Here is a 143,712-nt window from a genome sequence, read left to right as displayed (position 1 = left end):
CCATACACAAAGATAAACTCGAAATGGATAAAAGACCTCAACATGAGATAGGATTCCATCACAACACTAGAGGAGAACATAGGCAGTAACATCTTCGATATAAGCTGCAGCAACTTCTTTCAAGATATGTCTCCAAAGGCAAAGGAAACAAAAGCGAAGATGAACTTTTGGGAATTCATCAAGATCAACAGCTTCTGCACAGCAAAGGAAACACTCAACAAAACAAAGAGGCAACCGATGGAATGGGAGAAAATATTTGCAAATGACAGTACAGACAAAAGGTTGATATCCAGGATCTATAAAGAACTCCTCAAACTCAACACACATAAAACAGACAATCATGTCAAAAAATGGGCAGAAGATATGAACAGACACTTCTCTAATGAAGACATACAAATGGGTGTCAGACACATGAAAAAATGTTTATTATCACTAGCCATGAGGGAAATGCAAATTAAAACCACATTGAGATACCACCTTACACCAGTTAGTATGGCCAAAATTAACAAGACAGGAAACAACATGTGTTGGAGTGGATGTGGAGAAAGGGGAACCCTCCTACACTGTTGGTGGGAAAGCAAGTTGGTACAGCCACTTTGGAAAACAAAGTGGAGATTCCTGAAGAAATTAAAAATAGAGCTTCCCTATTATCTTGCAATTGTGTTACTGGGTATTTACCCCTATGTTACAGATGTAGTGAAAAGAAGGGCCATCTGTACCCCAATGTTTATAGCAGCAATAGCCACGGTCGCCAAACTGTGGAAAGAACCAAGATGCCTTTCAACGGAAGAATGGATAAAGAAGATGTGGTCCATATACACTATGGAGTATTATGCCTCCATCAGAAAGGATGAATACCCAACTTTTGTCGCAGCATGGACAGGACTGGAAGAGCTTCTGCTGAGCGAAATAAGTCAAGCAGAGAGAGTCAATTATCATATGGTTTCACTTATTTGTGGATATAACCAGTAGCATGGAGGATAATGGGAGATGGATAGGAGAAGGGAGTTGTGGGAAATTGGAAGGCGAGGTGAACCATGAGAGAATATGGACTCTGAAAAACAATCTGAGGGTTTTGAAGGGGTTGGGGCGGCGGGACGTTGGGGGAACCTGGTGGTGGGTATTAGAGAGAGCACAGATTGCATGGAGCTCTGGGTGTGATGCAAAAACAATGAATACTGCTACGCTGAAGAAAATAAATATTTTTTTTTAAAAGACAAATGATGGGAACCAAGGGGGAACCAGCCACCTTCCTGTCATAAATGCTGTTGTAAGGCTGTTGTCTAGCTATAGTTCTAATACCTTCCTGTCCTCACCGTCCTTTCATTCCCTGTTTTCCTTCTCTTCATCAGTCCAATTCTTTTTGGTTATAAGTAGTAGAAACCCAGTGCAAAGTAGCTTAAACACAAGGGAATTTATCCACACATGAGACTTAAAAGTTCAGGGTTTGAATAACTTCAAACAGCTGCATGTAGATGTTCTACTCTCAGTTCTGTTGTTGTTGTTGTTGTTGTTGCTGTTTTCCCCCTGTTGTCTTCATTCTTGCTCACATATGTCCAGGTTGCAGGATAGACTGCCCCAGCTGCACTAGACGTTCACAATTTTCATAGTCATCAATCTCAGAAGCCATTAGTTTCTCTCCCAGTATTCCTACAAAGACCCTCATTGATGGGTCTGGGTAGTGTGTCCACTTGGCATAAGAATTATATGGACTACACAAGGTGCAGTACTCAAAAGAAAAGGTTTCTGGACAGATTTTAAATGTAACCCATGTCCATTATATCTTCCTAAGAAAGTATCTGGATAGTAACATGGCCCCAGGCCAATGTTCCCAATGCAGTAAGAACTAATCTCTTAATGCAGGGAAAATGCACAGCTTATAATTATGGATAAGGACTAGATCTAAGTTTGGAGATCTTCAACCTAGGAGGAAAGTCTCTTAGAGAGAATTAAAGCTTTGATCTGCTGTTACCCTCTAGTATTTCCCATTCTTTTTAGCCATTTACTTATATGGGTAAGCATAATGGTGGGCAGATTGACTCGAGAAGAATTTCTGGTCTCAGAGTCTCCTGAACTAAAATCAGTCTTTTTCCCTCTCCCTCCTTCTATCCCTCCCTCTGTACCTTCCCACCCCATCACCAAATGTGATTGGATTTCCTTTGACCCATTGTATGTAGGACTCGTTCGGAATCCTGAAATGAGACATCCAACAGAAATCTTGAGACTAAAATTTTTGTGTTCAAAGTGGGGAACTGGAGATGTTTCCTTATACTGATGTGTGTTCATGTAATTGTGTCAATAATGAAAGCTCTAGATGTAGTTACTTTCATTAATTTCCATCTCACAAAGTAATAAGTGTTCTGTAGTGAGTGCCTGGGAAGATGGCTCTTGGCAAATCTGGAGAATATAAGAAAAGAAGAGTTCTTCTGGGTAAACGTTCTTGGTACCAGGTATTAGAAGCTTTTGTAGAGCTCAAAGGCATACTAAGAAATTTAATTATATACTCATATATTTTAGGTATAGTTTATTTTATAAAGGGTCAAACCATTATATTAGCATGATGACTGTGCTTTTCTTGTGGAAAATTTGGAAACAGACTAATAATAAAATGTCCTCCTGCCCTGCACTATCAAAACTAGATTGATTTAGTTTGAGAGAGTTGATCATAGTCTTACAATGACAGTTTCAACACTATTTTACACAGCATTCTCAGAGTATTTAACATTTATTTGACAGCAAAGCTGTGGAAAGAAAATTTCTGAGTGGTTATGAATGAAAAACCAGGTAAGAAGCTTGACTTAAAGGAATAATTTGTATCCTGTTAATTGTCCTATGGGTCTTAAAGAAATGAGATAGACAATAATCAATTCTTAGTGGGCTAATGAGGCACAACATCTGAAAAGTTGGCATGTATATTGGAAGTTCCTTGATGATGAATGATGCTGAACACCTTTTCAAGTACCTGTTGGCCATCTGTATGTCTTCTTTGGAAAAATGTCTATTCAGAGCCTCTACTCATTGTAAAATCAGACTGTGTTTTGTTTTGTTTGGCTATTGAGTTGTATGAGATCTTCATGTATTTTTTTATTTTTATTTTTTCCAGCATAACAGTATTCACTGTTTTTGTACCACACCCAGTGCTCCATGCAACCCGTGCCCTCTCTAATACCCACCACCTGGTTCCCCCAACCTCCCACCCCCCACCCCTTAAAAACCCTCCAATTGTTTTTCAGAGTCCATAGTCTCTCATGGTTCACCTCCCCTTCCAATTTCCCTCAACTCCCTTCTCTCTAATTCCCCTTGTCCTCCATGCTATTTTTTCTGCTCCAAAAATAAGTGAAGCCACATGATAATTGACTCTCTCTGCTTGACTTATCTCACTCAGCATAATCTCTTCCAGTCCCATTCATGTTGCTGCAAAAGTTGGGTATTCATTCTTTCTGATGGAGGCATAATATTCCATAGTGTATATGGACCACATCTTCCTTATCCATTTGTCCGTTGAAGGGGATGTTGTTTCTTTCCACAGTTTCGTGGCCATGGCCATTGCTGCTATAAACACTGGGGTAGAGATGGCCTTTTTTTTTTTTTTTTTTTTTTTTTTTTTTTTTTTTTTTTTACAGATGGCCCTTCTTTTCACTACATCTGTATCTTTGGGGTAAATACCCAGGAGTGCAATTGCAGGGTCATAGGGAAGCTTTGATATCTGCTCTACTCCAAGTCCTATTTCTATGTTCCCTTTTAATTGACTGGCACCAACATTCATTTGGACAGGTTATTTTATCTCTCATCCTATCGACCACTGAATTCTGAAATTTTTTACCTTCAAAACATCTTTTGAATTCTTCTGTAAGTTTCTGCTATAATCTGAACAACATTTTTTTAAAATGTGGAATACTGCATTATTAGTCTGAAAAATGGCTTTCTCGTATGCAATCTGACCTTCACCCTGGAAGAATAACCCTTTCAAATATGAATCTGTTGATACCACCGTTTAGACAAGTCACTTCAGAAATTCCCCTTTACATTGAAAATAAAGACTCTATTAATAAACAAAAGTTTCCAGTGCCTCAATGATCTGGCCCCTCCCTTAGACTCTGGCTTTCATGTGCACCACCTCCCTCATTCCTCTAGGCTCTGACCTCTCTGGCCATGTTCTCTCTTGCCACAGAGTCTTCTCACATGAGGCTCCCTCTGTCTGGATCACTCTTCTACCTCTCAACTACTTACCAGGTGGACTCCTAACTTCCCGCATTATAAGCTCAAGCTTTAGCTTCTCAAGTCTGCCTTCGTAGACCTGACTTGGAGCTCTTTCTTGGCACTTATCACTGATAATTTTGCATTTGCTTCTATTGTTATTGTTAGCCAATAATGCCTGTCTTTCTTATTGGAATCAAGCTCTACAAGGTCACAATTTATGTCTGGCAATCATTAATTCTGTAGTCCCAGGCAAGAGAATGTAATAGGAGTTCAATAAATAGTTGTTAGATGAAAGATTGCTTATATTGCTTTACAACTTACTTTTCTATCTAAAAGAAAGCGGTGTGCGATTACTGTTAGGTTTGGGCTGTCTTGAGCATTGTTGTGAAGTGGCCAGCAGAACCTTCAATGGCATACATGAAAGGGATGTTGCAGGCTACTGTGTATGTTCTTCCAGAGGAGGTTGTGGATAGAGTAGCCCAATTTCTCAGAAGAAATAGATGTTGCTCTCACCTTATTTCCTCTCTAGCCATGCAAAAAGCAGACTAAATGGAGCAAGTTAATTTAGCACATTTTCAGATGAAGTCTCACACTATTCCTGGGATGGGATAGCATTATAGGATAGTCAAGGTCGTCTGAGATTGGCTATGGACAGTTGCAATTGGTGTTCTTCCATACACGTTGGGAAGCATGTAGAAGTTTCCAGAAGTGTTACCCAAGATAAAAATCTTGTTTGCTACTGAAAAGCTGTTCCCACCTTTTCTGGGTATGTAGAGCCTTTATTGCATCCCAGTGTGTAACCCTAACTCATGCACCTTGAGAAAGATACAGTATCCAGACCCCAGCAAGAAATTCTAATGGATCTAAGCCAATCATTGTGACCCAGTTTCCTTGTCAGTTATTGAATCTGATGCGGACATGCCACTGCATGTGAGAGGCCTTCGTGTTCTTGGAGAAAAGGCTCTTCTCTTGTTATCAGAGGCACATAGATAAGCAGTCCCCCTCCTTCTGCTCAATGCTGTCTTGTCTGAATGGGGTCCTGAGAAGGCTGCAGCCAGCTTGTGACATGGGAACTAATCTGCAGATGAGAGATATGCTGAGCATGGCAGAGAGGCTAAGGTAGAAAGCTCTGAGCTGCAGGCTAGTTCTCCTCACTGATATGGCTGGGGAAGCATGCACAATTACCTGGACACACACACACACACACACACACGTTTGTATGTGTGCAGCAAAGAATTTGGCAAAACATCATGTGCTTCGATTTCCTTCTGCTGTTGCATGTATATACGTAAAAGTTATCTCCATCATGGGGCAGAATTTTGTTGTGCTGGGTTTCAGGAATAAAATTGAAAATTAACCACTTTCACCAATTTCATTTAGAGGTGAAATAGAAACTGTGGAATGGAAAACACTGAGAAATTTCCCAGTCTCTACCACTTTTAAGAGCTTGGAGAGTACGCTGGCCCCACTTGGATAACCCATGATCTGCTCCCTGTCTCAAGGCCGGCTGATTAGCAATCTTAGCACAACTTTAATTCTCTTTTGGTACATAACAAAGCATAGTCATGAGTTCTGGGGAATAGGATGCAGACATATTTGAGTGTCATTCACATCCTTGCCATCTTAGTATTTCTTTCATTGTAAGTTGATTCAAAAATTTATCCATTTGGTAAACTTTTGGGCACTTGCTTTGGAAATGTGAGAAATGGTCCCTGCATTTAAAGAGGTGGTAATTTAGTGATGTCTTGATCATAAAATGTTTTAATTTCTAGCATTCAATTTAATGATAAAGGAGATATTGTTCTAAATAGTCTAGCCATCCTGTTTCAGATATTCTAGAGGTTATGTGTATATGTATGTTTTTCATTTTCTAGTGGAGCAACAAGAGTTATACTGAAGTAAATCTACTTTTATCCAGAGGCGCAGCTGGAAGGACATGGAGACAGTGTGCAAATTGTTATTTCCTTGCTTGTCTGGTGGTTTTCCCTCTGCGTCAATGGCTGCATTATGTATGAAGAATTCAGGTCTTGTTTTTGTTTTATTATAACTTACAGACCTGAAAAGCAAAATAAGAATGCAGCTTTCCCTGTTTTCACAGAATTTCAGCTGAGAACAGTGGGTGGTAGACTCTTCCTTGCATCCATAAAGTTCAGTGGTGGCCATTTCCAACAGTCTAAAAGGAATAAAGAGTTCTTGAAGTTTTCTTTGACATACATCAGGAAAACATACATATGTGAGTGCACGTGAGTCTGTGAGTGGCTTTTCCTCTCTCCTCCTCCTTGTGGAGAGACTTGCAGACTCTTGCCTTGAGAATTCTGAAGTTAGGACTTTGGCAGGAGTTAGCCATTAGCACGGCAAGGAGGAAGGGCAGCAGAAAAACATGCCACTTAGAAAGTAAGGATATGTGATTTTGTGGATCAATGGATATTGCATAGAGGAGCTGCACTTGAGTGAACAGACGTGTCCCTCTCTGAAGAGCAGGGGACCTCAGCAGGAGTTTGTGTGGCATGAACCACAAAAGGGATTTTAAGAGGAGTCAGCTGGAAGAGTATCTGCCCTGGGGAAGGCAAAGACCCCACCAATGAGATCCAAGATAATGGGCACAAACTGTCACATTTATGGTTTTAAATAAATACCCTCGACTCGAGGAGACGCTTTACCTGTCAAAAAAAAGTCACATGCATGGGAAGGAGTATGTCAAGATCTGTGTTTCATAATTGTGAATAAACATAGTATGAACCTTCGCTTTGGGTTTTGCCATTTTGTCCTTGGGATTTGTTGCACAGGGCCAAAGTGGAGCTGGTCTCTGATCTTTAGGAGGTGGAACAGGGTCACTGAGCAGTAGATAAGATAATTTCTTGTTAAGTGATGGGCACTGTCTCTGCGGTTCGTGGTGGGAGATGGCCAGGAGAGGATGTGACTGAAAGGGAGGAAGGCCCTTGTGATCCTCCTTGAGTAGGATGACTACCTCTGCTCTTTTCAAAAGGCACAGACAGGGTTATCATCTCTGCATTTCTGAAGGGGTACATGGAAATCTAGGTGCCTTCAAACTTTACTTCTAAGTATACCCAACTGCTTCCAGAATAAATGTGGTAAAGTAATGTGCAGCACAATGCCTCCTCAAGTTGATCTTGGGTCTTCATATATGTACCCTCTGGTCCTGCCAGCCCTCAGTGATTTGAAGATTCTTCCTTCGGTCAGAGGGGGACGCCTTAGCCAAATTGAGGCAAGTAGCCATTGTTGATTAGAAACTTCAAAATCACCTAGTCCCTCTAACCAATGGCAATGGGGACAAAGTGGAGAAAAACTAGCCTCTGAGAAGTAGAGCTCTACCCTAGAAAAAAGTCTGCTGAAAAGTTTTTGGTCTCAAAATGCTAATATAGGAGGAATCAACTAGGAGCACAATTCATATGAAGAAAATAATGAAGCTTTTTCTCAGGGAATGGGCAAAGTATTTCTCAACATTCCTGAAGTCACCTGAAACTGTAATGCATTTCACCACATTTCAGTAAGATAATAAAAAAGTGCTGTGGGAATAATAACTTGCCTTGTACGCATTTGTCTGAGATGAAATAAGCCACCAGGAGTGTATAAAATCTGTAAGTATTGTTGAAAAGGGTATTCAAATTATAGATTATATTTACTCATTCCTTACTGGCAAAGGAACTGTGCAACACACTAGCTTTTATTCATTTTAGTACTAACAAATTTTTGGCAAACGGCCTCAATAATGTATTTCCTTTAAAACACCAGAGAAAGTATTGAAATAAAAGTAAGCTATTGCTTATTTTTAAAGTTACCAAATTTATATTCTTGAAATAGTACGACCTTCATTTTTAAATGGTATAGATAATGTAGGAAATGAACTATATTTCTTGGTCAACAATCTGAAAAATTGATAAAACTCTGTCCCCTCTTTGACTCTTGAACTGAGCAGCAGTAGTGTGCTCCCAGAATTTCCATTAGAGTTGATGCAAGACACAGGTGTGCTTTTAGAGGGAACAATATCTGGTGTCCTGTTATTTGAATAACATTATTAAAGACTGCTTTAGAGATAGAACCAGTATGGGTAGGATACAAAAACTGAGAAAAAAAGTCTGTGTTTCTTTACGTGGGTGAATATTTGTGAAATTTCATTAGTTGCCTAGAGAATAGAGAGTATCTATTGAAAAAGAATAATTGTGGAAAGAGAAGAATGGAAAGGAAAACCTTAGAGGATTAATGTATTTTAGAATCTGTTTGCAATCTTCTGTGTGTGACAGAGAGGGAGAAAAAAAGGTAGGGAAGGAGAAAGAGACAGAGGAGAGAGAGATTAAGGGAAAGAGGAGAGGGAGAGAGAGAAAGAGGGGAAGAAAGTAAGAGGGATTAGTGACTGCTATCTCTATTGGTAATATCTATTCAAAATCTATGCATACCTACTAAGGGTGTTTTAGGCTTCACTATCTCTATGCCATATATCTGTTTCTGCAATAAATGACTTTAAAAAAAAACCTCAATACACCTATCATGGCTTGCAATTGATTCTTGGCTCAAGATTTAGTTGGCTTTAGGTTTTTATTGATGAGCTATGTGTTATTCTTATTAACAATTCTTTTATGATTTCCATAGCAGTTTAACACCTGGAATATAGTTTTTATTTTGGAGGAAGAAAACTTATTTATTTCATTTTATTTTCTTTCAAGGTCTTCTAACATCATGACCTTGATGATTTTCCTAATTGGGTTGTTGATGATAGTTATTATTTGAATGAATTAACTGTCATATGGGCTTAATCAACCTGAAACTTTAAGTGTGTGAGTTTTATTTTGTTGGACCAACATCATAACAGAGGATTAAAAAAAAATGGTACACTTGTGAATCCCTGAAGACAGGCTCTAGACATCTGACATGCCTGTACAAAACATAATCACTTATTTTGCCTGAAAGCACATGCCAACCCCATTTGCTATGTTTCTATGTTGCTAGATACTGGGTTTTGTATATCCCTGAAGTCAGTTTACCTCTAGGTGCCTTGTTGTGTCTGATAGGCTGATTCTCCTCAACTGTTTAGGGCACAGATACCACAACAGACTTGAGAAAAATGTACTTTTGGTTAGATTTTGTTGTGTCACATTATGGAATTCCCTTTTCTCTTCTACTTTCAAAAAGGTAGTATTCCATAGAACACATTTCATGATTCCTGCATTTTGAAGATTATCCTTCAACATTCCAGAGTGTGGTGAAGATCTGGAGGGCTTGGCTCGAGTGTCCAGTGAGTGAAGACTTTTGTTATGACAAAATAATAAGGTGTGGGCTTTTTATTGTGAAGTCTCCCTGGAATGTTAGTGCTATTTTTTTTAATTTTTTTTTTTTTTTACTTACTAAAAACCTTACAGTGAACACTTAAATCTAATACATTTGGTTAAAATGAAGTACATGATTTATAATTCACAGTCAGTTTCCTGTTGATACCCAGAAAACTGATGCTGATCCCAAGCCATTTTAGAAAAGCAAATAAAATTGTAATCACGATTGATAATGTGTAGGGGAATTGCACTTCCTTTACCTAAATTTGCTTTCCAGGTTAATGTATGTTAATATACTTATAAGAATAAACTTTCACCCCCCCCCCAGTTTTGTCATCAACCGCTGTGTCAATTTCCTGCCCTGCCCACCAACGCATGTGGACCCATGCAGAGACAGTAACTTGAGCGTACATGTACACACACACTCTTACTCAGGGATGAGGTCTCACGTTGTCTTGTTGGACTTCTTGGTAATTGCTGTTAGGTCTCTCCCTGACAATCATCACCTCCTAACTTACTTACTTATCTTGTGTGTTTTCTTCTTCAGCTGCTAGAATGTAAATCCCACAGGGACAGAGATTTCTGTTTATTTTGTTCTTTGCTTTATGGTCTGTGCCCACAAGAACGTCTGCCATAATACAAATGCTCAAAAAATATTTGTGAAGTCAATGAGCAGATTGCATGCCTTTAACACTAGAAAAGAGATTTATTATTACTGTGTCAAAAAGAAAGAAGTGTTGGCAACTACCTCTCATCTACTCCCTCTTTTAGTAGGATATTTTTTGAGTCTATTTTTCTGATGAAAACTGAAATTCCTAACAAGAAATGTGGTTGCAGTGACTCTTCCTGTATTCTGACTCCATTTGCAGTCCCTGCCCTGCCTCTTGAAGAAAATCTGGGCAAAAGGATTCTGTCTCAGGGCATCGTCAGTGCAGAGTAAGGATGATGAATTCCACAGTTGTTCCGCTGTGATTCAGGTCAGATGCCCTCTGAGAAAATCTTGAACTTTAGAATTCTTAAAGCCTTTTTCTTTTTGGAGAAAAGAATATATTCTTTGCAATTATCTAAGCAAAAAGAGAAAATAAAGGCTGACAGTCTCTATTGACTTTAGAAAAATAAGCAGAAAGATCATTTTAAATCTATAACTTCCAGAAATATCAACTCTCCTCTGCATAGCATCAGATATTAAGTATTTATTATGTATTATGTATGTAATATGTGTGTATATATGTATACACTGATACGTGTGTACATACCTAAAAAATAATAACAGATATAAGTCATGGACTGAGTATCAAATCAAAGTGACAATTTTAAGTGCTTGTATATTCTTCACTATAATGATAGACATGTTATAATTTGATTATCTCTCTTTTTAAAAAAATTTATTTATTTAGTTTACAGACCAATCACAAGTACACAGAGAGGCAGGCAGAGAGAGAGGAGGAGGAAGCAGGCTCCCCGATGAGCAGAGAGCCCAATGAGGGGCTTGATTCCAGGACCCTGGGATCATGACCTGAGCCGAAGGCAGAAGCTTTAACCCACTGAGCCACCCAAGCAACCTATCTCTCTCTCTCTTTTTTTTAAGTTACTCTCAGCTGATATTTTTTTTTCTTTTTTTTTTAATTTTTTATTTTTTATAAACATATATTTTTATCCCCAGGGGTACAGGTCTGTGAATCACCAGGTTTACACACTTCACAGCACTCACCAAATCACATACCCTCCCCAATGTCTATAATCCCACCCCCTTCTCCCAAACCCCCTCCCCCCAGAAACCCTCAGTTTGTTTTGTGAGATTAAGAGTCACTTATTGTTTGTCTCCCTCCCAATCCCATCTTGTTTCATTTATTCTTCTTCTACCCACTTAAGCCTCCATGTTGCATCCGAATGTTTATAGCAGCAATGTCCACAATAGCCAAACTATGGAAAGAACCTAGATGTCCATCAACAGATGAATGGATCAAGAAGATGTGGTATATATACACAATGGAATACTATGCAGCCATCAGCTGATATTTTTTTTTTAAAAAAATGTTTATTTTTAAGTAACCTCTACTGCCAGCATGGGGCTTGATCTCACAACCCTGAGATCAAGGGTCACATACTCTACTGAGCCAGCCAGGCACCCCTACAGTTTGATACTTACATGGCCAACAAATTCTTTAACTTTAGATGCTATGAATATATACTTTGATAATCATTGACCAACAAAGCTATACTTAAATCACCGTAAGGATCTTTCTCCATAGGAAAAAAGAAAAAAGTTGGGGGGGATGGGAATAGGGGTAAAAGTCATCTTATCTTGCAGATTTGCAGCATAAAAGGATATTATGTATAGAGGTGATGTATTCTTTGGAATTTGAAGGCAAAAATGTTATATGGAAGAACTTTTCTGAACTTTCTGGGCAACTGGCATAGTATGCATTCAGTCTCTTTTGTAACTTCCTTGAAAACCTATTTACTTTGTTAAAGCAAAATCTTTTTGTTGTTATTTTAGAAACTTTAAGAGCCAATCGAGGGAATTATAAGATCAATTTTTTGCATTACATGGCTATTAATTTATTGAGAGAGAATAGGGATGCTCTAGATATATTGAAGTCCCATATAATTAATTTACTTCAAAGCTTACTTCAAGGAGGTGAACTAGAGTGAACCCAAACTGTAAACTTAGATAGCAATATGAATGACATAAGTAGGAAAAAAGATAGGGGACTTGCCTCCAGCTCTGATGAGATAAATAGAAGACTGTCCTCTTACTGTAAATAATGGGGCAAAATGTGTTGAGCTATTATCTTCAGAAACTGGGCAATAAATAGTGGAGGAAAAAAGAAAACAAATGCGGTGACCCATAGAACCCCTCTGACCTCCTTAGAGACATCTTCCAGACTGCAGTCCAGGAAGGATATTCTAAGCAAAGCACAGAATTTTCTCCAAGTCGAGGAGACCAAGCAGAGTTTGGGGGTGGGGGCTGGAAAATGTGAGGCTGAGTGCCAGGGAAGAGGGAATTCTGGAGATATAGTGCCTCAGAAATGTACACGGGGTTCACTTCAGTTTGTCTTCAAATCCCTAGTCACGGATGTGGATGATCAAATTCTTTGAAGTCAGGCAAAGCTTGGCTAGAGCCTATCACTAAACACTGAGCCACACATGCATGGGATAAAACTCTGTGAACTGAGGCAAAACATAACTAGAGAAATAGATGCTAAAAAGTTGCCTGAGCTCAACCAGAGCTGGGGGATGTTTTGGACAGCCAGAAAGCAGAGTTGTTATTCGGCCTTTTCCATAGAAACTCCAGAGAGTTTTGCCTCATATTATGACAAAACCTGCCTTGGGACTAAAGACTACTCTAGACTTGCCCTAACAAGGCTTAAAAACAAGTCTTTAAAAATCAGACTGATGCATCCATAACTTCCTGTCAGATCAAAGTCCAACAGTATTTAAAGGAAACAAATCTAGTACTCAACATACATAGTCGACAAGGCCCAGCACCTAATACAAAATTACTAGGCACATAAAATAGGAAAATATGACCCACAACTCTGGTAGATATCAACAAACAGCCAACAGCAGTGGGACTCAGTGATCGCTTTCAATGACCATCACCTCCTGATGGTCATGCCCTTTAGTCTTCTTGCACTTTGTGTTAGCATGCATTGCTATGGCCAGAAGAGTGCATTAGCAGTGCTCCTGTGTTACATTCTAGGCTAGGACAAGAGCACAGTTGGATCCCTTGTTCTGGAAGAAGCCAGCAGCTACACCATGAGCAGCCCCCGTAATGAGGCTTAGGTGGAGAGGAACTGAGACTTGCCATCCCCATGAGTTAGCCACCTTGAAAATGAATCTTTTACCTGCTCCAGTCAAGCCTTCAGACATGTGCATCTCCAGCTGACATCTGACTAAATCTCACGAGAACTGCGAGATAGTACACCCAATCAAAGCCACTCCCCAATTCCTTAACCACAGAAAATATGAAAGACAGTAAATGTGATTATTGGTTTATGCCACTGAGTTTTGGGCTAATTTCTTAGGGAACAATAGAGAGTTAATATAGACATTGGTACTGTCACTCTAATAAAAACCCCCAAATCTAGGAGTGACTTTGGGACTCAGAAAGTAGGGAAAATCTAGAACATCTTAAGGAGACTTTTAATGAAAGGCCTAGGCCTTGGAGCTAGTACTAACAACCTTGTGGCCCTTGAGGAGGCTGCCACGGAGGCGGAAAGGGAGGAGAATATGTTTGTGGAGACCGGTGAAAAGAGAACCCCTGTTACAAGGTGGCCAAAGTTGAGAGGCACGGTCGATGGCCCTGATACTGTGGTATCCGGGGAACTAGAGAAGGCCCTGAGTCAGCTGGATGATTAAACTAAGAATCTTTAAAGGCAGGTGCCATCTGGCTTCCTTTTGCAGTTTGTTGCACAACGTAAAGAAGAGGGAGACAAGTTAAAGGAAAAGTTGTTAAACATGAGGAAACTGCTAGGTTTGAAAGTGCCCCGTCTCTTCAAATAGCAGACAAGGCTAAAATTAAGAAATGGATCTAGGAAAAGATCAAGTCCAAAGAACTGTTAGGAAAGCCAGGCATGGAGGGGAGTGACATCATCAAGATGGCAACACAATGGCTCCCAAATGCAGCCCTCCTCCCAAGAACAACTAGCGACTGTCCATAGGCAAGACACCACTTGAAAATCCAGGACGTGGGGTTAGGGTTGAAGAACCACCTTCCCCCGGAACAGAGACTGAAAAGGGATTGCATTAGAAGAGCAAGAAGAGCAGTTACACTCTAATGGCGTCACCCATCCACAGGCCAGCACTGGGATGCGCTGAGAGGCAGCCCTCTTCTTCCCCTCCCCTCAAGCTGATGGTTTCTCTGGTGGGAAAAATAAAAGAGCCCAAGATGAACATCTAGCCCTCCCAGCATTGTGGGATGTTTCCTGCAGGGTCCACCTGGGTCTTGCCTCACAAGGATCACAGGGGAAATCTGTGAGGTTTGATCCCTGGGGATCAGACTGAGATGGAGGGGTTGGGGTAGAGTTTACAGCAACTCGTGCTCAGACCTTGGCTGACAGCATTCTTCTTGCAGGAGTGAGCAAGTAGGCATGGCAGCCAGTGGCTCTGCCCATCTGCAGAGCTGAGCTGGTGGCCCTGTCTGGCCAGGGAGCAGCTCAGCTAGATTATGTCCACAGTAAATGAGCCATACACACCTGGGAGCCTATTCAGTCCTTCTGCCTTGGCAGGAAAGTGAGCTCAAAGCCCTGCCTAATATTGAATACAGTCCTCTGTCCTGCCAGAGCAGGAAGCCTAACCAGAGTAACAGGAACACTGCACAGATGATCCTACAGTCCCAATATATAGTAGTAACAGCTGCACAGAGAGCCCAGCCAGTGGCTCTTCTGATCTCCAGAGCCAAGCCAGGGGTCTGTTGGGTCAGCAAACTTGGTGGCAAGTTCTGCCTGATTCAGGTACCCATCCAACCAGCCAAACCAGCCTCAGACCCTTTTCTGTCACTACACCCAGGCAGGGAAGCAAATTCAAAGCCTGCATACTGCAGAATAGAGCTCACAGTCCTACCTAAGCAGGAATCCTAATCAGAGGACCCGAGGAGCTGTGCAGCCCAGCCTACATGCTCTAACCCAGGAGCAAACTCAGCAGGTTGATGAGAAGGATATGTGGTTGGAGAGAGCCAGAATGTTTTAAAATGTTTTAGCCCACTAATTTTATAACACCAGGTTTTTTTTTTTTTTAATTCTTCCTGCTCCACCCCCATCCTTTCTGTGTTTTAAGAGATGTGGTTTACTATTATTCCAGAATAATGGAATTAGGAGGTAATTTATCAGCGTTACTCACTGTGTTCAAGTCTTTTTACCTACTGGGTCATCTTTCTCTTTAAATCTCTACCAGGTCCAAGTCCCAAGGAACAGGGCTGACTCCCTGCTTGGCTTGCGATCAGCTTGTGCTCTGACACCAAGAACACTTCCAAAAACCTCCCAATGCCAGTCTCCACTTAGTTTAGGGCCCCCAAAGATGTCTGACTGGATGTTTGGCTTGGATCTGGCCCCTGACCCCTGCACTACACTTTCTTCTAGAGCTGCTCTGACACTTCCCTTGAGGATCCTAGCCACTGTGACCCCAGTGCCCACTGATGACTGCTGACAACCCCTCTCAGGTTGACAAGAAGTCCTGGCCCCCTTCCTTCTCTGCTTATGGCTGCAGTTTGGCTTCTGGTTCCAGACTGACTCTCAGTTCCAGGCCAGGTCCTGGGTAATGATCAGACTCTGCTCAGGAACAGCCTTCGAGGGACTGAGGCTCATTTCTGGGAAGGTAAGGATGTCCTCAAACCTGACCGCAGGTGAGACGCAGCTACTGGACAGAGCGCCCGTCTCCACCCTATCCCACAGTTTTCTGGAGAAATTCTAAGAGAGTCAGTTTGAGCTCCTGCGGCTCGCACCCAGATCCTGGGATCTTCCTACTGTGGGGAGCAACCAGTTTGAGCAAAACTGGTTTGTGGTGTGTCTGTCCTCTCAGAAGCTAAGTTAATACAAGAAACACTTCTTAAAGGTGCATAAAATGTGTACAGGTTCTACAGGACTCACAGTTTATAGGGGGAATTTGGCTTGTTCACAGACACAAATACACACACACACCCACATACAAATAAATTCCAACTGGCAGTTTTTACCTTTCGGGGGATTATCCAGCAGCATAATTCTTAGTTAAGGCTTTTGTAAACCTGTACACGTAATTTAGTTATTTTCATTCCCTAATCACAAAAGTAATTGGTGCATACATTCTCCTTGCAAAAAGTTAGAATTACATAAAATGAAAAATGGGTGTTCATCCTAACAAACCATTTTTTATGCATCTGCACATTTCAAAATACATGTAAGTGTATGTTTTTCATAAATGTTATATACTATTTGTGTATGAAAATTTCATTTTTCATAATACATCAAAGGATCTTAACATGTCTGTGCATATGGATATTTTATTCTTTAGAACTATTCTCTAATCTTCAAGTCTATGAGTGAAATATAAATTTGTCATAACCCTATTGATCTGTGGGTTGTTAAGAGTCTTTTCTGTTGTAATCAGGGACTGTTATAAAGAGCATTGTTGTAAATAATGCTAAGTGAATAAATGTCTTTTATTCAGAACACAAGATCCATATCTGTGAGATAATTTTCTAGAAGTAGATTTACTGGGCCAGAGGATATCCCCTTTCAAATTTCTAGAGCTATTGATAAACCAATATGCTTAGAGTTTATCAATTTATACCCTCAAAAGCAGTATATGAGGTTTTGTTTTGACATAGCCTATACCAGAATGTCAGTAAATCATTTGATTTGTGTCATTGGTATGTATTTTGGTTTTATTTTTATATTATTGCTTAGAATCATATTTCCTCTTTGGGTGAGCTCTCAAACGTTTTCTGGTTTACCTTTTGGACTGTTGGGATTTTCTTCTTGATTTATGAGAACCACTCATATATTAAAGAAAGGATCACTTTTACCTGTATTTTGAGTCAAAACTTCTTCCCTCCACCCACCCACCCCTGCCACCTCTGTTGGTGACCATGGCACATGTTTGTAGGTGAATTAACTAACACTTTGCTTTTATGAGTTCTAGATTTTGTGTCATAATAGACAGACTTTGTGATTGTAATTAGCTACTACATAAAAAATTTAAATAACCATCTGGAATTTATTTTAGTGTAGTGTAAGAGGTTAAGAATCAATGACATTGAGTGCTTGCTGTTAAGCAAAAATTGTGCCGTCTTTCCATAATATGGAATGGCAATTGAAATATGGGTGCCCACTCAAGGACTACATATTCTAGTCCCTTTGGCCTACATGTGTAGCCATGTGGCCTGTAATAAGTACAGAATTTAAGCAGAAGTGATGTGTATCACCTATAGGCCAAGACCTTTAAGAAGTTCTCTGTTCTGCCATCTAGACTGAGGCAACAGAGGAACCCATTTAAATTGTGGCACTGTACATTGGCAGAAATTTGGGTCCCTGAACTACCATGGTCAAGATAGCAAGATAGCTACTCACTAACTAGGAAAATCTACTGTGATTATTATATGAGTGAGAAACATTGTTCCATTGGGATAAGCCACTAAAATGTTGGGCCATATTATTAAAGTGGCTAGTACAGCTTTACCAATAAAGTATCCCGTGAAGAGATAGCTGTCCCTAACCACTCGTGTCTGAGCACACTTCATTTTATTCAGTGAGTACTCTGCCAACAGTCAGTGGAAGGGAAGTGTTAGTTGCATAACAACTAACGAGGTGATTTATCATGGGTGACTTTCAGAGTTAACCACATGTTAAAGTGAGAATTCTATTCAGTGCACGTGTGTCATCAACATCACTAGACCAGGAAGAATCTGAAAGTAAAAAACAGAAGTATATCAAACCAATCCAGTCTTATTTTAATTCAACTATTAATAATAATAATACTTCATTTAAAATAAGACATTAAAATTTAATTTAAATTAGGTGGTATACCAGAACAGTAGTGGAAAACTAGTTTTGGCTGCTGGAAATAGAATTAACAATCACATAGAAAACTTAATAATAACCCATACTAAGCAAAATAGGCTTCGTTTGTAAATATGAATAGATAATCAAAGATTACATCTGAGGAATACATGCAGAAGGAACAAGATAAGCTAATAAAATACCTGAAATAAGTGAACAATAAATATTTGCTGATAAAGCAGACATTGAATTTAAAAATATTCAAACATGACAATATGTACATTGTTTTCTTAACTGTCCAACATCATTGCCGATTTGGATGCCTTTAATTTCCTTTTGTTGTCTGATTGCTGAGGCTAGGACCTCTAGTACTATGTTGAATAGCAGTGGTGATAATGGACATCCCTGCCGTGTTCCTGACCTTAGCGGAAAAGCTTTCAGTTTTTCTCCATTGAGAATGATATTTGCGGTGGGTTTTTCATAGATGGCTTTGATGATATTGAGGTATGTGCCCTCTATCCCTACACTTTGAAGAGTTTTGATCAGGAAGGGATGCTGTACTTTGTCAAATTCTTTTTCAGCATCTATTGAGAGTACCATATGGTTCTTATTCTTACTTTTATTGATGTGTTGTATCACATTGACTGTTTTGCGGATGTTGAACCAACCTTGCAGCCCTGGAATAAATCCCACTTGGTCATGGTGAATAATCTTTTTAATGTACTGTTGAATCCTATTGGCTAGTATTTTGTTGAGTACTTTCGCATCTGTGTTCATCAAGGATATTGGTCTATAGCTCTCTTTCTTGGTGGGATCCTTGTCTGGTTTTGGGATCAAGGTGATGCTGGCCTCGCAAAGAAGAAGTCAAATTATCACTCTTCGCAAATGATATGATACTATATCTGGAAAACCCAAAAGACTCCACTCCAAAACTGCTAGAACTTATACAGGAATTCAGTAAAGTGTCAGGATATAAAATCAATGCACAGAAATCAGTTGCATTTCTCTACACCAAGAGCAAGACAGAAGAAAGGGAAATTAAGGAGTCAATCCCATTTACAATTGCACCCAAAACCATAAGATACCTAGGAATAAACCTAACCAAAGAGACACAGAATCTATACTCAGAAAACTATAAAGTACTCATGAAAGAAATTGAGGAAGACACAAAGAAATGGAAAAATGTTCCATGCTCCTGGATTGGAAGAATAAATATTGTGAAAATGTCTATGCTACCTAAAGCAATCTACACATTTAATGCAATTCCTATCAAAGTACCATCCATCTTTTTCAAAGAAATGGAACAAATAATTCTAAAATTTACATGGAACCAGAAAAGAGCTCAAATAGCTAAAGGGATATTGAAAAAGAAAGCCAACATTGGTGGCATTACAATCCCGGACTTCAAGCTCTATTACAAAGCTGTCATTATCAAGACAGCATGGTACTGGCACAAAAACAGACCCATAGATCAATGGAACAGAATAGAGAGCCCAGAAATAAACTCTCAACTCTATGGTCAACTCATCTTCGACAAAGCAGGAAAGAATGTCCAATGGAAAAAAGACAGCCTCTTCAATAAATGGTGCTGGGAAAATTGGACAGCCACATGCAGAAAAATGAAATTGGACCATTTCCTTACACCACACACAAAAATAGACTCAAAATGGATGAAGGACCTCAATGTGAGAAAGGAATCCATCAAAATCCTTGACGAGAACACAGGCAGCAACCTCTTCGACCTCAGCTGCAGCAACATCTTCCTAGGAACAACACAAAAGGCAAGGGAAGCAAGGGAAAAAATGAACTATTGGGATTTCATCAAGATCAAAAGCTTTTGCACAGCAAAGGAAACAGTTAACAAAATCAAAAGACAACTGACAGAATGGGAGAAGATATTTGCAAACGACATATCAGATAAAGGACTAGTGTCCAGAATCTATAAAGAACTTAGCAAACTCAACACCCAAAGAACAAATAATCCAATCAAGAAATGGGCAGAGGACATGAACAGACATTTCTGCAAAGAAGACATCCAGATGGCCAACAGACACATGAAAAAGTGCTCCATATCACTTGGCATCAGGGAAATACAAATCAAAACCACAATGCGATATCACCTCACACCAATCAGAATGGCTAAAATCAACAAGTCAGGAAATGACAGATGCTGGCGAGGATGCGGAGAAAGGGGAACACTCCTACACTGTTGGTGGGAATGCAAGCTGGTGCAACCTCTCTGGAAAACAGCATGGAGGTTCCTCAAAATGTTGAAAATAGAACTGCCCTATGACCCAGCAATTGCACTATTGGGTATTTACCCTAAAGATACAAACGTAGTGATCCAAAGGGGCACGTGTACTCGAATGTTTATAGCAGCAATGTCCACAATAGCCAAACTATGGAAAGAACCTAGATGTCCATCAACAGATGAATGGATCAAAAAGATGTGGTATATATACACAATGGAATACTATGCAGCCATCAAAAGAAATGAAATCTTGCCATTTGCGACAACATGGATGGAACTAGAGCGTATCATGCTTAGCGAAATAAGTCAGGCGGAGAAAGACAACTATCATATGATCTCCCTGATATGAGGAAGTGGTGTTGCAACATGGGGGCTTAAGTGGGTACGAGAAGAATCAATGAAAGAAGATGGGATTGGGAGGGAGACAAACCGTAAGTGACTCTTAATCTCACAAAACAAACTGAGGGTTGCTGGGAGGAGGGGGTTTGGGAGAAGGGGGTGGGATTATGGACATTGGGGAGGGTATGTGCTTTGGTGCGTGCTGTGAAGTGTGTAAACCTGGTGATTCACAGACCTGTACTACTGGGGATAAAAATATATGTTTATAAAAAATAAAAAATTATATTAAAAAAAAAACTGTCCAACATCAGCCAGATTTGACAAATGCTTGACTCTTTGAAAAACTACTTTGAAAATCAATCTAGTGCACTACAATGGTATTGGACTAGTTTGTGAATGAGTCCTCTATTTGTTCTTGTTGCAATTTGTTCAAAATCAGTTGTAGTCTTTAATCAAGTGTTCAATGAAGGGAAGACCAAAGAAACATAGAGCTTTGAAGTGTTTAGCAAATTGGAATTATTCAAAACAAAGTGTGTGAGTAAGAAGCCATTGAATTCATCACTACAAAAGCCAGGAAGGAAATGAACAAATCAAACAAGGAGAGCTCAAACAATGTATCTAATTTAATTTTGCAATTTTATAATTGTGTTTTGTAATTTCTTAACTTGGGAGAAGAATTTTTTGATGAGCTTCCTTTTGGGGAATAAATTTACATTCTGTAATGAAAGACCTATTATTTTGCAACACCCGAAATTGTTGGCCAAATATTGAAGATAATCAGAGATATTGAAAATTTATTTGATGAATTTTGTGTTATAAAATATTTTCTAAGAATGATAATATCAATAAACTAAAAATAGACAGTAGATGAACATATATTGACTGAATTATTTAAATATTTCCATACACAAAAGCATTATTAATAACCTTCACAGAGTAGACTATTCCTGAGGAATATTCCTGAGAATATTCCTGAGGAATCTCACCATATGTAGAAAGACTGTTTTTTCAATAAAATATGGGTTAAAGAGAAGAATCTATTGAAGGTGTCAACAAATTCAAATTTATTAATGACTAAATGCAAACTTGAAGAATATTATAATATTATGCACCAACTAAAAATAACTAACATATTTGTAATTAGAGTCCCAGAAAGAGAGGATAGAGACAATGTTGCAGAAAAATATTTCAAGAAATAAAGGCTAAAATATTTCTAAATATGACAGAAAATATCAAGCTACAGGTCCTAAAAGCTCAAGATACCCAAAGAAAGTTGAATAGAAAATAACACCACACCACCACATCATAGTCAAATTGCTAAAAACAAGTGACAAAGAAAAATATTAAAAGCAGCTATTGAAAAAAAAAAACACATATTCCATAGAGAAGAATAGTATAACATTGGAAACTGGATTCTAATCAAGTAGACAATGCGATGACATTTTTTAAGTGCTGAAAAAACCCTCTCAACCCAGAGTTCTAAATCTTGTTAAAGTATTATTTTTAAAAAAAAATGAAGAGAAAGCAAAGGCATGATCATTTGGTCCATGATCAAAGAAGAAATCACAAGAGAAATGGGAACTTATTTTTAAAGGAGTGTTAAGGAACACCCATTGTATAAAAATTTGTGGATACAGTTAAAACAGTAGTAAGAAGGTTATATATAGCATTAAATGCTTTCTTTGAAGAATAAAGGTTTAAAATCAAGCTACTACCTTAAAGAGCTGGAAAATGAGGAGAAAATTAAACTCAAAGTAGAAAACAAGAAGGAACAAAGAGTAGAAGGCAGTGAAGCAGCAAATAGAGAAATAAAAGGAGAAATCAATAAAGTCAACAGTTGGTTCTTAGAAAGATGTAATAAAATTGATAATTCCTTGATCAAGAAATAAAATGGATATAATACAAATTACCAATATCAAGAATTGCACAGGGGACATCGCTAGAGACATTAAAATGATAATAAGAAAATTATCCATTGTCCATTTAGCTAAAAGGGATAATTAAAACATACCAAACGAAACATCTGAATGTCCTTATATTTGTTAAATAAAGTGAATTTTAAATTTAAAAAAAACTTCCCAGGGGCGCCTGGCTGGCTCAGTGGGTTAAAGCCTCTGCCTTCGGCTCGGGTCATGATCCCACGGTCCTGGGATCGAGCCCCACATTGGGCTCTCTGCTCAGCAGGGAGCCTGCTTGCCCCTCTCTCTCTGCCTGCCTCTCTGTCTACTTGTGATCACTCTCTGTATCAAATAAATAAATAAAATCTTAAAAAAGAAAAAAACTTTCCAGAAAAGCTCTATGCCCAGTTGACTTCACTGGTGAATTCTACTAAACATTTAAGTAAGAAATTGTATCAACCATACATCATATATTTCAAAAAATAGAAGAGGAATATTTACCAGCTCATTTCCTGAGGGAAGCATAACCCTGCTATCAAAACCTGAAGAAGACATGAGAAAAGGAAAAGGCAGACCAATATCCCTCATGATCACAGGAACAAATATCATTGAAAAAATGACAAAACAAAGACAGTAATATATGGTAACACTAATATGCCATGACCTAATGTGAGTCATCTTAGGAATGCAAGGTTGATGAATACACTTAAGCCGCTGCCTTAGGCTCAGGTCATAATCTCAGGGTCCTGGTATCGAGTCCCACATTGGGCTCTCTGCTCAGCAGGGAGCCTGCTTCCTCTTCTCTCTCTGTCTGTCTGCCTTTCTGCCTACTTGTGATCCCTGTCTGTCAAATAAATAAATAAAATCTTTACCAAAAAAAAAAAAAAAGAAAAATAATCATCTAAATAGATGGACAAAAATTATTTGACAGAATTCAATATGCATCCAGGGTAAAACATCTCAGCACTCTGGAAGTTAAAGGGAACTTCCCCAATCTGATAGAAACAGCTATGACATACCTCCAGGTAGCTATCATATTTAGTAATGAAATATTGAACATTTCAGAGTTGGGAACATGGCAATGAGATATGCCTTTAGTGTGTTTTCCCACATTTTACTGGATGTTTTAAGCCAGTGCAATTAGTCAAGTAAGAGAGAAAGACTATATGGGAAGAAATAAAATGGCCTTTATATGTCCTTTACATAATTGCACAGATAAAAACTGCTAAAGAAATTACAAGGGTCAACAAGAACTAATAAATGAACCTAACAATGTTACACAATATAACTTAGGTATACCTAAGTCAGCTGTATTTTTATATAGTAGTAAAAAGAAAATGGAAAAAGAATTTAAATTTATATACAAGCCTAAAGATGAAAATACTTGGAAGTAAATCTACCTAAATCTATAAGGTAGTCCTGAGGAAAATTAAAGAAGACACAAATAAATGGAGAGATAAACCATGTTCATAGATTATAAGATTCCAAATGGCTAATATACCTATTTTCCCCAAATTAAAGTGTATATTCACTATAACTGGGTCATGAACACAGAAAGCTTTCTGATAAATTGACAAGTGATTCTATTCTATCTAAGTGCTAAGAACCAAGAATAGCCAAAATAATTTGGAAAAGAAAAAAAATGTTGGACACATTATACAACCTAATTTCATGTTTAATATAAAGGTTTAATAATCAAGGCACTGTGGTATTGGCTTTAGGATAGACAGACAGATCGATGCACAGAAATAGAACCACACATAAAATGTCAGCTGATTCTTTGACAGAGGTGCCAAATTAATCCTATGCTGAAAATATAGACTTTTTACTAATGATGCTGGAAAACTGGATGATAACTATTATGGGAAGATAATGAACTTCTACCCACACTTCTCAACAAAAGATTTATGGATCACAGACTTCAATGTAAAATTAAAACTATGAGCTTTGAGAAGATATCATAGGTGGATTTTTTTGTCATCTTGGAATAGACAAAGACTTCTTAGGACACAGAAAACACTGGTCATTTAAAAATAATAAATTGGATTTCAAAACTTTAAAAATTTCAGTTTATCAAAATATACCATTAAGAAAATGCATACAAAGCCCCAGACTGGGAGAATAAATAATAAAATAAGTTGTACTTTTACATAATAATGATAGAGGAGGTACAATGAAAATAATATTCCATTTATATTATAACGTATAAAATATTTGAATTCCAGGCATAAACTTCTATCAGTGAAACAAAAGGAAAATATAATTAGAAAGTCATATCTTATGCTTGATTGTATAGACTATAATAAAGATGACAACACTTCCTAATTTTGTAAAGATATTTTAATGTAAGACTAATTAATTTTTCTCAGAATATTTAAAATAACATCTTTAAACAGGATTTCCAAGCCAAGGAAACATGCCTTTGTTTTAAGTTTATTGACTATTTCTGATAGTGTGTTTTTATCAGATTGGATTCTGGCAATCAGGAATTCTAAAATTGGTCTTTGATTTGTTAGCAGATATTCAAACAAACCTTCAAAAAAAAGGTTAAGAATACTGGAATAACAATTAGGCCGTGAGCAGCCCCAAATACCATAACAAGAAACATAATCTTAAAAAATGTCCTGAAGATGTATGCTTTAGCTGCAGATAAAACACACACCCCTATTACTGTTGAAAGTGCACTTTGTAACACTGGATAGCCTAGCAGATACAACGCCTCAATTGTTTTTTGGTTTACTGAGGGCTTAGAACTGGAAACAAATGCATAAGAAATGGGTGCAGAAAAATCGAAAGAAAACCCTATACAAATGACAAGATTAATCATGTATATGGAATCAAGATTGACATTCCAGAATGCCACGAAACCCGTTACTCCCACAATCGCAGAAGCAATAGCAAAAGTTACCCACAGGGAACACAGTGGGTGAGGAATTAACAATAAGGAAACAATGAACATAGCGGTTGATGCAACAATGACATTTCGAACAGTATTTTCTAATATTGCAGTATACTGATCAAAATATATGAATGCCTGGTTATACACCATTAGGGGAATTTCGCACTTTTCAGCTTTGCTTCGTAACTAGGATAACATCGTCTTCTTATTGATTGAAGAAGATACACCCACGGTCTGAATGAAGCCCCGGGAAGAAATGATTTCATGTGATGATGAAATGTTAATATCATACATAAAAAGTGGAAAATATGTTTAAAAATTGGGCAAATTATTCATAAAATTGTCCTTATCATTTACATCTTAGTGGCTCTTTTCCATATATTGCACATACTCTCGTAACCAAAACTCTGTAAGACTTTTATCTACATGGTCACTGTTTTCCAAATCTGACAGACATATTTCCAGTTTTGGCCTAACACCTTCATCCCAGTAGTTAAGAGTTTCTGGAACAATAACCATAACTCTGGGACCATAATCTGAAAAATATTCTTCTTCTACATTAAAATATGGTGTGATGTAGGAATCATCACTTGCCAAATTTCGAAGGTCTAAACATTTCTGCACTTGGAAACACCCATAAATGCTACTTATGATGTATAAAATGTATAAAAGCACTACAAAAAATTTGGACTCAGTTCTTGTGAGAAAAGGGCCAAAATAGTCTCGAAAGAACACATCCATTGGATGAACATCAGTTTCTTCTTCTTCCGGGAGAGAATCACATGGAAGACAGCAGGATCTTTTCAATGAGGAACATTTTTGATCAGGAGTTTCTGGCTTTTTCCACCAGTGTAGACAGACTCTTTCTCTTTTACCATCTAGGGCCAGAAAGGCCCCAAAACAGGTGATATTATAGAAATAACAAAAGAGCAGGGTTGTTCCTGTATAGATGCAAAAGTACTGTACGGACCTGAAAGAGGTCATAATCCCTGTATAGAAGGCCAGGACGTTGGTGATGGTGGTAATTGTAATCGACACTGCCACTTTGGAATAGACACTGGACAGACGCTGTTTTATGTTATCCATGAGGCTGGTCTTCTGCCAGGCAGAAATCATTATGAACATATCATCAACCCCGACACCTGTTAAAAAAAAAAGCCATCTTCATACATATTAATATCCATTAAAAATTAAATGCATAAACTCAAACCATCTTCTTTGTCCATCTCTTAAGGTCTGATTTATCTTGCCCAATCTGTGCTTTGATACTCTGTTCTCTGTTGCCTCCTTTGGTTGCCTCTGAAGCCACACCAGAATTCAGCCCTTCCTCTGTAACAACTCTGGGCTTTGTATGTCCTCCTATTATTTGTACATAGCATGAGATAGACCGGATACTCTGTTCCTAGTCTTCGTGCAGGGCGTTTTAACGATGAGTCAGGAAACCTGTTGTGGATGTTAGCTGAAGCAGAATTAGCAATGCTATCTTTGATTCCACTGGATTATCTGAGAGACCATTTTCCCTTATAAACCATTGTACACAAATGTACAGAAACATCGAGCCAACATTCTGTTGCTTAAAATATAAGCTGGACTTATCTGTTCTACAGTTAGCATCTAAGTATCGATGTGGTAGAATTTGAGAGGCACCACATAGTACACACACACACACACACACACACACACGTACACACACACATCGTTTTCCTCCAAGCCTGTTTTTGATACCCAGAATGTTATAACTTAAACTTTCCCAGGTTAAGGCATTATTATTAAAATGCAAGTACTCTTGATATCAGACACATGCACCAAAGTAAATTTCAAGAATCCCTTGCATGAGGCGCCTGGGTGGCTCAGTGGGTTAAAGCCTCTGCCTTTGGCTCAGGTCATGATCCCAGGGTCCTGGGATCGAGACCCGCATTGGGCTGTCTGCTCAGGAGGGAGCCTGCTTCCTCCTCTCTCTCTCTGCCTGCCTCTCTGCCTACTTGTGATCTCTGTCAAAATAAATAAAATCTTAAAAAAAAAAAAAGGATCCCTTGCATATTAATATCTACTAGGTAATTCTTTTCCATAAGGATGTTTCTTGATGGAATAGAGAGGACAGAACATTTGAGGACTTTGAAATCACCACTGAAAACTTGCAAAGGAGGACTAGAAAGAAGAAAGGGTATAGAGTGAGGACAGCAAGAGCATTTGCAGGTAAGTTTCACCTGCCTCAAGCTTTCTGCTAGAGTTGACACTACTTTCACCCATGTATATTGATACAAACTCAATAAAATAAACAAGGATAGAAAAAAAAATAAAATAAACAAGGAAATACACAAAGTGGAATAAAATGCTGATCTCTAATTTGGGGGTATCTTCTCTACAGGAGGGTACTAGGAATTGCAACTTTGCCTCTAATTCAGATGTTCTCTGGGTATGATCAAGCAGGCAGAAGGATCTAAATGAACACAAGGCTACACAGAATGTCACAAATGCATCCTGACATCCCATGGCTAGTGGCTTTGAGGATTTCAGTTGTACTCAGCTGGACAAAAGGGAAGAATCAGAAGTACTAAGGACAAGTGGACTATCTTAGCTGCTCTGAGTTTTTACCTACCTGGGGGCATGTCACTCTCAAACCTCTCTCTCCAGCCCCAAGCTCCTTCCCAAGTCCATTTCTCATGTTAGGTGTTAGGCAATTTTCCACATGTCAAAATACAGACAATAAGCCTGCAGCCCCAAAAGGAGTGAGGTAATGATTCTGCTTGCCAAGAACCACCTTCCCCTGCCATGATGTCACATGGCTTATTGAAGCTGTGGAGAGAGTGAGGGCTGTGGGATCCCAGCTGGTGGCTGGATTTTGGCAGAAAGCTGAGACACCCAGAACACTAGAGACCACCTCCTTCCAGTGGGAAGCTGAGTTAAAATCAAGAGAAACTAGTTGTCAAGTTCAGCCTTTCCATGCACAAGAAAAATAAAAGAAAAGAAACATGCTGTTATAACGTTGGAGGAAGAAACTAGTGATCGCCTGCTAAAGTGAATGAAAGCAGCAGGGATAGGAACACCCACAAGGACAACAGGACAGTGGGAGAAAAATATAGTATAATTTGGGGAATTTATAGTGAGTGTGGGGGACAGACCCACTCTAAGGATATGCCATCCTTTGGATGCACTGACTTGGCTTCTACATCCTAGCTTTCCTGGTCTTGGGAACTGTGTGGGAGCTGATAAAGGTGTCCCCCCAAGACCTCAATCCAGTTCATTCTCCATCCTCCTTTTTTGCAGCTTCTCCTTCCTCCCAGGTGTGGTGCCTGTGGTTAGGACAATGCCTCACGTTGCCAGGAGAGGGCAGGGGATCATTCCCCCCACCACTCAGGTGTACCCTCCAAGCTTCTAGGATTCCAGTCAGTTTTCCATGGTTACTGAGTGCCTCCTATGTGCCAGGCTCTGTGCTGAGCACTGGGATTGCAAAACTGACTGAGATACAGTCCCTGCTGTGTCTTTTTTTTAATATTTTATTTATTTATTTGACAGATAGAGATCACAAGTAGGTAGAGAGGCAAGCAGAGAGAGAGGTGGATGAAGCAGGTTCCCTGATGAGCAGAGAGCCCGATGTGGGGCTCGATCCCAGGACCCTGGGATCATGACCTGAGCTGAAGGCAGAGGCTTTAACCCACTGAGCCACCCAGGTGTCCCCTCTGCTGTGTCTTGAGGGGGAGGATGGGGACAATAGGGGCATTAAAAAGTGTCTCATAAGGAGCACCTGGGTGGCTCAGTTGTTAAGTGTCTGCCTTCAGCTCAGGTCATGGTCCTAGGGTCCTGAGATTGAGTCCCGTTGAGAGTTGGGCTCTCAGCAGGGAGCCTGATTCTCCCTCTCTCTCCCCTCCCCCTGCTGGTGTTCCCTCTCTAGCTGTCTTTCTCTCTGTCAAATAAATAAATAAAATCTTAAAAAAAAATTAGGAGAGGCTTGAACTGGGTCTTGAAAGATGATGGGTCTGCAGCCAGTTAAGCTGACTGTGCTCTTTCCCCATGGGGGCCCAGTGCACAATGGCTGCAAACAGGAACCTCCTTGGTAGTATACACAGCCTGTTTCCCTAAGGATTGCCCTAAGGAATCTTGGAGACAGCCCTTCCCAGTGGACATTGATGTCTGACCTCATTTTATCTCTCATCTAGGCTCCAGACAGCTATGTGGGGTGTCTTTGGAAAGTCAGGGTCCATATTGGCCAAGTCACCGTGTCCATCCATATCAAGCAGCAAAACAAGGAGCATGGGATTGAGGCCCCATGCAGGGCCAAGGTCAAGTTCCCTGGCCTCCAGAAGATCCACATTTCCAAGAAGTGGCCTCACTAAGTTTAAAGGGGAAGAATTTGAAGACATGGGAGCTGAAAAGTGGCTCATCACAGATGGCCGTGGGTCAGATATATCCCTGATCATGGTCCCTTGGGGGGCGCCTGGGTGGCTCAGTGGATTAAGCCTCTGCCTTCTTCTCAGGTCATGATCTCCGGGTCCTGGGATTGAGTCCTGCATCAGGCTCTCTGCTCAGCAGGGAGCCTGATTTTCCCTCTCTGCCTACTTGTGATCTCTGTCTGTCAAATAAATAAATATCTTTAAAGAGAGAGTTCTGTGCATTCTCCCTCCCCCCAAATCATGGTCCCTAGGACAAATGGCAGGCTCTGTGCTCTTGAGAACCTCGGCACTGCACCCTTCCCATTCATGCTCACCAATAAATCCTACTTCCTGTCAAAACAAAATGAGACAAAACCAAAAAAGAAAGATGATAGGTTTGTTTGTTTTGTTTTTGCAGTGTACACAGATAGAAAACACATCCCAGGGAGGGAAAGCAGGATGAGCATGACACACACTGTGGGTAAGGGAAGTGCCCCTAGAGAAGGGGCAGGGCAAGAGCCTCAGGAAGCTGATGGATCACGGAGTGCGATCCTTGGCCGCCATGCTGAAGAGCCTGGGCTAAAGCCATGAAGGCAATGAGGAGCCATCATAGGGGTTTAATTAGGGGAATAACACACCGATTGGCGCTTTAAAGTTCACTCTTCAAGCCGTGCGGAGGAAAGATAGCATAGCGATGTAGGCAGACCTAGATGGATGGTCCCGTAAGATTTACTTGAAACAAGCGGAATGTGAGACGATGGCGGTCTGAATGAAAGCGGAAGCAGTGGGGGTAGGAAGGAAGGTTGGACATGAGGTTTGGTCTCTGATCAGATGGAGTGGATTGAGGGCAGAAGTGTCCCAGGTTTCTGTCTCCTGTGGTGGGGGTGGGGGCTGGTGGCGCCCATGAGATGAACGGAAGGGAGGAGCGGTGATCTGGCAAGAAAGATTGTGTTATTGATAAGTATGCGGCATCGTGTCCAGGTCTCCCTCTGGTTCTGCCATACTCCCCCAATCTAGACTCTTACCACTTCCCACTGGTTCTGTGACAGAGACTTCCTGTTGGGTCTCTCCATGTTTAGTCTTTCTCACTGTTGGAAGATCTCCTGACTTCCTTCATTTAATACATGTCTACGGACAGCCCATTATGTGCAGGCACTATGAGAAGTTCCTTCACCCACAGAGCTTATGGCCGGGGCGGGGATGGGGACGAAGGATGAGACATGTAACTGAAGCTGATAGTTGCAATGTAGTGTGAAAAATGCTCTCATAGGTGAGGACCTTCAGTGGGGTGGCATGTATACCCTGGACAGCGGCAGTATGGGCCAGAGGACCGAAGGACATTTCCCAGAGCAAAGACACTAAGGGTCAGCTGGATGAGTAGAGGCTTGCCTGCAGCGGGAGTGGGTGGCAGTGGGGCTGGGGATGGGGAGAAAGTGTTTAAACAAGGCTGCGCGGGGCCTGACCCTGAGTCACGCAGCACAGGAAGAAACAAGCAGGCTGCACGGCAGAGTACACAGGAGAAACCATGGTGTCGCGTTTCCACCGAGGAAACGATATGAAAAGGGTAGTCAATGAAGAGTTGAGGATGGAGGGAAGTTTTTGCAGTGCAGAGGCTTTTCTGAAGGCTTCGGGGAGAAGTTGGAAGGGGCAGAGGCAGAAGGGTAGTTCGGGGAAGGAAGCCCAGAGCAAAGAGGGTAACTCATTTATTTGTTCATTTTGTTTAAGACGTGGGGACTGGGGACCTAATCTAGGCCAGAAATACGGAAATGAGCGAGATGAGCAAGGTTCCTCATCTCACGGAGCTTACCTGTTTGCCGGGAGGAAACAGACAATAAACAAATAAGATAATTTCAGAGAGTAAGAAGTGCTATGAAGAAGGGGAAATGGAATATAATAGAGGGTGCCTGGGAGAGCTTAGTTTCTGTTGCAAAAAATTTTAATCATATGCAGAGGTCAAGAAAATAGCACAATGAGCTTTCCTGTACCCATCTCCAAATGCACTATTTATTAACTCAAAGCCAATCTTGTTTCACATCTACCCCCACCATTTCTCCCCATCCCTTATTATTTTGAAGCAAATCCCAGACATATAATTTCATCCATAAATATTCAGTATATATCTGTAAAAGATATGATCTCTTTAAAAGAACATAAGCAAATACCGTTATCACACTAACCACCCACACAATTATTCTTCAATATCATCAAATATTGCTATCTTGAAATTTACAATTATTTCATATTTTCTTTTTACAGTGTGTTTGTTTGGACCAAGATCTAAGTGAAGTCCTACTTTATGACTGTTTGAATTGTCTCTTAGCTTTTTTGAACTTGATTTCCCCTTTCATCTCTTTTTTCTCTCTTGAGATTTATTTATTGAAGGAACAAGGCTGTTTTCCCACATTTTGGATTTTGCTAACCATTGCCTCATGAATTGTTTAACATGTTCCTCTGTTCTTTGTATTTACTGTAAATTACTAGTTCATTCTGGAGGCTTGATCAGATTCAGATTAGAGGTTTTTGGGGTTTTTTTTTGGCGGGGAGATGTTAGCACCCTTTGATCAACTATGAATTCAAAAATCATGATATTATTATATCATTGCTTCTTCTTTCATTAACTGGCATACTTCTGTAAAGAGATACTGCCACTTAATAAACTGTTTTTTGTTATCCAGTGGTACAATTTATATAGAAGAGTCTGGATAATTGCTTGATTTGTTCTGTTTACTTATCATTTTTCAAAATAATATACATTTTTTCAAATATGACCAATTTTTTTCCCCTTTAAGACTCATTATGCGGGGCGCCTGAGTGGCTCAGTGAGTTAGACTTCTGCCTTTGGCTCAGGTCATGATCTCAAGGTCCTGGGATCGAGCTCCGCATTAGGCTCTCTGCTCAGCAGGGAGTCTGCTTCCCCCTCTCTTTCTGCCTACCTCTCTGCCTGCTTGTGATCTCTCTCTCTGTGTCAAATAAATAAATAAAATCTTAAAAAGTAAGACACTGGGTGTCTCAGTGGGTTAAAGCCTCTGCCTTTGGCTAAGGTAGTGATCTCAGGGTCCTGGGCTTGAGCCCTAGCAGGGAGTCTGCTTCCTCCTCTCTCTCTACCTGCCTCTCCATCTAATTGTGATCTCTGTTTGTCAAATAAATTAAAAAAAAAAGGAATCATTATGAACTCAGGTGTGTAAATGCATTTGATATATTCCAATATATTTTAATTATTATCTTTATTACTGTTTAAAATGTCTCATCTTTGGCCAGAAGGAGTTCTTGAAATTGGCTCTTGAAACAAATAATCTTTGATAGATTCCTTGCTCTTTAGGGTGGCAATACATTCCAGGCTCATCTTAAACATTATTGTTGCCAGACCTGGAATCAAGTTTCTCTAAGAAGTCCTCATTCCTTTTAGTGGGAAAGGGTATCTGGAGGCCACAATCTTGGTGCCAGTGATAGAGATATTTCTTTAGAAATTAAAAATTGAGGCACCTGGGGGCTCAGTCAGTTAAGCATCTGCCTTCGGCTCAGGTCATGATATCAGGGTTCTGGAAGGGTATCCTGGATCGGTCCCCCTGCTCAGCGAGGAGTCTGCTTGTTCTTCTCCTTCTGCCCCTCCCCCCACTCAAGCTCACCCTCTCTCTCTCACAAATAAATAAATAAAATCTTAAAAGAATACTTTAGGGCACCTGGGTGGCTCAGTGGGTTAAGCCGCTGCCTTCGGCTCAGGTCATGATCTCGCGTCCCGGGATCGAGTCCCGCATCGGGCTCTCTGCTTTGCAGGGAGCCTGCTTCCTCCTCTCTCTCTCTCTGCCTGCCTCTCTGCCTGCTTGTGATCTCTCTCTGTCAAATAAATAAGTGAAATCTTAAAAAAAAAAAAAAAAAGAATACTTTAAAAAATTAGTAGCTTTATTAAAGTGTAATTTAAATACCATAAAATTCACCAATTTTAAGTGTAAAATTCAATGATTTTTAGCATATTTACAGAATTTTGCAACCACCACCAAAATCTAATTTTAGAACATTTCTATCACCCCAAAAGAACTTCATGCTTACTAGAGTCCCTCCTCATTCTCACCCCCAGCCCTAGGCAGCCACTAACCTACTTTCTGTCTCTATGTATCTGCCTATCTTGGACATTTGTTAAAAATGGAATCGTGCAAATACTGTTATGCTGAAAATAAAAAATAAATTAAAGAAAAAAAAATGGAATCGTGCAATGTGTGTTCTTGTGTTTTACTTCTTTCATAGAGCTTACGACAGCATGTCTCAGTACTTCCTTCTTTGGTATTGTTGGATACTCTTCCATTGCATAGAAATACCACTTGGTTTATCCATTCATCAGGTGATGGGCATTTGAATTATTATCACCTTTTAGCTCTTGTGGATAGTGCTTTTATGAACGTTTATGTATAAATCTTTGTGAAGACCTATGTTTTCATTTCCCCTTGGCAGATAACCAAAGTAAAATTTCTGGGTTTATGGTAATTCTATATTTAACCTTTTAAGAAACTGTCATATTATTTTCCAAAAAAAGTGGCTGTACCATTTTACATTTCCACCAGCAATGTATGAGGATTTTTCCACATCCTCTCCAACACTTGTTAATTGTCTTATTGACTATAGTTATTCTAGGGGATATGAAGTAGTAGTTCATTGTGGTTTTGATTTCCATTTTCTAGTGACAAATGATGTTGAATACCTTTTTATGTGCTTATTGGTCATTAATATATCTTCTTTGGAGAAATGTGTGTTCAGATCCTTTGCCCATTTTTTTTAAGATTTTCTTTATTTATTTGACAAACAGAGATCACAAGTAGGCAGAGAGCCAGGCAGAGAGAGAAGCAGGCTCCCTGCCGAGCAGAGAGCCTGACTCGGGGCTCGATCCCAGGACCCTGAGATCACGACCTGAGCCGAAGGCAGAGACCTTAACCCACTGAGCCACCCAGGCGCCCCTCCTTTGCCCATTTTTAAATTGAGTTATTTGTGCTTTTTACTAAATTATAAGAGGTGAGTCGCATATATCTCTATGACTTGTAAATATGTTCTTCTCTTCTATGGTTATCTTTTCATTATCTTGATTGTGTCTTTTGAAGTGCTGAAGTTTTAAATTCGCCATTTTGATTTCTCCTTGTGCTTTTGCTTTTTGCCCAACGTAAGACCACAAAAATTTACTCTTAGATGTTCTCCTAAGTTTTTGTTCTAACATTTAGGTTAGTGATCCTTTTGAGCTAATTTTTGTATGGTCTGAGGTAGGGGCACAAATTAAATTTTTTTGTCCTTTGGGTTATCCAAATTGCCCCAACACCATTTTTTGAAAAGACAATTTCTTTCCCACTGGATTTTCTTGGTACTTTTGTAGGGAATCCATTGACTATAAATGTGAGTTTTATTAGTGGACTTTCAATTATATTCCATCAACCTGTATGTCTGTCTTAATAACAGTACTACACTGTCTTGATTATCTTTGTAGTAAGTTATGAAATCTTGAAGTATAGGTTCTCCATCCTTTCTTTTTTAGAATTACTTTGGGATTCTTTGCATTTCTATATAACTTTTTCAATTAACTTTCCGATTTCCACAAAAAAGGCAGAAGGGAATTTGATAGGGATTGTGTGGGATCTGTAGACCAATTAGGGGAGACTGTCCATCTTAATTATGTTTAGTCTTCTCATCCGTGAACCTGGAATGTTTTTTTATTTGTTTAAGTCTTGTTTAATTTCTTTTAGCAATGTTTTATACTTTTCATTGTAAAACTCTTACACCCATTTTGTTCAGTTTATGCCTAAGTATTTTACTTTTTGATCTTATTGTGAATGTGATAATTTTTTAAATTTCATTTTTGTATTGTTCATTGCTAGTGTATAGAATTACAGCTGATTTTTAGATATTGATTTTGTGAATTTCCTTCATTAGTTAACTCCTTCATTAATTCTAGCTTTTTTTTTCTTTTTAGTGGATTTCTTCAGATTTTCTGTATACAAGATCATGTCATTTGTGGATAAGATAGTTTATTTCTTCCTTTCCAATCTGGATGTTTTTTATACCTTTCTTGCCTATGTATCCTGGCTAGAATAGTCAGCACGTTGTTGAATAGGGTTGGTGAGCATGCATAGCCTTGCCTTCCTCCCAATCTTAGGGGGAAAACTCTTGGTCTTTCACTGTTGAATACTCTAGCTGTAGGTTTCACAGATGCTTTTTAGCATATTGAGGAAGTAACTTCCTATTGCTAGTTTGTTGAAGATTTTTTTTCACGAATGCGTAGATGTTATCTGTATCCAGTTTCATGAATAAGAAAACTGTTTCAGGGGTATAGGTCTGTGACTCATTGATCTTGTGTAAGACCCAGTGCTCCCCACACCATGGACCCTCCCCCTCCAGCAACCCTCAGTTTGTTTCCCAAGATTAAGAGTCTCTTATGGTTTGTCTCCCTCTGTGGTTTTGTCTTGTTTTGCTTTTTCCCTCCCTTCCCCTATGATCCTCTGCCTTGTTTCTTAAATTCGACACATCAGTGAGATCATATGATAATTGTCCAAAGACCAAGCTCTCAATCACTGTGCTAGCTCTATAGCATACCCTTCCACTTCATTATTTTCACTCGGTCTCCTCCTCTATATTCTCACCTTCTTCTGCTCATTTTGTTAAATGTTTATCTTCTTCAGGATTCTTGGCCATTTGCACTTGTTCTTCTCTTCTGAGGCAAAAGAATGGCTTTGACCATCACCTCGGAGCTACAAAATCTACATCTCGAGTTCCCCTTAAACTCTAGTATATCCTAATGCTTCCAAGTTTTACCCTTGGATATCTAGAGAAATCCCAAACCCATCATGTTCTTAAAACTTCCCATTATCCCCTGTCCTCTCACATGGGTTCCTCTTTCTGTATTTCCAATATTGAATGTTTCTTCCATTTACCGTATTCAATTCTGAACCTGGGAGAGATCCCACGTGCCTGCTTTTCCTTGGCATCTTCTCTCACCTCTTCTAATCCATTGCCAAGTTCTGCCTATTTTAACCTCCAGAGTATCTTTGTGATCTGTTCTTGTCTCTTCATCTCCTGTGCTACTACCTCAGGTCAGGTAACTATCATTTCTCCCCCCTGCCTGCGGTCTTGTCCTCCTCAGGCCCATCTTCTGCATTACAAACAGAGTGGTTCCTCTAAATCACAAATCCCAGGCCCTCTGATATGTGAGCCTTTCAAGGACTCCCTGTTGCCACAGCATGGTGACAAGGCCTCTCTTCCTCATTTGCATTCTGTACACTTCTACCAAATATTGAACCCACAAGTGCACTTAATTTTAGGGGCACCTGGGTGGCTCAGTGGGTTAATCCTCTGCCTTCACCTCAGGTCATGATCCCAGAGTCCTGGGATGGAGCCCCACCTTGGGTTCTCTGCTCAGCCTGCTTGCTTCCTCCTCTCACTCTGCCTGCTTCTCTGCCTACTTGTGATGTCTGTCTGTTGGATAAATAAATACAATCTTAAAAAAAAAAATCTTAATTTTAGCAGCTACATGACACTTCCATCATTTGAAATCACTACATTATTTGACTGGTTCTCTGTGTACGTCCCTTTAAATGATGTCTCATGCCTTGTATCATGGCTGAGTGATTTTTGTATATCCTGTTTCTTTGTTTGAGAGGTTCCTTCTCCCTCCACATCATTCCCTCTACCTTTTTTCATCCTGAAAAGCCACACTCACCAGCCCATTCTCTTGGAAACCTTCCCTAGCTCTTACAGACTTAATTATATACTCTCCTCTCTGTTTTTTAGAACATTGTACATTCCTATAATATTGTGTGTATTGTCTTATCTTATAACTGTCATATGTTCTTTACTCTCACTCTAAGTTCTTTGAGGTCAGCAATCATGTTACCTTTATCTCGAATACCCTCACAACACCCATCATATAGACAAAGCTAAAAAAAATTTGCTGACGTCACTTGAATTAGGCTTTTTTCTATAAACCTCCTTGCTTTTAATAAAACATTTTCTGAATCACCAGTTTACATTTTTAAAAGAACATACTTAAAAGTAACACTTTTTGGATGACAAAAGTAACATGTGTTTATTTTAAACTGCATGGAACTTATAGAGAAGTCCTTAGAAGAAAATAAAAATTCCTTATAAATCTACCATCTGGATATGTTACCACTTTGATGTGTGTTCTTCCAGTTTTTTCTGTGCATTCGTATGTGTGTGTGTGTATATAGACATGTGTGAATAGCCTGGTTATATGTATATATATATATAATATATAGTTGGATATATATAAAACAGTATTATACACACTTTATTACTTGCCTTTTTTTAACAATCTATGTGAAAATTTTGTCATGTCATTAAATGATTTAAAAAAATTAATTTTAACAACTGCACATATGTATGAACTGTAATGTAAGTATCTGTGTATTGTTGAGTGTCAAGAGAATTTTGAAATTTTACTTATAGATAAATAGTGCCATGCTCAATGTAGGACTCGATCCTAGGACTCTGGGATTATGACCTGAGCCAAACACAGAGGCTTAACCCACTGAGCCACCCAGGCGCCCCTGCAGCAGGTATTTTAAAGAAGTTGTAATAAAGCCTTTTCTCTCCAGGAGTTGTCTTTGGGGGAGGGGAAGCTCTATTCCAACTTAGGTTCTTTAGAATTAAGGAACTGGTGGGTTAGTTCTAATGTAAGCATTCTCAGTTTCGTTGCTAAGTTATGATTATTTCTCAACAGTTGGGTCGTATTCCCAGGACATGTTACCTCTGTGTCATCTCAACCTCTTCCTTGTAGTGCTGTCATTTGTCTGGTGTGGGTGAGAAGGAGAGAAACAGGGACTGGAGCAGGGTCAGGCCTAAAAAGGAGGGGAGTCTGAACATGAGAAATGAAGTTGAACAGTGGCTGTATAAGAGTAGCAAAGGGTTGGGGTCAAGGGACCTTGAATAAGTAAAATCCTCTGTCCTGGCAGGGCTGTGGGTGGTGTGAGAGAGAAGTCAAAGATGACCAAGACTCAAGAACTGCCCAGATTTAGGGATTAATGTAGGGAAGGAGAGAAGATAGTATATTCAATATTGGATGTATTGAATTTAAGTAGTATAAGAAATGAAGTCTAAAATATTGAAATAAGGTTCTGCAACTCAACACCTGGAGAGATTTTTTAAATTCTAAAAATAATAAGCATTTATCCTCTTTATTTTTCTAAAAATATTAAAGTTTAAAGTGCACTGATTCTCTATATTCCTTCTAAGGAAAATAACGATATCAAACTCCATCCCTGCCCTTCAACCTTTGCCTGCTCATCTTTTGTGCTGTGCTGTCTAATTCCATCAGGGCTTTAACTCCCTCCATTTAGTGGTGATTATTATATTTCACCAACAATACTCCATTAAACTTACCACCTTCCCAGGCACCTACCAGAAAACAAACTACACATTCAAATTAGGAATATTTGAGGAGAGTTTAACAGATTTAAAGCAACTATTTCAGATGAGTATTTGTGAGTAGAGATTAAGAAACCCACAAGAGATAGTAAATAAGCTGGAGCCAGTAACAGCCAGAGTTGAGTCACCCCTAGGCCTGAAGGGATGTGGGGAGGGAGAAGTCGTGAAAAGCTGAAAGGAGCGTTGTGCATATAGGGCTATCTTGAGAGAAAACAGTGACCTCAAGGTATGCACCCAGCCAAGAATCACACGGCCAGGAGGAACCAGGAGAATATATACTGTGACCTGACCATCCTTTCTTTCTGCAGCTTCCTACTGGGGCTCCCCATATGCAAAACCCAACTGCGAGCCATAGGACAGGGGGATTTATTGGATATGGCCTCCAAAACATTTAACAGAATGAAGAAGAAGGTAGGGAGCATCTGGAGAGCCAACAGAAGATACTCAGGATACCAAGTGTTTTATTAATTCTGAGTAGATGATTAATACATTTCTTGCATTCTTCTCCTTTCCAGGTTTATTTCATTCCTTGCTGAAAGAAGGAAGATTATTAGTTTTATTTCAGTGGGGGCATATGAATAATAAATTTCTTAGCTTATCTGGAATGTCTTCATTTTTATCTCACTCTTTTTTAAAAAAGATTTTATTTATTTGACACATAGAGAAAGATCACAAGTAGGCAGAGAGGCAGGCAGAGAGAGGGGGGAAGCAGGCTCTCTGCTGTGGGACTCAATCCCAGGATCCTGAGATCATGACCTGAGCCAAAGAAAGAGGCTTAACCCACTGACCCACCCAGGCGCCCCAACTCTTACTCTTGAATGATGGAGCCAGGTATAAGTTCTAGATGGGTAGGTACTTTCTTTTAAAACTTGGAAGCTATTATTGCATTGTCTTCTCTACTGTTTCTGATGGCAAGTCTGCTGTTGGTCTGGTGGTCTTTTTCTTGCAGGTAATCTTTTTTTCTCTGAGTGATTTAGAGTTCTCTTGTTTTCTTTGGTCTTTTATTTTATTCCAGTGTATCTAGAAATGGATTGATTTTCTTTATCCTGTGAAAGACTTGGTGTGCTTTTCCAATCTGAGCATTCATGTTCACTTTAATTCTGAAAGATCTGCAGCCACTATCACTTCAACTATGACCTTTTGACCATTCAATACATTCCTTTGGCATTCCCATTAAGCATATGTTGGAGGTTTTCATCCATGTCTCTAAATGGCTCTCTTTTATTTTCTTATCCATGTGTCTGTGCTAGATTCTGGGTCACTTTTGCCAGTGTGTCCTCCAATTCACTGATTCATTCTTCAGCAGCATCTAGTCTACTCTGAAACTTATCTATTGAGTTGTATAATTTCTATGTTTTAGTTTTCTGTATTATCTTTTAAAAATATAGCTTCTTCTATTTTAAAGATTTTTTATTTGTATATTTGACAGAGAAAGACACCATGAGAGAGGAAACACAAGCAGGGGGAGTGGGATAGGGAGAAGCAGGCTTCCCACTGAGCGAGAGCCTGAAGCAGGGCTTGATCCCAGGACCCTGGGATCATGACCTGAGCTGAAGGCAGAGGCCTTAACCCACTGAGCCTCCCAGGCATCCCCCCCAAAAATTTTTTTAAATAAAAATCATATTCTTCGATAGCTTTGAACCGGAAACATACTGGGATCGAATGCACCTTTTCCAGGAAGCCATTGCACACAGGTTTGGGTTTGTGCAAGATAAATATTCCGCTTCTGCTTTTAACTTCCCCGCTGAGAACAAGCCTCAATACATCCATGTTACAGGAACAGTGCTCCTGCAGCTGCCCTACTCCAGGCGCAAGTTCTCAGGACAGCAGCGGCGGCGGAACTCCACCAGCTCCACCAACCAGAACATGTTCTGTGAGGAACGGGTTGGCTACAACTGGGCCTATAATACCATGCTGACCAAGACATGGCGCTCTAGTGCCACAGGGGACGAGAAGTTTGCTGGTCGGCTGCTCAGGGATTTCACGGACTTCTGCATCAACCGCGACAACCGGCTGGTTATGTTCTGGACGAGCTGCCTGGAGAAGATGCATGCCAGTGCCCCGTGAGGCCAGGCTGCACCACGGGCCGAAGCACAGCCGAAGCACAGGGAGGATTCTGTTCTTGTCCAAGTCCAGTAGGGGAAATGGGGCTCCGGGCAGCAGGCGGCAGTGCCTCCGTCCATGAGTGGGGGCCATTGTTGCTGCTTTCCCTCCTGCCCCGCCAACAAAATGTTCTTCTCCTCGAGGAGAAAGACTCGGGAAGAAACGAGTGCTGAGAGCAGGTGGGAGGCCCAGATGGTCCGTGGGAGGACCTCAGTACTGGGGAGGGGGGCGAGCAGCCCCCATGAATGTCCTTGGAGAAGGGGTGGCTCCTGAGAGCGTCCTTTCTTTCCCCTAGCCGTGGGCTTTTCGGAGCCGTCTGCTGATTCCCGCCCAAAAGTATGCACAGGATGTAAGATAGTTTTGTGAAATAGTGTACCATAGGCTCACACCAACTGTATATACCTGTACATATCAGAAGCAGGAATAAAGTGCCACATGCAGCAAAAAAAAAAAAAAAAAAAAAAAATCATATTCTTCCTTTTCATTAAACTTTTACTACCTAAGTTTGAATCCCCAAATACAGTAGTTCATATTTGCTTATTTTTGAGTTTTTTTAAATAAATATAATCGTGAAATATCTATTATTTTGTCTCTGGCATCTTTCACTTATTTCATATTTGTTAGATTTATCCCTATTGTTGCAGGACATTATAGTTTGTTCATTTTTCATTGCTATATAGTATTCCACACTATAACTATTGTATGAATAATAACAATTTCTCCATTATGGTGATATTGGACATTGCAGTTTAGGGCTGTTATGAATAATGGCACTGTGAACATTCATGCATATGTCTATTATCATAAGTAAGCATGCATTCTGTTAGGTGTTTACCTGGGAAAGGATCACAGAGTAAGCGTATCTTAAGCATTCTGGTAGATAATACCAAGTTGTGTCCCAAAGCGGCTGTATTCTTTTATATCCCATTAGTATATTTAAATCCCCACTGTTCCACATCATTTCCACACCAGTGATTGTAAACCTTTTAAGTTTAAGCCATTCTGGTGGGTGTGTTGTAATATACTTCTGTGGTTTTAATTTTTACTTCCCTAATTCCTAGTTAGATTGAAGCAAACCTTTAAATGTGTTTATGAGCCATTTGGATATACTCTTTTATAAATTCCTTTTATGTCTCTGACCCATTTTTCGTTGATTTGCAGGAGATTATCATATATTTTGGATATGAATACTTTGTTGATTTTATGGGTGATATATATCTTTTTGCACTCTGAGCTTTGCCATTTTTTACTCACCTAATGGTGTCTTTGATAACTGGTGAATCTTGATTTCTTTCCTAACATTTTATTTTGAAAAAATACCAGACCTATAGAAAAGTTAAAAGAATAGTGCAATGAGCGCCCTTTATTTTTCAACCTACATTCTCCAATTTGCTAAATATTTTGCCATGTTTGTGCTCATCTCATACTCTGTCTCTCTCAATCCATATACAGATGCATGCACAGAGATCTGAATCATCCCAGAGTAAGTTCACACTTATATTATGGACTTTAAGTATTCCAGGAGAATTCTTATAACCTTATTATACTCAAGGAACTTAATATTGATACAATATTATCATTATTGCATAGCCTGTGGTCAAATTTCCCCAAGTGTCCTTGAAATTTTCTTTCTAGCTAAAATTTCCTTTCTAGCTATTCTTCAGCCCACCTAAGGTCCGGTCAAAGATGATCCATTGCGTTCTCCTTTCATCTAAGATAGCCCACCCACCATTTTCGTATTTAGTGGTCATGTCGACTGTCCTATAATCTGGATTTGACTGATCGCTTCCTCATTTTAGATTTAAATTAAACGTAGTGGGCAAAAATACTGCATGGGGAAGCATGTATTCCATTGCATCATCAGGAAACATATAATATCGGTCAGTTCTGTTATTGGTGATTTTACACTTGATAGCTTGGTGAAGGGGGTATTCATCAGATCTCTCTGTTGTAAAAGAGCTTTTCTCCTATTGTAACTTAATGCATAATACGTGTGGTATTGCTTCAGGCCATGTCAATATCATTGGTGCTTCTTGCCTGCAACAGTTATTTCATCTATAGTTGCAATTCTGTCATTCCTTCTCTTTTATTAGCTGGCATCTTTGAAAGTGGAATCCCTCCACCCCCACTATAACTACCAAGCATTTATTAATTTATCTTTATTATTTTATTAAAAGATGTTATTTATTTATTTGAGAGAGAGTGAGTATAAGCCAGGGAGAGAGGCAGTGGGAGAGGGAGCAGCAGGCTTCCTGCCAAGCAGGAGCCTGACATGGGGCTCCATCCCAGGACCCTGGGATCATGACCTGAGCTGAAGGCAGACGCTTAACTGAATGAGAAACCCAGGTGTATCACTACCATTTTTAAGTTCCAGTTTAGGTCCATGGGTTCCTTTCTTTTTCTTCTTTATTTTTTATTCAATGGATTTTAAATTATTATTGTCATTCTTTTTGATGTTCAAAATGTTGCTCATTTGACCAATGGGAGACCCCTTTCATCTGGGTCCTCTGCCTTTTTAGTGTATACCCATTAGGTTTTTGAGCACGTGTATGTTTTTGGCACAAAAGTATAGGGACATATCTTGTACATTTTCTTTTTTTTTAAGATTTTATTTATTTGACAGACAGAGATCACAAGTAGGCAGACAGGCAGGCAGAGAGCCAGGAGGAAGCAGGCTCCCTGCTGAGCAGTGAGCCCCATGTGGGCTCGATCCCAGAACCCTGAGATCATGACCTGAGCCGAAGGCAGAGGCTTAACCCACTGAGCCACCCAGGTTCCCCTCTTGTACTCTTTCTACTCCCAGTCATTTATGACCAGAAATCTGCCATTTCTTCAAGAAGGCTTTTTTCTTTCCTTTTTTAAAAGAGTGGGTTATAGGGATGCCTGTGTGGCTCAGTCGGACGAGCATCCAACTCTTTGTACTGGCTCAGGTCATGATCTCAGGGTTATGAGATCTAGCCCCATATTGCATCCAGCAATGATGAAACTCACCAGGATGCATAACTGGAGAATGGCTAATCTTACTTTCGAATCAAGGCAATCTTAACGCCACCATCCCCCACCCTCCCAGAGCCCTCCAGCTTAAAAGTAACTTTTTAAAACTTAAATTGCAATGGTATAATTAAACATTTTAGCAATAAAATGTATCTGTAGGGTATTAAAGAATCATGTAATTAACTTTGTGATGGTAACAGAAATGTGGAGAAGAGTCAGAGAACTTGCATGGCTGAAGCCTTATGTTTTTCTTGATTCTTAACTGAATGTTTTTAGATCCACCACCACTTCCCAAGCATCTGTAAAGAAGTGGCATGTATATTACATAGCCTGAGAAGACTTTCAGAGATAATCACATTACCAGGACAGACAAGACATTCTTAAGGAAGGAAAAGTTTCCATTTCATGGACACATAGGGCCTGGAGAGCCAAAGACATGGATATAATGAGGAAAAGTAGTGTAAAATAATATAAGTATGATATCAACATTAAGAAAAGCCCATCCCCGCATTTGTGCTTGCACACTCTCTCTCTCGCAAATAAATAAATAAAATCTTAAGAAAAAAAAAAAGAGTGGAGTATAAATGGTATGTAGCAGGTGTGCTCATTGGTTTTGGGGCATCTTCAATGGAGAGAAATACTTTAAATCATGAAGTCTTAATTAATTTATTTAAAATTAATTAAAATTTAAACATCATGGGCTCCCATTCTATATTCGCATCTCCCTTCTTCCATGGTAACAATCCTGTTTGCTGAAAAACAGTATATTTACTACATCATTTGCAATGGTTTCACAACTACCTCCCCAAAAACACTACCAATAACAAATAATTAGATAAATTTCAAGACTTCTTTGCAGGTTGTTTTATCCTTAGGAGATATCCCATTAAAGGCACACACTTAGAATATTATGTTTAAAAGTTACTTGAATAACTCTTCTTTATAGTTACATAATCAGTTTCAAATGTTTATTTATTTATTTGAGAGGGTCAGCCAAAGGGGCAGAAGGAAAGGGGTAGAGAATCTCCAGCAGACTCCACTGAGCATGGAGCCTATGCGGGACTCAGTCTCATGACCCTGAGATCATGACCTGAGCCAAAACCAAGGGTCTGACCCTCAACCAACTGCTGCATCCCTAGGCACCCCCTTTATTCTCCATTTTTTAGCATCCTAAGCATATTTGTTTGATGAGGAGGAAGAGGATGGCAACAATTATTGTCATTACTATTATTTTATTGAAGTCTTGGAGAGGCTGTTTTAAAAAATTAATTTCCTCTGAACTAATTTCCTGTTCCAATTGTTGGTTTTGCTATGTTGTCTTTCTTACCATTAGATTTCCACATGTCTTTGGGAATTTGGGCTTGTTCATTTTATGTAACATCTCTATTTCTTTTCCTTTTGCTCTCTCTCCCCTCCTGTTAAATACACTTCCTTTCTCATTGCTTTTTTGGTTGTCTCATTTGCTACCCATAACCCTGATCTAATGTCCAGGACCTGGTCTTAAAATGACAACAAAAAGCTTTTCTCCTATAGAGATATGGGGATGCTGTGGAATCGGGTACAGTCCCAACAATTTCTAATTGAGAATAATAGTAGTCAATATTTACTGAGCTATTACTATATGTCAGGCACTATTCCACATATATTATTTCATATAATGTGCCTAACAACTCTATGAGTTGGATATTTGTATAACAGAAACTCCTGCTATCACTACCACAACGATGACCATTTTACAAATGAGTGAAGTAAGTAAAGCATGTTAAATAATGTCTGTAGTAAAGACAAATCTGAACTTTTATATTTAATTTTTTTAATTTTTTTAATTTTTTAAGATTTGATTTATTCATGTGACAGAAATGACAAGTAGGTAGAGAGGCAGGCAAAGAGAGAGGGGGAAGCAGGCTCCCTGCTGAGCAGAGAGCCCAATGCGGGGCTCCATCCCAAGACCCTGAGATCATGACCTGAGCTGAAGGCAGAGGCTTAACCCACTGAGCCACCCAGTGCCCCTTGTATGTTTTTGTTTGTAGCATGGTTTCTCCCTCTGATGAAATGCCCACCTGTAGCAAGAGAGAAACAACTCTCCCAGTTCACACTCTTTACTTCTTACAGAGATATTTATAGCAATGATACAGTCCTCAGAGATCAGTGAGAGGAACCAGGAATGGGATACTTCAGGAAGGAACATTGAGGACATTATGGAGGTGCTCCAAGCTGCTGATCAGGTGAGGACATCTCAGACATTTTACTGGCTCCAACCAGCACAGGACCATCTCCATCCAGGGAGCTGGTTGGGTACATACCTGTTGTGCCAGGAGAGTAAGAGAAATCTCCAGTTAGCAGAGCACTAGTTGGTCCAGGCCATCATAGCTCCAGGTCTGATTCCCATGTCCCTAGTCTGATCCATATTCTCTCCATCCCCCCAATCCCTGATCCATCTTCAACCCTCTTCCTGGATTCACTCCTCCTCTTCCTTTCTCTACCAGGGGCCCTTATTCTCTTTATTATCTTTACCCTTCAACCTTCCTTTCTTCCTGAGTCCCCTCTCTTCTGTAGTTGTCAACAGATAATGTCTTTAAACTCTCAAGTCGCTGAAAGTTAAAATCCTAAACAAGAAAATGGTACCTCCACTATGCCAGAAGGTGACTGATATCTTTGTTGACTACCTGAGGACCATGGTGAGGAGCCTGTGCCTCTGGGCTGGGGACTTTGGGGGAAGAAAACAGCAGGTCTGAGCCCAGGAGCTCTTTATGGTGGATGATGACACTTGGAAACCAACTGGGATCTGGGATGTGAGTGTCTCATTTCTAAACAGTTTGCTGGAGTCCGTACCTAATACTCCGAGCATATCTCAAGGACCATGACTTAGACAGAATTGCAAGCTACAGCAGTGAAGCAAAGTGGTGAGGTAGGAGAAGGGAGACGGAAAGGGGGGAAGGATTTGGGCTGTTGGGCACCAAGTCTGACCTGGTTTTCAGACTGTGTCCTGCTATACCTTAGTCAGCTTTGTTACTGCAATACAACTAATCATTTCACTGTCTTTCAAATCCACTTACCCCTGTGCCAACCCACCTCTGACTGAATGTTCATAATGTCTACCTGTCCATCTACCCACGTACTTTACATGCATGTTCCTGACACTGGTTAATCTCATTTCTTATTTTCTTGGTTACCTATGAATTATCTTTCTTCTGGTTAACCTGCCTTCTTTGGCATGTCTGTCTTCTTCTTTTTTTTTAAGATTTTATTTATTTATTTGACAGACAGAAATCACAAGTAGGCGGAGAGGCAGGCAGAGAGAGAGAGGAGGAAGCAGGCTCCCTGCTGAGCAGAGAGCCCAATGCAGGGTTTGATTCCAGAACCCTGGGATCATGACCTGAGCCAAAAGCAGAGGCTTTAGCCCACTGAGCCACCCAGGTGCCCCGGCATTCCTGTCTTCTGATCAAGATTCTTGACCTACCAGAGATTTCCAAAGTCGCTTCCATAATCTACCCACCTTCCTGATGATTCCCTAGGTGCTGTAGGGGAATTTCTTTGCTCTAAAATCTTCAGTCCCCACAACCCCCTTGCCCCAAACACAGAGACTTTGCATATTTTTTTGTCTACCTGTTCTTTGCATGCTCTAGGAAGGCATTGCCCTCCATCACTGGGAAGGCATTTGTTGGATGGGGTGGTAGTGGAGTTCTTGCCTTCTAGATGGAAGAGAATCACTTATTGACCAAAGCTGATTCTTAGAAGTTATGGGACTCATCTTGGGGATTAGCCTTTGAATAGTTAATCTTTCTTTTCCAGAAGCCTGAGGGAGAACTGGAGGAGCTGTGTACTACGCTCCTAGTGGCTCTGGGGTTCCAGTCTCCAGGAATAGTCATCTTCAAGCAGTGGGACAGATGGCACAACACCTTGCCCCCAAACTGCCTCCTGACTGCAGTGGGGAGACTCATCCACTCAGGGTATAGCCTGAGTTAGTCTGAGAAGAGAACAGGGGAAGCAGGGGGTGGAGACATTGTATATGCTTTAGATCAGCTTTATACTCCTGATTTCTCTCATTGGACATCTCCACTTATTTCAGTCATGGGTGTGTATGTGCAGGTGGGATAACAAACTAGGATCCCTACTGGGCTCCTGGGACCTCAGGAGGGAGTTTCTGGAGACGAAGAATGGCATGATAGGATGTATTAGGGCATGAGAGACCCACAGAGCTGGAAAGAAGACTCCAGGTGAAGAGAGAAGGCAGAATAGAAAGCCCCCATTCAGCAGTGGTGGGTAGGGGCAAGGAGGAAGCAAGGAGGGCTTTACTTAAGGGATCCTGCAGTGTTGAATTAGGTTAGAGGCTTGGAAGTTAATAGAGTAGGCAGGAGGAGGCAGAGACTCACCATTCAGTCTCTGCCCTATTGGCTCCTGGTGATGGTGGTGGCTTGCTTACCCATTCTGTTCCCTTCTCTCTATCACAAAGTGTGAAAAGGCAATCAAGTCACAGGACTAGTGACCTTTTCTCTACCACTTGGAACTGGGGGAAAGAGAGTCTGGGGGGAGTAAGTTTGCCTTCTGAGCATTGATCTCAAAATGACAAGGCATGACCCAGTGAGCACAGAGGACACAGCAACAGAAGCTGGAAACATGTCGCTTGATCTAATCAGGGCAAATGTCTTCACATCCATCTCAGACAGCATAGTTCTCTATTTCCTAAGGGTTATTGTAAAGGAGTGTTCATGTGTAGCCTGTCCTAATAATTTGCATTTCTGTTCTATGCTAATATCCATTATCGATCTTGATCCTCCCAGCATCCCTGTGCAGTGGTCATGTCAGGAATTGTACTCTTATTTAACAGTTAATGAAGCTGAAACTCAGATAAATTAAGTAACTGGTTCAGGGTTGCCCAGACTCTGGAGGTAGAACTAGGATCAGAACCCGGGTATCCTGGCCTCCAGTCTATAAAGTTGGCCTTAGTGAAGGATGTTCCTGACCTTAGTGAAGGATGTTCCCCTCCCTGGGATAGGGATGACATTATTGTACTTTCCCTCTTTGATGCAGCTTCATATGTTGGGGTCACATGGGAATATATCCTGCGCCTTCTGAGGATGGCCCAAACAGAGGATGATATGTTGTCATTATGTCATGGTAAGGGTCAGGAGGGTCTGGGGAAGACTCTGTTGGAATCAGGGAGGGAGGAAAGAAGGGCAAATAAAGAGGCTGGTCCCTCTAAGTAGGGATCCAGGAAGGCTGGAGAGGGCCAGGAAATGACTTGAGAGCAGACCAGTGTGAACAGCTGCTCTTCTGCATCTGACTTCTTGGCCTGGATTGGGGCAAGGACCAAGCTTGATAAGGATGCTATGGGCGTTGATACCCTCAACCACTTTTACTTCCCCTTCTGGGTGTTCCAGGTGTGGTCACAAAGGAAAAATAGTTGGGGTGGTGGTGAATGGGTTAGTGTTTCCCAGTACAGGACCCTAGAAACACTTTTAGGGTTGGAGATGAGAAGACTGTTCCCACATGTGTGTCTGTTTCCCAGGGGAAGGAAAAGGTGATGGGCAGCTCATACTCCCTGCATTCCTCACAGTGCTCAAATGACTGGTCATCAGTGCCCGGAAACATGTGGATTTGTCCACGACAGATGATGAAATAATGGACATCACAAAAGAGGCTGTGTCCTTCAAGGCTTATCTCACCCTCAGGATTCTCTTCAATTGTTGGTCCCTAAAGACCAACAACAAGGTGGGATTTGGAGGTAGTGGGGTTGAGTGGATGGCCACAGGAGTAAGTCTTGAGCCAAAGATGGGACAGGAACATGTCTGTCTATTTAATGGTGGAAGGATAACTTAAATGGCTCTTCCAAAAGAGCAGGGTGACTTTCCTTGGGCCCTGTTTCCCATTCGCCAGAAGATTATGTCAGAAAATGCCACTGTCCAGCTCCATATTTGTTAAATACACAATTAAGCAACTTAAATTTACTGATTTCTGTTATTAGCCAGGCACTGTGCTAGGCCCTGGGGATAAAAAGATGAATAAGGAAAAGCCCCTTAGGAATTGTCTTGTCTTCATCCCTGAGCTGAGGCAAGTTTGTTGTGTCTCCTGGGCACAGGTGACAGAGCAAGCTATGGTGATAATTGGTCACCTCTTCTTCCTCATGCCATCCTCCAAACTCAAGAACGAAGTGAACCAGTTAACCCGATGGCTTATGACTTTGGTATCTGCAAAAGTTACACCTTTCTACATTTCCCAGGTGATTGGAATGGGGTGAGAAGATAATTTCATTAGTTTTTGCTTTCTACATTTATTGAGTAATTAATGCTAGGCTTGGCAAAGCATGGCCCACAGGCCAAATCCAGCCTGAAGCTTGTTTTTGTAAAATAAGGTTTTGTTGGAATTCCACTCTGCACATTTGTTGAATTTGTTGAATAGCCCTTTGAATCTCTCTGACTTTCCTGTCTCTGACCTCTAGATTCAGACATAAATGGCTCATTAGAGAGACCAAGCCCACCTGGATAATCTGTTTTAAGGTCAACAAATGTGGGACCTTAGTTACATCTCTGATAATCCCTTCATATCAACATCTAGATTATTGCTTGATTCTATAACTGGGAAAGAGGGCCTGAAATTTGGGAGCCATCACAGAATTCTACCTACCTAAGAATTGTTATACTAATGCTAAGTACTTTTAGGAGCAAAGGACGCAGTACTGGAACCAAAAATTTCTGATTGTTGTTTTATTCCTTCCATTTCAGTGGCATTCCTCCAACCAAGTTCCATCCAACTTTTAATGGGTATTTCACAAAAATAACCTGTGTTATTTGGCAAAATGGGTGGGAAATATTGAGTTAAAATTAGTATCTTAAATATAGAATTTCCTTAGAGTTTTCAATACATAGGCTAGTCTTGTCCTCCAAAAAGCAAACACCAACATGGTGTTAGAGTTGCAGGAGATTTATTGGAGAAACATCTGTGAGGGAAAATAGGGAGGGAGCCAGAGGAGGCTGGGAGCACTCCGATGGCAATGTATATCTGAACCTTGGCAAGGAGAAGGGAAAGCAGGGAGGGAAGGGAAGGAGGGAAAAAGTGAGGAAGGCCTTGGATGGCAGTGTGGTTCTAAAAAAGTTTCAGTAAGGCCAACAGGGAGTACCTGAACCAAAGCAATCCATCAGAAATGTCCCATATCTTGAAGGAGTAGGCCTGCCTTAGCAGATTTGCCATATTCAGTCATTGGCTGGAAGAAACCTGTGGGAATCTGGTTTCAGTTTTTTTTTTTTTTTTATCCTTGTTCATCCTTATCCTTTTTTTTTTTTTAATTTTTTTTTTAATTTTTTTTTATAAACATATATTTTTATCCCCAGGGGTACAGGTCTGTGAATCACCAGGTTTACACACTTCACAGCACTCACCAAAGCACATACCCTCCCCAATGTCCATAATCCCACCCTCTTCTCCCAAACCCCCTCCCCCCAGCAACCCTCAGTTTGTTTTGTGAGATTAAGAGTCACTTATGGTTTGTCTCCCTCCCAATCCCATCTTGTTTCATTTATTCTTCTCCTACCCACTTAAGCCTCCATGTTGCATCACAACTTCCTCATATCAGGGAGATCATATGATAGTTGTCTTTCTCTGCTTGACTTATTTCGCTAAGCATGATTCGCTCTAGTTCCATCCATGTTGTCGCAAATGGCAAGATTTTATTTCTTTTGATGGCTGCATAGTATTCCATTGTGTATATATACCACATCTTCTTGATCCATTCATCTGTTGATGGACATCTAGGTTCTTTCCATAGTTTGGCTATTGTGGACATTGCTGCATCTGGTTTCAGTTTTAACACAATGATGGATTTTAGAGCATGACAGCTGGAGATAATGGTTAATTATGCACCTCAGAATAGGCATCTGAGAGGTCTATTTTTCAGGGTTGCTAAATATGCTAATGTACATTTGTGAATTTCCAAGTTGAGATTTTTTTTGTGTGTGTGTGCAACACTCATTAACATCGAGTTTTCAGGGACTACGGTTTGCAGTCTACCATTACACCACCACCTCAAATGCACTTCCCTTGTTATAGAAAGAGATGAACTTTCTCACATAGCTACTCTGAGTTTTGCCGATTAGTGGACCACCCACACAATGTCTTGTTTGATCTCCCTCCTGGCATGTGTCTGCATGTTGCCTAGGGAAGGGTCTGTGAATTTGGAACAAAGGTTTGCTCTGTGTAGTCAATTAGTCAGTTGGAGGATGAGATTTTTTTCCCCAACTACTAGTCCACAGATTGTTCATGTGTCACACAGTGGAAATGTTTTGACTACTCCCTTTTCCCTTCTCCTCCTTCCTCCTCTCTCACTCCAAGGCATGGTGATTGAGAATCAAGATATTTATCAGCCTATAATATAATTTTGGTGGGACATCAACCAGCACTAACCAGCCCTAGTTAAGCAAACTAGCCCCAATGGGAATCCATCAGGTAGGGGAAGGAAAAGAGGAAATGTTGAATATCCAAAATCCAGTGGAGGGATTTCTGCTTCTGGTGAAGATGGAGTAACTGGGGCAGATTTACTCTCTTGCCTGAAACAACTAAAAGCTAGACAAAGTATATGAGATAATGGTTTTTAAGACATTGGGTAGGAGGCAACAAAGAACAGTGATTCCTGATAGTCAGGGAAAAAATGAGGTGAGCCCTCTTATTGTCCCAGCTAATTTTCTTAAGAGAGTTTCCAGGTTGTGGCACAGGGAAAGAAAACCCAGGAAGAGTCTAGTGGACTTCCTGAGGTGACAAGATGGCGGTGAGAATCCAGGGAGACCAATGCAGCTAGAGTTTACAAAGCAGAATATTAAACAGGCTGTGAATATGAGGAAACTGTTTCAGGTGAGGAAAAGAACAAATAATTGAGATAACAGTCACCAGAGTTCACATGGTGCCAGGAACACTACCTGTTCACACCAACCAGCTTGAAAACTTCATAACTCACAGGCATTGGGTAGAGCACTGAGAAGGTGGGGCAAAATTAAGAGCAGGCTGAATGCTGTTTTGGTCTAACACATTTTAAAAGCAAGAACCTCCCCCCACAATCAAACCATTACCAAGTAACTGCATCCCAGAAGAAAGCCAAGAATATAAGAATACAAAAATACCCAGCACTTAATAAGGTTAATTTACAGTGAGTGGCGTTAAATAAAAAATCACCAGACACACAAAGATGCAAGAAACTATGATGTATAATAGGGAGAAAAATCAATCAAAACTGACCCAGAACTCACACAGAAATGGTAGACAAGGACACTAAAACAGGTATTATAACTGTATTTTGTAGGTTTGAAAGCTAGATTGGAAAAGATTGATTAACTTAAAGACATAGCAATAAAAACTATACAGAATGAAACACAAAGATAAAAAGAAGTAGGAGGAGGAGGGAGAAGAGGAGGAGAAGGAGGAGAAAGAGGAAGCTTCGTGAGATATCGAAAAATTCAAGCAGCCTAATTTATGTTCAGTTGGAGTTCCACCAAATAGGGGAAAGACAGAAAAATATCTGAATAAATTGTGATTGAGAATTTTCTAAATCTGAAGAAATTGATAAATTCACAGTTCCAAGGCACTAAGTGAACCCCAAACACAAGAAACATAAAACTACACCAAACCATATTATATTCAAAGTTCTCAAAACCAGTGGAAAAGAGAAAATCTTAAATGCAGAAAGTAAAACAAAAAAAGGAAAATATAAAAACAACACGTTTCAAAGGGAGGAATAAGGATTCTACTTGGAAACAATGCAAGTGAAAACATAGGATACTTCAAGGTACTGAAAGAGAAACACTATATCCTAGAATTATGTGCTTAGTGGTAATATCTTTCAGACTAAGAGAAAAAACATTTTCACACATTAAAAAAAGCTGAAAGAATTCATCACCAGTAGACCCATATTATAAGAAATGTTAAAGTCCTTCAAGCAGGAGGAAAATTATACCAGATAGAAATATGGATTTATACAAAAGAATGAAGAAAACCATTAGAAGTGGTAATTATGTGAGCAATTTTTTTTATTTAAAAAATCTCTTTATAAGGTAACTATTTTAACGAACATAACAATGTAGCGTGGAATTTGTTGTATGTAGAAGTAAAATTTATGATGACAATAGCACAAAGTGTAGTATTAGTATACCTATACTTAGTGTACTAAAAGTAGTATAATATCACTTGAAGATTGACTGGGATAAAATAAAAATGTGTGCTATAGGGACACCTGGGTGGCTCAGTCCTTTGAGGGCCAGCCTTTAGCTCAGGTCATGATCCCAGAGTCCTGGGATTGAGTTGTGCATCAGGCTCCTTGCTCATTGGGAAGACTGCTTTTCTCTCTTCCTGCTGCTCCCTTTGCTTGTACACACTGTCTCTTTCTCTGACGAATAAATAAATAAAATCTTTTTTAAAAATGTGTGCTACAAACCCTGTATAGCAACCACTAAAATAATAAAGAGTTATGGCTAATAGGCCAACAAAGGATATCAAATGAAATTATTAAAAATATTCAATTAATTTGAAGTCAGAGATAGAGGGACAGGAGAACAAAGAATTAGGACTAGTAGGAAACAAATAGCAAGATGATAGATTTTAGCCTAACCATAATTAATAAATAAGTAAGTAAATAAATAGATAATCATATTATATTTAGGTGGTCTAAATACCCCAATTAAAGGCAGAGATTGTCAGATGGATTAAAAAAACAATACCCACCTATATCCTATATTTCCTATAAAAAATGCACTTCAAAGATAAAGATACAAATAGATTAAGAGTAAAAGGATAAATAAAAATATTTAGGCATATCGTGGAGATATTACAGGTTTGGATCTAGACTACTGCAATAAAATGAATATTGCAGTAAAGCAAGTAAAATGAATTTTTTGGTTTCCCAGGGCATATAAAACCTGTATTTACAGAGTGAAAAAATTTCAAATATTATAAGAACTACCAAAATGTGACACAGAAACATAAAGTCAACAAATGCTGTGGGGAAAATGGTGCAGACAGACTTGCTTGATATAGGGTCGCTACAAACCTTGAATTTATTTAAAAAACAAAAACAAAAACAAAAACACCTTCCAAAGCATAATAAAGTGAAGCAATAAAACAAGGTATGGCTGTACCATGTTAACATTTATGGAAAAAAGCTGTTTCTGCAGTATTAATATCAGATAAAGTAGATTTCAGAGCAAAGAATATCATAAAGTATTAAAAAATGTCATTTCATAATGATGAAAGGGTCAATTATCAACAGCACCTAACAATTCTAAATGTTTATGTACCTGCTATTATGTGTCTGTTATTATAATAGAGCTTTAAAACTATATAAAGCAAAAACTAATAGAACTGCAAGGAGAAACAAAAAAAACCATAATTACAATCAGATTTCAACATCCTTTCAACAATTGATAGAACAAGTAGATGATCAGAAAGTGTACAGAAGATCTGAGGACTATCAAACAACTTTACCCTACCAGCGCACAGATTGGAAAGGAAGTACAGTTGTCTTTATTCATAGGCAACATGATTATTTGTATAAAAATATGAAATACTCATGAATAAATCTGAAAAAAATGTAATAACTGTACACTGGAAACTACTAATCATTGCTAGAGGAAATTAAAGAAGACTTAAGTAAACAAACATGTGCAGTATTTATGGGCCTGAAGATTCAATATTAATAAGTTATCAGTTCTTCCCAAGTTGATCTAGATTCATTGCAATCCTCTTTTTTAAAAATCTCATTTTTAAAAACATTTTCTCCTGTTTTCATCTAGAACTTTGATAATTTTCGGGCTTACATTTAAGTATGAGCCATTTTTTTAATATAATTTTTTATTTTTTATAAACATATATTTTTATCCCCAGGGGTACAGGTCTGTGAATCACCAGGTTTACAAGTATGAGCCATTTTTTAAAAGATATTATTTATTTATTTGACAGACAGAGATCACAAGTAGGCAAAGAGGCAGGCAGAGAGAGGAGGAAGCAGACTCCCTGCTGAGCAGGGAGTCCGATGCGGGGCACAATCCCAGAACCCTGAGATCATGAGCTTATCTCAGGTCTCTATTTGTTATCTAGGACCCTGTGATCAGGTCACCATCTCAGGGTCCTAGGGTGGAACCCCACATCGGACTCTCTGCTCAGCGGGGAGCCGGCTTCCCTCTCTCTTTCTCTGCCTGCCTCTCTGCCTACTTGTGATCTCTCTCTCTCTCTCTCTCTGTCAAATAAAATAAAAATAAAATCTTAAAAAAAAATCTCTACACCCAACATTATGCTTGTTTGTACTTACAACCCTGGGATCAAGAGTCTCACCTGTTCTGATTGATCCAGGTGGATGCCCCAGATTCATGGCAAGCCTAACCAAAATCCTAGCAGTCTTTTGGCACCTGGGTTGATCAGTCAGTTCAGAGTCCCCATATTATGCTCCACACTAGGTGTGGAGCCTACTTTAAAAAAAAAAAAAAAAAAGAACCTAGCAGTCTTGCTTGTTTTCTTTCTGGTTTTATTTATGTATGTATTTATTTATTTATTTAAGAGAGAAGGAATGAGAGAGGGAGAGTCAGAGGGAGAAGCAGACTTCCCCACTGAGCTGGGAGACTGATGTGGGACTTGATCCTGTGACTCCTGGATCATGACCTGAGCCGAAGGCAGTCACCCAACCAAGTGAGCTACCCAGCCCCCCCCCACAGGCTTTATTTAATAGGAATTGACAACCTGATTCTAAAACTCACACAGAAATGAAAAAGACCCAATAGAGCCAAAACAGTTTAGAGAAAGAATGAAAACTTATAAAACTACAGCAATAGAGACTGTATGTAGTATTGGTATTAAGACAGATGAATGGATAAATGGAACTGAATAGAGATTCTGGAAATAGACCTACATATTTACTGCCAAATGATTTTTTTGGCAAAGGTGAAAAGGCAATTCTTTGGAGAAAAGATAGTCTCTTCAACAAATGGCGCTAGAACATTTGTATATCTATACACCAAAAGATAAACTTCATTCCATACCTCATACCATGTATAAAGATTAACTCAAAATGGCTCATACTTGGGGCACCTGGGTGGCTCAGTGGGTTAAACCTTTGCCTTCGGCTCAGGTCATGATCTCAGGGTTCTGGGATAGAGCCCCACATTGGGCTCTCTACTCAGCAGGGAGCCAGCTTCCTCCTCTCTCTCTGCCTGCCTCTCTGCCTGCTTGTTATCTCTGTCTGTCAAATAAATAAATAAAGTCTTTAAAAAAATGGCTCATACTTAGGGCGTTTGGGTGGCTCAGTGGGTTAAGCTGCTGCCTTCGGCTCAGGTCATGATCTCAGGGTCCTGGGATCGAGTCCCGCATTGGGCTCTCTGCTCAGCAGGGAGCCTGCTTCCCTCTCTCTCTTTCTGCCTGCCTCTCTGTCTACTTGTGATCTCTGTCTGTCAAATAAACAAATAAAATCTTAAAAAAAAATGCCTCATACTTAAATGTAAACCCTAAAATTATCAAAGTTCTAGATGAGAACAGGAGAAATTTGTGTGCAGTTGGGGTAGGCAAAGATGTCTTAGCTACAAACCAGAAACATGATCCATTAAAGAACACAAAACGAATAAAGTAGACTTCATCAAAGTGAGTAACCTCTGTTCTGTTAGAATGAAAAGATGGGCATCAGCCTGGAAGAAAATATTTGCAAATCACACACATACCCAGAATATATGAAAAACACAAAACCAATTAAAAAATTTAAAAAGCAGACCAAAAAATTGAACAGCTGCTTCACCAAAGAAGATATGAGGATGACAAGACAGCCGCCACGGGAATAGTTGCTCAACATTGCATAGACGTGAGGGACTTTAAAATCACCACGAGATGCCACTACACATGTGTCAGAATGTAAACTGGCTAACCACCTTGGAAAACGGTTTGGCAGTTTCTTAAAAAGGAAGTGAAGGTCTGTAATGACAGAAAGCAGATCAAGATTTGCCTGGGGAAAGGAAAGGTGCTGGAAGGGGAGGGAAGGAGAAATTACAAAGACCTAAGAGGAAACTTCAGGTGTAGTGGGTATGTTCCTTATGTTAATAGTGGTGGTTTCCTGAGTGTATACATTTATCAAAACTTAATAAATTGAACACTTTATTTTTTAAAAATATTTATTTATTTGACAGAGAGAGAGAGAGAGAGAGAGAGAGAGAGAGATCACAAGTAGGCAGAGAGGCAGGCAGAGGGGGAGGGGGAAGTAGGCTCCCTGTTGAGCTGACAGGCTGATGAGGGAGCTCTATCCCAGGACTCTGAGACCATGACCTGAGCTGAAGGCAGAGGCTTAACCCACTGAGCCACCCAGACACCCCAGGACACCTTAGATATATATCATTTTTGGTATCAGATGTTAATAAACCTGTTTTAAAAAAATCAAATGGCATGTTTACACATGTGAAAACTAAGGTTATCTGTAGAACTCTTGTATACCAGTGATAAGAAGAGCCCACAAAATAATAAGAAACCACCAGGTAGGGGCATCTGGGTGGCTCAGTGGGATAAGCCTCTGCCTTCGGCTCAGGTCATGATCTCAAGATCCTAGGATCAAACCCCACATCGGACTCTCTGCCCAGCAGGGAGCCTGATTCCCTCTCCCTCTCTCTGCCTGCCTTTCTGCCTACTTGTGATCTCTCTCTCTCTGTCAAATAAAATAAAAATAAAATCTTAAAAAAAAAAAAAGAAACCACCAGGCAGAGAGTAGAAATGTAGTCTTTTAGACTCATTTTTCAGAATTTTGAAAGTCATAGAACCATGGAATCAGTTCTTGCTTTGGCTCTGATTAATTTACCCTCCTCCCTTGAAGTCAGCCAATACTCGAAATGTTGACCTTCCGTAAAGTTTTCTGTGGAGTAATGAGATTATTTAGAAGTAAGTGTAGTTTACTCAGTCAGGGGGAAGGGCAGGTCTTGGCTGTATTTGGCTATTAAAGAATTAGACCCTGAGCCTTTTTTGGAAGGATCAAAGAGGGAAGTGTGAAACCATGATGACTTGGCCCATCCTTGAAGAGAAGATGTGAGGACAAAGGATTTCTGCAGAGGCTGTGGCAAGTCTGGGCTACCTTATGCTTACTCTGTCTTTATGCACACAGTGTACTTACCAACTGTGGATGCTCTGGCTCTTAGTGGCTGTGGAGGTATAAACTTGGAATCCCAGCTGGAAAATATTACAGACATGCTGTTCAATCAGGTGAGTGCTGTGGGGCTAGAAGCATCCTGGGCTTGCTTTTTCTCTCTTCTTTGGAGGCGATGGCTCCCACAGCCCAGGTCACAACCTCCGTAAAGGCAGGTGTCTTTCACATGGTAACCTTAACCATACACATCTCAGGTTTCCCTGGAATAGATAAATGTCTGGATTCTGGGCATAGACTCGAATATTCTCCATGAGATAAATTGGGCACATTCTGTGTGTTCCTTGAAGTTCACAGAACTTTGTTGCTCCCCCTAATCTCTAGCTCAATGGAAAGAGGTTCAAAGCACCCCATTATGTCTGTAAGAAATGTCAGGGCCTCTCTGTTGCAGCCTAGAGTAAGAAGGTAATTGAACATTTTGCAAATAGGTGTTACCTTCTTTATGTTTAATTTGCTTGCCACTGTCTTCTCTTTGGGGCTGGGAATGTGGATTCCTGGGTCTGTTTTCCTATTCCCCTTTATGGCTAGCTCCACACTTTCCATGGTGCCTTGGTTCCTCCATCCACACCCATGGCCCCTATTTCAGTCCTCCTGGGTCTAATGGCCTTGGTCTCCCCACAGCTGAGTGAAACAGTCCAGGAGTCAGAGCCTCACTCTGCACGGAACCATATCTTTGTCCTGAAGGCTTTCTACACCCTATGTAAGTTAACACAGTTCCCTAACCCTAGGTATTTGTGTGGGTGGGCACTTAGAGTAACCTTCGTGTCACCCTGGACCAGAGCAAGGACCTAGGTTCCCATAAGGGGCTTCCATCCTTCTGGAACAGATGCAAAATAATCCGTGTGGGCTTTGCTTGAAATTCAAGGAATCTTAAGGGGTAAAGATGTAGCTCCACTCCCTTCACCTGAAGTTGGCTTCCCTTTCTCCTTCAATGAATACCAGCTTAGAAGGGTGATCTTGTCATTACAACACTAATGATCATGTGAGTCATGCTGACCTATGGGAGGGCACATGGTGGGGCAGGGGAGGGACAGAGCCCAGCTAAAGGAAAGCATCTAGCTAGATGCCAATCCTCTTCCTTTTCTCCAGCCTAAAAGACCCTAATTTGTCTGGTTCATGACATCATGGTTTGCTGTAAGCATGATTTACTTCTACTTACCACTCGCTAGTTAAACATACTCTTGATTCCCTTGTATTTGCCCCCTTCTGATAGCCAAGTTATACAATGATCAGGTGGTATTCTTAATACAAAAGACCATGAAAACCAGTGATCCAGCCAAGATAGTATCAGCCCTTCAAGTTTTCATGGATGTGTTCCCGGAAGTTGAGTGACCATTGGCCTAATCTCGGGGATCTTCTTTCCTCTGAGAGTTCTTTTGTCTGGGGAAACAGTCCCAAGAATAGTTCAAGTCACAGTTTTAAACTTAATGTAAACTCAAAGTAAATTCAGTAGGTTTAAATCTTGGCTTCACTTCTTATTAGCTGTGTAAACAGGGGCAGATTTCTTTTAGTCTGTGCCTCTATTTCCTCACCTGAAAATGAAGGTAATGCTTCCTTTAGGGTTTTTTAGTGAAGGTTAGATGAGAAAATGGATGTGAGGTACTTAGACTATTCCCCAATATGCAGTGAGTTTTGTAGTGGTTATTCTGTGATTATGATCTTGGGGAACAAGCATCAACTCCAATCCAGCGTTTGCTAGACCTTTGCTCTATGTCTAGCAGAATGCAAGGCACTGAAAACAGACACTCAAATAAGACATAGTCCCTGTTCTCAAAGAGTTCACTATTGCATTAGGAGTGTGAAACAATGCAAGATAATACGTGAAAAGTTGTTCAAATGTGACCATGGTTATTTGCAATAGGAATATAGTGAAGGGGTCAGTCGGGAGATGGGATGGGCTCTGGAGCAGGGAAGGAGATTGTAACAGTGAGTTAGGAGAGAAAATTTACATAAAGAAGAACAGTTGTCATAGTTTTAAAGGTGGTGGTGTATGGGGCAGTGGGGGTTGCGGGAACAGCTTGACTGGGGTCGTGGGCATTTGTAGGAGACTGGAAAGAGCTGGGGCTCCAAAGCCAGCTTGATGAAAATCCCATTTTTTGTCACTCTTCGGTCTGATTTGAAGCAGAGGGATGGTGGAGATAATCTTTGGGCGCTGGAGGAGACTGATCCCCAGCTGTGTGTGTGTCTTTTCTCTAGTGTCCCAGACAGACCAACTGAAGAATGAAGTGATACATTCCGTCATCATCATGATTCAGGACGATCTCAAACCAGTGAGCAGAAAGGCAGAATATTTGGGCTGGGAGGGCAGTTGCTTTCTTGAGACCTTGAAGTTGTATAAAATGGAGAGGGGAGGCTGTTCATGGATGAGAGAGGTAAGGCATCCCCTTACCAAGCCCACCCTGGCCTCAGACTCTGCCCATGGGTTACATGTGAGCTCTTCGGAGCCTGAGAAGGATTTGAGAAGTGGACAGGTGGTTCCTACCTATTTTCTGAGCCTTGTCAGTTGGGGACACAGAGCTCTAAAAAATACTAATTCTTTTTTTTTAAGATTTTATTTATTTATTTGACAGACAGAGATCACAAGTAGGCAGAAAGGCGGGCAGAGGGAGAGAGAGGAGGAAGCAGGCTTCTCACGGAGCAGAGTCTGATGTGGGGCTCAATCCCAGGCCCCTGGGATCATGACCCGAGCTGAAGGCAGAGGCTTTAACCCACTGAGCCACCCAGGCACCCCGCATACTAATTCTGCCCCCTAAATATTCAGTTTTCTTGGGGAAAGAAGACCTCAAACATCATATCTAGCATGGGGTCGGTGGCACCATATTTTTAGCAGCCTCTGCCTGGATTGGAGGCAGCAAATACTGCTCCCAGCTCTGAATTGGGAGCAGGTGGACAACTATGACACCATTCCTAAAAACCAAGTCCTAAATCTTCAGAAGGTTGATGGAGAGACTTGGATCTTGAGGGCTGGGCCCTCGGACTTGTGGGATTCATTTCTGGCTTTCCCTATGAAGGCCAGAAAATGGGACTTCTCCTGGACTCTGATTTCTCCCTACCCAAGTCTTCTGTCCATTACTTATGTAAGGCGTGGGCAAGCTCAGTGCTTACAGTTCTTCAGGAGAATGGTAAGAACTGAAATAGGCTAGAACTTCAGGGTCGAGTAGGGTTGTCTGTCATCACCTAGAGACCAGTGAAGAGTCACATTGGGCTTGAAGTTGGGAGATCTGAGTCCCTTGAAGACTCCTGTCACAGGCTCTTGTCCTCTGTGTTCTCACCTGGAACATGAAGGGTCATACTGATGTGCCTTCTTATCTTGTCACATGATAGGTGACGCTTCCCCCCTCAAAACTACCCCCCACAGGTACGGAAGGCCCTCCTGCACTTCATCGAGATGCTGGGCCGGCATGACTACTTGACCATGCCCCAGGGGAATATCATCATCAACTATGTCATCAAGCTCAGCGAGTCTGCCTGCTCTGTGAGCAGGGGCCAGGCAGGGAGGGGACAGAGGGTGGCAGCAAGAGAAGGGCACGTTCGGGAGCAGGAGGGAAAGAAGAAGAGGGCATCGTCGGCACAGTGGAAAGGGGCTTTGGTGTCTAAAACTCTGAGCAGTGAGCCAGGGGAGGCCTTGAATCAGAAGACTCCGCTAGCATTTGTTTCAGATTTAAATCTTTTCCTATTCCAGAATGAAGAGGACATCCAACGAATGTGTTCCGAAATCCTACAGATGGTACAAGCAGCTAGGGTCAAAGAGGCTCCTTCATCTCCTCCTCTCCTGGCTTCCCAGACACCCTGACCCCCAGATTGCATTCTCTCTGTCTCCCCCCTTCCCCCCCCCACTCCACCTAACCCCCTATACTGTCCCTTCAACTCCCCCCACCTCTGTCTGTTCCCACTCAAGTGTCTGGGGCTCCTCTGAGGAGCGGCTCAGTGGAGCAGAGGGTCACTTGGTGGTAAACCTGGAGGCCTGAGCCTGGGTCTTGCTCAGCCGGTTTCTTGCTATAAAATCTTGAGTAAATTGCTCTCCAGGCTATAGTTTCTCCCATAAAAAAAAAAAAAAAGACAGGCAATTATCCACCCTGCCCGCTCTTAGCAGCCTCTAAGGATTCTTGGCGACACTAGGAGTTGTTGTGTGGGTCAGAGCTGAGTCAGGGGCCATGAGAAGCAAAGGACAGCTGTGATTTACTCTTCTTCCCAGACACCCCCTCTCCCTCCAAGCAAGCTGTCTCCCGACGGCTAACATGTCTTTTGCCCCCGGAATGCCCCCCTGTGAAGGCGATGACAATTCACACAATTCCACATTTCAAGAAGCTCCGCTATTTAATCAAGTCCATCCTGTTGTAATTTTCATCAGGAATTGGTTGTGTTTTACCAACATGTGGGGGGAAGGAGGAGAGGGAAGGGGGATTATCAGTGAGATGGAGGGGGCTGTGTATACAGGTCTCAAATGCCCCTCCAAGAAAGGAGGACAAAGCCATAGGGTTAGAAAACTTATGATTGGGACTGATTTGGAGCTTGACATCGAATCCCCTTGCCACCTCTTCTGCCAGGTGTCCTTGCCCAAACTGATCACCTTGGCATGCCAGCCCAGCAACACCTTGGCCTTCATGCTGCTGAGTAAGATAGCCACAGACATGGCTCTGAAGGCCGGTCCCTGGGCCAGGTTCCCTATCTAAGCAGCTTCCTCCTCAGCCGTAAGTACACAGGTCGAGGAGACCGTGGAGAAGGTCAGTTGTGAAACAGGCTGCCACAGGCGGGAGGGGAGGGTGGGAGAGGGACTGGGGCTCTGGAGGGGTCCTGGGTGTGGGGAGAGGGCACAGATCTGCTGGGAGGGCCACGAGAGCACAGCTGTGAGCCTGGGCCTGGACGGAGGAGGAAGGCAAAGGGTTAAGGCAGCAGCTTGATTCCATTTGGCTCTTCACATGGATGAAAAGGGGATTCTTCTGGGGCGCCTGGGTGGCTCAGTGGGTTAAGCCGCTGCCTTCGGCTCACGTCATGATCTCAGGGTCCTGGGATCGAGTCCCGCATCGGGCTCTCTGCTCAGCAGGGAGCCTGCTTCCTCCTCTCTCTCTCTCTGCCTGCCTCTCTACCTACTTGTGATCTCTCTCTGTCAAATAAATAAAATCTTTAAAACAAAAAAAAAAAAAGGGGGATTCTTCTGGAAGAGAGGCAAGAGCCCCCACCCCCACCCCCACCCCAACAGATCCTTTTTCCTCTATTCCTCGTCTTGAAACACTGGAGTAGAGATGCACAAACTTTGTTGTTAATTACAAAGTAATTCATACACAGACATTCCTGACCCTTAGTTCTTTGCCCCGACTCTGAGCCTCACTCTTTGCTCACCCAATCCCTGACCGCTACTTCCAGGGAGAGTCAGAGTTGGGGTGAGGCTATCTGTTTGGCACATTACTTGGGTTGTGTGGGAGTTTGTGTGTTTGGAAAATAAGCATTCTCTCTTAGGGTTTAAAAGGTGGAGAGGTAGCAAATGACTTTCCCAGTGTTGAGAGTCCTGATTATAATCAGTGTAAATAATAGATATTTAAAAGGTCGACCCAGGATTTTCAAATATGAAAAGCATGAAAATGTGTGCCTGGATAAGAACTTCTCAGGATAGTGGGAGATCCTTTCAAGGTATAAACTAATAGGACACACTCACGAGTAGTGACTGTTTACCATGCTTCCGCTGGACAATGCCTTTCTTCCCTAGTCTGTCTCTCTATTTAAATCAATTTTTTGTGGTATAAGTGACATACAGTGTTCTGTATGGGGGCTCTGGGTGGCTCACTCAGTTAAGTGTCTGCTTTTGTCACAGGTCATGATCTCAGGGTCCTGGAATCAAGCCCCGTGTCAGGCTCTTGGCTCAACAAGGAGGTTGCCTCTCCCTTTTCTTCTCTCTCTCTACTCTCCCCACTTAAATAAATAAATAAATAAATAATAAAATCTTTAAAAAAAATCTTTAAAAATATTAGTGATCTGACAATCTATACATTACTGTATGCTCACCATGATAAGTGTTGTCACCCTCTGTCACCACAAGTGTCATCACAAGATTATTCATTACATTCCCTATTCTGTACTTCTCATCCCCATGACATTTATTTTATAATTGGAAGTTTGTATCTCTTACTCCCCTCTACCTGTCTTGCCCATCCCTCCCCTCTGACCACCATCTGTCTGTTCTCCATATTTATGGTTCTCTTTCTGTTTCTATTTTTGTTTGTTCATGTGTTTAGTTTTGTAGATTCCACACATAAGTGAAATCATGTATTTGTCTTTCTTTGTCAAACTTCTACCTAGCACAACATTTTTGAGTTCCATCCAAGTTGTCATAAATGGCAAGATATTCTTTTTATAGCCAAGCAATATTCCTTGTATGTGTTTCTCTGTGTGTACAGACCACCTCTTCTGGATCCATTCATCTATTGACGGACACTTGGGCTGCTTCCATGTCTTGGCTCTTGCAGTAAATAGACTGCAGTAAACAGAAGGGCACCTGTACCTTTCCAAATTAGTGTTTTTGTTTTCTTTCGATAAATGCCCTGTGTGGAATTACTAGATTGTATGAGATTTCTATTTTTAGTTTTTTGAGGAAACTCCATACTGCTTTCCAAAGTGGCTACACCAGTTTGTTTTCCCTGCAACAGTGCACAAGGGTACCTTTCTCTCCATATTCTTGCAAATACTTTTTATTTTTGTCTTTGATGATAGCCATTCTGACAGGTAGAAGGGTGTGTGTGTGTGTGTGTGTGTGTGTATGTTTAATACTGAAAATGGTCTGTTTTTAGGGTAAGTCAGAATGTCACAATCCCCAGAGCAATGGCACCAATCATCACTCTCCACTTTGCTTTTTCTCCTGCCCTGAAAAATGGGTGGTGGGTTGTTGGGTGGGAGAAGGGGCTGAAGGTTGGGCATCCTGGAGCTGATACTGACTCTGTCCTCTTCTTTTATTCTCTCTTTTTAATTTAGGTACCCAGTTCATCTCCCCACAGAAACTTCTGGCCCATCTTGTGGTAAGTGACACATGTAGAGGATGAATACTGTCCATCCATCCCTCCATCTCTTCATTCCACAAATAGTTGAGTACTAGGTTATTCCAGGCATTGAGCTGGGCATGTAATAAGGGGTAGGGTCAAAGAGCATAGGAGCTTTGTGGGGAGATGACAAATAGCTTGGAGCAGGGAATTGGGACTATAGTGCTGAGACCTGAAGTGAGGAAGTGGTGAGGCTGGGGAAGGCCTGACCTGTGTCCTACGTGGTCTTATAGTGAGCTGCTCTCTGCTGATCTTGGGCAAGTCTGCATGCCTTTCCGGATCTCATTTTCTCAGCAAGAATGCTGTGAGAATGTTCTAGACATTATGAACACTTGGAGAGACAAGGTATAGAACTTCCCTTGAAGTGTTCACAGAGTTAGTGGGAAAGACAAGCCCGGGAATAACCACCCAGAATGCAGTGTGATAGATGCTAGTAGAGGAACACGTAAGTTACGATGGGATCTTAGTAGAGCAAGGAGCAGACTTGGTCTCCAGGTTTCAGAGAGGAGGCAACGTTTTGAGAGCACCATGCAGAACATGTAGGAGTTCACAGGTGGAAAAGAATAGGAAGGGTCTAAGCCTCAGCTCTACCATTCTATGAGTTTGTTCTGATTTTCTTCCTTCTCTTCCCTTCAATCCTTTCTCTGCCTCCTGCTTGCTTCTCTCGCTTCCCAGGTCTTTGCCCTGAAGTCCTGTAGAGAAAGGGAGCTTGGTATAAGCTCTCTAAGGCTACTACATGCCCTGCATCCTATCACCTCCTTGGACCCTGTTATCAACTCAAATGTGGGCCAGCTGTGGATGAAGGAGATCCCCCAGATGTTGCAGATTCTGGATGGTGAGGGGTTGGCTGCGAGGTGGGAGGAATGGAGCTGGGGCATCGGGGCAGAATCTGGAAGAGATGAAGTCCTGAGGTGCAGGATGGATCTTCCCTGGTGTGAGGAGCACCAGGACCAGTCTCTCTGTCTTTCTGAGATGCCGTTTGGGTAGGTCTGTTTGTTTGGACCATGTTCTGCACTGAACAGATATGCAGCCCAAGTTCTGTGCCTCCAGATTTTGCAGAATGCTCTTTCTTGTGCTCAGAGAATCGGGAAAGGGTGTGGGCTTTGGAACCAGAGACCCAGGTTCGTATCCTTGCTCTAACGTTTGCCAGCGGGGTATGTTTGGCCTTTGAAAAGTCATACATTTCCTGGAGCCTCTGTAAAGAAGGGGAAACACTTTCTTGTAGGATCGCAATCCAAATTAAATGAGATGATGGGCAAAAACCCCTTGGAATGGTGTTCCAATGTTGGTTCTTTTTCCCTGGCTGGGGCCTTCTGTTCGGCAGGTCCCTATAACTCTCTTCTTTCCTAGATCACACTGAGAAGAATCTGGATCAGGAGGAGTGGGAGGACAGGCTGCTCCAGGTACGCACTCTAAGAGACATACCATTCTCCACACTTGCCTTCCTTCCCCTCTTTAGGATCCTTAAGAAGAGGCCCCAGACCCCCTGAGCTAGAGACATGATTAAGGGACCTCCCTACTCAAGAGAACCTCTTTCTGAGGTTCTGAGAAGACTCCCGGCCTCTACATTGGAATCTCTAACTATACCCTAGACCTTATCTTACATTCCACACCCTCAAAATTGTACTGTCAAGAGAGAGTATGAAAATGGGGCCCTAGCTTTGTGTCCTTGGGCAAGTAATTTAGCCTTTGCCGGCCTCACCTCCTTCATCTGCAAAATGGAAATAACTTACATCTCCCAGAATTAAATAAGATAATACAGGAAAAGGAGAGCCTTGCAAACTGTAAAGGGTTTCACACATAGAGTTGGTATTACCATCATTGTCCCTATATTGTTATTCTCCAGCCCTGACTAACCTTCCCCTATGTATATCAGCTCTTCCCCATTTCTTGAGCTCTTTTCTCATATTCACAGACCATGCCCCTTGTCTCTTGCTTCTTTCTGACCCACTTCCCTGAGGCAGAAAAGCACAGCCACTGCTCTGTGTGGTCCTCTTCTCCCTTCCTCTTAGTTTTCAAGTCAGTCGTTAGTGGCCATCAATGATGACAGCTGGCTGGAGCAACTCATCAAGGTTGTCTTGGAGAGGATAAATTATTTCAGCGATGGTGAGGAGAAGGTGTGTGTATGTGCATGCGTGCACATGCGCAGGTGGCATATCAGGCAGCTGGTGGTAGTTGCAAGGAGGGAAGTGGGGGTGGAGGCTGGTGTGGAGGAGTTTGGTGGGGAAGGAATACAGAAATGTACACGAAGGACAGGCCTTGTGGGAAAAGCCAGCCCATGTTTCTGGGCCCTGGGGAATGGAAGGATGGAGCATACCAGGAGCTGGCAGTCACACAGAAACAGCAAAAATATCAATATCTTCACATTTGCTTAGTGTATATGGTTTCTTGTTTTGTTTTTGTTTTTGTATTTTTAAGATTTTATTTATTTGTCAGAGAGAGAGAGAGTGAGCACAGGCAGACAGAATGGCAGGCAGAGGCAGAGGGAGAAGCAGGCTCCCTGCTGAGCAAGGAGTCTGATGTGGGACTCAATCCCAGGGCGCTGGGACCATGACCTGAGCTGAAGGCAGCTGCCCAACCAACTGAGCCACCCAGGCATCCCCTGTTTAAGGTTTTTATCAAGAACTTTGCCATCTGTTGTCTTAACTGAACCTCCCAGTCATTCAGAGGTCAAAGAATAGAGCTGGTATTTTGGTGCAGTGAAAAGTTCATTGACCTAAGGGTCAGATTGAAGCAAGTTAGTTCAAGTAATATTTGAGGTCATACTATGGATTCAGGAGTATATGTGATGTTGGGGTTGCACAGCTGACTAGGGAAGGGGCTCCTTTGCTCACAGACCTCAAGGTCTGTTCTGGTGAAGGCCTAGTTCCTGTCCTGGCTTTTCCTGCACTCCTGGTGCAGTCTGGGCCAACTGTCTTAGCCTTTGTGAGATTTTGGTCACCTCACTTGGGCAGTGGCAGAAATGACTTCTGATCACAGGAGAGTGGGTGAGGATAGACAAAGACACCTGTGCAGTTGCTTTGTAAAAGTCAAAAGACCAAGTAACAGACAACTCATTATCCCGACTCCCAGATGGAGAAACATAATCTAGAGAGATTTAGAGCCTTAAGCAATTTATTGGTAAAATTGGCACCTGAATCCAGGTTTCTTCATTTTTAATCTTGTTTTCCTGTTGCCAAGCAACAATTTATTTGGGCTTTGAGGGATCTCCAGGGAAGAGGCCATATTTCCAAGACTGAATATTAGCTCTCTAATTATTAACAAATATTTATGAAGCACCTGCTATGTGCAAAGCTTTGTGGATGGAAGAATGAAGCAAGCAGGGATCCTGATCTTATTAATTAAGTTATTAAAAATATGTACAAATGCTTATGGCATAGCAGGCATGGACTAGGCACAGGGCACTCACATAAAAGGCACAGACTCTGCCTTCAGGAAATCACCACTTGAGTGAACAGAGGAGAGAGTGGATTATTTTAAGTGTGTTAATTGTTGAGATTGGAATGTTCACTGTATGCTTGGGAGCAGAGGGGAGAGCTATTTTCTTGGCCCGATCGGGCTGGTCAGAAAAACATTCTCAAAGGTGGTCTACCATATCAGTTCACTTAGGACTGTCCTGATTTTAGCTTTAAAAGTCCAGCATACTAGGGCACCTGGGTGGCTCAGTGGGTTAAAGCGTCTGCCTTCCACTCAGATCATGATCTCAGGGTCCTGGGATCGAGCCCCGCATTGGGCTGTCTGCTCATGAAGGAACCTGCTTCCACCATTTCCCCCGTCTGCCTCTCTGCCTACTTGTGATCTCTGTCTGTCAAATAAATAAAATCTTAAAAAATAAGAAGAAGAAGAAGAAGAAGAAGAAGAAGAAGAAGAAGAAGAAGAAGAAGAAGAAGTCCAGCATACTAGGAAATTCCTCAGTACTGGGCAAACTAGGAATATTTGTCACTCTACAGACAAATGATTCAGTCTGGGAAGATGAGTAATGTGCCAGCTAAGCAGAGAGTCAGGTGCCTCAGGTCAGGTTTCATAGAAGCAGAGCCCAAAGTGAGGGTCCTTGTCAAGTGATTTGTCAAGAAAGAAGGTGTGGTCAGGTAAAGGACGCAGGATAGAAGAGGAGAGGCCAAGAAAGGACGTGGGGAGATCTGGATGGAAACTACACTGTAGAGTCTATCCTGCTTAGAGACAAGTGAGAGGGGATGGCTTTTGTACCTCCCCACCCCTCCACCTCTCTGTCACCAGTGCCAGGCTTCTATGGTTGTTAAGGGGCAGGGATGGGAGAGAGAAGAATATAACTCTCAGGCGTCTCCAGACAAAGGACCCAAAAAGACTGCAGGTGGGAACTGCTCACAATGGTGCCCACAGCCAGGGAAGGGAAGGAAACTTCAGCTCTGGATAAGGCTGGAAGAGCATCTGCTAGAGGAAGAAAAAGTGCCCGTCGAGAGGGGGTTCTAGGACGAGAGCTGAAACGTTCCTTGAACATGTGGTATACCCTTTTTGTCTACTGTGTCAGGCACTCTGTAAGTACTGGAGTAGAGCAAAGAACAAGACATACACTGCTCCTGAGCTTTATTTATCACTGGAGATGAAAGGTTGGGGCGAGTTAAGAATTAACCAAACAAATGCATAAACAAGATGACTAGTGATTGTGATGAAGCCTTGAATGAAAGTATCAGGATGGTGAGCTTAGAGAGGATTTAGGAGGTCAAGGAAAGTTCACTGAGCCAGGATCAGAAAGATGAGAGTGAGACAGCATTTTGAAGAACCCAGGGAAGATTCCAGACAGGGGAAATGGGAAATATGGAAATCGTGAGGCAGGAAATGTTTGAGTGCATAAATATGGATATTACAAGGTAGACAGGGCAATGCACAGTAAGCAAGAATCAAGGCTGCTAAAATTCAGAAGAGGAAGACAGAAAGGCTACATAAAAATACTTTTTTTGATTATGCTATTTTGATTTTTAAATTATGCAAATTTAAGGACCTTTTTTTAAAAAAGATTTTATTTATTTATTTGACAGAGATCACAAGTAGGCAGAGAGGCAGGCAGAAAGAGAGAGGAAGAAGTAGGAAGAAGTAGGCTCCCTGCCAATCAGAGAGGCCAATGAGGGACTTGATCCCAGGACCTTGAGATCATGACCTGAGCCAAAGGCAGAGGCTTAACGCATTGAGCCACCCAGGCGCCTGGAACTTTTTATTTTTAATTTTTTCAAGTGAAATCTTTGCTATTAAAAATTATTTATTTGTTTGTTTGTTTTAACTTATTTTTTCGTTCAAGTATAACCAACAATGTTATATTAGTTTCAGATGTACAATATGGTAACTCAACAATTTTATACATTTCTTGGTACTCATCAAAGTAAGTGTACTCTTAAGTCCCCGTACCCACCTTCCCTCTGGCAACCACCAATTTATTCTCTGTGTTTAAGACTTTTTTGTTGTTGTTGTTGGCCTCTTTTTTTCTCTGTTTGTTTCATATCTGAAATTCCACATCTGAGTGAAATCATGTCGTATTTCTCTTTTTCTATTTCACTTAGCATTATACCCTCTAGATTGACCCATGTGGTTGCAAACAGAAAGACTTCATTCTTTTCATGGCTGATAATATTCCATTACACATCTTTATCCATTCCTCTGTGAATGGACTGGGTTGGTTCCATTTCTTGGCTATTGTAAATAAATAATTCTGCAATAAACGTCGGGGGCATATATCTTTTTGAATTAGTGTGTTCATTTTCTTTGGGTGAATACCCAGTAGTGAAATTGCTGGACTATGTGGTTAGTCTATCTTTAGTTTTTCGAGGAACATCTGTACTATTTTCCACAGTGGCTGTACCAGCTTGCATTCCCACCAACAGGACACAGGTTTCCTTTTTCTCTCCATCTCCACAAACTCTTGTTATTTCTTGCGTTTTTTATCTTTAGCCATTTTGACAGATGTAAAATGATATGTCATTGTGGTTTTGATTTGCATTTTCCTGATAATTAATGATGTTGGGGATCTTTTCGTGTGTCTACTAGCCATCTATACGTCCCCTTTGGAAAGATGTCTATTCAGGTCCTTTGACCATTTTTTAATTGGATTATTTGCTTTTTTGGTGTCAAGTTGTACAAGTTTGTTTTTTTAAATATATTTTGGATATTAGCTCCATATCAAATATAACATTTGCAAATATCTTCTCCCATTCAATAGATTATATTTTTGTTTTGTTTGAGGTTTCCTTCACTGTGCAGAAGCTTTTTATTTTGGTGTAGTCCCAACAGTTTAATTTTGCTTTTGTTTTCCTTGCCTGAGGAGACATAGCAAAAAAAAAAAAAAAAAAAAAAAAAAAAAAAAAAAAAAAAAAATTCTATGGCTGAAGTAAAAGAAATTACTGCCTATGTTTTCTTTTAAGAATTTATGGTTCCAGCGGCTCAGTGGGTTAAGGCCTCTGCCTTTATCTCTGGTCATGGTCTCAGGGTCCTGGGATGGAGCCCTGCATCTGGCTCTCTGCTCAGCAGGGAGCCTGCTTCCTCCTCTCTCTCTGCCTGCTTCTCTGCCTACTTGTGATCTGTCTGTCAAATAAATAAAAATCTTGAAAAAAATTTAATGATCAAATGGAGACAGTTATGTCTTCAATCCACTTTGAGTTTAGTTTCGTGTATGGTGTGAGAAAGTGGTTTAGTTTCTTTTTCTTTTTCTTTTTTTTTTTTTTTTTTTTTTTTGCATGTGGCTATCCAGATTTTACAACACAATTTGTTGAAAAGACTGTCTTTTTCCCATTATATATTCTTGCCTCCTTTGTCATAGATTAATTGAACCACCATAAAAAGCATGGGTTTGCTTATGGACTTTCTATTCTATTACACTGATTTATGTGTCTGTTTTTGGCCATTACCATACTGTTTTGATTACTACAGCTTTCTAATAAAGTTTGAAATCTGGGACTGTGATACCTCTAGCCTTGTTCTTCTTATTCAAGACTGCTTTGGCTATTTGGATTTTTTGTTTGTTTACTTTTTTGTTTTTTTATTTGTCTGTTTTTTGTATTCCAGACAAATTTTAGGATTATTCGAGTTCTGTGAAAAATGTTGGTATTTTGATGGGAGTTGCCTTAGTTTGTAGATTACTTTGGGTTATATGGACATTTTAACAATATTGATTGTTCCAATCCATGAACATGGACTATCTTTCCATTTTTTAGTGTCATTTTTAAGTGTCATTTTAGTGTCATTTTTAGTATCTGACCCTGATCAAAGTCAGATAAAGGCATTATAAAGAAAGAAAACCACAGGCCAAGATCTCTGATGAACATAGATGCAAAGATGCTCGGGAAATATTAACAAACAATCCAAAATCATTCATCATAAACAAGTGGGATTTAATCCAGGTATGTGAGGGTGGTTCAGTATTCACAAATTCATCAACATGATAGATCACATTAACAAGAGAAAGGATAAAAAACATATGAGCATCTCAATAGATGCAGACAAAGCATTTGACAAAGTACAATATCCATTCATGATAAAAACTCTCAGCTGAGTAAGTTTAGAGAGAAGAGAACATACTTAAACATAAGAAAAGCCATACATGAAAATCCCAGAGCTAACACCATACTCAATAGTGAAAAACTGAGAGCTTTCCCCCTAAGATCAAAAAACAACGTAAGGGGGTCCACTCTCACTTTTATTCAACATAGTAGCAGCAATCCTAGCCATAGCACTCAGACAAGAAAAAGAAAGAAAAGTCATTCAAGTTGGCAAGGAAGAAATAAAACTTCCACTATTTGCAGATGACATGATGTTATATACCGAATATCCTAAAAACTCCATGAAACTGATAAATGAATTCAGTGAAGGATACAACAGTAATATACAGAAATCTGTTGCATTTCTTTACACTGAATGAAGCATCAGAAAGAGAAATTAAAAAAATAATCTCATTTACAATTGCACCAAAAATTGTAAAATACGTATAAATAAACTTCACCAAGAAGGTGAAAGATCTGTACTCTGAAAATGGTAAAACATTGATGTAAGGAACGTTTTATTTCCTGGCTGGAAATATGAATTATATGGATCAGGGAAAGTTCCTAAAGGGATGATCTGTACCCTAAGATGCTGAGAAACTAGAAACACAGCTTTCTCTTATCTCTAGCTTTAGCCCCTGCTGTCTAGGGTTACTGTCTTATCCAGATGACCCCCAGAGAACAGGAGGGCCAGAGTGGAGGATAGGGCAGTGGGGAAGATGCTGGTTGACCAGTTCTTTTCTTTCTTTTTTTTTTTTTTTTAAGATTTTATTTATTTATTTGACAGAGAGAGATCACAAGTAGGCAGAGAGGCAGGCAGAGAGAGAGGAAGGGAAGCAGGCCCCCTGCTGAGCCAGAGCCCATGTGGGACTCCATCCCAGGACCCTGAGATCATGACCTGAGCCAAAGGCAGCCGCTTAACCCACTGAGCCACCCAGGCGCCCCAACTGGTTGACCATTTCAAAGCCAGTTTCGGTAATGGCTATTCCCCAATCTATCCTAACTTCATTCCAAGCTATGCATGACCCTGCCTTTCCACCCCTCCTAGGATTTCCTGTATAAATTCTTTGGATTTACCTTGCGGACCTCAAGGAATATGAAACTGGTGAAGACGATGCTTTCCTCTATCTTACAAAGTGTCCATGAAGACCTTCAGGACAGGGAGGTGAGGTGGAGGAACTGACAAAGGGGAAAGAAACATTTTTCCTTTAAAAGGCAGGATGACAAAGTAGTTAAAAGCTGAGATCTGGCAAGCTAGAAAACCTGTTGGAATCCTAGGTCTGCCACTTTCTCACTGTGTGCTCTTGGGCAAGCTATTTACTATTATTATTTTATTTTCTGAATCATTTCAGGAAGTTGCAGTTATGCGCATTTACCCATTTTCAGGGTGTACTACCTAAAAATAATGATATTCTCTTACATAATCAAAGCACAGTGATCAAAATTAAGAAGTTAATATTGCTACAATACTATTTTCTAATTTATAGACCTGATCTGAAAATGGCCAATTGTCCTGCCCATGTTTTTTTTTTAAAGATTTTATTTATTTATTTATTTATTTATTTGACAGACAGAGATTACAAGTAGACAGAGAGGCAGGCAGAGAGAGAGGAGGAAGCGGGCCTGAAGCAGAGCTCGAACCCAGGACCCTGGGATCAGGACCTGAGCTGAAGGCAGAGGCTTTAACCCATTGAACCACTCAGGCTCCCCCTGCCCATGTTTTTTTAGAGCAAAAGAAAGACATTTTTTTTTTCCCTCTGGTCTGGGATCCAAATTAGAATCAATTTATCATTTAGCTTTAATATTTTTCAATTAGCAATAATCGCGCCTCGGATAAACCTCATTGGCTATCTTTAATATTTTTAATCTGGAACCACTCCTCAACATTTACTTTTCATGAACTTGACATTTAAAAATGTATGGACCAGGTCGCGGCGACGGGGCGCGCGCCTGGCCCGGGGCGTCTTCGGGGGCGCGGGCGCGACCTCCCATGGGGCCTGGACTCAGCCCGGGCCGCCCGCCTCGGCCGCGGGGCCCGCCTCGCGGGGGACGACCCGCACCCCTGGGACCCCCGGCCCGCGCCCCCGCCCCGGGCCCCCCGGTTGACAGCTGGCGCTCCTGGTTGACAGCCAGGCGGGTCGCGCCAGAGACGCATTTTCCGGTCGGCGGCGCTCTGTTGACCAAGCACCGCGAGCGCTGGAAAGTTGTGAGGCCGGGGCCAGGCGGGGGCCGGGGGCTGTGGGGGGCCGGGCGGGGCCGGCGTGCGCTCCGCCATCTGCCCCCCGCGCTTCGTCAGCCCCCGTGAGGCGCCAAAGAGCCTGGACTTCGTGGGTGAGACGCGAATCGAGGTTGCGCCTTCCCGTGGCCGTTGTCCCTCCGGGCCCGGACTCGGACTCGGTCTCCGTGGGTCTCCTTTCGCCCTTTGCCAGGAGCGGCACCGCCCCGCCCCCATTGCTGGAGGGCGCCGGGCCCCTGCGGCCCCTGCGCTTTCCCGGGTGCGGTGACCCCCTGCGCGCGCCCCCGCTCTGCGCGCGAGTCTGCCCCGCCGGCCGCGGGGCAGCTCCGGCCGCGGGGCAGCTCTGGCCGAGCGTCTCCGCCGAGAAAACGGGAAGTTGTTCCGGAGTTCGCTCTAATGGGATCCCGCGCAGCGTTTCTGCGAAGCCGCTTCAGGGCGCGCGGGGCCCCAGGGGTCAGCGCCCGCCGACCTGAGCCTAGTCACGCGGTCCTCCGCGGGGAAGTTCTCCCGTTGCCGCCGCCGTTCCGGCCCGCTCGCTCTGGGGACAGTCCATGAAATCTCTTCAAAATCCCGGTTCAGACTTCAGCGAAGCGGGTGCGTCCCAGCAGGGCACCTCGTGCCACTCCTCCGGCGAACAACGCTGGCTCCTCCGCGCCGTCTTGGCCAAGTTCGGGGCCAGGAGGTCCCGGTCGGCGTGGGGGACGCGTGCGAGGAAGAGGAAGCCGCGTTCAGGTCGACGCCTAGGCGAGGCCGCCTCTGGAGAGGAAAGTGCTCCCTGGAGCTGCGCTCGGCTCCGGTGGTCCCGGGGACGCGGTGCGGGGACGCACGGTCCAGGCCTCCGCGCTTCTCTGCACGAGACCCGCACGGGGTCCCGCGTGGGCCTTGTGTTTCCGACGTGAAGAGGACGCTGCGCTGGGGGTCCCCGCGCGCGCCGGGGTTGGTGACGGACCCGCTGCCGAGGGAGCGGCCGCAGCCTGGAGCGCGGGCGCCGCGCGGACAGTCGGCTGGATCTGCGGCCACGCGTGCAGCCGGGGCGCGCCGGGCCGTGTGGCGTGTCCGGCTGCGTCCCCGCCGAGGCCGCAGAGCGAGCAGAGGGCGGAGGCGCGGCCGGAGCCGCCGAGTGCGGGTCGCCGTCCGCGCGCACTTCGTCTTCACGTTTTTCCTTGCGGGGCCCGGCAGCTCCGGCTCGCGGACGCTGGTCCGACGGCCTTCGGCGGCGGCCGCCTCGTGAGGGACGGCAGACGGGGCGCGGGCTCCGCCGCTGCAGCCTGCTGCGTCCTGCCGAGCCTCGTGCACCGAGCGGCGTCCGGCTGCGGCTTCACTCGGCTCGTGGCCGCCCGGGCTCGCGGCCGGGGCCGTAGGCTACTGTTCTCGCTGGCGCGCCGGGCCCCGGGGAGCTGGGCTGCGTGGAGCCGCGGGCACCTCCGGCCGTCCTGCAGCCTGTGTGGCGCGGGCGCTCCACGGGGCTCCGATCCACGACTCTCCTCTCGCCCGTGTCTCTCCTGCGCTCCCTCGCCCCACGTTCCAGCGCCGGGCCTGTCTGCGTCCCGACTTGGATCTGATCGTGGCCCGGATCCCTCCCTGGTGAATCCCGTGGCGACGTGCTTCTGGTGGTCTGAGCTCAGGAAGGCGCTGCTGGGAGGAGACCAAGGCTCCCCCTTTCGCGCTCTGGTCCGGAGCAGAGTCCTGGGGAGGAGAGTGCTTGACCCAGGGAGGGCTCAGCTGGCTCTGCAGCCAGCCCTGGCGCCCATGTGGGGATGGCAGGCAGCAGCAGGCGTGAAGAGAAGGCCTTGCCTCAGGGAACCTGAGCAGGACTCCAGGGACAGCCGTGGCCCTGAGAGAAGGCCCAGCCAGCGCGTCTGGGAAAGTACGGGCGGTTCTGTCTGAGAACCTGTTCTAGGAAGACCTCTGCTGGGGGGTTCCAGCCTGGAGGATCTGGGTCCTGAATGGAGGCCCCAGGGAAGACGCCTCAGTGTCCAGGAGAGGCCGGCCCCCTGGCAGAGCCCGAGTCCTGTGGGTGCCTCCTGGGCCACTGTGGCCTGTGCTCCTGACCTGTGCTCCACATCCTGTAAGCAGAAGGACACTTGGAAAACTCGGTAGCTTCCAGCCAAGGCAGCAGTTTCACACCTGCTCCTCATGGAACTGCCCTGGTCCCCGTGGGAAAAGGCGATGCAAGAGGGTCATTGTGCTGCTGAAAGACAGCCATCAGGTCTCCAGGAGAAGATGCAGGTCTGTGCTGTGTCAGTGCGTGTCTGCATGGAGAAACAGGTCGCAGCGGGGCTCCCCCGGCAGGTGGTGGCCCGCGCCCTGAGGCAAGCTGGTGTGCTCCCCGCCTGCCTGCTACTTCGGTGGGGTTTATGATCTGCTGTGCTCGTTCGCATTCAAAAGATGGAGTTCATATTCCAAGGCTGAAGATGGTGGACATTTGGGGGCACAGATGAGCCTTCGGATCAGGTTTTTACCCATCTCCGACGACGCGGCCTGAGTAGTTATGGTCAATTATGGAGAATAACCAGGAAACTCATCTCAAAAGGGATGGTGAATTGCTTTCTGATAAAATAAATTTTAAAATAGAAGAGGAAGATGGTGTTCGCATCCCTAATCACAGTTTGGAAGGAGTCGCGATTAAGAGGGAGCAGGACAGGCCCCAGGCAGAGCAAGGTGGGAAGCAGACAGAGGCAAGGGAGGCGGGCTGGGGCCATGAGCCCCCGGGCAGTGCCTCCCCGCCAACCAGGAGGAGGAGTACAGGGCTCTGTTCTCCCAGTACAGCAGCACACTGTAAGACATGGCCATGGAGGCCTTGACGCATAGCCTCCTCTCGGGCCCTGGCGCAGGCTCCAGGAAGAAGTCGCCGGCCTGGAAGCATTTCTTCATCTCCCCGCGGGACAGCACGAAAGCCATCTGCACGTACTGCATGAAGGAGTTCAGCCAAGGGAAGAACGAGAAGGACCTGAGTATGAGCTGCCCCATGGGGCACATGAGGAGGGCGCACCCCACCGTGCTGGGCCAGGAGAACAGCGGTGGCGGGCCAGCCCCGCCCTCCCTGTGGCCCCCGCCTCTGCAGCTGCCGCCACCGCCTGCGGACGCCAGAGACCAGGGCGCCACGCGCTCACCCTTCAAGCTCGCCCCAAAGCTGTCATCCAAGGTGCCATCCCCTGACGACATGACAGAGGAGCCTGTGGTCCCCTCCGAAGACGTCCCCCCAGACACGTCTGCCCCTGATAGGTACGGGCGGGAGGAGGCTCTGGGGGGACCGCCGCACCTGCCCCCACTGCCTACTAGTGCACAGAGAACAGGCTAGAGAGAAACCTGCCACTCCCCAAGGGCACCTCCGGGTCCCGCAGGCGGTCGGCTGTGTGGAAGCACTTCTACCTGTTGCCTCTAGACAACTCCAAGGCCGTGTGCGTCCACTGCATGAACGAGTTCAGCCGGGGCAAGAACGGGAAGGACCTGGGCACCAGCTGCCTCATCAGGCACATGTGGCGGGCGCACCGCTCCATCGTGCTGCAGGAGAACAGCGGGGGCTCGGGCATCCCGCCGCCGTACGCTGCGCCCTCCAAGCTGCTGCCCGCCCTGCCGCCTCCCGACGGAGACCCGAGCTCCGTGGTGTCCTCGCCCGGGCAGCCGGCCCGGGCGTCCCCCTCGGAGTCCTCCTCCTGGGACCGGCTGCCAGAGGAGCTGCAGGTGCGTCTGAGCGTCGGAGACGCGCTGGTGGAGGACACTGCACCAGCCGAGGACGACGTGGGCGTGGCCTCGCTGGCGTCCTCCCCTGAGAAGCTGCAGGCTGGCGGCCTGAGCCCTGGCCCGCTGGACTATGGCGCTGGGTCCCAGCAGAGCAAGAAGGTGATAAAGAGGCTGAAGTCGGAGGTGTGGCATCACTTCTCACTGGCGCCCATGGACAGCCTCAAGGCTCTGTGCCAACACTGCGCCTGCGTCATCAGCCGGGGCCGCAGGGGCGACGTGGGCACCAGCTGTCTGATGAGGCACCTGTACCGCCGGCACGCAGACGTCGGGCGCCCGGAAGGGCGCGCTGGGCGTCAGCCTGGCCAACTCCTCCTACGCCACGCTGGCCTCCGCGGAAGGCGCTGCTTCCAGATCGACTGACCTGCCCTCCCTGGTCCAGAGAAACAGTCCGGTCCTCTTTCCTGTGAGCAGCAAGAAGACCTCCAAGCTGTGGAACCACTTCTCCATCTGCTCCGCGGACCCCACGAAGGTCGTGTGCCTGCTCTGCGGCCGCACCATCAGCCGGGGCAAGAAGCCCACCAACCTGGGCACCAGCTGCCTCCTGCGCCACCTGCAGGGGTTCCACAGCGGCGTGCTCAAGGCCGACGCGCCCCAGGCCGCCCGGGCTTCCTCGCCCGGCCCGCGGGGGCCCCTGAGCGCCCAGCTGCCCGGAGACGCCTCCTTCGAAGACCCGAATGAAAAGTTCTACGATTCTCATCCCGTTGCCAAAAAAATCACGAGTCTCATAGCTGAGATGATTGCACTTGACCTCCAGCCATACTCCTTCGTAGACAACGTTGGCTTTAACAGGCTGCTCAAATACTTGAAACCTCAGTACTCTGTGCCCTCCCCATCCTACTTCTCGAGGACGGCCATCCCAGGGATGTACAATAATGTGAAGCACCTAGTCCTGTCGCACCTGAAGGAGGAGGAGAGCGGCGTGGTCCACTTCACGTCCGGGATCTGGATGAGCACGCAGACCCGCGGGTACCTGACGCTCACTGCCCACTGGGTCACTTTTGTGTCGTCGGCCCGGCCGTACCGCGAGGACCACCACGGCTCGGCCCTGCTGGACGTGTCGCAGGTGGACTGTGACTACAGTGGCAGCAGCATCCAGAAGCAGCAGGAGGGCTGGTGGGAGGCCTGGGTGACGTCCAGCGGCCTGCAAGTGGGCATCACGGTCACCGACAACCCGAGCATCGGGAAGACGCTGAGCGAGGGGGAGCGGGCCGGCGTGCAGTACTTCAGCCACACGGTCAACCTGGTGGTCAGCGAGGCCCTCAAGAGCCAGCGCATGGTCCAGAGCCTGCTGAGCACCGTGCGGAAGCTGTGCAAGCGGGTGCAGCGCCTGCCCCGGGCCAAGGAGAAGCTGGCGGAGCTGCAGAGGGCCTAAGGGCTGCGGCCGCACCACCTCCTGCAGGACGTCCCATCCAGGTGGAGCACGTCCTTGCACATGCTGGAGCGGCTCCTCGAGCAGAAGCAGGCCGTCAACAAGGTGTTGGTTGAGTGCGGCTTCCGGGAGCTCATCAGCTGCGACCAGTGGGAGGTAATGCAGTCCCTGTGCCTCGCACTGAAGCCCTTCGACTCAGCGGGCGGGGAGATGAGTGCGCATGCGTCCACGCTCAGCCAGGTCATCCCCATGATTCACATCCTGAACTGCAAGATCGAGATGCTCTTTGAGGAGACCATGGACATCGACACCATGCTCAAGTCCCTGAAGGAGGCCATGGTGAAACGGCTGGCCGCCACCCTGTGCGACCCGAGGTACATCTTGGCCACGCTGCTGGACCCGCGCTACAAGGCCTCCCTGTTCTCGGAGGAGGAGGCGGAGCAGTACACACGGGACCTGATCCAGGAGCTGGAGGCGCTGAACCCTACCTCAGACAACATGCCCATCCCCAATTGCTGCGACGCGGGCGCCCCCTCGCAGGGCACAGTCGGGGAGGAGAACCTGTGGTCCCTCATGGCCAAGATGACGAAGAAGGGCCCCCGGGAGAAGACGAAGGTGCCCGAGGACATGGTGCTGGCCTACCTGGAGGAGGAGGTGCTGGAGCACGGCTGTGACCCCCTCACCTACTGGAACCTGAAGAAGGCAGCCTGGCCCGGCCTCGCCGCGCTGGCCGTGCGGTTCCTGGGCTGCCCGCCGAGCATCGTCCCTTCTGAAAGGCTCTTCAACACACCCACAGAGAACGGCAGCTTCGGCCAGTCCAGGCTCATGATGAAACATTTTGAAAAACTCATCTTTTTGAAAGTGAATCTTCCAGTATTGAAGCTCGCAGCAGAGCCGCCGTCGCCGGCCACCGTTGCTGCCCGGGCGCCCACTGTCTGTCCCGGGGAGGCGGCGTGCCCGGCGGGCCCCCCACCCCGTCCAGCGTCACTGTAATCCCTACGTGTGCCTTACTGCCGGTGCCACAGCAGGGCGTCGCCGCGGGCCTCCCACGGCCTGCGAGGGAGAGCCTGTCTTGCCGCCGCCGATGAAATAGGATGATTCGGGTTTCACTCCCAACTATAACGTGTTTTTTAAAAGTGGGGGCTTAGTAATTTGTTTTACTAGAACGGCAGAGGAGTTGTGAACAGTTTTATTCTGTAGGCTTTTTATTCAATTAGGTAAAAACCACAAATCAGGTACTGTATTTTAGTTTAAGAATTGCTTTAATTCAACACAGCAGTTTTTGTGGCTGTTTAATGAAATCTGTAAATAAGAGGGGGAGTTCAAGCCATCCTGGCTGAGCAGTTTCTAACTGCGGGCTCTAAAGCGTGTCGAGTACAGAACATTCTGGAACATAGTGTTGGCTGCCACGGAGGTGCGGCGTCGGAAGAGGAAAGTAAACTCAGACGCATCCCGCCGTCCAGTTCTGTAGTGACTTGGTAGAGAGAGCGTCCCGGTCTGTGCTTCTGCTGCATTCAGGTTTTACATGGTCGACCTCGGCCAGAGCCCCGGACACCTGCTGGCGAGCCCAGGGGCCAGGGGCCCGCACGCAGCAGTCCTGCCAAGCTATCTTTTGAAATTTGTGCACTGACCCCACTGACCCCAATTTGATCAAATTATGTATAAAACTGTTACTAGAAGAGACAGCTCATTAACAGGGAGGAGGTTGTTCCATTGCAGTTGTAAGAGTAGCCTTAGGCGTCTAGATTTTTTATATAATAGGGAAGATTCAGCCATCGCTGGTGTGTTTCAGAATCCCAAGGACAGCAGAATGAAGCATCAGTTGTCATTCTTTGAACGATGATCTGTCCTCAGAATTTTTGCTTCAACATCTAGAAAAAAGGGTTCATTTTCTTATTTCAAACCAATTAAATACTCCGGATGAAACAAGTCACTCATTTGCCTGTGACCTTTTAGAAAAGTTGTTTTGTTAAAAAAAGGACCTATTATTAATCTGGATTTGCATTGACTATGTTTTAGTGTATTTATAAATGGTGAACACAGTTTCTGAAATCAAACTTTTTATTTGCAAAAAAAAAATGTATGGACCATTTGTTTTGAAGAATGAAGCTCATTTTTTATTTGTCTCCTTTTGCTTCATGATTAGGTTTAGATTACCTATTTCGTGTGGGAATACTATGGAATCTGTGTGTCATGGGGTGTTTTTCGGTATTAAAAATGTACAATCCCTGAGAACAAAATGCCTGGGACACAAGCCCTCTCTAAGTGTTGCTTACTGGTAGAATTGGTGGCCGTCCTCTCACGCATCCCTTTTCCAAAGCCCCTTCCCTGCCAGATTCTCATAGAATTCTCACAGAAGCACCCATCACCATCATGACTATCATCAGTTATATTCCAAGCCCAAGGCTGGAACAGTATCACTGAGGAGACAGACTTATATAGGAAGATGAGAGCTGGGTACACAGAATAGCTTTACTAAAGGCAACATGAGTGGTAACAGAGATATATAGTGGCTGATCTATGGGAGGGTGAGGACTTGGGCTAGTTGGGTCTAGATTAGGAGAAGGGAAGTGAGTATTTCTACTTGACATAATATTCCAAGACAAGAACTTTTGGGAGCATGTCTACAGAATAGTCAGTGATATAATGGGACTATACCAGGGGAGTACAAACGACATCTCTGCCAACACTTGGGGACAGATTGGATACAGAGGGTAATGATTAAGAGGGCAGAGGATGTTCAGGATAGTTCCCCAGTTTCTGGCATGCTCAGCTGGGAGGTGGTGTCCTTCACTGAGATCAGGAAAGGAAGACATAATGGGGAGGAAGATGACGCATTCAGATTTTGATGGGGAGACATCAGGGTGCCCCTGGTAGGGAGCCAGGTGGAGATGCTCAGTATCCACCTACAGTATTTTTCACTTAGTTGTCCTTCCACTATGTCCCACAAGACACATGCAGGAACTCCCTCCTTCCTCTCTCCCCAGCTCTGGACAGGTGCCCTTTCCACCCGCCCCTTTTGGTCAGTTACTGCTATTTCTTGTTCTCCTGAGTTAGAAATATTAGCATTATCTGTATGTCTTCTCTCTTTTCCATTTGCTCTGATTATCCATCCAATCCTGTCGGTAACATGCCTTGGTTTTGTTCTTCCCTTCTCTCCCCTCCTCAAAACCCTTTTCTGAATTACTAGTACATATAAATCTTCTCTATTCTGCAGTGTTTGATTTGATACTCCTAAGGTTTTGCAAATCTGTAACTCTAATTTTTCACAGTCTGTGATAATTTGCTTCTTCCTGCCCCCAGGCATTAAGTACCAAACAAATCTCTACTGAATTCACAGATGAATTCATATACATGAGGACCCATTGTTCACAAACATTATCCAGTCAGGAAAGGCTTTTCTGGATGTTGTCAGTTAGTATGAAAAATAAAAAAAATCAGACTCTTTAATTTTGATATACCCTGTGCCTCTTTATCTGTCTGTCTATCTATCTATCTAATCATCTATTTTCTGGAAATTTTTTTTTAAAAATTGTAAGTCTGATCTTTAATCCCCATCTCCTATTTCCCCCATTGCCTCACCAACCTCCGCTCTGGTAGTCATCAGTTTGCTCTCTGAATTTAAGAGTCTGTTTCTTGTAATTTGCTTCTTGAATTATTTCTTGAAAGGATGTTTGGTTCTCCATCTGGATTTTAAGTAGTTCAAGTCAGGGGAACCAATTTTCCTTCCATCTCTTTTCTTTCCCCTCTCTCTCCCTTCCTCTCTCTAAATCCCTTGGGAGAGCATAAAGGGTGCCTGGCTAACTCTTAGCTGTGGCACGAGGTTGAGGCTATCCCCATTACAGGGCATTGCTACGGCACTGAGTATCGTGTCCATGAAGTATCTGAAGATAGTCCTGGACCAACTTCAAGAGTACAGTGCTATCCTCACAGACAAGGGCTCATCATTCATCCTCAAACTAATGAAGGTGATGGTATTCCTGGAAACTCTGACAGCCTCCCACACAGAGCCTTCTGAAGCATCCCCATCACTCCAGACTTCCCACTTCTCTGAAGCCTTGTGACTCACCTATAAATGCTTGTATTTCCCTCTGATCAACCGTGGGGAAGTTTCATCTTCTTCTCCCTTGCCTGTGCTCCCTTATGCTCATGCTTCAGGCCCTGGTATCACCAGAGGCACCACCTTCCTCCCAGCTGTTCACCATTCCACAACCCCATCTTCCCTTCTGGACCATCTAGCCAATCCATTCCTTTCTGAACCTCCATTTCCCCATCAGGCAAGGAGGTTAAGAGGAAGAGAAGGCAAGTTTCCCCCTTCCTCCTACAGGAACATCAGCAAAGGGAATGGGGGTTGGTCTGTAACATCATCTACTTAAGCTATAGCAAGATTATTTGGGAGAGCAAGAGAGGCATCGTCACGCATTTGGATAGCAGACATCCTGGCTATGGTGCTCCAACACTACCACAACTGCATTGTTGAAAAGGTACTTCCTGTTTATTCTACTTCTCCAGTGTCTCCTCCCTGCCTTCTTTACCCTTCCCCTCCGAGAAAATGCATGGCCTTGGGGTGGGACTATTGCAGTTCCTTTAGGGGAGGTAAGAAGGAGTCCCTAAAGAATTTTCCTACCTTTTTCATTTGTCCAGAGAATGTGCCCCTAGGGTAGGAGAAGAAGCCTTTCCCAACTCCTGTTCATTTGCCATACAACTAGACATCCTTCAGGAGAACTTACTTGGTAAAAAGACAATAACTTGAGTGATAAGAAATCTAGCTAGGTCAGTCCTAACTTAAGAGTAAGTATGAAGTTCCAGAAAGAGGTTGGTAAGAAGGGTGGCCTCTTCCTCCATAAAGAGGTCACAGGCTTTGCGTTCCTAAGCGGTCCTCAGAGGGAAGAGTCAAGATCTCAGCCTAGAGAAAGCTATGGAAGCCTTAGCTTCTTGTCTCCCCGATTTTGTGTAGGTAGTTTTCCCTTAACCCAAGATCATCCCTACCTTGTAAACCCCTGAGCATACTGATTGATTCAGCATAAGAACCTGAAGCTGGAGTACCTGGGTGCCTTGAGCAAGCTAACAAACATCATTAGCAGCCAGCCTATGGCCTTTCAGTTCAAGTTCATTCAGAAACTAGAGATTGTAACCTTCATGGTGGTAAGTACAACTCAGGAGGATGATGGTGGAAATGCACAGAGGACGGAGGGTGGGTCCTCAGGGAAACCATGGGCAGTGCGCCTGGGCTTGGCCTGGAGGAGAAAAGTCCAGATTTTCTAGTGTCCTTTTCCTACTTTATTGTTCCCTTTTCTATCCTCAGGGTGGGTGTGAGTACTGTGGGAGTAGGAGAGAAGGGCTATCCTTCTGAGTTTTTGGAAGTCCCTGAAAATTCTAGGTTCTAGTTTCTTGTGAATACAGTATGGGGTGAGAGGAGGGGGAAGAAGGCAAGAAAAATATGTTCATACCCTCTTGGTCTCTGGGGTGGGAGGTTGGGTGGTGTATTGCAGGAGCTAATCAGGGAGGAGCCATTGAATTCCATCTCCAGCTCCGTTAGGCTGAGGGTGATGAATATCATCACTGACTTCAGGTAATGGGTGTTCCAGCCACTCTGTCTTCGTGCTTTGAGTGGATTTCAGTCCTTTATTCCCTTGTCTGTCCCCAGCTCATTTTCTGCTTCTGCTTCTAGTCACAGAGGGCCCCAGGCAGTAGTATACATCCACCGTACAATATCTGCCACCTCCTTTCACCAAGATTTTTTTAGATGGGATTTTGGAGCTCCTGGCAGAGACCACCTCTCTCATCTTCACAGGCATTTGCTGTTGCTTCTGGTTCAGGCTTTCTTCTGCTTTCAGGGATGTTCCTGGCATTGATGAACTTTGTTTACTGTTTCCTTTTTCTTCTTTTGTTTCTTTTTCTTCTGGTAACTTCTTACTGCCACCTGTCCCTCTCTGAACCTTCCTCAGCTGCTCTTCCTGGGCATTACTGTTTCATTACATTTTTACTACTTCCTCCTGGATTGTAGGAATCTCAGTCCCCTCACAGAGGTAGAAGAAAGAACAGATCTTCTCCGAACATGCTGTAAGAGTGCGCTCAGCCTGCTACCCACAGAAGTTTTGCTGAAGGAGGCATCCAGTTCCCAGGAGGCCGAAGACACTGTGGTAATGAACTCTTTGATGTTTGTCTCCTTGTAGGTTGTGTGGTTTGCTGTTGTTGTTGTTGTTGTTGTTGTTGTTTTATTGACAGGATGAGAAATATAGGTTTGGCAGTTATACATAAGGCTCTTCTACCTTCTTTGATAAAAATGCGATCATCTGAAGAGGTTACCAGGTCATATAGTCTGAATGTTCCTCATGATATGTACTTCCTGCTTGAGAGCACTCATTGATTACCGCTGTCATACTTTAAAATTCTGACCCAGAAGTGTACACTCAAATCTACTTTTTAACTGTTATACAATTGAAACCAGTTTGAAAGGTTCAGACATGATTTTACTAAAGGCACATGGATAAATAAGTTTAGAGAATCCCAGGTGCAAGAGAGCTGAATCCATTTCCCATAGAGCCTCTACTCTAGTGTTTCCTTGAGGGAAGGAAGAGCAATTCACTTTGCTAATTTGCATTTGTAAGTCTAATTCTTAGGAATTCTTTCATGTTCTCTGATTACTCCTTTATCTTGATTGGTTGTACTTGTTTTATTGATGCCACAAACCCTTGATTTTTTTGAGGGTATTAGTAAGAATCTTTAAATATAAAAGTTTCTATTTACTGAATTAGGTTAGCTTTTTTGAGGGTCAGTTGGTCTGTTTGGGCCTCTTCTTCAGCTGTCTGGTGATCCTTCTTTGTCAGTTCATATTTATTTATATTATGAAGTTCATATTTATTTATATTATATTATTTATATTATGTACCATTCTCTGTATGGTACATACAGAGAAGGCTGAGGTGGGTTTCCTCTGTTTGTATTCCCATGAGGCCTTCCTCAGTGTAGGTATAGTTAGAGAGGGAAGGTATTTTGACAGGATTTGCCCATGTTTGGGGTAAGCTGGGAACTCCGAGTCCACTAGGACAAACTGCACATCAGGCAGACATTTGTGCTCTGCTGAAAACAACAGAAGAATTGGTTCAAGTTAATAGGAGGCAAATGGCACTTTAAATTTTAGGGGAAACTGTGGAGCAGAATTTCTCAAGGAAAAGCTTCCTGGGAGAGCTAGAGCACTGAGCTAAGTTTAGAAGGAGGGGTGGGGCTGACGTCTCCGCTATTCTTTGAGTTCTCTCTTCTCCCCTCAGGATTTGTACAGGGAGACCCTGCAATCCCTTCTAAAGCTAATGGAGACACTTATTTTTGAGATGCCTTCTCGGATCCAGAACTCCTTGGAGGTCAGTGAGAAGAAGCCCTTGAAATCGGTGTATTGGTTTCCTAGGGTTGCCGTAACAAAGTATCACAAGTGGGTGGCTTCAAACAACAGAAATCTATTCTCTAACAGCTGTAAAGGATGGAAGTCCAAAATCAAGGTAACAGCAGGGTTGCTTCCTACTGGAAGCTGTGAAGGAGCTTCTCTCCTAGACTCTGGTTATTCCTGGCAGCCCCTGGTGTCCCTTGGTTTATAGACATACCATTCTACATGTGAGTGAAATCATGTGGTATTTGTCTTTGGCTGACTTTTTTCCTTAGTGTTATATGCCCTGGATCCTTCCATGTTGTTACAAATAGCAAATAGCCAATAGCAAATTTTCATTCTCTTTTATAGCTGAATAATATTTCACTGTGCATGTGTGCATGTGTTTGTGTGTGTGTATCTCACATTTTCTTTATCCATTCATCTATCAGTGGACACTTGGGCTTCTTCCATAATTTGGCTAGTATAAATAATGTTGCAATAAATATAGGGTGCATATAACCTTTCCAACTAGTGTTTTTGTATTTGGGGGGTATATACCCAGTATATATACCAGATCATAAGGTAGTGCTATTTTTAATTCTTTTGAGGAGCCTTCATACTGTTCTCTAAGTGACTTCACCAGTCTGCATTCCCACCAACTGTCCTTGAGGGTTCCTTTTGCTCTACATCCTCACCAACACTTTGTTGTGTCTTATCTTTTTATTTTAGTTATTCTGATAGGTGTGAGGTGATATCTTATTATTGTTTTAATTTACATTTCCCTGATGATGAGTGATTTTAGCATCTTTTCATATTTCTTTTGGTCATATGCATGTTTTCTTGGGAGAAATGTCTGTTCATGTCTTCTCCTTTTTTTTAAAGATTATATTTATTTATTTGACAGAGAGAGACAGCCAGAGAGGGAACACAGCAGGGGGAGCAGCAGGCAGAGGGAAAAGCAGGCTCCTCACCAAGCAGAGACTCTGATGTGGGGTTCGATCCCAGGACCCTGGGATCATGACCTGAGCATCATGACCTAAAGCATATGCTTAATGACCGAGCCACCCAGGCACCCCTCTTCTGCCCATTTTTAATTGAATTACTTGTTTTGTGTATGTCAAGTTGTATAGGTTCTTTATAAAATTTGGATACTAATCCTTTATGGAATATGTCATTTACATGTATCTTCTCCCATTCCACAGCTTGCCTTTTCCTTTTGTTGTCTCCTTTGCTGTGTGGAAGCTTGTTTTTTTGTTCTGTTTTGTTGATGTCACTCCAATATTTTAATTCTGCTTTTGCTTCCCTTACCTCAGGAGATATATCTAGAAAAATATTATTATGGGTAATGTAAGAGACATTACTGCTTGTGTTCTCTTCTAGGATTTTTATGGTTTCAGGTCTCACATTAGGTCCTTAATCCATTTTGAGTGTATTTTTCTATGTGGTGTAAGAGAGTGGTCCAGTTTCATTCTTTCGCATGTAGCTGTCCAGTTTTCCCAATATCATTTGTTGAAGAGGCTATCTTTTCCCCATTCGTATTCTTGCTTCCTTTGTAGAAGATTAACTGACTGTATGCTCATGGACTTATTTTGGGGCTTTCTATTCTGTTCTATTGATCTGTGTGTCTGTTTTTGTGCCGGAACCATACTGTTTTGATAACTAAAGATTTGCAGTATAACTTGAAATCTGGTATTATAATACTTCAATCATTTTCTTTTTAAAATTTGCTTTGGGTATTCATGGTCTTTCGTGGTTCCATACAAATTTTAGGATCTTTCATTTTAGGTCTGTGAAAAATACTTGCATAAAATCTAAAGATTGCTTTGGGTAGTAAGGACATTTTAACAATATTGGTTTTTCCAATCCATGAGTATGGAATATCTTTCCATTTGTTTGTGTTATTTCAATTTCTTCATCAGTGTTTTATAGTTTTCAGAGTACAGATCTTTCACCTCCTTGGTTAACTTTATTTCTATTTTTTTAATTATTTTTGGTACAATTATCAATTAAGTTGTTTTCTTAATTTCTCTTTCTGATGTTTCATTGTTAGTGTATAGAAATGCAACAGATTTCCGTACATTGATTTTGTATCCTGCAATCTTACTGAATTGATTTATCAGTTCTAGTAGGTTTTTTTGTTTTGTTTTGTTTTGTTTTTGGTAGAGTCTTTTGGTTTTTCTATATATAGTATCATGTCATCTGCAAATAGTGAAAGCTTTACTTCTTCCTTACCTTTTTGCATGCTTTTTATTCTCTTTTCTAATCTGATTGTAGTGATTATGTCTTCCAGTGGTATGTTGAATAAAAGTGGTGAGTGCAAACATGCTTGTCTTATTCCTGACCTTAGGGGAAAAGCTCTCAGTTTTTCACTATTAAGTATGATGTTAGCTATGGGTTTTTTATATATGGTCTTTATTATATTGATGTATGTTCTCTCTAAACCTGCTTTGTGAAGGGTTTTTATCATGAATCAATGTTGTACTTTGTCAGATGCTTTGTCTGAATCTGTTGAAATGATCATATGGTTTTATCCTTCTTCTTATTGATGTGATGTATCATGTTGATTAATTTGCAAATATTGAGCCACTCTTACATCTCCAAAATAAATCCCACTTGATCATGGTGAATTATTTTTTTAAGGTATTGTTGGATTCCATTTGCTAATATTTGTTGAGGATCTTTACATCTATGTTCAGTGACTCTGGCCTGTAATTCTTTGTATTTGTAATGTCCTTCTTGGTTTTGGTATCAGGGTAATGCTGACCTCAGGGAATCAATTTGGAAGTTTTCCTTCCTCTTCTATTTTTTAAAATAGTTTCTCTAAATGTTTGGTAGGATTCACCTATGAAGCCATTTGGTCATGGACTTTCATTTGTTGGGACTTTTTGTTGTTGTTTTTGTTTTTGTTTGTTTGTTTGTTTGTTTTTTCACAGATTCAATATCATTGCTGGCATTCAGTCTGTCCAAATTTTCTATTTCTTCCTGATTCAGTTTTGGGAGGTTTTATGTTTCTAGGAATTTACCTTTTTCTTCTAGGTTGTCCCAATTTGTTGGCATATAATTTTTCATAATGTTCTTTTACAGTCCTTTGTATTTCTGTGGTGTTGGTTGGTATTTCTCCTCTTTCATTTATGATTTTGTTTATTTGAGTCCTCTCACTTAAAATTTTTTGATGAGTTTAGTTAAAGGTTTATCAATTTTGTTAATCTTCTCAAAAGCTGGCACCTGGTTTCATTGATCTGTTCCACTATCTCTTGTTTCTATTTCATTTATTTCTGCTCTAGTCTTTATTATTTCTTTCCCTCTACTGGTTTGGGGTTTTTTTGTTCTTCTTTTTCAAACTTCTTTAGGTATGAGTTTACGTTGTTTGTTTATTTTAGATTTTTCTTACTTCTTGGGGTAGGTCTGTATTGCTATAAATTTCCCTCTTAAAATAGCTTTTGCTGCATCCCAAAGATTGTGGACCATCGTGTTTTCATTTTCATTTGTTCCCTTGTGTTTTCTGATTTCTTCTTTGATTTGTTGGTTGACCCTTTCATTGGGTCATACATAGTAGCATGTTATTTTTTTTTAGATTTTATTTATTTATTTGACAGACAGAGATCACAAGTAGGCAGAGAGGCAGGCAGAGAGAGAGAGGAGGAAGCAGGCTCCCTGCTGAGCAGAGGGCCTGATGTGAGATTTGATCCTAGGACCCTGAGATCATGACCTGAGCTGAAGGCAGAGGCTTTAACCCACTGAGCCACCCAGGCACCCCCACATATACTTATTTTTACTGTTTTTGTGTATCCTACATTCTTGTTCTTATTTATGGTTTTTCCTTTCTACTCAAAGAGTTTCCTTTAACATTTCTCATAGAACTGATTTAGGGGCCATGAATTCCTTTAACACTTATTTGTCTGGGAAATTATCTCTCCTTCTAATCTGGATGGTAGCATTGCTAGATAGAGTATTCTTATTGGCTGCAGATTTTTTCCTTTCAGCATTTTTAAGTCTATCATGCCACTCACTCTCTTCTGGCCTGCAATGTTTCAGCTAAAAAGTCTGCTGAGAAGCGTAAGGGATTTCCCTTGTATATAACTTTTCTATTGTTGTGTTTAAAATTCTCTCTTTATCACTACTTTTGCCATTTTAATTACTATGGTTCTTGGTGTGGACTTCCTTGGATTGATTTTGATTTTGTGCCTCCTAGATCTGGATTTCTGTTTCCTTCCTCAAGTTGGTAAGTTTTCAGTTATTATTTATTCAGACGAATTTTCTTCCCCCTTTTTCTCTCTCTTCTTCTGAGATCACTATAATGCAAATGTTATTATACTAGGTATTGTCACTGAGTTCCCTTAGTCTACTTTCATTTTGTATAATTTTTTTTTCTTTCACCTGGTTATCTTGATTGCTTTTCAATAGTCTGTCCTCCAGGTCACTGATTTGTTCTTCTGCTTCCTCTAGTCTGCTATTAATTCCATCTAGTATATATTTAATTTCATCTATTGTATTATTCATCTCTAATTCATTCTCTTTTATTTCTTTGTTAAGAGTCTCACTGATGTCCTCCACTCTTTCATCAAGTCTATCTTTAGGAACATTACTTTATTTTTATTAGTATCATTTTTTGAAATATTTTATTTGTTTTGTGACAGAGAGAGAAACAGTGACAGAAGGAACACAAGCAGAGGGAGTGGGAGATGGAGAAGCAGGCCTCCTACTGAGCAGGGAGCCCAATGTGGGGCTCAATCTCAGGACCCTAGGATCATGACCTAAGCCAAAGGCAGATGCCCAATGACTGAAACACCCAGGCAGGTGCCCCATGAGCATTACTTTAAATTCTCTATCAGACATATTACTTATCACCATTTCACTTTGGTCTCTTGCTGTGATTGTTCCTGTTCTTTCATTTGGGACATATTTCTCTGTCCCCTCCTTTTGTGTAACTTGCTATGTCTGTTTCTGTGAGTTAGGAAAGTCAGCTATGTCCCCTACTCTTGAAAGTAGTGGTCTTATGAATAAAAGGCCCTGCAGTGTTTTGCAGTGCCCTGTAGTCCCCTGTTCACCAGAATCTGGTGATAAATGTTTGGCACACATCACACATAGGCATCTCCTAGGAGATGTTTTTCTAATGAAGAACAAACAACTCTTCTAAAAAAGATTAACCTAACTGAACATACTTCCAAAGCAGAAGAAAATGGAAAGGTTGATTCCAAAATGAAAGCTTTCAAAAAACCATCTCCTAGGAGATGCCTATGTGTGATGTGTGTACCTGTTTGTCGTGGCTGAGTTGCTTTTGCCCTCAATTCAGTCCTCTGCAATGGCAGATAGGTATTTGCCTGTTGTGGGTGGGGTTTGGCCCCTGTGTGGTTAGTACACCAGTCTGGCGCCACCTTGGCCTTGAACTGAATCAGACCAGGCATTTTTCAGACATGCAATAGCATCAAACTTCAAGGTACATTCCCTGTGTTGTCCCTAAGAAGTTTTCGTTGATGGGTAGGGCCTGTAGTCCCACCAGCTGCCCGCCTGCCACCCACTGCTTAGGCAACAGTTTGACTGGTGTGTGTGCTGATTTTTCCTTCTTCCCAGGGCTGAAGTCACATTGGAGTAGTGCTGGCCCCTGTCATAGCTGCTTGTACACTGTCAAGCTTGCGTCACGACTTTGGATGGGGTCAGGCCAAGAGTACATTGGAAGAGGTGGGTCTGAAATGTGCTCAGGGCAGGAAGTGCAGTGTTCACAGATTTTATGAACTGGTCCTCTGTGGGTCCTCTCTGGGGGAGGGGACCCACAGCACTGGGACTGGGGCAGGCCTGGCTGGAGATAATGGATCTGCAGACCCATTGGGGAGGGGACAGAATGTGTGACTTTAGCAAGTGAGGTAGGTAGTGGTGCCTTACTGGTTTTCACAGACGGCTGTGTGTTTATTGGGGTGGAGGGAGGCAGGAGAGAGAAATGGCACCTGTCCACTCCTTTGTTCCTGGAGAAATTTCCCAACAATCTCTGTCCCTCTAGGACCCACTCTGAGTTTAGTAAATGCTCCCTCCCAAGTGCCCCAGGCATTTTTCAAACTCTGCTTCTAGCTCCATCTCTGCAGGACTGTTTTTTGTGCTGTCCCTTTAAGAGCACCCTTCTGGATCTCCCACAGGCAAGTCCTGCTGTTGCTTAAAATTCCAGGTCTTAGGTCTGCTGGTTGTAAGAACTGAGGAAATTTGGCCTCTCTGGTTTTCAAACCCAAGTGTTATGCCATTTGCCTTCTCTGTGTGGGCTTCCTGGTGTGATAGTCTATTCCTTTCCCTCCTCTGTCCAGGAATCCCTTCCTCCAGTAGACAGTCCCCCAGGTCTGTTTAGCTCCCCACCATGTGTCTCCCATTCCTATCCTCTTTGATCTGGCTGTTCTTTACAGGTAGTTGTGGAGTAGTTCTGCCAGCCTTTGGGTCATTTTCGGGGTTATTTACAATGAAGTCAGTATTATCTGATTGTATCTGTGAGATATAATCCAGGGATATCCATTTTCACCACATGTATTCAACATATTATTGGAAGTCCTAGCCACAGCAATCAGACAATGAAAATAAATAAAAGACATCTAAATTGGTAAGGAAGAAGTAAAGCTTTCACTATTTGTAGATGACACAATACTATATATAGAAAACCCTGAAGATTTCATTAAAAAAAAAACTTACAGAACAGATAAATGAATTCAGTAAAGTCTTAGGATGCACTAATATACAGAAATCTGTTGCATTATTATATACTAATAATGAAGTAGCAGGAAGAGAAATTAAGAAAACAATCACATTTACAATTGCACCAAAAAATGATAAAATAACTAGGAATCAACAAATGAAGTAAAAAGACTTGTACTCTGAAAACTATAAAACATGGAAGAAAGAAACTAATTTCATTTCTTAATGTCATTAAATATTCAGACATTTCAGTTGATTGGTTTTTCTCTTAATTCTCTTAATCTATAAATCGTTCTTCTATCATTTTTTCCTTGAAATTTATTTGTTGAAGAAACCTAGACATTTGTTCTCTGAATTTCCACATTCTGGAATGTGCTGATTACATTCTTTAGGGGCCACATAACAAATTCCTCCGCCCAAATCTTTCCTATAAATTGCTAAATCTAGGATATGTTAGATTCTGATTCTTATTATCAGACCTAGATCATGAATCTGATGATTTTTTGGCAAGATTACTTCAGAAGTAGTCTCGTCTTGTTTTAAGAGGCACATAATGTCTAGTTGTCTTCTGGTGGTATTCAGACTTTTTAAAAAGAAATAACATGTAATGTATTATTTGTTTCAGGGGTACAGGTCTGTGTTTCATCAGTCTTATACAATTCACAGCACTCACCATAGCACATACCCTCTCCAATGTCCATCACCCATTCACCCCATCCCCTCCACCCCCCTCCCCTCCAGTAACCCTCAGTTTGTTTGCTGAGATTAAAAGTCTCTTATGGTTTGTCTCCCTCCCTGGTTACATCTTGATTCAGTTTTTTTCCTCTCTTCCCCTATGATCCTCTGCCTTGTTTCTCAAATTCCACACATCAGTGACATCGTAAGATAATTGTCTTTCCGTGATTGACTTATTTTGCTTAGCATAATACCCTCTAGTTCCATCCACATCTTTGCAAATGGCAAGATTTCAATTTTTGATGGCTGCATAATATTCCTTTATATATATACACCACATCTTCTACATCCGTTCGTCTGTCAGTAGACATCTGGGCTTTATCCATAGTTTGGCTATTGTGAACATTATTGCTATAAACATTTGGGTGCAGGTACCCCTTCAAATTACTGCATTTGTATCTTTGGGTAAATATTCAGTAGGTCATAGGATAGCTCTATTTTCAACTTTTTGAGGAACTATTTTCCAGAGTGGCTGCACTAGCTTGCGTTCCCACCTACAGTGTAAGAGGGTGGTTCCCCTTTCCCCTCATCCTCACAACATCTGTCATTTCCAGCCATTCTGGCTGGTTTGATGTGGTATCTCATTGTGGTTCTGATTTGTGTTTCCCTGATGCTGAGTGGTGTTGAGCACTTTTTCATGTGTCTGTTGGTCATTTGGATGTCTTCCTTGTGGAAATGTCTATTCATGCCTCTGCCCATTTCTTTAAAAAAATTATAATTAATATTAATTTTCTTTTTTAAAAGATTTTATTTATTTGACAGACAGAGATCACAAGTAGGCAGAAAGACAGGCAGAGAGGGAGGGGGAAGCAGGCTCCCTGCTGAGCAGAGAGGCCGATGCAGGGCTCGATCCCAGGACTCTAAGATCATGACCTGAGCTAAAAGCACAGGTTTTAACCCACTGAGCCACCCAGGCACCCCCCTCTGCCCATTTATTGATCGGATTATTTGTTCTTTGGGCATTGAGTTTGTTAAGTTCTTTATAGATTTTGGACACTAGCCCTTTATCTGATATGTCATTTGCAAGTATCTTCTCCCATTCTATGGATTATCTATTGGTTATTTTTTGTCAACTGTTTCCTTTGCTGTGCAAAAGCTTTTTATACTGAAGAAGTCACAATAGTTCACTTTTGCCCTTGCCTCCCTTGCCTTTGGTGATGTGTCTAGGAAGAAGTTGCTGCCGCTGAGGTCAAAGAGGTTGCTGCCTGTGTTCTCCTGAAGGATTTTGATGGATTCCTGTCTCACATTTAGGTCTTTCATCCATGTTGAGTCTATTTTTGTATATGGTATAAGGAAAAGGTCCGGTTTCATTCTTCTGCACATGGCTATCCAATTTTCCCAACACCATTTGTTTAAGAGACTGTCTTTTCTCCATTGGATATTCTTTCATGCTTTGTCGAAGATGAGTTGACCATAGAGTTGAGGGTCCACTTCTGGGCTTTCTGTTCTGTTCCTTTGATCTATTTGTCTGTTTTTGAAGCAGTACCATACTGTCTTGATGATGACAGCTTTCTAATAGAGCTTGAAGTCCAGGATTGTGATCCCATCAGCTTTGTTTGTTTTTTTTGTTTTGTTTTGTTTTTTTTTCAACATTCCTTTGGCTATTTGGGATCTTTTCTGGTTTTATATAAATTTTAAGATTATTTGTACCATTCCTGTGGAAAAAAAGTTGATAGTATTTTGATAGGGATTTCATTGAATGTGTAAATTGCTCTAGGTAGCATAGACATTTTAACAATATTGGTTCTTCCAATCCATGAACATGGAATGTTTTTCTATTTCTTTGTGTCTTCCTCAATTTCTTTTATGAGTATTCTGTAGTTTTCTGAGTACAGATTCTTTTCCTCTTCAGTTAGATTTATTCCTAGGTATCTTATGGTTTTGGGTGCAACTGTAAATGGCATTGACTCCTTCATTTCTCTTTTTTCTGTCTTGATGGTGTTGTATAGAAATGCAGCTAATTTCTGTGCATTGATTTTATATCCTGCCACTTTACTGAATTCCTGTATGAATTTTAACAGTTTTGGGACTGAGTCTTTGTTTTTTTGTTTTTTTAAGATTTTATTTATTTATTTGACAGACAGAGATCACAAGTAGGCAGAAACTCAGGCAGAGAGAGAGAGGAGGAAGCAGGCTCCCTGCTGAGCAGAGAGCCCCATGTGAAGCTCGATCCCAGGACCCCGGGATCATGACCTGAGCCGAAGGCAGACGCTTTAACCCACTGAGCCACCCAGGGACCCCAAAGATTTTATTTATTAATTTATTTAACAAATAGATCAGAAGTAGGCAGAGAGTATGCAGAGAGAGAGGGGAGTCTTTTGGGTTTTCCACATAAAGTATTGCATCATTACTGTTCATTACTTTTGGTGATCACTGCTTTGATTCATTCATTCATTAGTGGCTGAAAATTGGGGATATTATTTTTAAAGAAAGACCTTGTTATTGCGATATCACTTGCTACAGTAGAGTGTAAAAATCTTGTGTGTATACTTAGATACATTCTTACATATGTATAAATATCAGATCAGGATATAGGACATTTCCAATACCTCAAAAGGTTCCTCTTCCACTGAATAACCACTGATAACCAGTATTCTGACTTCTATCACATAGATTAATTTAGCTTTTTCTTAAACTTCACATACATAGAATTTTATAAATATTTCTTTAAAATGTGCTGTTTTGGCACCTCTCAAATAAACAGTACGGTGTTGTTAACATGGTCACTTGTTTTATTAATTAATAAAACATTAATTAAAATAATTTTATTATTTATTAATCACTTATTAATTATCATACCCTTTGGCTACCTTCACCCACTCCTGAGCCCCTAGCAATCTACTCTCTACTTCTAGGAGGTTGTTTTTTTTTTTTTTTTTTTTTTTTTTATTCCGCACATGAGATGACCCAGAATTTGTCCTTCTCGGACTTACATCACTTACCACAATGCCCTCAGGGTTCATCTGGATTGTCAAAGCTGGCAGAATTGCCTGCCTTTTTATGGCTGTTTTACTGTGTGTGACGTGTTCTTTATGCATTCATCGGTCCGAGTATGCTTCGGTGGTTTTCATTAGTTGCTGCTGTGAACAGGGAGGTGCAGGGATCTTGAGATACGGATTTTGTTTCCTTCAGGTATATACCTAGAAGTGGACTTGCCTAATCATATGCTACTGAATATTTTTAATTTGGGGGGAACATCCATGCTGTTTTCCAGAGTGGCAACTTACATTCCTGCCCACAGGACACAGAGTTCCCTTTTCTCCACATTCTTGGCAACACTTATCTTTTCTTCTTTTCTTTTTTAAAGATTTATTTATTTGAAAGTACACACGTGCACTTTTGTGCACCTGTGTGCACAAGCATGGTGTGGGGAAGGGAGAAGCAGGCTCCCTGTGCCTGCTGAACAAGGAGCCCAGCATGGGGCTCCATCCCAGCATCCTGAGATCGCAACCTGAGTGGAAGAACCTAAGTGGAAGGTAGCTGCTTAACTGACTGAGCCACCCAGGCAACTCTGCCAACACTTAATCTTTTTTGATCATAGCTACTCTAACAGGTGTGTGAGGTGATAGCTCATTGTGGTTTGTTTGTTTGTTTGTTTTTAAAGATTTTATTTTTTTATTTGACAGAGGGAGGGAGATCACAGGTAGGCAGAGCGAGAGAGGGAAGCAGGCTTCCTGCTGAGCAGGGAGCCCGATGCAGAACTCCAACCCATGCAGAACTCCAACCCAGGACCCTGAGATCATGACCTAAGCTGAAAGCAGAGGCTTAACCCACTGAACTACCTGGGCACCTCACTTATTGTGGTTTTGATTTGCATTTCCTTGGGGGATCAGCATCTTTTCACGGACCTGTTGACTGTTTGTATGACTTTGAAAAAAATATCTGTTCAGTTCCTCTGCTTGTTCTTCATCAGATCATTTCTTTTTTGCCCTTGAGTTTTAGGAGTTCCTTATATATTTTGGTTTTAAGCCCCTAATCATCAGATAGGTGGTTCGCAAATATTTTCTCCCATTTTTTGGTTCCTGTTCCATTTTGTTGATTGTTTCTTTTGCTGTAGCAAAAGCTTTCTATTTTGACATAGTCCCACATGTTTATTCTTGCTTTGTTTATACTTTTGATGTCACAGCTAAAGAAATCAATGTGAAGACTAATGTCGTAAAGCTTGTTTCTGTGTGTTTTCTTCTAGGAGTTTTAGGCCTCACATTTAAGTCTTTAATCCTTTTTTTTAAGATTTTTTATTTAATCAGAGAGAGAGCGAGAGAGAGGTCACAAGTAGGCAGAGAGGCAGGCAGAGAGAGAGGAAGGGAAGCAGGCACCCTGCTGAGTACAGAGCCCGACGTGGGACTTGATCCCAGGACCCTGAGATCATGACCTGAGCTGAAGGCAGTGGCTTAACCCACTGAGCCACCCAGGCACCCTAAGTCTTTAATCCCTTTTGAGTTAGTTTTTGTAAGTGGTGTAGGATAGGGATTGCATTTCATTCTTTTGCATGTGACTCTTGGTTTCTTCAGCACATACTGAAGAGACGGTCTTTTCCTCATTGAGTATTCTTGACTCCCTTGTCAAATACTACTTTACTGTATATGCATGGGTTTATTTCTGGGTTCTGTTCCGTGAGGCTTATGTGTCCATTTTTATGCCAGTACCTTCCTGCATTGATTATTCTACTTTTTTTTTAAAGAGTTTATTTATTTATTTGACAGAGATCACAAGTAGGCAGAGAGGCAGGCAGAGAGAGAGGAAGGGAAGCAGGCCCCCTGCTGAGCAGAGAGCCCGATGTGGGACTCGATCCCAGGACCCTGAGATCATGACCTGAGCTGAAGGCAGCAGCCTAACCCACTGAGCCACCCAGGCGTCCGTATTCTACTGTTTTTGTGCCAGTACTGTACTCTTGATAATCATACTGTTGAAAATCAGAACGTGTGATGCCTCCAGCTTTGTTCTTCTTTCTCAAGATTGCTTTGGCTACTTCGGGTCTTTTGTGGTTGCATATGATTTTTAGGATCTTTCTTTTCCTATGTCTGTTAAAAATATTGTTGGACTCTTAATATAGGATGGCACTGGATCTATGAATGGATTTCAGTAGTGTGGACATTTCAGCATCATGAATTCTTCTGACCTGCAAACATGGGATGTTCTGTTGTTCGTGTCTTCTTCGGGTTCTTTCATCAAAGTCTTGTAGCTGTGAGTGTGTAAGTGTTTACCTCCTGAGTATTTTATTGTCTTTGATGCCATCGTAAACCAGACTGTTTTCTTTATCTCTGTCTAAGATAGTTTATTGTTAGCATGCAGAAATGAAATTGATTTTTGTGTGTTGATTTTGTACCTTGCAACTTTACTGAATTTGCTAATTAATCCTAACAGTTTTTTTGGCATGATCTTCAGGCTTTTCCTGTGTATGATCATGTCATTTGCTAACAGGTAGTTTTACTTCTTCCTTCCCAGTTTGGATGCTTTTTCTTCCTTTTTCTTGACTGATGGTCTGGGTAGGACTTCCACTGTGTTGCAGAGAAGAGGTAAAAGTGAGCACTTTCGTCTTAGTCTTGTCTTAGTGGGAAAGCTTTCACTGCTGAGTAGTGTTAGCTGTGGGCTTGTCACAGATAGCCTTTGTCGAGGGATGTTCCTTCTGTACCTCATACGACAGTTTTTATCGTGAATGGGTGTTGGGTTTTGTCATTTGGTTTTTTCTGTGTTACTGAGATGATTATGTGACTTTTGTCTATCATTCTGTTGACTGATGTGTCACATTTACTGATTTGCATATGTTGAGCCATTCTTGTCTTCCAGGCAGGAGCCCCGCTTGATCATGGGGCGTGATCCTTTTTGTGTGCTATTGAACTCCGTTTGCTAATATTTTGTTGGGAGTGTTTGCATCTGTCTTTGTTGGGGATATAGTAGCTTGTATATCTTATGTAGTGTCATTATCTGGCTTTGATACTGGGGTAATACTGGCCCCATAAAATGAGTTTGGGAGTGTTCCTTCTCTTCTGTGTTTTGGAAGAGTTGGAGAAGGGTTGGCATTGTTTCTTTAAATATTGAAATCAGCATGGTCTGGCCATTTAAATTATCTGGCCCTGGGCTTTTCTTTGTTGGTGCTAGAGGGCTGCTTAAGCACAGATTTTGGGACTTGGATTAGAACCAAATCTTCTGACCCTGCCCAGGGCTGAGATGGTCAGACTTCTTTAGGCATCCCACCTCGGGGAGGTAGGAAGTGCTCTGCAAACCCTTTGCCACCTGCCTCCTAGATTACTTGCCTGCTCCTGGATTTCTCCTCGAGACACCCCCCCCCCGGGACAAAAAAAAGGACTTGAGTGGAGTTTGTGAATATTAGAGTAACAAAGTGCTACTACCTAGGGCTTTGGCCTGAGCCATTAATCCTGCAGATTAACTCCTACAGCTCCATGCCTTGGTATTTGGAGAGGGAGGAGGAGCCTCTCTGAGAATGCAACCAGTTTTGTTGTTGTTGTTTTTGTTTTTGTTTTTGTTTTTGTTTTTAAGATTTTATTTATTGGGGCACCTGGGTGGCTCAGTCATTAAGCATCTGCCTTTGGCTCAGGTCATGATCCCAGGGTCCTGGGTTGGAGTTCTGTATCTGGCTCCCTGCTCAGCAGGAAGCCTGCTCCTCCCTCTCCCACTCCCCCTGCTTATGTTCCCTCTCTCGCTGTGTTTCCCTCTGTCAAATAAATTAAATTAAAAAAAAGATTTTATTTATTTACTTGACAGAATGAGTGAGAGTGAGAGCACAGGCAGGGGGAGCAGCAGTGGGATAGGGAAAAGCAGACTCCCCACTGAGCAGGGAGCCTGAGGTGGGGCTCAGTTCCAAGACCCTGGAATCATGACCCAAGCCGAAGGCAGACATTTAACTGACTGAGCCACCCAGGTGCCCCAGCCAGTTCTGAACATAAAATTTCTGCTCTTCCTTTCTTCACACATTTTGCTTCTTATCTAGATCCTGTTGAGTTTGCTTACCTTGTGCTACATGATTTAAATCAAGGCCTGTCAGACATAGGGTTCTGAACAATTATTTATTGACTAGAAAGGCAACCCTATAAATAACTCCTTTTCTAATTGCCTATGGGAATTAGCATTTCTGCTTAAGAAAAAAAAAAAAATCCCAGGTGGACAAAAAGAATCCCAGTGATGGTCCTGTAGGGGGATTGTGTCTGTAAAAGATTTTGTTTGGTGGGGGGAGCCTAGACTAATAATGTCAGCTAACCATTTCACCTTGTAATGCAGACTTGACCTCCCTCTCAGTCCCTCAGTGCATGTGGGCTCTTCCTTCATTGCCAGGAGGGGTGAGGTGCCAAGGAGAGAAGAGTTTTGTCAGGTTCTGGGCGACAGCATCTTTTTTCAGTCAGTTGTGGCTTCCCTCAGGAAATGTGCTTGGAGTTCCTGCCATGTGCCATGGCCGGGGTGAGTCCCCTGGCCCTCTCAGAAGCAAGACACCCCAGAGTCTTGCCTGCGGACATGAGTCTAGAGAGGTGGACAGACCCAGAATAAGTGCTTTTGATGGAGATGGGTGTTGCAAAGAACAGGTGCAGGGGGCCACAGCACTGTGGCAAGGGTGGGGCTGGCCGAACCTCTCAGGGAGGTGGAGGAAGGCAGCCATGTTTATGTGGTCATCTCAAGGTTGACACAGTTGGCTAGGTAAAAGAGGAAGTGAGGGGCGAGCGCCTACCAGGCCGAGAGAACAGCATGTCCGAGGCCGCGAGGGGAGGGGGAGAGCACAGTTCTGCGGGGACTGAGAGAACTCCAGTTCGCTGGAGGCGTGGATGGTAAGGACGGAGTAGCCTTTGATGACGGACAGAGTCGGACAGTGAATGGAGGTTTGGGGAATACTGTGCCCCTTTCTCCTTTCCCTCATGAGTGCCGGGGGGAGGATCAGGCTGGTATTAGCTCGGTGCATCTCTCTGACCCAGTGGGCAAGCAAGCAGGCACTGGCTTTGGTGGAACTTTGTTGCTGGGATATGTCTTGTCTGTCTCTGGCTCAGAGCTCAGCCTCAGCTCTGCTGGCCTCCGACAACAGGGACCAAATCTGGCTTAGGTCCAGGGCTCATTGTGGGCATGCAGTTCGTGCTCACTCAAGTGTGTCTTCAGGTGGCCTGAGTTCTCTGAGTTTCTGTGTTCTTTTCTCTCAGAGTGGACGCGGATGAGGATGACCCAGAGGAAGAACATGTAACTAAGGTAAGACACTGCGTTGTGGGTATTCTGGGATTGGTCCTGAGTCCAGGGCTCTGTGTCTGGCCCCCTTGGCTGCTTCTCGCTCTGTCATCAACAAAGAGCTTCCAGTCTCCTGACTCTGGGGCTCCCCAGACCCAGACCTCAGTGTTGGGGTGCTCACTTGGCAGGCCCATGGACCGGTGGTGTCTGTCTGGAGGTGCTAGGGGGTGAGGGCAGGCCTGAGCAAGAGCACCCTACCCTTCGGCTCCTTCTTCTCTTGTCTGTGTTTCCGTTGGCACGGAGCGCTGGGAGGTATGTAGGGTTCAGACATCTGTCATGTTTAAGAACATTTGGTTTCGTTTGTGTGAGACTTTGGTTTTCTCTGTTAAAAGTAGATATTTTCTCCCTGTTTCTCTTCTCTTCTCGCTCTTAGTCTTGGAGGAGCATAGAGCACAGCTCAGCTCCCCTTGTCCTATGGCGAGCCTGACCCCCCAGCCTTTAGGGAGGAGTGTGTGGACAGCCCACCCCCGACATGCTCACCAGAATCTGTTCTTTCCCACTGGGGAACCATAGCTCAGGGAGGCAGCCTGTCCTGAGATGACCAAGCCCTGTGAAGTAGCCGGATTCATGGCTGAGCAGGACTGATGGGAGGAGCTCCATGTTGTGGGTGTTCTTATAAACTTCTGGAGCTGAGTTGGGGAGGTGGGGACTGCCTGGGCCCCGCGTTAGTGAGATCTGCTGTGGGACAGAGTCCCGTTGCTTTAGGTTTGTGTGTGTGTGGCCACTGTCCCCAGTCCCTCAGCCTACTCGGCCTTTCATTCCTTGATGTGCAGAGCATGGAGATCTTGTAGTCTGGTTTCGGAAATCCTCTGCTCCTCCTCGGAGCAGATTTACTCCTGCAGTCGGGCACACTCCCAGCTGGCTCAGTTTGTGCATGAGGTACAGAGGAGACCCTTTGGCAAGGACACCCGGCTCACTCTCCCTCGGCTCTCGGCAGGGACATGGAGGCATTGCATCTTGGCCTGGGTGCCATCCCGCTCCCTTTCCTGGGCCTTCATCTTCCTCTTCCAGGCATGGAAGGATGGTGTGCCCAGGCCCAGGGCATGCCGTGCCGTGGGAGGATCGGCCTCTTCTGGTTCCTGGCAGGGTGCTGGACAGGTTCCAGAGGGTTGCTGTATATCATGTCGTGACTGCTGTGGCTCTCTATTTGCCCTCTGTCTTCTAGAATCTTTGTATAAATGATGATGTGAAGACCCTGGGTTCTGCGCAGCTCATCAATGACAGCTGCGTGGAGATGCAGAGAAGCAAACACGGTAGCCCCCAGCACTGGAGCCGTGCATGGACGCTAGGGTGGTTGTGTAGCCTGGGGAAGTACTTAGAAGTGGTGGGGAGCGGGCTGGAAGTGGACCTGGGACGCGGGAGATAGTGTCTTTAGTGGCAGTGGCAGTGGAGTGGGCATCTGGGTCCTTCCTTAAGGCCGTCTCCTTGGAAAAGGCAATTTGCTTTTTGGGTCAGTGTTTAGTCCAGAACCCTGGCTCTGAGAGGATTTTATTGACTTTTTCTAAAGAACACAAACTTAAATCCCCAGATTGTGAGACCTTCCTAAACAGTAGTGGGAAGGGTCATGGAATTGGGTCTTGACATTTTAGACCCAGTGCTGGCCCCGTGGACAGTTGTAATTCCTTGTGCTTCTGCCCCCTTAGAGAGGAACAGAGCTGAGGAAGAGAAGCCCAAGAGGAGAAGGCAGGAGCACCAGGCCGCATGCTCCTTCTATGGCTACAAGCAGCTGCAGCTCCTCCGAGACCAGGTCCTGGTGGGGGTGAAAGACACTGAGCAGTTGGTGGCACTGGGGAAGGAGACTCAGGCCTGTCCCTATTACGGGAGCCTGTTTGCCATTCCAGCAGCCCAGGTAAAGACCTTGGAGGGTTGGACAGTAACTCCTGGCTCCTTCTGTGGCCTCTGTGACAAGGGATTTCCTCATTGCTCTTAATTTGGCAGGATGTTCCTGGCTGTGGGTGGATGACCACACAGCACCCAAGTGACCTGTCACCCCCTCTGTGCCAGTGTATGGGAGTGGGGGTGTCCTGTGGCTCTGGGTTGCAGGAACAGATGGCCTTACTGGGGACAACAGATAAGACCTGGGAAGGGTGTGCAGTCCTAAAGAAAGCAGAGTCTGGGGGCACAGAGCAGCAGGAAGTTGAGAAGATACAGTCAGGGCACTGCAAAACAGAAATGTGTTTCCAAACGGCCTTTCAGATCAACTGTCCTGACGTAGGCACCTGCCTGTCGGTGTGGGAGAAGGCTGTCTTCTTTCGACTCGCCATGTTGAGGCTCATCTTTATACTGCCCATTTGGATGGGCATTTGGATCTGCTCATTTGACAGATCCAAAATACTGTTATTTGGTATGGTTTTACTGTTTTCTTGCCACTGTTTAATTTGAGTGACTTTTGGAAATAGAGTTTCATTTTTGGAGAATTCCATACAAGCAGGAGAAGATTAGGTAGCTTTTCAGAGATACAGGGAACAATGTTAGTAATGATTTTACAGCAGCTAAATGCTTGTTAGTATACTACTCTGAAATGTGTTACATGGGTGCTCAGAGGGAAATTCTAGAACCTTCCCAGCCCCCACCATTGTTGCATGCTTTCCTGGGGTCTGTCTGCTGTGTCACAAGATCAGAGCCATAGATACGGTGTGCAAATATAAGGTGCCCTGAGATTTTCATGATCTTGACTTTTTGAGAGACACCTGTCACCTCATTTTTGCTTTGTAGTATCCCACAGAAAAAGCAAAGACAGGTATTATCCATATGTACACATGAGGACACAGGCCCAGCAACGCTAAGCAATTTACCTGTTTTCTCACAGGAGGTGGGTAATGGTGCCAGATGAAAGCTGGGCCTTAAGTTACCAGTTTTCTAGAGTTTCACTTTATCAATATTCTTTTAACTGGGAAATCGGTCTCATGAGTAGCACCAAAAAATTTACAGAGTTTTTATTTTTGTTGCCCCGACCTCTGGCCCTTGGCCCTCATTTGAGATAGAGTTTATTAAGTCCATTTTGCCCATGAAGAAACTGGGACTCAGAAAGTTTAAGTGACTTTCCCAAGTCAGGCAGCTAAGAACTCACAGCCCTGGGACCAGAGCACAGGGCTACCTTCTAGTGCACCAGGGGTGTTCACTGTGTTTTGAGGAACCTCGGGTGCCTCAGGGGTATGAATAAGGCTGGGCAAGGGTTCCACACTCCTCTCTGCTCCCCCTCTCCCCACTCCCACTCTTTGTTCAGTCAGAATCAGACTGGCTAAAACCATTTGCATCAGACACTTAAGAGTAGGCGGGGAACACTTGCCAAAGCAAGGAGTACCCCCCCGCCACCCCCGACCTCCCCCAGCACTGCTCAGGCATCCACCTCTCCCCCCAGCTCGTGGTGCTGCCCTACCAGATGCTGCTGCACGTGGCCACCCGCCAGGCTGTGGGCATCTGGCTACAGGGCCAGGTGGTGCTCATCGACGAGGCGCACAACCTGATCGCCACCATCATGGGCATCCACAGTGCAGAGGTCAGCGGTTCCCAGGTGGGTCGGCCTCTCCCATCTTGGGCCAGGGCCTGCCATGGGAAAGAGGGATGTGGAGGGACGTGGATCATTTCTCTAAGCCCTGGAATTGGTCTGGAGGTGGCTTGGGAGAGGGTGCCTTGAGTCGGGGCAGTGGACTTGTCCGGGGCTAACTGGCTTTCCAGCAGATAGTAGAACTATGGGGACCCAGCTGAGGGGAAGTAGCTCATGTCCTTGCTCTTCACTGTCCTAGGTCAGTCATCCTGAGTCCCAGGTGCTAGTATCCTGTTCTCTGTAAGCCAGGATGATAGGGCGAAGGAAGCAGGGGACCTCACGTAGTTCGGCATTGTTAGCCTCGCTTTGAGGGATGCTCAGGGTTTCCGAGGGCCACTGTTGATTACCTCTTCTCTGCCATGGCCCGTGTGCAGTATCATGAATTTTCACACTGCCTCTGCTTGGGCTGGTATTCCTAGTTAACACTGAGAACTCTGAGATTCGGGGGGCTTTACGCAGTGTGCCGAAAATCACACCCCTCAAGAGTGTGGAGCTGGGACTTGACCACTGGTTTCTGATCCTGAAGCTCACATGGTATTCCCACCCCCCCTTTTTTTATTATTATTTTATTAGCACATGGGCTTGAGGGGGGGGGGATGGGGTAGGAGGAGCAGAGGGAGTGGGAGAAGCAGGGAGTGGGGAGCCTGATGCTGGGCTCAATCCCAGGACCCTGAGATTGTGACCTGAGTGAAGTTAAACACTTAACTGAGTGAGTCACCCATGTGCCTCCCATCACTTCTACTGACCTTAGGCCAGGGCTGACCTTAGGCCAGAGTGTAATGGCTACCTCGAACCACTTCTCTGCTTAGTCGAAAGTACATCTTTGCCCAACATAGTAAAAACTAACAGGGAGATTCATTACCTGAAAGAGTTAGTCAGCCTCTTGCTGTTTTCACTGACCTAAAGTGACCTTCCTTGACCTCTCAGCTCCCAGCAGCCTCAAGGCCTTTGGTCTCTACCCAGGCCCACTGCCTTTACTGCTTCCCAGGTTGCATGGCTGGCATTTTCTAGACATAATCTAAGATAGAACCTGGCCTGCCCTCACGCCCATTCTCTGTTCTCTCCAGCTCTGCCAGGCCCATTCCCAGTTGCTCCAGTATATGGAACGATATGGGTAAGACACTGCCTCCTGAGGGGAAGGGAAAGTCCTGCTTAGTCTCAGAGAAAGCACTGGGGTCTGCACCTCTGGTCTGGGCCCAGCGCCAGGGAGACCCGCATACTGTTCCCCTCCTGTTCACGATGGTGTGTATCCCACACAGGCCGAGGATGCTCAGGATGCCACAGCTGGCTACAAAGGCCTGGGGCCATGGCGAGCCTTGTATTTGTCGCTCGTGGCCTGCTTTGGAAGACACTAGACAGAAAGGCCTGAGTTTGAGGCACTTGGAAGGGAAGTTGCTTGTGGAGTACTACCACTTGATGTCCATTGGTGTCTCCTCAGGAAGCGTCTGAAGGCCAAGAACTTGATGTATATCAAACAGATCCTGTACTGTCGGAGAAGTTTGTGACTGTGTTGGGTGGTAAGGAGCACCGTGCCCTCCCTGACCCCTGGCCAGCTAAGTTTGTGTGGTCCGTTCCCTGGATGCCAGTCAGGACACCTGTGTTTTTTGCGTCCCCAAGAATTATCTTAGCCATTGGTGGAGAAGATTCTTCTCTCTTACAGCTTATTTGAATTGTCTAGCCTTAGATCTTTTTTTAGATTCCTAGTTTATTTCCCCCTGTTCTGAGTCTTTTTTATTTTGCCAGACCCTACTCCCCAGGTAGTAATAACAGCATAGTATAATGGGACTGTGTGAAGTCACTTTGGAACACACCTTTGAGGAAAGCACGGAACACAGGCGAGCTCACCCTTGTGGACAGCTGAGTAAACTAGAGCTCAGAGCAGGGGTGTGAACTGTCTCTGCTTCGTGAACCTAATGGCGGGACTCTTGTGGCTCCAGGTCCATGTGGCTATCACAATTCTGTGTCACCTGCCTTTTCTTTTGTTGCATGGCTGTCCACCTGAAGGCTTACATACAAGCTGAGTTCTAGGAAGCCAGGGGACCATTTTGCTGGAGGGATTTTGCCTAGCGCCGGTGCTCTTCCCTTCCATCTCTACTTTGCCCCTGGGCAGCTCCTTGGGTCTGCCTAAAGTAGGGTGGTCACTTGGTCCCAGTCTCCGTGGAGGAGGTGTGAAAAGAATGAAACCCACAAGGCTTTGGGCTCCATGTGCAAACACGGGTCAGATTCTGAGGCTACCTTGAGCCTCCTGTCCTCTTAGCAGGTTTTTTGGGTGTTTATACATGGCAGAAAAATCTGTTCAATTACGAATGCTCTTATTTAAGGAGTCCAGTGTTCAGTGTGAGAAGCTGGGGGTTAGAGAGTCACCATCCTGACCAGCTTGAATTCTCTATTTTAGGGAACATTAAGCAAAATTCCAACACACAGAGCCTTTCACAGACAGGTAAGAGGACTGCCTTCAGAGGCCCAGAGCTGCTCTGAGCCAGTTCTGAGCTCACGTCTGGGACCTCGGTCTTCCCATCTTCCAAGGAAGGATTCCAAGGCCCTTTGTTTACCCCTAAGGGACAGAGCTGAAGACAATCAATGACTTCCTCTTTAAGAGCCAGATCGACAACATCAACCTGTTCAAGGTAGAGATTTTCATCCTTTTGTGTCCAATGTGCTTATATTTATTACTATCTGTGAACAGAACATTGTGTGAAGATGAAGGAATAAAAAGTAAATTCCTAATGTCCTCAAGCAGTCTAGAGGCCTGAGGATCTACAGCATAGGTGTTTGTAACACTTACCCCTGAAGGCATTGCATCAGCAAGAAAAAAGTAATCTCTAACCAGGGTTGAAGAGTCCTGAGACTAGGGAGAAAAGGTGCCTTTCATTGTCCCAAATAAGCACAAACAGAAATTCCCAGGTCCTTTGCCTTGTTCCGTCTTTCTTCGGGCACAGTCTCTGCCCTGGGCCTTTAGTCCGAGCAGGAGGTTAACTTCGGGAGCATGATCCTGCTGTTGGGCTGAGGTGGCTGTGAACTGCCTCCCCTCCGCCCCCTGAGGCCTTAGACTTGCGTGCAGCCTCTGGTGGGAGCTCGCTCCGGGCCTGCTGTGCAGGATCCCACCACCATCGCTCGACTCAGGGATTCTAGGTTACTGACGATACAGAGCACTTACTGCGTTTACGGCAGGGCACCAGGTTTTGTGACTCCAGGGTAGGAGGTACCATCACCGCTCAGAAGCAGAGGGACCCGAGGCTGGGAGAGGTCACATCAAGAGAGACAGGAATAGGTCACACACAAGTGAGCAGGTGGTACCTGGCGTGTTAGCCCCCCTGCCTGGACTCCAGACCCTTTGCTTTCCCTCCGGCCTTCCCATCTGTCTTCACACACCCCCAACTTCCCCGTTTCGGTCCCCGTTACTGCCATGACCCCATCAGACAGGCTGGCAATCCAGCCCTTTTTGACTCCTTTCTTCTCCCTTTGGGTCCTGCATCTAAATGGTCACCGGCTCCCAGAGCCAGAAATAGCTCTTGAACTTCTGGAGCCTTTCCATTCCCATGGCTGCCACATCAGGAGAGGCTCTTCTCCTCTTGCCTTCTCCCTGCTCTCCCTGCTCGCACTCCCTCTCCCTTCTGCTCTCTTTCCCACACTAGGGTCTAGTGGAGCTCCGCTGAAAGATGGCACCCTTTTTAGAAATCTTCAAAGGCTTCAACTCGCTGTCTTCCTTTCCAGGCTACACATAGTGTACGCACCAGACACGCCTGAACAAACCCAAGCTTTACCTCCTTCGTGCCTTTGCTCCTGTAGGTTATTTAAAACTTAATCTTTCAAGGTTCAGCTGGATTCCCTCACCTCACATCGAACCCTGTCACATTGAAGGAGATCAGGGGACCTTTCTAGAAGGTTGGAGCCATGCACACACATGTGAGGGGACTGCCTGCATGAGGCTTCCACCATGCTGTGTGGGGGCGGCAGGAGAGGCAGGACCTCAGAGGAGGGTGACCCACTTGGCCAACAAGGAGGCTGTGGGCTCCTGGGGCGGGGGAAGGGCAAGCAGGGAGTCCTGCTTCCCTGGGGTTTGGGAAGCTGGTGGTTTCTTTTTTCCAGCAAATGGTGGCCAGATACCTGCAGTAGGCTTGCTTTCATAGGTGTGGCGCTACTGTGAGAGGAACATGATCAGCAGAAAGGTGTGCCCTCCCCTTCCCGGGTCTGCATAGGGTCTGCAGCACCCCAGTGCTGCCCCCTGCCTTTCAGACGCTGGAGTCACTTTTGCTCCCTTCCTGTAGCATGGCTTGCTGGGTGGGGGTGGAGGTGCTAGAGGCCTTGTGGCAGGTGGGGGTAGAGGGCAAGTTGCAGGCTGTCTGGGGTACAGCGGAACCTCCCTCCAGCCATGGCTCCCACTGCTGCACCCTCATTCCTCCCTGTGCTCTCTTACTCCGTCCCAGCTCTTCGGCTTCACAGAAAGGTATGGCACAATCCTCACACCCTCCAGGGAGCAGCCCAGACTGGCTGGATTCCATCACTTCTGCAGACCCTGCAGCCCACACTGGCCGAGAGTGAGTTAAGGAGGCGGGAGATTGGGCTGCACGCGGGGGACAGGAACGTCCATCCCTCATGCCTGGACTCCACTCTTGCAGAGAATGGCTTTAGGCTTGCCGCAGGAGGCCCTCCCACCACCTCTGTAGTCACAGACCCTCTTCCTTCTGCTCTGTACAGCTCCTGTGAGCCCTGTGGAGGAGGGCGAGGCCAGGCTGCTATGGCCAGCTTCCCCGCTGATGCACATCGAACCCTTCCTAGCAGCCCTCACCACTGCCAACCAGGATGGCAGAGTCATCCTGAGCCGCCAAGGTAATCCCAAGGAAGAGCCGGCATGGGCCGCCAAACCAGAGCATGGAGAGACTCGTGGCGCCTCCTGGGCGAGGATCAGGAAGCAGGGTGCTGGTGACTGGTCTGCTGGCCTGTGGTGAGGGGGGTGCGAGGCACTAGGACAGTGGGGCACCTTGGGCCAGGCTGCGAGGGAGGCCATGTGGCCTGGTGGTTGTGGTTAGGTGGATTGAGGCTGGATTCCCTCACCTCCAAGCTTTGTTTCATTGTCTTTCTGAAGATCAATGTACAAGGGTAGATGATCGAGCTCTCTACCACAGGGTTGTCCTGGAGATTAAATGGGACCTCATCAAAGAGCAAAGTGGTATCCCTGGGGTTCCTGCATAGACATGACTGTAGACACGTCTGAGCTCCCTTCTGCCTCAGACTCCTGGAAGTCTTTGTTGGGCCAGCAGCCCACCCCCCCTGCCCCACAGAGCTGTCTGTCTTTTTTTTCAGGAAGTCTTTGTCAGAGTAGCCTCAAATTCTTGCTCCTGAATCCAGCTGTACACTTTGCCCAGGTGGTGAAGGAATACCGGGCTGTGGTCATTGCGGGGGGGGGGGGGGCACTGTGCAGCCGGTAAGGGAACCAGAGCCCACCTCTTGTGCCCCAGGTGTGGGATGGGACAGCTGCACTGTCAGGCCTCTTCCTGTCCAGTGGGCTCCCAAACCAGAAGGGGTCAGCTTGAGCAGGCTGAGCAGTGCCCACCAGGTGGCATTGCTATACTGTCTCGGGCCGGGGCCTTTAGCCCGGGGCCATGGGTGGGCGAGAGTGTAAGGGCACTGCTGCGCATTTGGTGCTTCTGGAGCCACAGGACCACATTTCTCCCAGAGACAGCTGTTCTGGAATCGCAGGCCCCCATCCAGTGCCCGAGTGCCGGGCCTTTCTTGGACCCACCAGGGATACCACCTTCCCTCTCTTACAGATTCACACACACACACACACACACACACACACACACACGAAAGTATTTTGCTTTCATTGTAGAAAGCAGAGACAAGCAAAAGCAGGGAAAAAAATAAGATTATAATTCCACCACCAAAAGATTTGTTTTAGTGTATATCGTGATAGTAGTCTTTGTGTGTAATTTTTACAAATACACATACATGTTTTAAAAACAAGAATCTCCATCTCTACATGCCGTTGCTACGATTTGGATTTTTCAGCCAGCAACAGAATGTCATAAACATTTTTCCTTGTCAGTAGTGTGCATTTATCCCACCACGCTCCGGCCCTTCTCTGTTACGTGAATATGTTGTATTTTGTAGAACCACTCTTCTTTTGTTAGGTATTCAGGTAATTTCCAGTTTTTCTCTGTTCTAAGCAACATGGAGGAACAGAGAACCACATCTCTGCACAGCGGTTCTGTCCCCAGGGTATGCGTGGAGCGGAACTGAGCCAGTGGAAGGCTCCTCAGTGCCCGCACACTCTGGTCCCTCTCTTCTGCCACTGGAACCACTCCTGCCACTTTGTTAGTTTTCCATTTTTCTTGTGTATAGACTCAGATTTTTGTTCACAAATTAAAATCATCTCTAGTCCTTGCTGCTTTTGATGCTCAGGTGCTTCAGGCTCGGCCCCTCAGAGCCCCCACATGCTGCCCTTGGTCCTTGACGAGGCCCTTATTGGCCTTGGGATACTTGCTTGCTTTTTGGCACGACAGAATGCAGAATGTCCCGGGCCACCTTTCTTTGCCCCAGATCTGGAATCCTTTATTTCTCCAAGTAACCTGTCTTCCTTATTTGGGGATTGGTATGTGGAAACCAGCATCCGCGTGCCGGGGGTGTTGGTCGTGCTCCTGGATTGTGACTGCTTTTAGACCTTCTGTAGACAGACTGAGGAAGATGGCTTTAAAAAATCATGAGTGTTTCTAAATGAAAATCCATGAATTTGTTTGACCTTACACTGTATATCTTTTTTCTTGAGCTGAACATTTGGTTTCTTACTACGTTTGTTCTATCTTATTACTTGCTTGCACTCTCCCACAGGAGACCTCAAATACTTTCTTTTACTACCGATATTCTAACAGTAAACTAGTGATTGAAATTTAATTTCTTTGCGTTTATTTTTGCTCTGAGAGTGTATCCTACTAAGGATGTCTGCTCACTAAGGATCTGAAGTCACTGGAATTCAGGCTCCTTGTGTGCTTCTGTTGTGACTGTGACAAACAGGTCATCTTTACTGCCGTCTGTTTTTAGTTTTAGCGTTTTCTTTTTAATTTTTTTTTTGACTTAATATGTTTTTAAAATATGTAAACACTTATATGGTTCAGAAGTCGAAACTGTCTGGAAGGTGCCTTCAGAAAGTCCCACTTTTGCCCCTTTGCAGGCTGCTGTCTGTGCCCAGAGGCAGTCACTTTTACGACTGTGGGTGTGCCCTTGCCTGCTTTTATTGCATTTCTCTGCAGAACTGAGCAAATACATGTACTCATGTCTGTCCTCTCCCTGTTCTTCCGTCAGTGTTCCATCACTGTTCCGTCAGCTGCGGCGTCAGTGTTGTGGCACACATGCCGTTCTAGGGCCGCTTCAGGTGTGTGTCCTGCCTGCCGGGGGGTGCTCTACCCTGCAAGGGTGTGGTGAGCACGTGCACTGGGCCCTCCCGAAGGGCCTTTGTGCGCTCAGAGATCACATGCAGGAGTATCCCTGCGCAGGTGTTGGCTTGCGGAGCTGTACCTTCAGGGGGCACCCCTAGGTGGGGGGGCACTGCCAGGCTAAAAAGTAAAAATACATCCAGCTTACAAAATACTGTCCAGTTCCCCTCCAGCTGGAGTTGTTCTGTCTCCCCACACGTGTGTTTCTCCACGGAGGGGTCACGCCTTAGGATTCTTGCCAATTCAGTAGGTGAAAATCCCGGAGTGCTTTAAAATTACAAACGCATATGTCTGCCCCACCCCTCCATCCCCCCAAGAGGTCCTTCTCTGGTAGTTGAGGCTGGGACCTGGACGTGTGCATTTTGTCTTGAATTCCCACAGGTGCTCTCGGTTGCCTAGTCAGGGGTGAGAAGCACTGTGCCCAGCTCACCAGATTACCCGTGCTGTTCCCACAGGCTCACTGAGACTATACAACACTGGGTTATTGTTATTTATTTATTTATTTATTTTTGCCCATTGATTATCTGTCTTACCTTTTACCTCTTTTTTCCTGTTCTTATGTACATACTGTGCCAGGCCAGACTTTCGTCTTCCCCAAAGTGTGGCTCTCTCTCTCCTCCTCCCTGCCAGGGCCCCCTGCCTGCTCAGGCCTGCAGTCCATGGCCCTCTCCGGGATCGCAGAGCCCTGCTGTTGTGGTCTGCAGGTGTCTGACTTGTGGGAGCAGCTGCTGGCCTGTGCTGGGGTGGAAGCTGAGCGAGTGGTGGAGTTTTCCTGTGGTGAGAATCCCTGTCCAGGGTGGAATGGGCCACGTGTCACTCTCTGGCCCCTTGTCGTCACGGTTTGACCCTGTGCTCTCATCAGGCCCCAGGGGCTGAGGAGCCTGTGAGATGGGAGCTCAGTCCTTTGCCAGCTCTCGCGTGGGCTCACGTCTCTCTGCTCCCGCACGGTGGCCTCTACCCCTGTGGGGAGGTCTGAGTACCACCCACTTGTGCTGCGGGAGCAGGCGCGTGGGTGAGTGTGGGAGCTGCTCTTCCTGGCATGGAGACAGGGATGGTGAACGTGCTTCCCAGGCCCTGCCTTCCGGACTCGTCAGCCCCTCATTTTCAGCCCCTCCCTGGGGTCTCTGCAGGTCATGTGATCCCACCAGACAATATCTTGCCCCTGGTCATCTGCAGCGGCCCCTCCAGCCAGCAGCTGGAGTTCACATACCAGAAGAGAGAGCTGCCGCAGATGGTTAGTACCAGCCGGCTCACCTTACCACCACCTTCGCCAGGGCAGGAGAGAGGTTTCTGGGGTGCTGGGCACCCTGGCCTGCGCTTTTAGTGTTCAGGTGTTAGGGAGATCAGTGCTGGGGTCTTCCACACAGAGGCGGCCCAGGCTGGATAGTGTCCCCTCTGCATGCTCCTTGGGAGGTCTGAGCTCCCCGCCTCCCCTCACCGCTTTGACCATTAAATAATGTTTTCTTAGAACCTTGGGCCATTCCTTCAGGATGAACCTGAGGACAATCTGCTTGTTTCCTTTGGTTCTCTTGCCATTTGGTTTTATCGCTCCCTGCCCCAGGCAGGAACATGGGGCTTGGGGCATGTCATGAGAGGCACACATGGGGTTTTCAGTGTCCGATTTGTTGTAGTGGAGCTTGTCCCCAGTGGCCCGTAGGCATTGGGAGTTGAGCAGGGAGGCTTTGGTGCATGTCAACCTGTTTTAGCTCCAGTGCGCTAGCATCGTGATGTGTGTGGGAGGGGGGTGGGGGAGAGGGCGCTTCTGGCCACAGGTCTCCCCCATGACTACAGTCACGCTTGGATCCCTGTATGTGGTTTTGAGTCTCAAAGTCAGGAAGTGCTGTTTGGCCTCAGGAATGACTCCAGGGAGGGCTGTCTGTTTTCCTTCCTTAGATGGAGGAGACTGGTCGCATTCCCTGTAACCTGTGCACTGTGGTCCCTGGAGGGGTGGTCTGTTTCTTCCCCTCCTATGAGTACCAACACCAGGTCTATGCCCACTGGGATAAGAGTGGGCTGCTCGCCTGCCTGGCTGTCAGGAAAAAGGTGAGTGACTTCTCAGCTAGAACTCCCACTTATTAGGACAGTGGCACCCAGAGTTCCTGCTAGGATTTCTCATGCATGTCAGAGAACTGTCTGGACTTCGGCTAGCTCCTTACTTCCCCAACTTGGAACCCCTGATCACCTCTGGAGGATTTCCCTAGAACCCTTTGACTCTGGGGGCCTCTCCAGTTTCCAGTCTAGAAAACATAAAGGCCACGAGCAGACGTGGGGCCCATGCATTCTGAAACCCTTTCCTGGGAGACCTTGTTTTCCTTCAGATATTTCAGGAACCCAAGAAAGCAAACCAGGTGGAAAAGTTGCTGGCGGAGTATTCCAGGTGCATTAAGGTGAGAAGTGTAACTCCGAGGCCCTGGGTCCAGAGAACAGCTGGCAGCATTTTGGGTGGCCTTCAAGCTTTGGCTCTACAACCTGGGCTGGTATTTCCCACAGTGTTGTGGCCAGGCGGGAGGCACCGTGACAGGTCCTCTGCTCCTCTCTGTGGTTGGAGGAAAGATGAGTGAAGGTATTAACTTCTCTGACAACATTGGCCGGTAAGTTATGGGTCTCTCATCTCTGGGCTCTGCTGTGATAACCCTTCACTCCACGAATGGCCGGGTCCCTGCCTACAAGCTGATGCCAGCAAGAGTCTGCACCCCGGGCTGGCTGCTTAGGTCACTCAGCTCTGTGGGGAGGTAGCTTTGGCCCTTTAGCTCCAGGTGGAAATTAGGCAGAGCATAGTTTTGTGGGGACTCCATTCATGTGGCCTGCACTGGGTCTCTTGGCCAAGCACACCTGCTCCCGGTGTGGAGGGAGGTAGAGGCAGCAAGCACAACTTGAGGGGGGTGGCAGAGCGCTGGATGTAGCAGTTGATGACAGGAGGGTGAGGCCTGGCCCTTGGCAAACACTGGGGGCCTGACTGCCCCCGCGCCACGGCCTCGTGTTCCTTGGCCCTAGGTGTGTGGTTATGGTAGGCATGCCCTACCCAAACATCAGGTCACCAGAGCTGCAGAAGAAGATGGCCTATCTGGGCCAGACCCTGGTGAGTACCTCCAGTGTCCCGAGGCTGGGAGGAGACGGCTGGGGAGGAGGGGCTGTTGCCTCTGGGGCTGCGATACTGGCGCTGCAGTGCTGTGCCTTCCCCACTGCCCCCCGATGTGTCCCCGTGTCTCCCGTCCACTCCAGGGCATGGATGCACCCCTTTACCCTCCGGAGCCACTCTGCCATCCTCTCTGTCGCAGCTGCTGCTGGTCTCGTGCCCGTGATGCCTGCTGCTCTTTCTCCCATGCTGAGCGGTGTCATTTTCTCAGAACACTGAGCGGGGGCGGGGGGAGGCAAGAAAATGCTGACAGGTGCTGTCCTCTGCCCTCCCCAGTCCAGAGGCCCAGGTCAGCCACCACCAGGCAAGGCTTTGGTGGAGAATCTGTGTATGAAGGATGTCAACCAATCTATAGGTAGGCCTAAGACTGTTCCTGGCTCTTGGGATGCCTGGCAGGAGAATGGGGTGACAGGAAGGAGGGAACACGATAGAAATACACTGTGGGGGAGGCTGGTTTAGCTGAGAGCCCAACCTCTGTCCCCATGTAGTCAGGGCCATCAGGCACCAGAAGGATTTTGCCAGCATAGTGCTTCTGGATCAGCGGTGTGCCCGCCCACCCATCCTGGGAAAGCTGCCAGCCTGGATCCGAGACCGTGTAGAGGTCAAAGCCACCTTTGGTCCTGCCTTTGCTGCGATGAGGAAGGTCAGTCCTGCCCTTCCCTCTCTCCGAAAGCCCCCCACCTCGTGCCTCACTGCTTCTCCCTGTCTCCCCATTTTCATCGTTAGAAGTCTGTCTCTTCCTGATGGATGGCCCACCACTGCCCAGATGCCAGCCTTTTCCTTCCAGCTGCTCACGTGAAATGTTTGCCTCATGCCTGCTTTGTGGGGATTCAGGCTAAGAAGGTGAAGCCCAGCTGGAGACCAAACCAGCCTCTTTCTGGAATCAGTGGGCTGCCCGGACTATGCACAGGTGGAAAAGCCAGTAAGAGAACATCAGGTTGGTCCTGAAGAAACAGTGGGTCCTGGCCATCCTGGGACCCATCCCAGGATAGTCTGGCTCCCTGGAATTGAACGCCCATTCACCACGGTCCAGAGTCCAGCTCTCTGCCCTGCTTTGCAGCCGGTCTTCCACTGTGGCATCTCTGTCCTCCCTTTGGTGTCCATTCTCTCCCAGGTGAGGCGGAACATGCCCTCTAGCCTTTCCCTTTTCTGGCTACAATTTGTTGTTCTAGACCTTCACCTTCTTTTCAAAACCAAGAACATTCCCTATTTCCAGCCCCAGGTCCCTGGAGTCCATAGGGCTCCTTCTGCCCAGGGCCCACTGACCACCTCAATCCTGCCACCTTTCTCGGTGTTACGAAGAATGGGGAAGAGCCATGCGCTGACTCCCCCACCTGCTGGTCTCTCTCTTCCCCAACCAGTGCTGGCCCCTACCCTGTCCCACCGCATGTCTAGCTCCCTTGGCCTGGCTCCACGTCCTCCTCCCATGTCAGTGGCACCTCCTTTCCACTCAGCCACTGGAGCAAACTCTAAGACACCTCCTCCCCTGACTTCAGCCATTATGCCAAGGGGCATTAGGCTCCCAGCAGGACTATTTTTAGAGACCCCGTGTCTGTCACACAGACCTTTTTCCCTGTGTGAAAATCTCCTTCCCTCCATCTGCAACAGCCAGCCCTGTTGACAGCACCTCTCTGCTGTCCCTGACCCAGAGGAAGGGCCCTCAGTTCACCCAGTGCTCTGCCCCCACCCGCCGCCTGAGCCCAGGGGGAGAGGGAGGACAGGTGCCGGCTCGGAGGAGACGCTTGCCCCCTGCACAGCCAGGGTCCTTAAGTAAAAGCGCGCTTTTGCTTTATGCTTGGTTCCCGCGTGACACTGCTTTATTGATGCACGTACTCACTTCAGTCTGGCTGGAGGAGAGCACAAGGGCTCCCCGCCCCCAGCCACTTGGCCTCAGAAGTGGCTACCTCACTCCTTGAAGAAGGTCCAGGTGCAGGTCTGGGACAGTCCTCCATGGTCCCCGTTCCTCCATGGGCAGCAGGGGTCGAGAGACCCACAGGCCAGGCATCTCATCCTGGTTGTGTCCATGTGAGGGTGAGACCTCAATCTGGGTCTCGGTGGGGAAGGAGTGAGCCTCTAGGATTCCTAGTCGTCCTCATCCTCTTCTCCAGGTGGCTGCTGTGGGGGAGGCAGAGGTGGGATGGAGGCTGCCATTCGGGCAAAGGCTCCTCCTGGCCCCTCGCTGGCCTGTCGCAGGTCCTTTCCCAGAGATACCTGGGAGGGCAGAGGTGGAGGTCGAGGGGGTTAGTTTGGGACACCGGTTCACCCAGCCACTGGAGACTTAAAAAACGGAAGAAAAAAGCAGAAAGTGCAGGATACAGAACATCCTGAGATTCGCAGCCCGGGGAAGGCAGCCAGGCTCCGTGTCCTACCTTTACGCCGCATGACCAGCTTGTTAAAGAGATCCGACATCAGGTCCCCACCTTGGCTGGTGGCTCTCACCGTAGCAGGAAGAAGTCCCAGGTCAAGAAGGATGAGGGGACCAAGGAAAAATCTGCCCCTGGGGTGATCTTCTCAGGGCTGGTCCTCTTTTCTGCTCACTCTCCATACCTGCCAGCCCCGCCCCCCAGCCACAGCATCACTGCCAGGTCCCAGAGCTGCAGGCAGTCACTGGAGCCAGCACCGGGGCACTATTAAACTGGCAGAGCTTCCCTGTGAGACAAAGTGGGCAAGGAGGAGGGGCCCCACTGTACGGGCAAGGAAACTGGCCCAGAGAGGTTGTTGGGCAGTTTGCCTGAAGTCACAGCACAAATCTCAGAAATCTAGGTAGAACTCAGGCTCGGGACTCTGAAGGCACTGTGCCTTTGGCCCTGGGTGTTCTTTTCTTTTAAAATTTTATTTATGTGACAGCCAGAGAGCACAAGCAGAGGGAATGGCAGAGGGAGAGGGAAAAGCAAGCTCTGCACTAGGCAGAGAGCCTGATGCGGGGCTTGATTCCAGCATCCTGGATCATGACCTGAGCAGAAGGCAGACACTTAACCATGTGAACCCCCCAGGTGCCCCAGGGCCTGAATGTTCTGTTCGTGCTACACTCAGGATGCAGGGCACGCAGCCTGCGGCCTCGAGAGGCTTGGAGAAGCAGGACTGCGCTAACCCTCCAGGTCCGCAGTCCCTACAGCAGCTCGGTTCCCCAACCATGTCCTAAGATAGCTCCTGGCAGAATCTGAGCTGGGGGAGGCTTTGTCTCCTGAGTTTAGAGAGGAAGGTTCTAAGCAGGCTACAAAACCAGGAAGGAACCCACAGCTTAGGCAGGAAGGGTGGGAATGTTAGGGATGGCTGCCCAGGGCTTCCCACAGACTGCCTGGGGAAACATGGGGCGGGTGGGCTGGGTGCTGCCCCTCTGACCTCTTGGGAGTCTGGTGGCGGCTACGAGAGAAGGTGGCCCTTTCCTGAGAGCCCCCCTACCGGAGCGGGCTGAGGATCCTCTCACCTTGCTCCTGCTCCTTCTGTTTCTTCTTCTCCAGCTTGCGCTCCTTGACGCTGCGGAGCTTGGCCTTGCCGATGCCCCCAGCCTGGTGGACGGACTCCAGCAGAGTGGCCCGGCCACTGGAGGGGTCCACCACTTCCTTGGGAGCTCCCTGGACTGCAGCTTGGGGGTGGGGGCAGGGTGTGAAAAAGAGGGCTGCTCAGGCAGGCCATGCTGCAGGACAGCCTTGCCCAGCCTGAGGTTCTGGGGGTCCAGGGGCTTCCCCTTGAGCCTGGCTGTGGGTCTTTCCTTTTGAAAGAGGAAGCCAGTGAGTGAGTCTGAGCCCTGGGAGACCGTGTGCAGCCTGGATGCTGTTTGCACCTGCCTGAGCTCAGCCAGTCCTATGTCCAGGCACCCCTGGTCCCTCTCCTAATGCCACCTAGTTTAGGTGGGAATCTACTGATGGAGACTGTCTGAACTTGACACATGAGCCAACATGGGGGCTGGAGATAGGCGGGGAGATGTCCTGCTAAAACTGAAATCCTGCCATTTATGGATATGAGTACTTCGTTGCTGAAGCCTTCTACTGTTTCCAGTAGCTGCCCCTCTCCCACTGGTGTAATTGGAAATGGGGGACAACGGCTCTACCTATCCACGTCCAGGCTCCCTCCACTCTGGAGATAAGAATTCTGGGGGGATACAGAGTTTGAAAGCCACGATTTCATGAACCCAGGGGAACAAGATTTTGAAAACAGCTATTCTGAAGGTCTAGAATTTATGGTCCTATAAACCTACAGGAAACCCTCCCGGGATCCAGAAATTAGAGGCATCCTCAAAGAGCACACGCCCCCTCGCCCTGACCCTCCACATACCCCAGTGCTGCTCTTACCTAAAGGAGACATGCCACCACTGCTGTCCTCCCTGGCACCTTGGACCGGGGAGGCCATGGGCTGGGGCAGGGGTGGAGGAGCGTTGACCAGCACAACTGGAGCTGGGGAAGGCGGGGTGGTGGTGACGGTAGGGGGGGTGCTCTTAGCACCCCATCTACTGGGTCTGAAAGAGAAGTGTGGGAAAGTGTGAGGTGCCCAGGAATGCAAGTGGCCAAGTAAGTGGGTTCTTGCCCAACTGCTGCTCTCTGCTCACCCGGCTTGAAAGTCTCGGCCACCTCTGTGTGGAAGGTGGGCAGCTCTGGAATGGTGCCCGGGGCAGAGGGGGCGATGCTGGGGCCCAGGTCAGCGCTGTACATGAGGTCACCGGCGATGCCTGGCAGGTCGGGCAGGTAGGACAGCACGGCACGTCGATCTCAGGCACTTGGCCCAGGTCAGGCACATAGAAGTAGTTCTCTGGAACCTGCAGGATTAGGCGGGGGCATGAGCGGGGGCTGAAGGGGGCTTGGGCCCTGCAGTTAGACCCTGGGGCAGTCAGCCGGGCCTAGTGCATACCCATGGACAGCAGGGTGGGAGCAGAGGCTCAACAGACCGCTTACCTAGAGGACGCCGCCAGGCTTTCCTGTCCCCCCTCCCCGGCGGGCAGCATGGGCTCTACCTGCTGCTCCAGCTGCTCCCTCTTGCTGATGGACAAAGGGGAATCGAACAGCTTCTCCTCGGTCTCTGTCCCCAACATCATGTGGGTCTTTGTTACAGCACCAGCCAGGGGGTCCAGAAAGACATACTTTTTGTACCTACAGAGGTGGAAGGGATGTCGGGCAGCCCATCATCAGCTCGAGGCCCAGGGTCCTGACACAGCTTTCCTACTTCATCCAAGCCACAGTCTATACTGTGGACGCCGACACCTCAAAAGGGCAATCAAACTGCTGGGCTCCGGGCTCCCCAGCCTGCAGACTTCTGCACCAGAGTCTGATGTACCCCCATCTGCCCTGGGACCCCCCCAAAGTCAGGCCAGCCCACAAGCCACCCTCCCAGGGCCCCGCTGTGTGCTGTACAGGTTCTCAGTAGTGTTGAACAGCAGCAAGGAGCTGACGGAGCTGATGTTGCTGGGAAGGCCCCCGAGCCCCTCCTTGGCCTCATCCTCGGGCTCAGGCTTGGTGTTCACACACACAGGGAAGTATTTCAGCTTCTCCAAGCAGGGGCAGTAGCACAAGGATGGTGGGCTTCAGGACTGGGCCAAAGTGACCACCCATCCCAGTCCTAGTCCTCTTGGGGAATAGAGCACTCAGTTCCTCCCTGACACCCAGGACCACCTCTGATCACCCCCTGTAAGTGTGTGAGCCCCTCAGACCTGCAGGGTCCACTCGTCCAGGGGGCGGTGCTTGCTTGCTCTGGATCCTATGGCGGGGGCGTCTCTGCAGGCCAGGGTCCTGGGCACCCGTGAAGATGGACCCGTACTCCTGCAGGCCCTCTGGAGCTGGGTACTTGGCACCGGAGAACACCTGGGGACACAGGGGTTCCGAGATGCTCCAGAGAGTCGGAGGGTGGCAATCTGAACAGGAAAGCTTGAGGTGTGGCTGGACAAGGCGGGCAGAGACCTAGGCAACTTCAGGAGCATAGGGAGAGAACAGGGCTGGGATTTCTGCGACTGCCTGCCAGCCACGGGGACTCAGGGTCACATGGTCTACCTTGATTGCCTTCTTGCTGCCCTTGATCTTCTCAATCTTGGCCTGGGCCAAGGAGACCCTCTCCCCAGTGGCCTGCAGCTGTCTCCGGCTGAGCTCTACATGCTGAGAAATTCTGCCATGGGGGGGGGGCAAAACTCAGCGGCTGAGGGCTGCTCCCCAAGCCCCTGCAGTCTCCTGCACCCCTGCTTCTATCTGCAGACTGCAAAGCCAAGGCCTTCCACAGGGGCCCTTAAACCTGCTTGTCACGGCTGACCTTTAACTGTCCTGGTGACCTCCGCATAGATCTCTACTCTGAAGGGTCTAAATGAACTCTACTGAGTTCTTGGAGCTCTGGGTACAAATGGGCAATCACCTTGGCCTCAGGGTGGTGCCTAGACTTGCCATCTGTCAGGGACAGGGCCCCTGCCTCCAGGAATTTACAGCCTCAAGCAGGGGCAAGCGGAGAGAAAGTAGTCATGATTCCTGTACAAAATTGCCTATTTCCAGATGAGACTCGAGCTCCCAAGGAGGAGGGAGGGTGGGCAAAGCTCGGTCTAAATCAAGTCCCAGACCCACTCACGTGGAACTGCCCTGACACACAATAAACGGCTCCTGTGGACAAAGTCCTCACCATGGTTCCCGTGTGTGGTCAGAGCTCGCTCAGAGGCTTCCACCCACCCTTCCTGGCGCATCGGGCTCCAGGGACTCCAGGGCCCTGAACAGGCCAAACATGTTCCCGTGTGGCCTCTGCGCCGATGGAGTGCCGTCCCTGCAGACAGCCCCGGGACTGGCTTCTTTGCTTCACCGAGCACACTCCTCACCGAAGACTTCCTGACCACCGCCTCTATAAATGTGCACCTGTCACTTCCCAACACCCCCTTCACAGGGAGCCACTTGACATGCACCTATCGCCTATCTGCTCTCCAAGGGGGAGATGGCGGGGCTTTGTTCCCTACTGTCTTCCCAGCACCGGCACCTGGAGAGCTCCATGAGGGACTAACACCCATGTGCCCTCAACGTAAGTGCACAGGAGCCTCACTTCCGCTGTCCCTGTTGCTGAGCTACGGCCAGGTTATTCTCCCTGCGGAGTGGACTGTGTGAACAGGGGCCAGGGTATCCTCTTCCCAGCTGCTCCCCGACCTGCACAAACACCAGTTCCTCCCCATGACCTCCACGCTGCACATTCAGAGAGGGTGCGTGTCGGCACCCACCTGGCCAGAGGGAGCATACAGGTGAGAAAGGCAGGACTGCCAGCGCCAGTTTACCGGGAAAGAGCAGAGGCCACAGCGATGGCAGGGGGGCCCCCACGGTCTCTGAGGTCAGGGAACACTAGGATTTCTTTAAAGGTCAAGGCCCTGGACCCATCTTCCTAAATCAAACCCCACTAACTCTAGAGGATTCTGGCCCCCCAGAGAACCTGCCGGATCAGCCAATTTCACACAAAGGAGGGCTTGGAAAGACAAAGGAGAAGCAAGGGAAAAGCTTGGCAGAGAAAAGGAATCTTTCCCCAGGGCTGACAGGAAAGGCAAGTGACAGCACCCAAACTTCCACACACAGAAGCTATGCAGCTCCTCTTCCCTCCGCCCCCCAAGCCCCTCTGCCTCCTCATCTAAGTCATGCGAAGCAGGAGACAGGTGATGTCTCTGGGCGGCTATTTTGGGGCCTGGCTTTTCCCAGGTGAGGGAGAGGCAGACGCCGGGACTGGGGGAGGCACTTGTCATTCTCTTCAGGCTCCACGCAGCTCCTGGCAGAGGAGGAAGGCCAGCTCGAATGCTAATTTCCCATGAGCTCATCTACCCGCACAACTGGGCACAGGCGCCCCTGGGCTGAGGGGCCTGGGCCTGAAACAGGGGAGCGGTGAGGAGGAGACACAGATACCCACATGCCTCTTTACATGAGGTTTCAAGCAGGTGGAGTAAGCTTGAGGGGGAAGATGCCAGCCGGGGTCCCTTCCCCAGGACAAAAGCCCATGAAACATGAAAAGCCCACGGGGTGTGTGGATTGCTGCAGGCTGGAGGGTGGGAGGAGCAGGGCAATAAGGCTGGGTCTGGGCCTGCCCCACCCCCACTATCCCTGACCCCTCCCTTTCCTTCATCCTGTTCCCAATCTGTCATGTCCCCTCATTACTCCCTCTGAAATGTCTCTTCTCCAACCCTCCCTGAGCTCCCCTGGACTGCAGCCTCACCCCTGCCATACCTTAACTGCAGCCAACAGTTCCTCGAAGCCCCTCCCTCCCCTCCTGGTCACTCTGAGTGCTGCCTGCTCAGCTGTCTCTAAACCCTTCTGTGGCACCCTTCTCTGCTCCAGAGCCTCCCTCCAAGGCCCAAATCAAGCACAAAGCCCTGTCCTGTTAGGGGAAGCCCCCACGGGCCCTAACCGACTCGTTCTAACAGCTCACTTGCCCCATCGCCAATCCCCCTCCCTCAGCCCCGGCACATTCCCGCAGCACTGCAGAGCACAGAAAGCAGTGAGAGGCCCTGAGAGTCCGGCTCCCAAGGGCATGCAATCAGAGGGGGGTAAGCAAGGCCCAGGGACCCAGAGAAAGCGGACTCTTCACACCCTATTCCGCAGTGCAGGAGCTGAATGTGGGCCAAGTAGCAATGTCTGCACCCCCAGAACAAAACGGCCCATTCAGGCCAGCCTCCCCTGGGGAGCGCGGGACACACCATGCTCCCGTTCAGGCCTCTGATCCATGCGCACCCATTTCTAGACCCCAGCAGAGGCCCTGCACACCCATATTCCTACCCCTGCCTAACCACAACCTAGCCCTCCTACGGCCTTCAGGAGGCCTCCCCTGACCACATAGCAGGCATGCAGGTTTCCTCTCCAGCATCCACTTCTTCCTCACTCAAGCAGGGGCCCTCATTTCCTTTGGGGAACCCGCTGCTCCACAGGCTCAGGCCCTGCACTTCAGGTGGGGCTAAAGCCGGGGAGAGTAATGCGGGTAACAGGGTCTAAGCCCATCAGTGTGTCACGGCCTCTGCCCCCGCAAGGGGCTCTGGGATAGGCATGAGAACCCAGCCAGGCCAGTGTCCTTCTTTCCTATTGGACCTGAACGTTGAGTGCAGGAGCATCTGGTGGAGCAACTGCTGGAGGCCAGGGTCTTTCTGGGAATGCGGCCAACAGAGAAACAGCAAGCTGGGATGGAATGAAAGAAAAATCCGGTACTGACGACACTGGTTAAGCCCTGCGACTCCATATCCTGATCCATGGACTGGTTACTATTTGCTTCAGCGGGTTTGGGGAGTTCTGATGCCTACTTATCGTCTCTTCTCTAGATCCCTAGAAGCTGACACGGTTCATGCTACACAGTGAAGAATTGATCCATCTCAACTTGGTGTTTCCCCCATTCTAGACTACAAGGTCCTTGGGACAGGAACCAGGTTGCACACATCGTCGGGACCCCTCAGGGTCCAGCAGTTTTGGCCCAGGGTGGGAGGTCAGTGGGGTGACCAGGCACCAGGCTCCCGAAAGGCACCCTAAGCTCCCTGGACCACGCCAAGGTTCCCAGGAGATAGACCTCCTGCCCTCTCCTCATTCCATCCCTGGGCACAGGGACATGAAACTGTCTACAGGTGCCAAATGCCAGGAAAGGAAAGGCCAGTGTGCTAAAACTCCAGTTCCCCCCGTAGAGAAAGGCAAGCCTACAATCACAATCCTGGTGAGAAAACACAAATGTTTCTGACGGGTTTTCCTTTTTGCCTCTATTTTGGTCGCTGGGCAGGGGGTATCTATCATCTGGGACTGATGGCTCTTAAAGGCCCATGTCCTCTTGCTAATGTACTCCCTGGGCATAGTTAGCACAGACATAAGCACAGAAAGGGGACATAGCACTTTCTGAAACTACTGATATAGCAAGTTCACGGAGGAGGAGCAGAAGGGCTGCTCCCGGAGGGCGCATGCTGACTGCCCAGCCCTCAATCAGGTGTGGGTGAGTGGCAGCACCCACCTGCTGAAGATGTCTCCAGAGACCTTCTGAAGGTACTGTAGGGCATCGGCCACCTGCTGGACGGCCTCCTCCTGCTGCAGGTCCGGCTGGATGAGGGGCACGGCGTAGGTCTGCGCTGCCAATGAGTGCTGGGTCCTTGTGGGAGTCATGGTGCCTGTGGGTGGGAACCAGAGCATGAGGGACCAAGTGCCAGGAGGATGGAGCCCAGCCCCCAACCTAAACACTCCCCCACCCCCCCACCCCCACCTGCAACTGGGGAGTGGGGGACAGAGCAATGGGTAGGAGGCCAGGAGCTCCCTGGAGCTGGTCCTCTGTTGATGCTTGTTGCATCAATGAGGGAGGGCCAGTGGTAATGACAACAGAGACCAGAGAGAAGCAGTCAGAAGTGCACTGCTCTGCTAGGCACCCTTTCCATCTATTATGTCATTTCTACCTCCCAAGCCTGGATGAAGAAGAAAGAAACCATGGCTGCAGAGTGAAAAAGAGGTTGGAGCAGAGGGATGGATTGAGGGGTGGGGGCCGAGAATGTCTGTGTCAACTGCCAAATGATACCCAGGTCTGGAAAAGCACAGGAAATGCAGACTCCTGGGTTCTTTTCACTCTGGCCCCAAGGAACTCAAGACCTGTTCGTGAGACAGGACAGGTAGTGGCTGGTGACTGGGCTCTGCTCCCCCAGGCTACAGTAAGGGGGGCCAGGAGGAAGGAGGGGCATGGGAGGGTGGGGGACAAGGAGGAAAAACACTCCTTCCAATGGCAGGATCAGGGCAGAGTCTATTTATACTGGGTTTAATTAACTCTGCTCCCTGGTGCCATTAAAGCAGAAATCATGCTGCACAAGGCACTGATTTGATCGGCAAGAGATGTACCAGGCAGAATATTAAGGCTCCGGGCCCCTATAAATCACAGCCCCTCAGTAGAAGACGGTGAGGAAGACATTAATCAGAGTTGGCACTGTGCTACAGACCTTTTCTCTCTGGCCCCATGTTGGGGCCCCTGAGTGCAACACAGGTGGAGGTGGGGCAGGGTAAGTGTAACACAGAGGGCTGAGGAGGCCTCGTGGGGGCTTAAAGAATGGTTTGACTTGGGGTAAGTCGCTTGCCTTCTCTGAATCTCTGATTTTTCCCATTTCCCATTTTGCAGCCTTGAGCATGGCACCACTCTCCAAGTGGTTCTTCCCAACACAGCACACTACCTGGGTGGCTCAGTCAGTTGAGCATCTGCTTTTGGCTCAGCTCATGACCCCATGGTCATGGGATCAAGCCCCACATCAGGGTCCCTGCTCAGTGGGGGGTCTGCTTCTCCCTCTCCCTCTGCCTGCAACTGCTTATTTATGCACATGCTCTCTCTCAAATAAAATCTTGAAAAAAGAAAAAGAACAAAGAGATTAAGTACAGCTGGTTAGTTGTTTATTCATTCCGTCTCCAGACATCTCAGGATCAGCTACTAGGTGCCAGCCATGATGGCAACAAAGATGAGTAGGGCACTATGCTAGCCACAGAGACAGCCTCACAAATAAACACCACATGACAAATGCTCTAATTAGGCCACAATACTAGTGGCTAGGGGAGAAGCCCCAAAGAAGGAGTGATCATCCCCGCAGAGGTTGGAGGAGTCAGCAAAAGGTTCTCAGTAGAAATGGCATCTCTCTACCAGGCCCAGCCAGGCACTGGGGAGAGGGCATTCCAGGTAGAAAGACTTGAACAAAGGTGTGTAGGGAAGGGCAAGTAAGTGGTGCTGAGTGATAAGGGTACAACTATCCTTGGGCCGTTAGCAGGAAAAAATTAAAAAGCCAGATTGTGATCAACACTGCATACCCCAGCAAGAAGTTTGCTCTGAAGCCCTTACACCCAAGCTGTCCAATATGCTAACCTCTAGCTGCACATGGCCTGCCGGAGTGGAGGGTGGTGTAAGTGCAAAATGTACACCAAATTTCAAAGACTTGGTAGGAAAAAAAAAAACAAAACTGTAGAATATCCCATTAAAATTTTTATATTGATTACAGGCTGAAATGACCATATTTTAGATACACAGAATTAAAGAAGATGTATTAATAAATCGATTTCACCTGTTTTTTTTTTTTTTAATATTTTCCTTATTTATTTGAGAGAGTGCGCGCCAGAGGGAGCTCAGGCAGGTAGAGGAGCAGAGGGAGAGGGAGAAGCAGGCTCCCCACTGAGCAGGGAGCTCCACGCGGGACTGGATCCCATGGCTCTGGGATCATTACCTGAGGTGAGCGCAGACGTTTAACCGTCTGAATCACCCAAGCTCCCCAATCTGTTTCTTCTTACTTGTAAAATTACAACGTGGGGCTCACGCCGTATTTCTATTAGATGACACTACCTTACAGAATATGGTAAAAACCATAAGACACCATACCTGCCTCTCAGTGCTGTTTAACCACAGAAGTGCAGGGACTCCTTCCCGCAAACCATCCCGGGCCCCCACTCCCAGCGCCCTCAGCCGCCCAGGTTAACAGCCAGGCCGGACGCAGTCAGGAAGCAAGCCCGGGGAAAGCAGCGAGACAGGTCAACTAAGAGGGTCCGGGGAGGGAAGGGAGCTGCTGCAGGGGGCTCCGAGGACTCGGTCGAGCCCGCTTGCAGGGCCCAGGGGCCAGAGGGTGCAAAGGCCCGTGAGGGTCACGGGACCGGCGGGCCGCGACGGGGAGGGCGAGCTGGCGCCCGGGGCCCAGAGTCCCGCGGGCCGGCAGGGCCCTCCCCGCACCCCGGCCTCGGCCTCACGCCGCGGAGGAGAGCGGCTCCAGGGGTGCTGGCGAGCGGGGAGGGGCCCGTCAGACTCGGGGCAGAGGCTCGGCGCGGCTTCTGGGCGGGCGGCGCGGCGGGAGGGCAGCCGGGTCGCAGGCCTGTGCGGACGGCGGCCGCGGGCGGCTCGGCGCCGGGCCTCCCGGGAGGAAGGAGCGCGGCGGATCCCAGGCCTCGCCGCCTGGCCCGGCCCTGCCCGGCCTCCCGGAGCCCCTCCCTGCCCGCCTCCCCGCCGCGTCCCGCCCCTGCAAGGCCCCGCGCAGTCCTGGGGTCCCCCGCGCCCTCTCCCGAACCGCCGCCCGCTCCTCACCTGCCCGCCGCCCGCCGCTCCGGCCGCCGCGCTTCCGCCGCGCGCGCTCCGCCGGGTCCTGGCGCCGCCCCTCAGCTTCTCGGGACGCTCGGCCCCTTTCGCAGCCAGTGGCGGGCCCCCGCGCAGAACAGGCCGCCCGCGTTCCCTCGCCGCACCCCTCGCGCCTGTTGCGGGGCGCCAGGCCGCGGGGAGCCCTCACTCTTCCCGACGCCCCGTCACCTCCCCGCCTTCCGCTCAGACCCGGCCGCGCGCTGCCCGCCCCCTCTTTCCGTCCGCCCCTCAGCGCCGTCCCCGCGCCCGACCCCGACCCCGACCCCGACCCGGGACCGGTCCTGGCCCCGCCCTCCCTCCGCCCGCGTTCGGCCGGCGGTGCCGGCTCGGCCTCCGGGGCGCACAGACGGACAGAAGGTAGAGCGGTGGGTGTGCGGCGCCTGGGCTGGTGGTTTCGTGCGTACAGACTTTCGGTTTCTCTCTGCGGTTTCTCCCACCGCCTGGACTCAGGCTCCCCTGCATCCTCTGCCCAGCCAGGCTTCGGGCTGCATCGGCCAGCGGTAGCGAGAACCCTGGCAAGTCGCTATAGCCGGAATCCCCCGGCCTCTCCGTCAGATCACCCTCGGTATTCCACCGCGCGCGTCATCCCCCACGATCCCCCCGCGGCTGGCCCCTCGCCCCGGCTGCCCTCAACAAGACTCCTGTTGGTCCGCAGAGCAAAGAATTACCTACCCTCTTAGGGATTTTCCATCCGCTGCCCTGACCCCCGCCTCCCCACCTTGGCTAGAAATGCCCCCTTGGCCATGCTGTGTTTGCAAGGGACCCTGCTTCTGTACCGAGGTCTCTTTCCCCCTCTGTTGCAAAGTCCTAAATAAAATCTCTTCTTACTGCTAACTGTGCAGCTCTAGTTTTCTTTGACACGTCAGTTCGGAATGGTGAGAAAGTTCTGGAGACTGGATATGGTGATGGTTGTACAGCAATATGAATGTACGTAATCCCACTGAACTGTACGCTGAAAACAGTTAACATGGTCCATTTGTGTTATGCACGGGTTACAACAATAAAAAATAAAGTCAGATGGTATTTTAACAGACTGAACAAAAATTTAGGGATATAAAGAAAGCATCCGTCCAGAGATCCTGCAGTGGTCCCTCCTGAAATCCATTCCTTGGTCTCAAAGTTCTAGGCCCCTGTCTTTTAGGGTTGCCAGATAAAAATTCAGAACACCCGGGCGCCTGGGTGGCTCAGTGGGTTAAGCCGCTGCCTTTGGCTCAGGTCATGATCTCAGGGTCCTGGGATCGAGTCCCGCATCGGGCTCTCTGCTTGGCGGGGAGCCTGCTTCCTCCTCTCTCTCTCTGCCTGCCTCTATGCCTCTATGCCTACTTGTGATCTCTGTCAAATAAATAAATAAAATCTTTAAAAAAAATTCAGAACACCACATTAATTTGAATATAGAGACACAGATATCCCAAACTAAGCATGAGGCATATTTACACTTAATACTTATCATTTATTTGGCATTCAAAATTAAGTAGATGTTTGATATTTTGTTTGCTAAATCTTGCAAACTTACTCTCTTCTTAAGGCTGTCTGAATTTTGTCCTCTTTCCCAGCTGCTCACCCCCATCCCAGAGTTGGGTTAAATTGTTTTTTTTGGTAAGCACATTACAGTGTCTTGCTGGCTGCAGCATATGATATCTACCCATGATGAAGAAGAGATAGGTTTCCACCTGTACTGTAAACTGAAAGTGCCCCCCCCCAATTAATATGTGGAAGCACTAACCCCCAGTTTGATGGTATTTGGAGAGAGGTCTTTGGGAGGTAACTAAGGTTCAGAGAGGCTGGGAAGGTGGGGTCCTCATGATGAGATTAGGGCCCTTACAAGAAGAGACACCAGAAGGGTACCTAGGTGACTCAGTGGGTTAAAGCCTCTGCCTTCGGCTCAGGTCATGATCTCAGGGTCCTGCGATTGAGCCCTGCATCGGGCTCTCTGCTCAGTTCTCCTGGGATTGAGCCCCACATTGGGCTCTCTGCTCAGCAGGAAGCCTGCTTCCCTTCCTCTCTCTGCCTGCTTCTCTGCCTACTTGTGATCTCTGTCAAATGAATAAATAAAATCTTTTTTAGAAAAAAGAGAGAGAGAGAGAGACACCAGAGAGCTGGCTCTTTCCAGCTCTCTCCACCATGCAAGGACACAGCGAGATGGCCATTGCAAGCCAGGAAGAGAGTTCTCACCAGGCACCAAACCTGCTGGCACCCTGATTTTGGATTTCCAGCCTCCAGAACAGTGAGAAATGAATGTATGCTGTTTAAGCCATTCAGCCTATGGTATTTTTAAGGATTTTATTTATTTATCTGACAGACACAGTGAGAGAGGGAGCACAAGCAGGGGGAGCAGCAGAGGGAGAGGGAGCAGCAGGCTTTCTGCTGAGTGGGGAGCCCGATGCAGGGCTGGATCCCAGGACCCTGGGATCATGACCTGAGCCCACGGCAGACACTTAACAACTGAGCCACCCAAGCACCCCAGTATTTTGTTTTTGACCAATATAACCTGCAAACACCTTTTCTCCTCACTCCACCTGAGCGATGACTGAGCAGGTTCTTAAAGGTATTTTAAGGTTTTCAAAACACATCAAAGAAGGGGAAGTGTGCCATTCACAAAGGAGGGCATGTGGGCTTGGGGCTCTGCCACTCATTCTTTGTGCAACTTTGGGCCAGTCATCTAGTGGGGGCTGCCCCATTTATAAATCGGGCTGGAGAGTGCTTGTGGCCTGCTTCCTTTTGAGAGCTGCAAAGAGAGGCTATCAAAGCACTTTGTGGATGATTTGGACACAGAAGGAAATTTGTATGTGCCCCAAGATGTTTGTTTACACACACGTGCACGCACATGCTGCCGCCAAATACCAAAACTGGCTGTTTTCTCACAAAAGTGCTGCAAGGCCGCTGCTCCCTGACCCAGACCACCCAGTGCACCCTCAGTTTACTCTCCACTACATAGTTCTTTACCTAATTCACCGAAAGGCTCATCCCACACCTAATTTTAAAGATTTCCTAGTAGCTAAATAGCAAAGACTTTCATTTCAGTCACTCAAGCTGCAGTGGGAATCCAAACCTCAGAGCAAAGAAAAGCTAAATGTCATCCTACTGTGGGAACGCTGAGGCCCACCCTGCCCTTGCTGGCCTGTGGTGCGGACTCCATTGATTCGTGATGCCCAGGATAGGGAAACCACAGGGACAGCAGGGGACCGAAGGCTGGCAGGAGCTGGGGGCAGGCGAGGAAGGGAAGTGGCTGCCTATGGGTACCAAGTTTTATTTTGGGGTGCTGGTAAGGTTTGGGAGTTACACAGAAGCTGTGATTGCACAGCCTCGTGAAGGTACTAAAGTCCACTGAATTTTTCACTTTAAAATGGTCCATTTTATATGACTTTCAGCTTACTTAAAAAGAAACAATGTGGGGTCTAAGAAATGCTGTGTAAGCACCAATAATTCCGCTACTGCATTCCTGGACTTCCCAGACGGAGGGCCCAGCCTGAGTCTTATCTACGCTTTGGTGGCCTCCTCGGCCCGTGTACTGGTTGTGGGATGGAATCCAAGAATTCAAGAGCTTGAAATCACCTCAGAGGTCATAGAGCCAGTGCCACAGGCTGCAGGCCTTTTCTGTGTGTCAGAGGAGGCTGAACAAGACACAACGGCCTTCTTCCCCATCCACCCAGCGAGCAGCGCTGGCCCCAGACCTTCAAACAAGTCCGGAAAGTGACTCTGAAGCAGATGATTGCCAGAACGTGGCCATGTTTCCATACAAGCAGTGAGGGCAGCATAGGGCACGGGAGCTCGGAGCATTCAGTAGGGATGGCTTTCAGTTGTGCCCAGTAGAAATCTTGCTCTGGGGTTTAAGCGTTAGGAGTTTCTACTTCCACGTTATAGGAGAACCCGATGGAGGCAGCACAGGGCTGGGACGGAGGCTTCATGGTTCCTTGAGGAAGCTGGAATCTTTCATCTCTGCCTTAGCACATGGCTGTCATCTTTATGGTTGTAAAATGTGTGCTCTGTTCCTGAGCATTGCGTCTGAGTTCTAGGTGGGAAGAGAGGAAGCATAAAGGAACAAAGGTGTAAGGGCAGATATGAGCCCAATTAATTCTCTCTTTTTTAAAAAGATTTTATTTATTTGACAGAGAGAGACACACACACACACACACACACACACACAGAGGGAGAGCACAAACAGGGGGAGTGGGAGAGGGAGAAGCAGACTCCCCACTGAGCAAGTATCCCAACGTAGGGCTCGATCCAAGGACTCTGGGATCATGACCTGAGCCGAAGGCAGACGCTTAATGACTGAGCCACCCAGATGCCCCCGACTCTCTTTTTAAAAAGCTCTCCTAAAGGGCTGCTTGGGTGGCTCAGTCAATTAAGCATCTGACTCTTGATGCAGCTCAGATCTCAGACTCAGGGTTGTGAGTTCAAGCCCCACTTTGGGCTCCAGGCTGGGCGTGGAGCCTACGTTCAACAACAACAGCAACAACAACAACAACAACAAACCAAGTTCCCTGAGAATCTCTATCCATCGACTTCCTGTTCCATTTTATGGGCCAGGACTGGATCGCATGACTCTGCTGGCTCCAAGGAAGTCTTGACAAATGGGTATTGTTAACTGGGTGTATTGCTGTCCTGAACAAACTGAGATTCTACTAGGGAACAAGGGAGAAGGAACAAAAGGCAGTCAACTGTGCAGCGTCCGCTAGGGCTACCTCGGCCTGGGTCTAGGAGTTTGGGGGTTGCTCAGGGAAGGCTTTCTGGAGGATGTGATGCCAGAGATGAAGTTTAAAGGCAAAGCACGAGTTACACCAGTGAAGCAGGGTGCAGTCATAGACATTCCAGGAACATGAGACAGCAGGGGGTACTAATTGAGTACCCTAGCTGCCACAGCAAGCCAGAATTATCTAACGGCTTGAGCATGATAGAAGTTTACATCTCACTAATGGGACATCCAAATCAGCTGGATGGTTCTCCCTCACATTTTAACTCAGGGACATTGGTGCTTTCCACCTGTGGCTCTGTCATCTTCAGCCTGGGGCTTGCAAGTTGGCTGCTCTCCTTGGAAGGGGAAAGAACATGAGGACCTTGTGCGAGGTTTGAAGGAACGTGCCTGGAAGTGGCGTACATGGCTCTTGGGCATGTTCCACTGGCTACAGCTTGTTCCAGTGAGCACATCTAACTGGAGGGGAGGCTGGGAAATATGGTCTGTCTATACTCCCAGGAGCAAGAGCTAGGTGTTTTGTGCAACAGAGGTCAGGAGGTGAGGAAATGTACACCGAGGAGTGGAATGGGGAATAGGAGACAAGACCGTGAGCAGTTCGATGTTGCCGAAGTTCAAGGAAGAGAGAGGGGGGTCTCGATGAGACTGAAAAGTAGGTGGGAACCAGATCACAATAGTAGGTACCATTTTTGGAGCTCCTACTCTATGCTGGGCAATGCGTTTGGTACTTGACATATATAATCTCCATTATGTTGGGTATCTGAGTTGCGGAGATGAGGTGAGGGATCGCCTATGTTTGTCTCACATAACAATCCTATTTCTTCTATTTTATTTTTTTAAAAGATTTTATTTATTTATTTGACGGACAGAGATCACAAGTAGGCAGAGAGGCAGGTGGCAGCGAGGGGGTGCGGAGGGGTGGAACCAACTCCCTGCCGAGCAGAGAACCAGATGCAAGGCTCAGTTCCAGGACCCTGAGATCATGACCTGAGCTGAAGGCAGAGGCTTTAACCCACTGAGCCACCCAGGCGCCCCCTATTTCTTCTTTTTAAAAAAACACTGAGCCACCCAGGTAAGGCCTCTGCCATCGGTTCAGGTCATGATCTCAGGGTCCTGGGATCAAGTCCCGCATCGGGCTCTCTGCTCAGTGGGGAGTCTGTTTCCCCTCTCTTTCTGCCCTCCTCTCTGCCTACTTGTGATATTACTGTCAAATAAAAAAATATATTAAAAAACAAACAAACAAAAAAAACCCCATTTATTTGAGAGAGAGAGAGAGAGATCAAGCAGGGAGAGGGGCAGAAAGAAAGGAAGAAGCAGACTCTCCTGCTGAGCAGGGAACCCAATGCAGGGCTCAATCCCAGGACCCCCGGATCATGACCTGAGCCGAAGGAAATACCCAACCGTCTGAGCCACCCAGGCACCCCTCGAATAACAATCCTATTTCCTAGCAAGTGTATAGAGCTTTAGTGTATGCAATGCAAAAGTACATGTACGATACTGAATACTTACAAGAATCTGGTGAGGAAAATATTCCCATCATCCCTATGTAGAGTTGGAGAAAAATGAGACTTTGAGAGGCTTAAGAACTTGTCCAAGGTCAGGCAAATCCATCTCTTAATGAGGACTCCCATCCACTATATTATATTACCTTTCAAAGAGGGTCTTATGCGTCCTAGTGAGGAGTCTGGACTTGAGCCAGCATGTGTTGAAGCCTTGGGACCATAGCCAGTAGATTTGGTAGAAGCTGCCCCTTTCTAATGCCAAATCTGGGTTCCCTCAGATTTGTTCAGGCTTACCTGAATCCGTGGCAGCCAGCAGGAAGCCTTTCATGAAACCATGAATGCGTTCTTCTTGGGGTGGCACCTGGATCTCCCAGGGGAGGGAGGGCTTACTTTTCAGAGGGAGGGTACAAGGAGCCTCAGTGCCCCTCTCTGAACCCAAGAGGTAGCTTTCTTGCCAACCATGACTGTAGAGGCCAGAACTGGGGGTGGTAGGAGAGCTGTAATGTCCTCAAGTGGGTCATTTGGGGCTCAGAGAGGGGGACTGAAGCTCTCCGTCCGTCCCCTCCGTCTGAAAATGGAGCCCTTCCTCACAAGCGAAGAGAGAGAGGGGGACTGGAAGCAGGGCCACAGGGAAGGTCCACTTACCCATTAGGCACAGTAACACGATATTTTCAAGGGTCTGCAAAAATATTTTAATTAAAATCAGAAGAGAAAAATGAACCACAGATCCAGGAAGGTATTTTAATACATATGAATATGTTCATCTATATGCCAACAGTCATAAAATCTAATTTTTAAAATTTTTTTATGGAGGAAGGTCCTCACGAAGGCAAAAGTGCTCAGTTTATGAAAGTAATAAGGAGGCTGGTAAGTGAAAGTGATGGGGAGATGGGGAGGGGTGTGCGCATGCGTGTGTGTGTGTGTGTGTGTGTGTGTGTGTGTTTTCAAGCCACAGATTGAGGCCCCAGGACTTTGGGTTCTCATGTCTCCAGCTTTTGGACTTACTATGGTCATACTTAGAGCTGCAGGCTGCCACTGTCCATCCTGCTGAACTCCACATATGACAGGCTCTAAGAACCTGGAACCTGGCCCCCAGGGTCCCTGCCCGGTATGGGTCTGCATCACAGGAGTTGCGCCCCTCCCTTCCTGGCCCAGTGTCCATAGCTCTTTTGGGGAGAGTGTCAGCGTGTCTGGTGTGGGTGGGTCACTTGGTGGAAATGTGGCTGGAAAAAGAGGTTGGGGGTGAGATCACCAGTGCTCCCAAGTCCACGCCAGTGGACTTTATCTGAGGAGTACTGGGAAGTCACTGATGCTTTTGGAGCCAAGGACTGATATAAAAGTATCTACATTTTAGGAAGCCAAACAGGGATGATAGACAGGAGGGAGTGGTCACTGGAACCCCAAGGGAGTCATATATACACCATGCTCCCCAAGCCCTTATCATCTCTCTGAGCACAAGTCAGATTCCGACATGAGTGACCCTCTCTGATATGAAGCTCAGTTCCTACACACAGGTCGCTCTGGTCCTGGGCACATGTAGTATTCCTCTGAGCAACTACTTATTCCCCCTACTTCCCAAAGACTTTTGTTTGTCAGGCTCACATCCTGTGTTCTCATGGGTGGAATAAGCCCTGGGGATGGCCTGGGTCCCTGTGTATATACTGGCCTAATGTCATGTGACCTCAACCCAAGCCTTCACCTGACCCCCTTGTTCTGGTGCCACCCACATTCTTTTTACCTTCTTGAATGGGCATCCCAACCCAGGACAAGTTTTTGAGACCAGTGTCCCCTTTATGTCATCAGCGACCCTAAGTTTCTCTAGGCTAGTGGGCTGCCATTCAAGGAATCTGTTTCCACAGCTGAATAGTGAGCCCAAGAGAGCTAAGATCACCGGGATCCCTCTCCCTTCTCCCCTGCCCTTCTCTTTACAGGAAGCTATGCAGGTCACAGAGTGAATCCCATTCACGTAATTCCTGTCCAAGTGCCAGGCTGCCTGAAATCTGACCCACTAGGGACAATGCTTTCTTGATGTAAGGTCAGCCCAGCCAGCTCTGGACACTTAAGGATGACAGCCTGTATCTTGAGCAGAGTCATGTTCTGGGCACTGGAACAATAGCCTTCTATTCCGTGTGGGACTAGGATTAAAGTAGATGGTCTCTATGTGAAATAGACGGTCCTTCCAAGCTATGACAGCCAGGATGAATATTCCAACCTCTTTCTTTAGACCATGTTTACAGATGGGGTACAAACAGGGAAACTGTGTCTGGGAACATTCTTCTGATGCTCAGCCATCACATAGAGGTTTTAAGTACTCGGGCTTCTACTGCTCCCTGACAAAGTAACCAAAAGACAAATTTACACAAGGAGCACTGGACAAATGTCTGCCTAGGGCATGCCCCATGTTGTGGCTGGTACCTCCAAGGGGTCTGCCTGTAGGTGGTAAATATGTATGGATTCTTCAGAGGTCACAGATCTCATGATTGAGGCTCTTTTGTTGCTCTGGTGGGTGGAGACCAAGTATAGGAGGAAGCCTCAGGAAGCCAGTTTGCCTTCATCTCTCTCCCTAAAGTTTGTGAAAGCTGGCCTGGAGGTCTCGGAAAGACCATGAGATCTGATGGAATAACCCTACTGTTTCAGTTTTGTGAAGACTGAGGCTAAATGTTGAGAACGCCTTCCGCAGGAATTCTCCATGCTGTTCTTCTGGGGACTCCTTTGGGACTCCATGCTGTAGGTCTCCAGCTCAGAACACAGTCACCGCAGCTGTCACCGCTTATCAAGGACTACTGTGTGCCAGACACTGCACTAAATTCTTTGTAAGTTATATTTATTCCTCATAGAAGCCTTTCAAGGAATTATTTAGATGCCCATTTTGGGGAAATAGTGCCACCAAGAGGTTAGGTAACTTGCCTGAGGTCACATAATAAGTAGCAGAACCAGGATTCTAACCCACGTCTTCCTGACACCAAAGCCCATGTTCTTTACCCTCCACTATATGACCTTAAACTTTGCCATATTGATGACAGCAGCTCTGGGTCTCCAATAGCCACCTGGTACCACACAAGTCTGTGAAGAAGTCTAAGGAGGGAAGGCAAGGACAAGATCCCCTTTCTAATACCTTTCATCATATACTCGGGAGGGCCATAGTCTCTCAGTCCCTTTGCATGGAAGTGGACAAAGGCAGAGTTGGTTCTACCAGCCAGAGAGCCTGGAACCTTGGGGCTGGTGGGTCTTGGTAGACTGGCCTTGGCACTGGAATCCAAGCTCCCAGAATTCTAAGCTTAGGGATGAGTAAGCTCCCATCAAATGACAAGTAAGGAAACTGACCCAGAAGGAAGAACAAATTACCCAAGGCCACAGAACTAGTTAGAAGCATTGTGTATGCATCAGTGTGTGTGTGTGAGTGTGTGAGTGTGTGTGTGTGCACATACGCACACACACACGCACATGTGTGTATACAAATGCATGTACGTGTGTGTGCTGGAGATGACAGTATAAGGGGTCTCCTAATTCCCAGGTCCTATGAATGAGTTCAGGAGAAGGCCGTGGAGTCCGTCTCTACCCAAAGGAGTGGACCATAAAAAAGGCTATTTTTAAAACATTTGTTTTGGTTTAACACAAGTAGTTTATTTGGGACAGGTGACTCCAAGAAGCACCAATGTAGGAGTAGGGGATGAAGAGAAGGAAGCCAATCCATGTTCATCACTGCTTTGACTGCTGGGCACTTCCAGGAGATGGTGTGGAATGTGCCTTGGGTTATTCCTCAAGGGAAGAGGAACCCCGGGGGGTTTATCCACCTGCCTCCATTACCATCTGCTGAGTACTGCTACTTGGGAGCCTCAGCTCCCCAGAACCTCTTCTCAAGCACACTCCAGTAATAAAAGAAAGCGAAGGACTACTTTTAAAGGCGTTTGTAGCCCCTAGTAGCTACCAGTTCTCTAAAGAGTCTGGAAAACTTTTCCAGTGAAGAGGCCTGGGCATGAGGACCAAGGACAGTCTGTAGGAGAGACGGATGAGACTGAATGGTGCCCCCTGGAGGCCGGTTGTGATAGGAAAGGGAAGGGCTATTTCTGTGTGCCCTGCAGAAAGAATAGGAAAGTCCTATGACAGGAGTTGAAGTCCGTTCTTAAAAAGAATTTCTTGATGATACCGGTGAAAAAGACTTATCAGACTTCTGGAGCCCATTCAGCTATGCACCTTGATTAGTGGCCACACAAGAAATGATGGAGCCAAGAAACTTGCCCAAGGATGATTTCCTTAGAGGATTTGAGGCTCCTTGTGGCTAGGGCGAGCCAAAGAGCTCTCCTTTATGGAGGCGATGAGGCCGGGGAGTGCTGGGAGGAGAGATGGAGATGGAGCGACAGGATTTCTCACCCACCTTTGGTTGTTCTAGTACCAGAGACTCCAAAGTTGGGTGGAAGCAACAGGAAGAGGTCTCTTCTTTGGCATGATTTGGGGCACTTTCCGTGGAGGCAAAGCTTCAGAAGAAGCAAGCCCTAAGGTCTCTCGGTTCTCCAACCAGGGCCGCCCCACCTCTTGAGCCCCTGCTCCTTATCTGTAAAAAAGGGAGATTGGAGGGCTGGACGAGAGGGCCTCAGGGTCCCGTCCAGTCCTGATCTTCTGTCTCCGTCTGCTGTAGGGGCATCTCTATGGTCCTTGCCCTCCCTGCAGGTCAGTCATCATCAGGTGTGAACTGAGCACCTACCACTTGCCCAGCACTGAGTGGGGAGCAGGGATAAACCGGACTACAGACCCTGGCCTCTAGGGCAGGATGGATGTGGGAAAAAAGAATTAATACTTACTGAGCAATGACTCTGTGCCAGGCAGTGTGCTAAACAGCTTACACATACTGACTACTTCCCCCCTCACCATAACCTCATAGAGGAGGCAAGCGTAGCTCCACTAGACAGAGGAGAAAACCAGAGAGGGGCCTGGAGGAAAAGCAACTGACCTGAGGCTGGATGGTGGTAGAGCTTGAATTTGAGCCCATGCTGTAGTCATAATGCTTCTCCTCTTGTGGACCAGGAAGGGACTCGCTAAGCACAGCTCCTAGTGTGCTTATAGAGGAAGTAGTTACAGCTAGAGTCACCTGGAAAGGCTTCATGGACTTTCAGGGGTCTTCGCACTTGGCCTTGAGGGAGGGGCAGGACCTGCAGACCAGTCAGGGAGGGGGAAGACCTGAGGGTGCTAGTTCTCCAGGATAGGCTGGGAGTGGGGGCTCTAGCCTGCTTTGAGCAGGGAGGTGGACAGCAGCTATGGCCCAGCCTGCTGGTATTTCCATTGGAAGGAAGGAGGGGCCAGGAGTCAAATACAGTTGCTGCCCCAGACCCTGCAGGGCAAGTACCCTCCTCTTCATAGCCCCAGCCCCAAAGAGCTGACGTCCGTCCACCCAGCCGGAGGGGCTTTGTGCCTAGATCATGCCTGTAAGGATCATTCCTTCCCCCACAGCTGCTGGGACGGTGTAAAGACGGAGCGGGTTCAGTGTAAACCAGCTTCTTTCCAGTTGCTTAAGCCACTGGTCCGGGAACTAGATGACTGATAATGATGATCCTTAACACTGATATATAGGAGGGACCATGAGTCAGGCACTTTTCTGAGAACTTTAACTAACTCAAGCCTTCCAACATCCCTATGAGGTAGGTACTATCATTGTGCCCATTTTATAGATGGGGAAACAGGTACAATGAGGTCGAATAGCCTATTGAGGTTCGCACAGCTGATAAGTCAGAGTCCAGGTCCCAGCTCCGGTGATCTGCTCTTATCCACTGTGCCACACTGCTTCTAAGCATCGCTGCTTCTTCCCTCTTCCTGGGCTACCCTTCTCAAATGTAGGTTCTCTCTCCTTGCTCGCAGCTCTCCCCTGCCAAGGCAGCCCCTCCCTAGAGGCGATGGCAGGAGGCACCCCCACGAGTCCCCACCACCAGAAAGGCCCATCAGTGCCCCAAAGGCCAGGCCAGAGTGCTTAGTTTCTCTCCTCACCCCCGCACCCACATGCACCCTGTCCCGCTCTCCCCCAACTGAGCACCATTGCCTTTTGTTCACAGCGATGGCTCCTGCAGCCAGGCCGGTGGGGGCATGGAGGACTCCATGGTGGCAGCGGCGGCGGTGCCCATGCCCCGAAGGCTCAAGCCCAGGAGCTG

The 143,712-nt window shown here is 45.6% G+C and overlaps 1 protein-coding gene and 3 pseudogenes across 4 annotated transcripts; 2 read left to right on the top strand and 2 right to left on the bottom strand.

Annotated features, from left to right (window-relative positions):
* Positions 1 to 24,986: 24,986 nt before the first annotated feature.
* Positions 24,987 to 27,961, bottom strand: LOC309857496 (patched domain-containing protein 3 pseudogene; annotated as a pseudogene). The gene is made up of 2 exons: positions 27,952 to 27,961; positions 24,987 to 26,494 (listed from the first exon to the last, which is right to left on the bottom strand). The product of its transcript is annotated as a patched domain-containing protein 3 pseudogene (transcript).
* Positions 27,962 to 46,362: 18,401 nt separating this feature from the next.
* Positions 46,363 to 95,015, top strand: LOC309857495 (maestro heat-like repeat-containing protein family member 1; annotated as a pseudogene). Its single transcript has 25 exons — positions 46,363 to 46,461; positions 46,793 to 46,914; positions 48,029 to 48,186; positions 49,107 to 49,234; positions 49,794 to 49,948; positions 50,316 to 50,456; positions 59,334 to 59,431; positions 59,994 to 60,072; positions 60,586 to 60,700; positions 61,546 to 61,642; positions 62,731 to 62,847; positions 63,055 to 63,099; positions 63,920 to 64,063; positions 66,336 to 66,379; positions 67,076 to 67,235; positions 67,751 to 67,803; positions 68,413 to 68,517; positions 74,951 to 75,067; positions 85,097 to 85,219; positions 85,579 to 85,735; positions 86,274 to 86,396; positions 86,744 to 86,823; positions 87,259 to 87,394; positions 88,523 to 88,612; positions 95,001 to 95,015. The product of its transcript is annotated as a maestro heat-like repeat-containing protein family member 1 (transcript).
* An 8,518-nt stretch (positions 95,016 to 103,533) lies between these two features.
* LOC309857494 (putative ATP-dependent DNA helicase DDX12) lies at positions 103,534 to 119,153 on the top strand (the record flags this gene model as incomplete). The annotated part of the gene is given in 26 exon segments (XM_082750168.1): positions 103,534 to 103,553; positions 104,157 to 104,202; positions 105,067 to 105,186; positions 105,404 to 105,491; positions 105,882 to 106,087; positions 107,600 to 107,752; positions 108,853 to 108,899; positions 109,224 to 109,273; positions 109,276 to 109,302; positions 110,181 to 110,225; positions 110,345 to 110,412; positions 111,916 to 111,954; positions 112,213 to 112,291; positions 112,294 to 112,323; positions 112,484 to 112,615; positions 113,090 to 113,190; positions 113,193 to 113,210; positions 115,923 to 115,995; positions 116,349 to 116,452; positions 117,112 to 117,261; positions 117,537 to 117,605; positions 117,709 to 117,809; positions 118,213 to 118,297; positions 118,631 to 118,709; positions 118,843 to 118,997; positions 119,142 to 119,153. Coding segments are annotated over 26 exon segments (2,097 nt in total).
* A 2,596-nt stretch (positions 119,154 to 121,749) lies between these two features.
* Positions 121,750 to 123,897, bottom strand: LOC309857493 (WASH complex subunit 1-like; annotated as a pseudogene). The gene is made up of 6 exons (XR_014316554.1): positions 123,877 to 123,897; positions 123,700 to 123,833; positions 123,303 to 123,438; positions 122,906 to 123,107; positions 122,647 to 122,810; positions 121,750 to 121,940 (listed from the first exon to the last, which is right to left on the bottom strand). The product of XR_014316554.1 is annotated as a WASH complex subunit 1-like (transcript).
* Positions 123,898 to 143,712: the final 19,815 nt, after the last annotated feature.

Source organism: Mustela nivalis, assembly GCF_964662115.1.
Source record: "Mustela nivalis genome assembly, contig: HAP1_SCAFFOLD_781, whole genome shotgun sequence".
NCBI lineage: Eukaryota > Metazoa > Chordata > Mammalia > Carnivora > Mustelidae > Mustela > Mustela nivalis.
The sequence above is the reverse complement of the archived record's forward strand: the minus strand, read 5'-3'. Positions and strand labels throughout refer to the sequence as shown.